Genomic DNA, 144,179 nt, shown 5'->3' with positions numbered 1-144,179 from the left:
AGGGAGGAATTTCATGAACATAAAAACAGCTAGTTGCAAAGATTCATAAATAGATGCAATTAGCCAAGTGTAGACCATATTGTCTCAGTTTCCTGAAGGATTATATCTACTGACTTGCATTTTGATGTTAAATCTTTAACTTTCAGCAAAGAAGGATCATTAAGAACTTGATCTGCTGCTTCTTTCAGGGTTCTCTGTATAAGGTTCCACCTTGCAAAACATAGAGCTAAATACTTGGAAAAGCTCTTTTTCAGGAGCAGAGATGAGCTCCTTTAGAAAGCAGCCTGGTATAGACATAAAAAGGTCCTGGGGTAACATTGCTTACGTTCAAAACCCAGCTCCACCACTTCTCAGCCATACTCTCTTGAACAATCTACCTAACCTCTGCTATTCCTCAGCTGCAAAACAAGAGGTGTTGAGAGAGTGACGTTGGCGATCACATGAGATACACTCATGTATGCAAACCACTTAGTATTCGCCACTTAGCTTTTATCTCAGAGTAAGTGTTTACTTTTATTATTTGTGAACACTAAGGATGATGTGACTGCCCATGTTCACCTTTTCATTTTGACCACCAGGAAATTCAGGCCAAATTTTCAGCCCAAACATGGTAACCAGTAATACTTTGCAACTGACATATCTATGTTTTATTTGCTTTTTCCTCTGTATGACTTTTTTCAAATCTATATTTGTCCTATTCTTGATGTTTTATTATTAAATTATACATATTCTAATAGCATGATTTAAATTCTCTGCATAAGAAAGAGGAGAAAATATGTAAAAGTAATCCTAGAAATTGTCAATATGTTTATAGCTACAAATGTGTAGATTTGGAAGTAGCCAAGACAAATCTGAGTAACTATGGCAATTATATAATTTCAAAGAGGAAATTTAGGCCCTGGATTGTGATTCCCTCATAAGAAAGCATTTATTAGTCAATAAAGAGTGATCTTCCTGGAAAAGAAAAATTAAAAATGATTTTTCCCATTTACAGTACCTCAGGGGAACTCACTTTAAATATCAGTCTCTTGTGAGTTTGTATAGCATGAGAGTGAGTCTCTGAAAACTTAATAAATTTTGAAAGCATAGAAAATAAACTGAGCTTTTAAAATTGCAAGGCTGGGAACAAACTCTGGAACACTGTACTCGTACTAAGGCAGAAAGCTAAAAAAGATGTCAGGCTTGAAGAGCTTTTTCTGATTCTTGATACCATGTCTTCATGATCCAAAGATTTTAGAATATCAAAATGCTAAAACACATCAAAATGACATTGGTCATATCAGAAGACTATGAAAAAATAATCATCCATCTCCAAAAATATTGTGCTAGAATAACTCATCCCTCAATGGGTGAGCTCACAGCGAGAGCTGAGTGGTGTGTTTCATGAATGCAGAGCAGTCACCTGTAGACGAGATCCATGCAGTAGAGTGACAGGTATGTGAAATGGAGGGATCGATGATTGGTATGCCAAAATTCCTGGACATCTTTTCTAAGACATTTGGCAAGGTTTTGGGGTGTATTAATAGGTGCACTGCCAATATAAGGGACACCATACAGTCTTATGCCACCAGCTTCATTTCCCCCAACTCCCTCCTACCTATGCTTCTGGTTCAGGCTCTGGCATCTTAGCTGAAGAACAGGACCTTAGTTGTCATTATCACTGAAAGCATCAAGCTCATGTGGCTGATACTGGTGAGCACAGGCCAGCCAGTAAACATCATCTCCTTCAGGGTTGCAGATGCCATGAAAAAACACAGAAGCCTCTGATGGATTAATGAGCAAATGCAACCTCTGTCTCTCCACACAACCAACTATCCCCACCGTTCTATGTTGAAAAGAAATTTTTACACATTGCTCCATTATATAGGGTAAGTGATAAGTAATTTAACAACCCCTACTTAGTCCCAGACACCCTTACACTACACACTTTCTAACAATGAAAGTTTCATTTGTGTTAATGTCCCTGCTTTGTTAAATATAACCAGGATTGGCTAAACTTCTTTCAACAAGAAGATTATTGGTGACCTATGCAGGAGTAGTTTCAGTAAAGGTGCAGGAGTAAAGAGAAATTAATGGTGAAAAAAATAGACTTCAAGATAGAAAGATTAAAAAAAAAAAAAAAAGAAGAAGAAGGCATTTGGCTGTAAAGGGAGAGGATATTAAATCAAGACTAACTTCCTGAAGCAATTGCCGACAGAGAGCCCATGAGGTCAGCCAGAGAGTGTGTTGCATGTATCAGAGAGAACCTCAGCATGGAGGTCTCCTTAGGAAACTCCCAGGGAACTCAGATATGTCCCATTTGAGAGCACCATCATGTAGGCACCTGCTAAACAGGTAGCACCATTTCATTAACATCTCTTCTTGAATAATTACCCTTTTCTTGTAATCTTACTTAATCACTTCCTACAAATTATAGAGGAAATCCCTCCCAAGATGGGGTCCAGGGCAAGGTGAAAAAGAGTAATCATAATTGGGAAGAGAAATATTGTTAATTGGGAAGATGGAAGGTAAAGTTGTTTCTTGAGAGCTTCTCTGCCTGGGGGCCTCTGTGATGTAGAAGGCAACTTCATGTATGCCAAAAAAAAAAAAAAGTACATTGAGTGGTAGGAAGTTGAGGGGAATAGTCAAGATTGGAAATGACAATTGTGGAACATGAGAAATAGAGAACAGTTTCTGGAATCAGACTACATGATTCCATACAAACTGACAGGTTTTGGAGTAAGTTATTTAGTTTCTAGGACTAAGTTTCCTCGTTTGTAACAAAATCATAAACAATCTACCTCATAGGAGGATTAAATTAGATAATGTGTTTGTAGACGTTTGAACAGTGCCTGGGACAGAGCATTCTAGCGCAACAATTCTAGCTATGATGAGATGTTACCCGGAAATATGGGGAACATTTCCAGGCAGTACTGGGGACCCAGCTAAATGACTGACTGGCTGACCTAGCCCCCACACCCTATTTTAATTTTCTCCATGACATTTATCATGCAGGAGAACCCCAATACATTTACTTATATATTTCCCATTCTCTGCGCTAGAATATCCACTCTGTTAGGCAAGAATTTGTGTCTGTTTTGTTCACTAATTCATGCTCAAGTCCTAGAAGAATTCCTGGCACATAACAAGTTCTGACTAAATGCTCTTTTGAATGAATTCAATAAATTAATTTCAGTAAACTAGGTGCTCTCTAGATTTGTTGCTTTTTGAAGGCAAAACTTGAGGTGTTTACTTCTGTATTCTCAACATCTAGATAAGTATGGACCCATAAAGCTGGTAATAAAGGTTTGATAGTTCCAAAAGACTTGACTTCTCTGAACCTAGGATTCCTCATACATAAGTGTTGAGATTAATGATCTCTACCTCTCAAAGTGAGTTTGAGAATTAAAGGAGATAACTTTTGTCAAGCACCTAGCACAATGTCTAGCACATAGTTAGACGCCTGTGGTGGTTATTTGCTATTGAGACTTCAGATCTATTCTCTTCTCTGACTATGGAGTACTATTCAGCCATAAAATGAAATGGTGATCTAATACCTCTTGGATTCTCCTGGATGGAGCTGGAACCCATTCTTCGAAGTGAAGCATCACAAGAATGGAAAAATCAGAAATGCATTTTAAAACCTCTCTTTGTGATGCCATTCTCATTAATACTCAGTTAAAAAAAAAAAAAAAGAACCCCAATCTCTCTTTACACATAATGTTACATGTCCCAGGTTCTCCTCCCTCTGCCAACCACATAGAGACTCAAATTTTGAGACCCTAGGAAGTCCTTTCCAATTACTTCCCTAATCTTGGAAACTGAGCACAACTCAAGAGTCAGAAAATCTAGAGCTCTTGGCCTGAGGCAGATCACTGAGATTGCCAAAACTCCAGCTGAGCTAGAGTTAAGCATCACTCCAACTCTTAGAAGAAGAGTAGTGATCACCCAATTAATTCCTCCAAAAATTTCCACTTACAATATATCCAGTAATTATCCATTTCTTTCCCTCTTATCCCTGGACTTTCAAACTGCCTAGAAAGCCAAAAATATTATATCTTGCTGTTACAAGATTAAGTTTCATTTCAGGCCCAGAAAGAAGTCAAAACAAAAAGGAGAGAAGAGGGAAACACCTCTAAGCCATGCATAGCTAAGGATTTGGTTTCAGATCAATGTTAAAGAGCAGAGATAATTAGAAACATCATGTGATTTGTGTACAACACAAGAGCTGCATTGCTAACTAAAACCATAACTGACCTAATTTCACTGAGTGTTCCAACGAAAATGACAGACATGCAAAGAAAGAAATATAATCCTAGCTAGTGGATGATCCATATTTTCCCCTTGAGTTTCAAACACATTCCTCAACAGTGGACAGCATTGAAATGCTATTGACAAGAGTGCAGACCTTCCGATGGCCAGCGAGAATGTCTGCACTTCAGAAAACCCACCAGATGACAGTCGCTTGACCCCCAAAAGACTGTGATAACCAATCCATCACAAAATCCTTCTATCAAATACGTTAACAAATTTAAAGGTCCTATAATGGGAATTCATTTTCTCTCTCTCAATATAGGACAAAATTAACTACATCAGACCCTCCCCTAAATGATTCACATGTCTCTAACTGCATGCACACTGAATGGTACCCACAAAGCACAGCCAGTAACACCCCAAAGTCTAATCTCTCAGACAGATTCTCATTCCTTACTGCGGCTATTCCTCCATGTAAACATTCTTGTGAAAAGGGCATTTTGTAAGTTATCTCAGATCATCTGGCAGGATTGAAGCTATACGCTGGCATTTTATTTAACTTGCTCTACTTGGAAATCCCTTACATCAGCTCTGCTTTCACAAAAGGAGTCCGGCTGTGCTGTTTTCTCTTAAATATTCTTTACTGAATCCTGGTAGGCAAATACTTATGGAGTCTACCCGATAAAGCGTCAGAGAGAGTAACATGTCAGAAGTCTCGAGATAGAGAGGACTCAGGGAAAATGCTTGTCCATAATAAATAAGGATGAGAGCACCAGCAGATTGGAAAGTCCGACCTCTGAAACATCTTATCTCTATCTGGCCTGTGCTACCTTATCTAAGGCTGCTTATCTGTCTCCCTCTTTTTAAGTAGGGACCTGCCCTGCATTCTTGATTCCCATAGCTTTAGAAGAAAAAGATAGAAGGCTGCACTCACCACAGAGGTGCCTGGATTCACTATTGTTTAGGAATGAGCTCATTTATTAGAGAGATGCTGTCACACAGCAACTGCAGATAACAATATTAGCTCCCTGTGAACCTGCTGAGGCATTGTCTGTTCGAGATTCAGGTAAAGATAGGCCAGGCCCCTGGCCAAACACACAATTGTTACCATCCGCACACATTCTCAGGACAGAGTAGGTAGGAATTGCAAGATCTGGATTTCAAAGGACTGCTAAGACTTATTACCCTCTCACTGGAAAGTAATTCTCTGTTTCTACATGAATAGAGACTTGTATTTGATTTTCTAGAAACTATTCTGCAGGCTGTTAACTCATTCGATGAACATTTATTAAGCAGTGGACGCTGTACCAGACGCTAGGAAGTGTCATGGTGAATAGAAAAGTTCCCTTGCACCCTGTGATGTGGAAGAAAGACCCATAAGTAGATAATCATAATCTAGAATGACAGTAGCAGGGGAAAACATGGTGCACTGTGGTGGAAAGAGCAGGCAGAACCAGGTTCAGACTCCAGCCCCACAATTCACCACTGTGCTACCTTGGATGATCTTAGATAATTCTGAGTCCCCACTTCCTGATCAATAGAATGAGAATATCTTTTTTATAGATTTGTTTTGGGAAATGAGTGAGAAAATGTATGTAAAACACCAACTGCTGTGCCAGACATGTGGGAGATATATACAAAAAGGGAGCTGCTGCTGCTACCACTGCTGCTTTGGACCTGGGGACTTGGGAGATGACTAGGCAGAGAGTAAGTCTGCCCCCACGACAGGACAACCACTTCCCATGGGAAATAATATGCGGGCCAGGTCTTGAAGGATATTGCTTTCAGGTATTTATTTCTGCATAACAAACCCAAAATTACTTCCCTAAAATACTCACCTTATTTTGCTCCTGAGTGGGGGGGTCAGGAACTCAGACGGGTGGCTCACCTCTGATCCATGTGGCGTCACCTGGGGCAGCAGAGGCTGAAGGGTCCACTTCCAAGAGGGGCCCTCACTTGTCTGTCTAGGACCTCAGCGTTTCTCAGACTCTGCTTCTCACATCTCATCCTCCAGGGCGTCTCCACGTGGCTTGGGCTTCTCACCAGCATGGCCGTCTCAGGGTAGCCAGATCTACCCCGTGGCAGCTGGCTTCCTCCACAGCAGTCCAAGTGATGGGAAGTGAAAGCTACTGGTCTCTGAGGTCTGGGCTTGTCATATTCCATTGATTAAGTAGTCACAGAGTCTAGCCAGATTCAAAGTGAAGGAATACAGACCCCATGTCTCCATGAAAGGAGTAGCAAATGTTTGTGGCCATCCTTAATGTGTCACAGATGTGTGGGAAGTCACTGGACAGAAAACTAGGGGGAGGCATTTCCAAACCTAGAAAATACAAAGGGTGGACAGAGGCTGGAGGTGGACCCAGCATTTATCTTCTCCCAGTTTCAAGTATAAGGCATATAGTTGGAGACAGGGGCACAGTGGGGGTATCATCTATTGTTCAACTTTTTAAATCATGTTGCACCTGTGTAGAACTATGGGGACTCATCGTTACCTTGAAAGTAAGGGAATTGATCCTCCAATTCAACGTTTCTGATCCTGATGATGCTATGTCTAGTGATGATGGGAAAAATCTAACGTTCAGTGATTGTAAAGTGAACTACTCTACAACCACTCTCTTTCATTCTTCTGTCCTTACAACCAAATCTTTTCTGACTCCTTATTATTCCTTGGATGATATATCAGCTAGAATATTTACTGAAGTCTATTGACATTATATCCATCTTTCACTCCTGATTCCTCACTGAACTATAAGCATCTAAGCCTCTAAGATGCACCTGCTTCTTCCAGTCTCTTGGCCCTAGTTCTATATGTGGCCTATGCTGAGTTACGAGCAGTTTTAGTTCTAGGAAAACATAATCAATAAGGTATAATTTATATCCTTGAGGGACTTCTCTTCTTGAAGGGCACTGAAATGAAGACAAATCACTAAAACACACTGTGGCAAACATGGAGTTAAATGAGACAAAGGGCCACGAAGATGTGCTTAAGCCAGCAGGAGGACTTATTTGGGGCTATCATAGGTTCCCAAACGATTTTATAATAAATACACACACACACACACACACACACACACGCACGCACATACACACACACAGTGAAAGAGTGATTAAGATACAAATTTTAAAGAGAAAAAACATTCTCTGAGCAGCTTTTTAGGGAGAGGCATATGTTATAGAGGTGTGATATATGTTGATCATATAAATGATATCATAAACCTTGTGGGGTTTTTTTCTATTCTGGTAAAGGTTTGCCTCAAATAACCTCACAGGGGAACGTTGGACTAGCAGGCGTTTTTGCCTATTTTAAATATTGCCCCTCTGACCTGATGTTGCATCATTTTAACTGTCACTCAAGTAACTAATGAATTTCAGACTAAGCTTGGCATTCTTAACCAGTAAAATTCACCCCCTTCCTTTTCAACCCACACCCAGATTTTCCTGTTGGTGTGAGATCACTCCGAGTGTACCGTGGAGAAAGTCATCGGAAGCAGAGGGCGGAACGAGAGCCAGGCTGCTAGCCGCGATGAGCCACCCTTCAGGGCTACCCACACATTCCCCACTTTCTAGTTTCTCTTCCTCCATTATTCACTGCTTTTTCCTCTGTCATCTGTTTCAAAGAACCCTCATAAATAAGCATTAAAAGTCAACCTAACCAGCTTTTGACAATTATTATATACTTGAAAGGGAACTCAAAGAACATCTCATTCAACTTGTCACTTTGCACAGTAAGAACTGAATCCCAAATAAATTAAATGTTTTTCCCAACATCACAGAACCAGTGACTGACTCCACTAAAGCAAGTTCTTTTCTAGCCATGTCCAAAAAGGAAGAGAAGACGATCTGTGGTCTTAGCGATGAAGCACTGTGAATAAGAATCATAGGACTGCCACTTTTTAAAAATACAACCTGTTTTACCTATTTGATCACAGACAGTCCAAGAACATCTCAAATTTACACATATTCAAGGCAATAGACCTTCCAAAACAGGTAAAGTCTTCTAAATCAATTCAAGGAATGAAGCTAGACACCCCTAATCCCTAAAGAAAGAATACATTTTGAATTCTAGTGTTTTTTCTAACTAGAAATAATATTCATCAGTTATTTTGAATATGAAAAATTCACTCTAAGAATAAGGCAAGCAAGAATAAGGCAATATGTGTTTTTCTTTCAGAATCAAATTCTTACCTTCCATAGAGAGTGAATGATGTGGATTAAAATTTTGTGAGCTTAAAACGATGGCTAAATCCTGAATGTTACAAATAGTGCTTTATTAACACAAGTGACATCACTGAACTGCTATAAAATAGACAGTCTCTTCTTTAACCAGCAGAAAGGAAGTTGGTTTATATAATAGCAATTATATAATTCAGATGAACTGCAATAATGTTCTACTATGTTGCCTTAATAACTGTGCTATGATAGAAACAAAATACTATTTATGCTACCCTTTCATTGAAGCCAATAAAAATTATAAGGCCACTGATTTTATTTAAAGATGTCTACTTATTACAGATTTCTTTTAGATTTAGCTACCACAAAAATAACTTTTGGGCTATAAATATGGATGACTGGATAATTTAATCCCATACTATCTTAGCCAAATCAAATCAAAACATATTGAACTTCTATCTTCCACCCAAGTAATTTTTCTTTAACTATTTTACTCCAAGCATTTTTGATACATTCTGACTTGCTGGCTGTCTAACTTTTGGCTAGTAACCACAGTTCTCCAAAATGACCCTCCGATTACTGAACGCATAGGAGAAAGTATGATCTGACAAGAGGACTACGTATCAAGACAACTCCCAAGTATAGAGTCCTAACATTTTAGCTGGGGTCAAGATTGACTAAAACTCGTGGTTGGACAGTTTACAGGGAATCAACAAGCATTAAGAGGAGCAAAGTTCCACAGTATATTCCACCTGAGAGTTGACACTTCGGGTAGACAAATCATCAGTGTAAATAAGTGAAATGTGAAAAGTAAATAGTAGTCCAGGGGAAAACAAAGTAATAATAATATTGCTAAACACAGGAAAAGATACATCAATGGGCCATTTGGGTGGAATTTTGAAGTTCTTGCACAAGGTACAAGTTTTCCTTTTTCTTTTTTTTTTCCTTAAGAGTTCACTAAAATATGTAGCTCAACCTTAAGGTATCTTTTGATCACTTTTCTCTTTGTTTAGATTACATTGTTTTTCTAAGTTTTACTTTCTTCTGTATATTTGCAATGTGAAAACAAATGCCTAGCTCTTTTTCTACTTTGTATAGTTAATAATAAGAATATAAAAGATATGTCTGGAAAGTATCAAGCCATTGTTAATATAATGAGAACTGTTAGTGCCACATGGATGTAACCTGGCATGGAGTGGACTGGAATGTGCATGTGTGAACAATGACAACGCCACCATGCCAGTCAGTGGGGCGCTAGACAGTGTCCAGTGAGCAGGTGTACTATGTAGCCATTGTATTCAAAATGACTAAATGAGTAGAATAACAAATCTGCATCAAATTTTGCATTAAGCTTAAACATTTCCTCCATGGAAACTATCTGGATGATTGATAAAGCTTTTGGGGATGATGCAATGAATACAGTGCAAATAAAAGTGTGGCACAAACACTTCAAAGATGGTTGAGAATCTGTTGAAATGATCCACATTCTGGAAGATCTGAAACAAGAACACCTAAGAACACTGAACATGTATGGGTTAGGTTAAGAGAAACTGGGAGAACTGTAGGAGGTCCCAAGGTGCCTACTTAGAAGGGGACTGAGGCATCATTGTCCTGTGTACAATGTTTCTTTTACCTTGTTTCATCTTCAATAAATGTCTCTACTTTTCATAGTATATGGCTGGATACTTTCAGGACAGACCTCCTAAGTTGCTTGAGAACACCAAACAAATATACTACTTTTTAAGTTTTTTTAAATTTATTATTATTTTTTTATTTCAAAGTAGTATGGGGGTACAAACAGTTTGGTTACATAAATTGCTTTTGCACTGTCTGACAAGCATGCCCATCCCTCAGACAGCATGCACCACATCCATTAGGTGTGGATTTACCCATCTCCTCCATCCCCCTCTCACCTGCATGACACCCTATGAATGTTACTTCCCATATGTGCACATTAGTGTTGATCAATTAGTACCAATTTCGTGGTGAATACATGTGGTATTTCTTTTGCCATTTCTGTGATCCTTCACTTAGAAAAATGGGCTCCACCTCCATCCAAGATAATAAAACAGGTAGTTCATCATTTTTTTATGACTAAGTACTCCATTATATACATATATCAAATTCTATTAATTCGCTCATGTATTGATGGGCACTTGTGTTGTTTCCTCATCTTTGCAATTGTGAATTGTGCTGTGGTAAACATTCCAGTGCAGGTGTCTTTTATATAGAATGTCTTTTTTCTCCTTTGGGTACATGCTCAGTAGTGGGATTGTTGGATCAAATGGTAGTTCTACTTTTAGTTCTTTGAGGTATCTCCATATTACTTTTCACAGAGGTTGTACTAATTTGCAGTCCCACCAGCAGTGTATGAGTGTTCCTATCTCTCCATGTCCATGCCAACATTTGTTGTTTTGGGATTTGGGGGTTAGAGTCATTCTCACTGGAGTTAAGTGATTTCTCATTGTCGTTTTGATTTGCATTTCCCTGATGATTAGAAATGTTGAGCATTTTTACATATGTTTCTTGGCCATTAGTCTGTCTTCTTTTGAAAAGTTTCTGTTCATGTTTTTTTCCCACTCTTTAATTGGGTTGTTTGATTTTTTGTGTGTGCTGATTTTCCTGAGTTCTACATAGATTCTATTATCAGTCCTTTATCTGATGTATAGTGTGCGAATATTTTTCTCCCATTCTGTAGGTTATTCACTCCAGTGATAGTTTCTTTGGCTGTGCAGAAGCTTTTTAATTTGTTCAGGTCCCATTTATTTATTTTTGTTAATACTATGATTGCTTTTGGGGTCCTCTTCATAAATTCTTTGCCTAGGCTAATGTCTACAAGAATTTTTCGTTGCTCAGCCTAGAATTTTGTATCCTGCAAAACTGTTTCATACATGAGGGGAAATAAAATCTTTCTTAGACAAGCAAATGCTGAGGGAATTTGTCAAGACAAGACCTGGCCTCCAGGAAATACTCAGAACCGCATTACACACAGATCAGCACAGTAGACACGCACCAGCGTGAAATCACACAAAGCTAATGGTCAAAGGACAGATATCACAATGGCTCAAGAGATAAAACAAAACAACAAAGTTCTACTCAACAGGATGAACAGAAATACATTCCATTTATCAATTCTTTCAATAAATATGACTGGCTTGAACTGCCCACTGAAGAGACATAGGCTTGCCAAATGGATAAATATGCACAAGACAAGTATCTGCCATCTGCAGAAAATACATCTAACCCACAAGGACTCATTCAGACTCAAGGCAAAGGGATGGAAAGCAATATTCCATCCAAATGGAAACCAAAAGAAAGCTGGTGTAGCAGTTCTCCTACCAGATAGCTTAGTCTTCAAATCAACAAAAGTAGTGGAAGACAAAGATGGTCCTTATATAATGGTAAAGGGAACAATTCAACAAGACATAACAATTCTAAATATTTATGCATCAACACAGGTATGCCCAGATTCATAAAGCAAATCCTACTTGATCTAAACAAAATGATAAACAGCAGCACCATAATAGCCGGGGACTTTAACATCCTTTTGACAGAACAGGACAGATCCTCCAAACATAAAATAAACAAAGAAACAAATATGCCACTTTTATATCATCCAAGATAGCTAACATGGTGCTGAGTGTTTAATAGGCTAGTTCCCATATGGAAATGTCTCATTCCTAAGAAGTAATGAAGAAACTTATCTTTAAATAAAAACATTGCTTTATATGTTATCAGTTTAAGATAATATTTATACATTAGTGCTTTTATTCAAAGGAGTGAGTAATGGAAAATGTTTTGCACAACCACTAGTTGAGGGTAGAAGTTGGGTACAGGGATATTTTGGAGCACAAGGCTTTTGAGTCAACCTTTAATCCCAGAATAAAGGTTTTTGCCACTTCCATGGCACCTAATGTCAGAGCCAGCTGTTTCTGGTGTAGGACAGCCAGACAGGGTATTTTATTTAGATCATAAGCTTTCTAGTTTTTCCACTGCATGATGTCATTTCATTCCAAAAGATACAATAGATAATATGAAAACCATAATTATAAATAATCTTTAGTCAATATTAGTCAAGATCCATTAAAAAACAAGTAGTTTCTCAGTAATAAAGAAGAACTCTCACTAAATGAGTCCTGTTTACTCTCTAAATAAAAGCATTAAGTTAATCTGAGTTTTTACATGATCCCATCCCAGTGAAACAACATTGGATTTATGATATAGCAAGACTCTTCTAGGGTAACAATCATTTGAGGAGGGAAAATAACTATTTTTGTTAAAAGGACACTGTTTTATACTATGCTATATTTAATTTCCCAATGTTATTACTTTCCAAATGTTTAAGTGGTTTTGAACATGAAAAAAAATATTGAAATGTTAAATAGTTAGCAAGTATATATTGCCTCCTCAATAATATTAGCTTCTTTGCATTTTCTTGATGCATTATATTTGCTTGAATTACTTTGAAATACTACATGACTGATCATGATATCTTTCTTTTCCCCTTTTCCTTTTCCTACAGTCACTATCTACATCTAGTGACTATATGCACTAGATATAGTTAGACACCTTATAGTCAAGTTTAAGTAACACCAACTTCTGACATTCAGTGCCAAAAACAAGTAAAAACAGACTTTTAAAAGCCACTGAGGTTCCATAGAATTTTATTTCTATATCATCAAATATTTATCAGCACTAAGGAACAACCAGAAAAACAATAACTTCCTTTCCCTATTCCTGCCTAGTCTCTGATGGAAATATTAAGAAGCAGAGAAATGACAAAAATAAGCCTAGAAGAAATCAGAAGGAAAACAGTTGACATGAATAATTTATAACCAGTTCCTGACTCAACTCTAGCTAGGCTTGTCAAAGAGGTAAGCTTTTTGGGTTCTTAATAGTCTCTGTAGTCTTAGTTTTTAAATATTGCTTGACACAGAAATAAACTTTCACTAATTGTTTAATTAATGACGCCCAAGTCTGTCAATCTGTATTTTATCTCTTTAAAATTCTTCTTTTATTGAAAGTCTCTGGATTTTTTTCAGCTTACCTCCTAAGTATGTTTTTTCAGCTTATCTCCTATTCCTTCTTTCTCTCCTTTGCAAATTAATAATTATCCAGCCATTAAGCCTCCTGTCTTTTCACTGGATGCTCTCGCTAGGAGCTCTGGACAATACTCCTAGTGTTACTTACCTGTACCTAGATGACTCACAAATGTGTGTCTCTAGCCCAGACCTCTCCCTGAGTTCTAGCCATATATCCAATAGTTTACACTTAATATCTCTAATTGAATGTCCAAAGAATCCATGGTCTTGATGTCCCCACCCCACCCCAACCAAATATGGTCTTCTTCTAGTGTTCCCTATCTCAGTAAATGACACTGCCACCCACCCATCATCCTTGGCAACTTCTACACCTTCACCTTCACATTCAGTATCTTGAAACCACTCATTTTTTTCTCTATGGTCTCTAGTACAACATAGTCCAAGATGCCACCATCTTTCACCTTCACTAGTACTTTGTCTTTACTCTATCCACTGTCATACTAAGAAAAGTCAAGACAATGTGGGGCTACTCTTTATAAGTTCAAGGCAATTGTAATCAGTCAATATCCCAAAACATCAGAGTATTAAGAAATACCCTCAATTTGCATAGCTCCCAATCATTTACATCTATAATTTACATCAACATACACACATACATGTAAGATTTACACAGCAGCACATTTGCCACCTATGGCAGTTTCGGTATTCTTTATTATTTATTTACTTTTTTGTTCTTCCCAGACATCTAGCTTATAAACTTCCCAGTACAGATTTTAATCACAAGGCCAAGATCTACAGCTCTCTTCTCTGTATGGGATAATATTTGTTGAATACTTGCTCAAGGTGAATGTCAATGAGTCCTAAAGCCAGGAGCTATACAGATTTAGTCAGAGACAGAAAAGTATTAAATATTTCACATCTTCATTTTCTCCTCTTCAGAACAAGACTAAAACAATGATATTCATCAGGTTAATTTACATATTGCAGCATTTTGTAAGGCAAGCTGGTGTGGTGAAATTATGGGCTGTGAAAATCAGGATCTAAGCCTGGCTCCACCACCTACTAGCTGGGTGATCTCAGGTAAACTGCTTAACCTCAGAGGGCTGCTGAAAGTCTTGAATGAGACAACACAGAATGGCAACAGAGATGGTGCTGTGACTTTAGACTAAAGAGAACTGGCTTTGGAGTCTGAAAAACCTGGCTCCAAGGTTAAGTCTTTCATTTATAGAACTTTAGGAAAGTTTCTTAACTTTCTCTGGACCCCACTTTCATCCTATCTAAAATGGAGATCATTCTACCTACCTCACAGGGTTGTTACAAGGATCAAATTAATTCAGGGGCAGACGTTTGGCACAGTAACTGGCAGTAGGCAAGAGGAGGTGGCCCTCGTGATGGGGAAAGGAAACCAGGAGAGAGTGAGGTGTGTGCCAGCCAGACACTAAACCAGGAAGAGGTGACAGGGATGTCAAGCAGGTTGTTGGTAGCCAAATTAAAAAACAGAGAGAGGAGAACAAGGAAATCAGGAAACACAGCGACCTGGAGCCAGGAATCTATCACCAGTCAGTAAAAATTAAGATGAGATAATGAAGAAAACACCCAAAGTAAAGGAAATGTGAGACCATACAGTCCCAAAGAGAGACTATCGAACAAAAAGGACTTCCTGATGATTTTCAATTTCTGTGGAACCATCTATAGCTCGCTGGTGTGAGATTTCTCTGCATTATAACAAAAAAAAAATTTTTTTTTTATAGTGGAGAAACCTGACGAAAACTACCTCAGCCAGTTGATCAAGGTCAACATCAACAGTGATAAGTCATATGTAAAGGACGTAACTTCGATATGATGGGATAATAATAGTATTTTGTTTGCCTCCATGGTCCTCCTTCCAAAAACATATAATCCCAGTCTAACTGTGAGAAAAACATCAGAAAAACCTCAGTTGAGGGACATTTTACAAAATATTTGACCAGTACTCCTCAAAACTATCAAGGTTATCAAAGACAATGAAACTCTCAGAAACTCTCACAACCAGGAAAAACCCAAGGAGACAGGATGACTAAATATAATGTGGAATCCTGGGACAGAAAAGGACATTAGGTAAAAATTAAGGAAATTTGAACAAATTACGGGCTATAATTCATAATGTGTAATATTAGTTCATTGATTGTAACAATGAGCTATATTAACATAATATAGTAATAATAGGGAAAACTGGATGTTGGGTATATGGGAACTCTTGACACTGTCTTCACTATTTTTCTGTAAATCTAATACTGTCCTAAAATAAAAATTTTATTTAGAAAACCTTTCTTTCCCCTTGAGCTAAGCGTAGACAAGATGTGACCATGCAACCAAACAACCACTGGCTAGACCAGGTAAAATCCGGGCTCTGGCACTAACTGGCTATGTGACCTTCAACAGATCACTCATAATTGCTGAGCTTTTTTTACTTACCTATAAAATGGGGAGAATACATGGTAAGGTTTGCTGAAAGGATTAAATAGCTCAATGTGTGGACAGTGTAAGCACTTGTTAAGAATAATAACTGTTATTATTTTTATTATACTATTATATTATTTAAAAGCTCATTGCCTAGTACATGACAGTACTCAACAAATATTATTAATATTTCCTTTATCCATTCCTCCAGTGTATTGGTTCTTTATAAAACATACAAATACTACCCAGAGTATCAATAGATTCCAAATGTCTGTACAAACTCTTTATTAAGACAAGCATAGTACACATTCAACTACACAAAATGTCACCCTAGACTAGAGTTATGCATCTACTCAAAGAATCTACTGTGGAGAGGTATGCACTACACCCTGCCGGGCATTTATCCAGGACCCACAGGCTGGCAATGGGTCATAGGCTGGCCTTGGTCCCCCTACTCTCTTCTCACCCTAGGTTGAGCTGGCCTCAGCCTTGTCCACACATGAAGTCTGCCAGTATTTCCATATGGTGGGGACTTCTATTCCCCCACTACATAAGGAGGGCTAGAGGGGGAGGGTTAAATGTACTATTAAGCCCACACATGAAATTCTATTAAAAATATAACATCCTATGATGTTATGAAGAATTCAACCCTCCTCTGCCTCACTCAGGAATAGCTTCCTGGAGAGTGCAAGAGTCACTGTATTAACCACCGGGGCTCCGTCTGCTGCCGGTGTGTCTGGTCAGGACCTGAAATCAGAGATACCCGAGCGGACTGCAATATAGGAACTCCAAGCAGCAATGACTTGATACATTCCGTCTCATCTAGAATTAGATACACATGTCTTCCTTCTTGACTAAAGTGAAATCTGCTTGAAGACAAGGACCTTGACATTTTTAATCTTTCATGGTCCCCAGTACAGTGCCTGGTATCTGACACTTGATAAGTGTCAACGAATTGCGTGAATTCCTAGCACACAGTCCAGCCCCAGAGCTAGAAGAATCTGAGTCATTATTCATGGCTTCTGCTAGGATAGCTGGACCCTCTTTCCAGCCATCACCCTGGGAAAGGAGAAGGATAAACCTTATAGATCAAGGAGGAAAAACCACTGAGGCTTCTCTCATCTCTCCCAGGTGAAAATGTGCCTGAACAGAAAACAGAAAGACAAGCACACACACTAGGCTCCTCAAACATTACACACCAGAGTGTGCTCTTTCTCCTGCCCCTTAGCCGTCTCATCCTACCTCACCCCACCTTCATTGCAGAAAAGTCTGGGGTTCAAAGTTAAACAAAAATGTTACATTTAATTCCATTCACATGAACTGGGTACTGTGGTAGATGTTTTACTCTTGTTCAAAAATATTTTCTCTTCTTCCCTCTGGGCGAATTGTATTTCCTTTCCCCACGGGAGGCAGACTGGGCCATGTGATTGGCTCTGGTAATGGAATGCAAGTGGAACTCTCTCCTCCAAGCGAAGCTTTAGGAGCCAGTCCACACAGCTCAATATTGTCCCTTTCCCTCTGCCGTGAAATCAGCAACATTCCAGATAAATACTGCTCCGCTAGTCTGTGCCCCAGATTAAATAGGAAGTGCAGCAGAGCCCAAGCTGACCAACAATGGGCATATGGTCAAATAACCAGTTTTTTCATAAGCTGCCAAAATTTGAGAGTGATCTGTTACTGCAGCGTAACATAGCCTGTTGTGGTTGATACAAGTATACCTGTTAAGTGTGGGCAGTTGTGCTAGGTGCCAGGAATATGAAGGAAAAAGTCAAGGACCCATTTGGTAAACGACATAGACTGTAAGAGATTCCAAATGAGTGATGGAGATGGAATATATTCAGCAAAATATTATATGAATCAGATTCATGAGGAAAATCCCATAAAATCTCTCTCCTAATAAACTCATCTGGAGGAAAAGTAGTTATAGGGGTCCACTGTCGCTGATTGGTTAATGTGATCACTGTGTCCAAAGAGTGACATTTGGAGAGTATACCATATGGGAGATCCCAGAGGGTATTTGTTATTCACAAAAATTAAGATGTCCATATGTCCCAGTTTGCTCCGAATAGTTTAGGTTTATATCAGACGTTCTAATGACATTATGAATAGCATCTCCTTTTACACATCAAGGCATCCCAGTTTAGATAATAAATTATGTGATTATTCTAATAATAATGTGTCTAGAGCTTATTGACTGGTGATTGTCTAAAAACAGCCTGCTAGCCAGGCCCTGTTTACCAGACAGCTGTGTGTGCTGGTTAGACCGTGTGTTCCAGATAGGCCAACACATCCTAGACTGCCTACCACACCTGGTTCCCTACTGAGAAAACTGCCCAAAGAGCTCCTTTAAAAAAAGCAAACAACAAAAAACAACTATGCTTTTGCATCATGACCTTGACACCCTAACCACAACTGATTAGACCTGAGAACATGCAGTCCAAGTTAAGCATGGATAGTCGGGATGTAGGGACATCGGCCACTTACAAGGTAACACATTTTGAAACTTATTTGTTCGTTCATTCAAGAAATATTTACTGAGCACTTATTCTGTATTGGGCTCTCTATATTGAATAGTGACAAACTAGCCTAACCACATGTCTTCTCTTGGGAAGTATGACATGAGACAGAAGGGAGGAAGGGAGCTGCACCAGGAACAATGGACCCCACATCTGAGAAGGTACCAAGGGGTTGCTAGAGCTGCTGCTTTGTTTAGATCCCAGTGGGCTGCTGTTCTAGAACTCCTCACTCCCTGCTGAACATCCCAGTCATGGAAATGCTGGGACCATATATAACCAGTTTTGTGGCTGCTGAGACAGTTGGACCCACCTCTTGGTTCCCACATGCATCCTTAAAACCAACCCACAACTAGAGTTGCCAAATTTATCCAATAAAAATATAGAATGTCAGTTATATTTGAATTTCAGATAGACAACAAAAATGTCCTGAGGACATACTTATACCAAAAAAGTATTCATTGTTTATCTGAAATTCAAATTTAACTGGATATCCTAGATTTGTCTGGCCACTTAACCCTTACTACATAAGCAGGGCAAGGAAGGACAGGAGGGAGGAGTCCAGGGGTGTGATAGCTATCAGTAGCTCAGGGCTTTTGTGGCAAGTCAGCTTTGGTGCTGGTTCTATTTTTACCATCCACCAAACTTAAATAAGATATACCTTCTTGGAAAATTCCCCACATTGAACTCCATTTCCAGAATCTTCTCTCTCATGCCCCATCATTTCTAAACTCTGATCTGGTTCCCTGGGCAGTGTGGCTCGATGGAAAGAGTGTTCAAAACTTAGCATCGCCACTGCTGACACGCCTATGACCTTGGGCAAGCCTCTTTATCTCTCAGAGACTTGGTTTCATCAGCAAGAACATGGGAATAAGAATACCTTGCAGGGTTGTTGAAAGATGTTAAGGTCATTCACTTAATCGCCAATGTGCCAAGTTCTCTGCCAACATAGGCTCTTCCCTCAAGGAACTCATAATCCAGAGAGAGATACAAAAAAAGCAAATAAGCAGATGAAATGCCTTGTCATCAGTGTTGGTATAGACAACATTAGCCCAGTACCTGGCTCCTGACAGTTGCTGGAGAAATGCTAGCTAATATTATTAGTCTCTAGGGACAGAGATCTGGGTCTCTCCTTTCCTCTACCTCAGCCTAGCATTCTTCCAAGTGCTTACTTAAGGGCTACTCTGGTTTTCTTCAGGCTCAGAGTGAGGCCCCCAGTGCCAGGTCTCCCTGACACCTTGGGCTGCCTTTCCAGACCTCCACTGTGGAGGCTCTGCCCACTCACTTGCCAGGACCTCCTATTAGCTCCTGCTAGCGACCACCCACAGGGTGCAACAGTCTGACTCTCAGGGCCCAGGCATCCAACAGTAGAGATGGTCCAAGTGTGGACAATCCCTACTGTGCCTTTTCCCTTAGGCAAAAAATCTGTCTGTGTCATATAACAGTTCCCTTTTTTAGCAAGACCTTAAGCGTGCAGGCAATCGCTATGTGACAAGCATAGTGCTGATGTTAGAGATTTATACGAGTGTCAGAGATGGAAATAGCACACGATCCAGGTTTTCCAACCAGGAAGCGGGTTGATTCATGCAGCTACCTCTTTAACTCTGCTTCAACTTTCTAGTTTCTGGGTTGGCTCAAGCAATGTCAAAACCTGTGACTGCAGCTCCGGCAGCTTGAGAGTGGGAGTGTCAGCGCTAGATCTATTTCTGCGGCAAGTTCAGTACAGGCTGAATTTAAAATATGAAAAACAAAAGTGAGGCTCATGACTGAGCCATGAAAGGGGGTGGGGGGAGGCACACAGGGCCTCTACAGAACCGCCACCATCAGCCTCCTCCCAACTGCAATTTATTACAAACGTTTCTCTATTCCAGCTTCTAACATGATGTGCCAAGCTGAAAAAGAGGCAGATCGTTGTGGGGTTTCACTGTGCCTGCTTTTAGTAGCCAGCTCCGGTCGCGCCAGCCCTCCTATCCTCTCGCCAAATATAGAGTTGCAACACAGAGGAAACTGTCTTCTGCTGAGGAGAGGAATGGCAAAGTCCCCACAAACGAAGGGTTGATGAACTGGGTCTTACCGTGCGCTTAGGAGTCCAGAAAGCAAGAGGAAGTGGAACTGTTGCTGCATTGCAGGCCCAGGGGGAGGCCTGGGGGCAGCTGGTGTTTAACCTACCCACCCAGAAGTATCTCCCCAATAGCTGGGGTCTAACATTATCTAACATGGGTGCATAAGACGTATGGATCCAATGACAAAATTAGCATTTCTAATGTAGGGCAGTCTTGTCTGGTGGCCCTTTGAGTTCTTCATCCTTCCTGATGGGTATTAATATAGCTTCTCACGTGCCCTTGATAGGAACAAAACTGGGGGAAAGGATGCTGCATAGGAGTGCCGTCACCTTGGTCTGGTCCCTCCAGGCGCCCTTGCTTGCTGGTGTTGGCCCGGCCTCCATGGTAGCCTGAGCTCATTAAGAGCACCCCACTGACACCCCAACTGGTTTGGAGGTGCATGAAGAAAATTGATCAATCCTACTTGTAAGGAGCAAGCAGCTCACGATGAAACAGCCTTGAGAGCTGGGAAGGAGGAAGGCACAGGAAGGAGCTCCCTTTCGTTCCCCTGAGGTCTCCTCTTGGCCCCGCAGTATCTTGTGTCTGAAAAATCTTCTGATCTCATGAATCTTCAGTTGTTCCAGTGGTGATTTGTGGTACATGGTCACTGACTCATTTTTCCTTTCTCCTTAAATTCCTGTGTCTGCTTTTTGGCATTTTTATCTTCCAATTCCTTCTCCGTGGAATGAGCTTCAAACAGAAATGAAAAAAGGCTGTCCTACAGATAAACTCTTTTGCGTGGTTAGCTTTTGCAGCACAATTCATATTTGCAACATAAATTCCTTCATCACCAGATTGGAAAAGATTAAGTTTAAGCTCTGTGATGGCCATGTCCTCATGGACTCGGATTGCCTCCCATTTTTTAGAATAACTTCTCAGTTATATAGTGACTAAAAGTTCCCAGAACTGAAAATACATTTTCAATGTTACAAAGATATTATCTATAGACCACGCAGTTTTATTCATTCATTAATCCAACGTTTCTCGAGTGCAATGTGCCAAACTCAAAACTAGACATTGTAAATCTAGCAAGATAAGCACAGTCCTTTCCTTCAAGGAGTCAGCACTTATTCTTGCATCCAATCCTTATTTCACAGATATTTACTGAGTCCCACAATCCACTAGACAATATTGTTATGCCTGAGGTTACAGTGAGGAACAAAATAATGTCCTAGTCTTCATAGTGTTTTTGTATTCTAAATTTTTTCCTCATTTCTAAGGGGCTATTTTACACAAACTTTTGGTTCTACAACTGAAAAACAACTATGATTACAATTACCATTGGTCCAAGACAATATCTTTCCAAAAATCCCAAAATGTTTATTAATTTTCCACATTTTTTTTCAACCAATTAAATACAAATCATTTGCCTGTTTAAGATAGTTCATTAAACTGAAGTCTTGGCTGTTTGAATGCTGTTTTGTAGAATGAAACACACTGAGAAGGAATAAGCATTGCTATGATTCCACTTTCCAGGAGAGTTTGCTTATGTGCTCTGTTCTTTCTTAGTCTTGGAATTGTGGCTATAAAATACACATTTTTGTATCCATCCTAATGGGTTTCTTGAATTAAATGTTTATTATGACAATAAAAAGAATGACTTAACAATGAACAAAATCAAATTCTAATTCTATCCAAGAAGAATTAATAGGGATCTGATATATTCTCCTATCTGAAACATATAAAATAACAATCCAAATATGTGAAAAAGAAGGTTCTTAAAACACAGGACTCCAAGCAACAAATGGCAGTGACCTCTGAAAGACAAGCCCTCTGACTGCCCCAGCATACTGCCTTGAGAGCATCTCTGGGCTACAGCACAAGGGCAGGGAAGGAAACCAGGCTGAGTCTAAGAGTCTCCCTAAAATGAGAAGACAGCTGAACGCCTGCAGAGGCCCAAGCAGCTACAGTTCACAGAGTAAAGGATAGTAGAGGAGAGAGCTCTGATTTAGATAGAGAAGAAAGCAGATTTTCGCATGCATAAAAGCTAAACTACTGTGCAACAGTGGTAAGACCTGAAAAATGTTTCCTTGACTGTTCAGGATCAATTGACTCTAGGGCATTAACTATGAAATAGCTCTATCATCCCTCTTACTGACCACCACAATTTTGCTACTTGATTGTTCGAGAGCAACCATAAGGCCTAGACTCCCAAATTGGTTGTACTGGGAGGAATACGCCTTCCTGGGTTGGGTACTAAATTACAATAATTTCTGTTTTGGTCTGGCCAGCCAAATGATGTCAATGGTGAAATGAAGAACACATCCTAATATCAGGAACCATTGTCAATCCCCTGGTATGGGACAAGTAGGAACAACAGCCTGTACCATCTGAGATGAGATCTACCTCTTCCTCTGCAGGCTGTGCTGGTTAGGGATGGACCTCAAAAAGCCAGCTAGAGTCCCTATCTCATCCAGGGTGCCCTCTCTCAATCATCTGAGTGTAAGCAATTCACCTCCTCTCGTGATAATTATCATGTTCCGACTTTTTTGCCTTGTTGCTATATCAGCAACATTGATCACTCTCCCTTTTAAAATCTTAACTTACTTGGTCTTTATTGTCCATAATTCTCCCTTGATTCAGTGTTCTCTGAGAGTGTCTTTCTTGATTCACCTCATAAATATCATTCTATTCTGTACTCATTAAATTAACAGTGTTTGTTGTTCTAGGCTCTGATCGTTGCATGTTTAGTACTCATTGTACCAGTCTCTACTCATCCACACACCCTTCCCATAGAATTTCATCTACTGCCATGTTTCTAATTTCCAGCTATTAGATTAAGTCTTGCATTTATCTCCAGAGCTGAAGAACTCTTGACCTATATTTCCAGATGACTCCTGGACTTTTCTACCCATACTTTTCTGAAAATACCAGAATATGTGAATTTTCCCTGTTTTTGATTTCAATTAACAGCATCATGATCCACCAAGAGACTCAAACCAAACTCACCATCACAAATCCTTGCCACGTGCTTAGGCTTGAATCTCTTGATGATACCTACTTTACGCCTCTTAAATATTACTCAAATTGGTATCCACACCCCGGTCTTTGTTCAGGCTTTCATATATTCTTTTAAACACAGGTACCTTTCGAATACCATTTAAGCCCTTGTTTAAAAAGCTTCTTGTGTTTAAAAAGACGTCCTGATTAAGAAGCACAGAGAACAAAAGAGAGAACATACTTCTCTTTACAAGCATATAGAAATAACAAGTCAAATGCAATAAAAATAACATATAGCTGAGCTCAAAAGACAAAGAGGGAAATCTGGCCGGGCGCGGTGGCTCACGCTTGTAATCCTAGCACTCTGGGAGGCCGAGGCGGGCGGATTGCTCAAGGTCAGGAGTTCAAAACCAGCCTGAGCGAGACCCCGTCTCTACTATAAAAAAATAGAAAGAAATTAATTGGCCAACTAATATATATATATATGAAATTAGCCGGGCATGGTGGCTCGTGCCTGTAGTCCCAGCAACTCGGGAGGCTGAGGCAGTAGGATTGCTTGAGCCCAGGAGTTTGAGGTTGCTGTGAGCTAGGCTGACGCCACGGCACTCACTCTAGCCTAGGCAAGAAAGCAAGACTCTGTCTCAAAAAAAAAAAAAAAAAAAAAAGAGGGAAATCTACCAGAAACAAAGCAGGATCTATAGCCAGAACATTAAGTTCATGAGCTAAATGATAGTACGGCCTGGTGGTATATTGAATCTATTTGGCTGTTGGAAAAATACCCAAGTATTGACAGAAAATATAGCCTTGAGGTCATGCATGACAGGTTAGGATCTGGAACCGAGATTCTTAACTGGGACTCAGGAGAGACTGCCACCAGCTCTAGGGAATTGTCAGGGAAGATTAAGTCTGCTCAATGCTCTGTATGGAGATATGCCTCCCATGAGAAATTGAAGTCTCAGGTCTTTAAAATATGTAGGTGTGGAATACAGTAACTGAAGCCTGAGGGAATTTTCAAGTTGATAGTATTTTAATATAAAGATTACTTGATATCAGTGAAACCCTTGGAGCATCTAACAGAAGCAAAAGCAAAACTACTCTATAGTAACCATGCCACCACTCAACATGCATATGATACCCTCAAAAATAAATACTATGTGATGAAGATTAGCTCACAGCACAAGAGGAGATGATTTGATGAGAGAATTAGCAGACATAACAGACAGATTAGCATTACCAAGAATATGGATTAGCACTACCAAGAATTTGGCATAAAACAACCACCTGGAAGTGACTATAAAATAAAACTACCTCTTTAAAACTATAAAAAAGATGAAAGAATAACAATATAAAGAAAGAAGAAATGGGAAATACAAAATAATGTGCAATTTGAAAAATAGCAATTATAATAATGAATTATGAATTATAATTATTAACAAATAATTATAATAATGAAAGATTTAGTAATTAAAGATAAAAATTTGATGAACTGGGGAAACAGCATGTTAAACATAGCTGAAGAAATAATTAGTAAATTAGATAATGGCTCTGAGGAAATTATGCATAAAGGAGCACAGAGGAATAAAGACACAGAAAATAGAAGAGTTAAAGTAAGATCTATCTGAAGAATAGAATGAGAAAGTCTAGCATATATCTAATAAAAATTTTAAGAGGAGAGAATAAACAGAATAAAAAAAGGTAACCTTTGAAGAGAAAATAACTAAGAAAGTTTTAGGATTGATAAAAGAAATACATGCATTTTCTGTGGTATATATAATATATATATACATATATATATATTATATATACCATAAAATACTACTCAGGCATAAAAAAGAATGAAGTAACATCTTTTGCAGTAACTTGGGTGGAACTGGAGGCCATTATTTTAAGTGAAGAATCTCAGGAACAAAAAAACAAACACTCTGTGTTCTCACATATAAGTGGGAGCTAAACAAAGAGTATGCATGGCCATTCAGAGCGATATAATGGACACTGGAGTCTCAGAAGGGGGAAGGATGGGAGGGGAGTAAAGGATGAAAAATCACCTATTGGGTACAATGTACACTATTTGGGTGACAGGTACATTAAATACCCTGACTTCACCAGTATACAATTCACCCATGTAACAAAAAGACCACTTTTACCCCCTAAATCTATTGAGATAAATTTTTTTCAAAAGACATGAACCCTCAACACTCAGGAGATATTATCACTGGACAAAGACATGAATTCTCAAATCTAAAAAGCATATCTAGTGACATAAATCAAAACCAATCTTCCACCGGCACACATGATGGTGAGACTCCAAAACACCAATGACACAATTAAAAAAAAAAAAAAAAACTTAAAAGCAATCAGAGAGAAAAGACAGATAAGCTAAAAAGGAACAATAGTTAGACTGCCAGCATGCTTTGCACCAATAAAATAGAAGCCAAAAGATAATGAACAGAGGTTTGTAAAATGCTAAGGGAAAAATAACAATTATAACCAGCAGGAAAAAGTTGGCATGCTCAAGCTGGATAATTGAGGCAAGTTTAATAAAGGGACTAGCTACAAAGGTAAGGGCAGGATTCAGAAAAAGCAGCAAGGTACCCCAGGGGTAATAGCAGCTGGAAATGGTACAACTCCAAAGCCTAAAGAAACAACAGGGAATTGCAATTACTGGAAACTACAGAAAGTTGATGGGGAAGCCACGTAATGTAGCTTTAGCCTTTAGTCAAAGGAAGTAGCCAACCTGAAGTAACCCAACAGAGCAGAGGGAAGGGAATAAATACTCCATCCTCTTTCTCCCTCCAACCTATTCCTGCCAGAACCTTCCATTGCTTAACCCAACTAGAAGTCAAAGAGATTGTTGATTCGGTCTATACAGATCAGCTTCTTGGGCAGAGAGCAGGATGTAGAAGAGAGGAGAATGAGTCTAGATGGAACCAAAAAAATAATATCCGGTACATTTGTCATCCAAAAACCCTGCACAAACCAAACTATCCTTCAAATCTGAAGTCAAAGTAAAGACCTTTCCAGACAATGACTGAGAGATTTTACTATACCTGATAGCTTAAATAACTCTCAAAGAATACATATAAAATGAAGGAAATAAGTCCAAAAGAAAATAACAGGTTAGGCCGGGCATGGTGATTCATGCCTATTACAGGGAGGCAGAGGTGGGAGGATGTCTTGAGCTCCAGCCTGGGCGACAGAGCAAGGCTCTGACTTAAAAGAAAAGTAAACAGGTTAAAGCAAATTTTCAAGCAATAAAATTTATAAACATGTAGCAAATCTGTATAAGTATAGACTGTTGATACAATAATAGGAATAATGACTAATGGGACAGGGAGTAAAAACAATGCCAAAAAATGATTTTGGATATGGAAGGGTGTGGTGATTGAAATTATAGCATTAAAATAACTGTGTTCATCAAAGGAGGATAGAGATAGTGATTAATTTTTTACTTACCCCTTGATGTTAAAAATGTAAGGATAATCACAAAAAGAATAGAAATAGAATGTTTAACTTTCAAATAAATAAATGGAAAATAGGAAATGATGAAAGTGTAATCAATCCAGTAAGAATAGAAAAATGAAAAAAATAATGTATGGTAAATTGAAAGCACAAAATAAGATGGTAGAAATAAATTCAAATACATAAATAAGAGAGACAACTGAAAATGTGCAAAGATAATTTAAATGTAAATGAAGTAATCTTTCTGGTTAAAAGTATCCTACTAAGGCTCTTTCTTAGCTCTCCAAATACTTTTGCTACAAGATATACAAGGCTCTGTCTGGCTCTGAATTTTACAAGATTCTTTTGACTGTAAGTGACAAAAATCCGACTCATACTTGCTGAGACAAAAAAAAAAGGTAGATTATTTATTTGCTCACATAATCTAACACTTCTCTAGTGAGAAGTAACCAGCACTAGAGATTCATGTTATATCAGGACAGTCCCGTCTTCTTCTGGGAAGCCATGACCAACCCCCCCCCCCCAAAGTTCAGCATTGCTCTACAGGCTTCTGAGAACGTCTTGCATCTATCTCTATAACAGTGGCCACTGCATTGCTACCACCATTGTTTATCTAAGTCTGTGTCCTTGTCCTAGTTACCAAGTCCTTTGAGAACAAATACTGTGCAGTCTTCACCTTCACAGCCTCATCCCCTAGCACAGTTCCTGACACATTATAGTCACTTAATAAATGTTTAATGAAAAAAAGAGGACAGATGCCCAAGAGAGTTCTTATTTCTATATATGTTCTCTCTCCCCTATTAAAATGTCAGCTTTTTAAGGAAGTCTCATTCCATCCAGTTCTACATTCAGTTCTTGTGCTTTGCATACAGAAGGCAACCAATGTATATCGAATAATATATACTAAATAAAAAAACATATAATGAATAAACAGGACTGTCTTCCTTCCTTTTAAATAGAACTGAATCGTACAAATTAAATGCTATGATTTCTGTATGTTCAGCTTTAAATTTTCAAATGTTATTCTGAAGTTATTACAAATGTGCTCTGCACCAAACCCTGTGGTCAGCAAGTGCTGACTCAGCTTCTGCCGAAGTGAATAGAGCAGTGTGCTCCTTCTGCATCCCAGACCCAAGTCTGTCTGCACAAATATGAGCTCACCCTCCGCTGGAGGCTTCTCCCCCCACCCCTCCACATTTCAGTAGTTGCTCAGAATTCTCCACAATGGTACTTTCAAGCTGCATCAGTAATTTTTAATACTATCACACATCAATCAACAAAAGATGATTATCCATTTGCCCTAATACTGTTCAAAAGAGGATATTGATTGAACTTGACAACATTTAAGTAGAGCCTTAATTTGTAGAATTAGCCAAAGAAGAGAATTAAAAGGCATCAATTAGTAGAAAAGTGGGTAATCACATAAAAGATTAGCAAAGGCACAGATTGGGGAGGGCATAAAATTAGTGAGGGCAAGGCATGACTTGTCTGGTAAGCAAATTCTCACTCTCCTTGTTTTTCCACCTTCCTATAAGACATTAAAAGCGCTTAATTATAACCAGTAAAGAAATCATTGCAAGGGAGAAATGGAGTGCACCAGATAGAATTAGAATTGTGAGTGCATTGGAAAGCCTGCCTAGAATAGTTTTTTCCAAGCTTGTCAAGTTTCAGAGCTCACAAATCTCTCTCAGCTCAGCTCACTTCTTGGTCTCCCATCCCCCGCGCCTGCCCATCTCAGTCTCCTGAGAATGCATGTATTTCCATACGCTTATTGTGTGTCTCATAAAATGCATTGCCTCTATATGAAAAATGTATGAGACACACCACATTGTGCAAAACAATGTCTCCAAATTGGCCAATTATATTTTGTGCAAGTTCAAAATTGTTCATGATGTTTCTAATACACTGCACTCCTGGCTGTGGGGACTACGTTCCTCAGAGTTAAAACAGAGGACCTGATAGCTTAATTATGCTTAATGAATGAAAAGGTGTTTAAAAATAACATGGAGAGTGATGCCAGTGTTTTTTAAAAGTCTATTTTAGCATTTACAAATTACATAACCCTTTTGAGAAAGGGAGAAGTCTATAATTTTTAAACTGTTTAAGGTGACTAGTCATTTTTCCTTCCTGTCTTTCCCAGATAGGAACTAAACCCCCAATCTAATATTTTCATTTCTTCTTATCTGCTGCTATATTTACCCCTAGGTAGCTGTTTCTCTCCTCTGCCCATCTTGCTGTCTGGTTTCCATATGTTAATCTCAGCCACCTCTATCTTATGGACTTGCTTCCTGTGTGTCTTTTTTTTTTTTTTCTGACATCTTCTATTACCCAAATACATATTCTCTATTAACTCTTTTACTTCTGATGGCTTGCATTAAATTGCTTTTGTTAGATTTTATCCTATATTTTATTTATTTCTTATCATAATTCTTCTAGTTTTCCCAACTGCCTCCTGAAGCCACCTTACATAACAAATGCTATCACTGAATTATAGACCTTTATGTTGTTTAGCTGAATGTTATGTAAAGCCCTCTGGTAACTGAAAGGAATTGTAATGATGTCTTCATGAAGATATTCTCCTAGCAGCAGTATTTTTAATATATTGGGAGATGTCTTTTTACCATTCTCACCAAAAACCAAGAGAAACGTATATGAACTGCAGCAATGAACAACTTTATTAAACATGAAGGACTTCGAGATGGTTATTCTCTTGCAACAATGCTTACAAAGAAAAATTAAAACTGTCTTTATTTAGTAGTCCTTAAAAATAGAAAACATTCTCTAACTCCATTCACACCATAGTATTTATAATCTGAACCATTCAACAACTAATTATATCCTGCCTTATATTATTACCTGATTATTTTTGTGGATATATAGCTTGTCTTTGTGGTTAAATTATAAGTTCTTTGACACCATGAGCCTGTCTCCATTTATATCACCTTCTAGCAAAGTGATCTGTAAATACTGTAACTTAATCAGAGCATATTCATGATGAATGACTGTTTAATAAATGCCATCCCACTTAAAGAAAAGAAAGCATAAAAGAGAGTCAAACATTTCTCAAGTTTTCTTTCAGTTTTGTGATATTCCCATCTTCTACCTCCTTCATGAATTTTCTTCAAAATCACATACCAGTAACACTTTGCTGGTTTCCTCTATTCATTAGGTCCCACTCAGCTTTCTACTCATAGAATTCTGTGACAAATTTTCAGGAGAAACTAGAGTCAAGTTCAGATGCTACTCTGTCTTCCTATAGAACCATTTTTCGTGAAATGGTTCTACTCAAATTGAAATGTTTGGAATAAAAAGTCCAGTCAATTCGAGGTTCAATGTTTTAAGACATTATTTTCCAAAATATGTTCCATAAGAAGTAAATGAAGATTACACACGAAATTCCTTGTAGCAAAACAAAAGTTTGGAAAAGCTGACTGAAACAATATTAAAGGAATTTCTTTATTAAAGGATTGATCAGAACCCTTTATGAGAAAATTATTGTAGTCAATCTCAAAAGGGCAATAGAGTCTACAGAGTTTGCTTAACCACGGAAAATTTTTCTTCAGGAGAGTGGTCCCCAGAACATGTTTTGATTAATGTTATAAGAATAAATGTATGCATATAATAGTTTTTTAATGAATTGGGTAACCACATCCATCTTTTTCTAACGGGATGAGTATTCCTGGACAACATATGCTGCAACCAAACTTTACTGACAGTTGGAACTCACCAGGCCACTTAACCTGGTTTTACCTGTTAGAATTCCTCTTTCATGATTGTTAACCTGTCATATCTGTTGGGCCTAGAGATATATGATAGGCACTGAAAGAAAATCAATGTATCATATCTACTTTAATGGTAGAAAGCACATTTTTTATTTCTTTTTTTTTTTAATCTCTATTCTCAAGATAGACCTTGGCAATCAGTTTTCTATCTAGAGAGATAATCAGGATAGTGAGGGGAAAAGGGCTGTGTCATATGATGAAGACTTAAAGCAGACCTGGGATTGCACAGATATCTTCAAATACCTCTAATGGATAAGGCTTATTTTGTTTCACTCCAAAGCACTGAACTACAATCGATGAATGTAACAAGAGACCTAATTAGGTTCAACATAAAAAAGAACTTATAGCCCTATACCTGCCCAAAACAGAAGTTGTAAGTTTTCAATTACTACCTTTTGATGGTGTTATTGAGTAGATTTCTATTTTTTGTAATCACACTGATTGCTATTTCGGGGGGATCACATCTAGAAAGAAATAGAAAATTATTCATGCCAATAATGACTGCATTGCCAATCACATGTTATCTGCTTTATCAATGAAAGACAAGCAGATTTACTTTAAAAAGAACTGCATTTTAATTATAATTTAGAAATATAACTGAGTGTGGGATCAACAAATGGGGCTGTTATTAAATTATTAAATACTAGCTTTTTGGTACTCAGTTTTCTGCTATGCTCCTTAGCAAACTCTGCTCTCACCTGTTTAAATTGCATTTATCTGATGGACTCCAAGTTTTCTTCCAGCTGCAAGATTATATTGGCTCTCTCTCCCCTAAATGTATTTTCAGGGGAAGCATTGCCCCTGGGAAGTCTCAGGCAAAGTTAATATCTGAAAAAATGGATCTCAGCTTTGCACTGCTCCCTTGACTCCTCTGTACAAGTGCTCTTCTTCCTTTGCTTGTCTGTCCTCCAGTCTTGCCCCCTCCAGGCCATTTCCCATCCTCCTTTCTGTTCACAGCTCCCTGTCTCTTCATTCTTCCTCACACAGGTCAATTTGGAGTGACAGCTCTACCACAGGATCATCAGGAATTAAAACGGCAAACTACCAACAAAGAGTAAGAGAGATTAAAAGCCTCCCTGTTGCCATGCGGCTCGCCTTTATCAGAGCTTAAGTCAAATATTAACCGAGAATAAATGAATCCAAAGTGTCATCAATGCAAGGATCCAGTTATAGACAGAATTGGTATCATTACTTCAGCTGCCCCTCAATCACGCACATCTCAAAAATAATTCAAATAGGAATCACTTAGTTTTTTAACATTTATTGACTCATTGCATTTCAGACCCTGTTATAAGCACTGTATATGTATTAACACAGAAGTACTTAAAATCATGGTGATTTTAAATTAAAATTTCTCTATAATTATTGATGTATAATTTATCACTCTAATTGATGGCTTATTTCTCACAAGCTTATCCATGTGCTTTGTATAGAATATATGAAAAAGTTCATAAATTTGGCAACTAAATTAAAATAACCCATTATTGAAAATCCAAACTGGGTCCATTGTATATACACATAACAGATGATAGAGTATATCTCACATTATCATTTTGTATTATATTTCACATATGTTAATAATCTGAATTATCCTAAAACCATGTCAAATTAATAAATATATTAGATATCCAGTGTTATCAGCAGATATTATGGACCAAAAGCAATATGTTAAAGGGAATTATTAAAGAGACATGTCTAAAAAAGCTTGATATTCTAAAATGAGATGCCTGGAATATAACCAGGCTTCTTTTTTCAATCCAAATATTTGACTCTTAAGTAAGTTGTGACAAGAGGAGTATATACTCAAGTAGTGATAAGTTCATATATTGCTCAGACTTCTACTGTTGGCCCTATAACAATCACTGATAATTTTTACAAAAGCTTGAAAATTGTGTGATGTCTGTGTCTTCACAAAAGTAAATGCCCCGCAGTAAACCCACATTAGAGTGATTTTGTATCCAGTCACAAGGTTGCATATCTTTTTGGCTATTTCATTATTTAGAGATATCCTTCTTAACATGCTTTCTAAAATTAACAGTTTTAAAAGTTTTTATTATCTTTCACTTTTGACCAAAATGGAGCAAAAAAGGACTACATTTACTGTCCTGCCTAAGACAATCAAAATACAAAGACAAAATTTATGAAGTAGTTGTCAAGATACTGGACACCAGGCAGAGACAAAAAACAAAGGAGGTGAGCACTACCTTAGGAATAGAGATACACCAAAATTAAATCAGCCCTCACAAAGACTGAATCACAGATTTGAATTAGCTCAATCCCTAACTGGGTTAAGGCGAATGGCACATACCCCAGCTGCCTGACAGATGCAAAAGTAATTTCTCTAGGGATGCAGAAAGCACCAGTCAGAGTCTCAATTTATCTCTAGGATGGTTCATACCTGATGTGTACGATGAAACACTGCTAGGCATATCAGAAAACAAGACCATGTGGCAAAACCAAAGATAAATATAACAGAAACAGACTCATAGGATAAACATATTATCAAACATGTACTTTAAAATATGTATTAATATGTTGAAGAAAATAGATGAAGAGATGGAGAATTTTATCTTAAAAAAAGAATCAACTGTGTGTACTACTAGTCCTCTAGAAGTAAGTATGTTTAAAGTAAAGCAACTTGAAACTCTACACAGGGCTTGTTTTCCAAAGAAAAAGTATTGTTTAGAGGAGCAAAATTACAAGCCCTATCCATATGTGTTGTCAAACTGTTTTGAAAAGTGAGGCTTGTGAATAGAAATGTAGTGCCTGAGTCACAATCAATCCACTTAAAACTTGTAACAAATACAGATAAATTTTTTAAAAAAAGAATCAAATGGATATTCTAGAACTGAGAAATGCATTAACTAAAATTAAAACGGCAATCAATGGGTTGACAGTAGACATAGATGTAAAGAAATAATTAGTGAACTGAAAGTTCAAATGAAAATATTCAGACTGAAGCACAGGAGACAAAAGGGTGCAAAAAATAGGGAGTAGGGGAAGAGAGTGGAGCCAGGGAATGTAAAATACATATGGTATTCTAGTATAAGGTCTGGAGTCCCAGACAATGAAGAAAGAGAATAGCTCAAAAGCAATTTTGAAGAAATAATGGCCTTAAATTTTCCAACACTGAAAGAAGACATCAAGCCATAAAATTGAAAAGAGCTACCAATCCCAATGAAGATAAATTCAAAGAAAACTATACCTAAATGACAATAGTAAAGCTACTGAAAACCAAAGAGAATGAGAATTTTGAAGCAGCCAAGGGCCAATGGCAAAAGCACAATCCACGAATGAAAAAATAAAACAAGACATTATTAACATTAAAAATTTGCTCTGTGGAAAACACTATTAAGAGAATGAAAAGACAAACCACTGACTGAGAAGAAATTTATTTAAATCACATATTTGATAGAGGACTTGTTTCCAGAATATGTAAAAAACTCTTAAAACTCAAAAAAGAAAAAAAAAGGAAAAGAAAAAAGAAAAAGAAAAGAAACAACCCAACTTTAAAATGTGCAAAAGACCAGAAAGGACATTTCAGCAAAGAATATATATAGTTGTCAAATGAAAACATGAAAAAATATTCAACATTGTATGTCATTAATTAGGAGATTGCAAATGAAAACCACAATGAGAAATTACTACACACTTACTAGAAAGGCTTAAATCCAAAAACCTGACAATAACAAATGTCAACAAGGATACAGATCTACAGGGATTCTCATCCAATGCTGGTAGGAATGCAAAATGGCATATCCACTTTGGAAGACATTTTGGCAGTTCCTGTAAAGTTAAACATAGATTTACTATACCAGTTATTTATTACACTCTTAGGTATTTACCAAATTTACTTGAAAACTTACGTTCACACAAAAGACTATGTGTGAATGTTTCCACAGCTTTATTCCCAATCACTAAAAACTGAAAGCAATCATGAATGCTTTTTAACAGGGAAATACATTTAAAAAAAAAATCTTAAAAACTATAGCACATCGATTCAATGAATTGTTATTCAGCTATAAAGAAGAATGAGCTATTGATTCACACAATGCCATGGATGAATCTTAAATGTGTTGTGCTAAGTAAAAGAAATCATAACCAAAAGATTGTAGATTATATGATTTTATTCATATAACATTCTAAGGAAGGCAAAACTATAAATAATTAAGACATATTAGTGGTTGCCAGGGGGTCAAGGTAGAAGGAATGATTGGCTACATTGAACTGAAAAGACATACAATGAAGGAACTCATAGAGTAACTTTTAGGGTGAAGGGATGGTTTTGAGGTGATGGACATATGACTCTATGTGTGTGCATGTGTGTATGTGTATATCCTAGCACCATCCATTGAGAAAAGCTCAAAGCAATGATACTCCAATAACAACAAATACATCTGGGCATAAGAAATGCCCAGATCCCAGTTTCCAAATGCTGTTCTCTAATAAAAGGAATAAGAGCTCAGTGGAGAAATGACTGATTCTTGACTGGAGCAGGGATATACAAAATGAGCCTAGAGCATCTTAGTAGTACCAGAAAGTAAGAAAGTGATCCAGAAACAAAAGTATGATTGCATGCCAAAGGGATATAGGAAACAAGCTAGAAAATTTCCCCATGGCCAAACCTGGGACAATTTGAGCAACAAAATAAATCAAGTGTCATTGAATTATATATAACCCCAACTATAAAGTAAATATACATGAATCTGTAGTGATATAAATAAATGATTGGATGAACAAATAAAAGGGGCAAATCTTTCCAAGAGAAGAATTTCAAATAATATGCGAAGATACTGATTCCTACAGAAGGTAGAGCCTAATACCTGCCCCTCGTCCACCAGAGTGGGGCACTTAATGACTCATTTCCAAAGAATAAATAAGAAAAAGAAAAAAATAACTTTAACCCTGGATAAACCTGGCAAATAATACTTTAACCAAGTGCTGAAGGTTAACATCACCAGCAATTTCATGAAGATATTATACCCTCTAATACAATGTCATGAGAAGGGCACTTTGACTCTGTTGTAGGATTTCCAGAAACCCATAACCCCAGTATAATCACAAGAAAAACAACCAAAAACCCCAGATTAGGAACATTCTCCCAAATACTTGGCCAGGACTCCTTGAGACTGTCAAATGTATAATGAGAAACAAAGACAGACTGAGAAACTGTCATGGACCAGAGGAGACTAGAGAGAAATGACAACCAAATGCAATGTGGTATGCTGGATTGAGTCCTGGAAAGAAAAAGGACATTAATGGAAAAACTGGTGAGATCCAAATAAAGTCTGGAGTTCAGTTAATAGCAATATATCAATGTCAGTTTCTCAGTCATGACAAATGTACCATAGTAATAAAAGATGTGAACGATGTGAGAAACTGGATGAAGCATATATGAAAACTCTCTGTGTTCTCTTTGCAACTTGCTGTAGGTACAAAAGTATTCCAAAATTAAAAGTTTATTGAAAATATACCAACAGAACTTTGCATAAAATGACAATATGATTCTAAAATTCACATTGAAATACAGTGGGCCAAGTATAGTTAAGACAATCTTGAAGAAAAACGAAATTGGAAAACTTGTGCATTAGATATCCAGACATCATAAATGTAAAGCTATTAAGATGCTGTGGTATTGATGCAAGAAAGAACAACAGAACAATGGAATATGGTGTAAAGTCCAGTAACAACCCTGTATATACAGACCCTTGGTCTATGACAAAGGAAGGAAGAATGAGCAATGGGAAAATTTTTTAAATGTTTTTCTTAATAAAGAGTCCTGATCAATAGGATATTCATGTTTAAACAATGAACCTGGACCCTATCTCACACTGTACACAAAAAAATCAATTCTAGGCATAATGTAGACTTGTAACGAAGGGGAAGGAGAGGCTTCCAGAAGATAGCATAGGAGTGTATCTTAATGACTTGAGGTAGGCAACAATTTATTAAACTAGGACACCAAAAAGAATTAACCATAAAGAATATAGGTTATAAGTTAGACTACAAATCAGTAAGAAAAATACAGGTAACTAAAAAAAATACAGGAACAAAAATTTCACATGCTAGAATGCCATAAGGCCAATAAACTTGTGATGAGTGTTTCCTTACTTACATCAGCTAAATGCAAATTTAAACCACACTAAGATGTCACCACACACTCAGCAGAGCAGCTGAGATTAAGGAGATTGAGATAACCCTGTGTTGATGACGGTGTGGCACAACTGAATTCTCTTACAATGGCCGGTGGAGATGTAAACCGGTGCAACAACTTTGGAAAATGGTTTTGCATTATCTACTAAAGTGAAACATGCGCCCACCCTGTGACCCAGCAATCTCACTCCTAGGTGTGTACCCAAAGGAAATATACAAAAAAAGTATAAGAATCATTATAGCAGCTTTATTCATAATAACAAAACGTTGAAAAAATACCCAAATGTTCATCAACAGTAGATAGACATACGATGGAGAACGATACAGCAGATAAAAATGAACACATGGCTTCTATACAAAGCAACATAGATGAACCTCATATACGTAATACCTAAAAGAATAAGAGAGTGAGACTCTCCCCACCCCATTTTCACACACACATACACATATACTTCATAAACAGACAAAATCAATACAAGCATTAGCAATAAAGCCAATATTCACCTCTGGAAGGGAATTCAGGAGGTTATTCTAGGATGCTGGTCATGTTCTATTACTTCACCTGGGTGGTGGTTACAGAAATGTGTTCCATTTGCTACCATTCAATCAAGCTGAATATTTATGATTTTTTTGTACTTTTCTGTTTGTGTATTATATTTCACATTAAAAGTTATTTTTAAGTAAAAAAAAGAAAAACACAAGAAACAAGAATTGTATAGACTAGAGAGCAGAGCATATGGAAAGGAAGTGTAATGATTCTGGAGAGAAATGGAGAGATGCTGAGCCCAACATTTAAAATTAATAAAACAAGTGAGATTTGTTTCTAGCTCCGTTCAACAAACATCAAAAGATGACTACTACATTAAAGCCCCATGCTTAGTGCGATGGAGAGCCCTGAGGAGAGAAAGACAAAGGCTCTGTCCTACCCCGGCCTGTACCACCCACACCCTTCTTGTGTTATTTCTAGACCTTCAGATAAACAAACTTAAAAGGAGGTATTCTTATGAGGGAGTATTTATTCTCCGTTTCCACCTTACTCCACAGAAGAGATATGTCACTAACACTAGCAGCTTCTCTCCAATTCCTTATGGAAAAAAAGGAGAGACTTAACTAATTGATGCATTAGGGAAAAGTAACTAGCATTTTAGGTTCATCTACTTCCTGGATCTCTCTCTCATAGTTTGCAACTTAGAAAAGGGGAGAAATGGTATTTAATGCCCTTCCACCCCTAACAAGTATCATCACAGGTAATTTACAGACAAGGAAAATGAGATTCAAAGAAGTTTAGTGACTACCAATGCCAAGACAGGACCCATGACTCCCCAACTTCAAAATCCATGCTTTTGCCAGCGTGTCACACAGCTTCTGAAACAAACAATATGAGAGTAATTGGTGGGTAGAGATTAGTTCCAACTGGGAAGGTCTGGGATGGCTTCATGGAAGAGCTGAGATTTATTACCTGGGTTTTGAAAAATAAGCATGTCTTTCAGAAGGATGATAGGCAGCCACCTTTTTGCTAGCAAGAAAAATAGCCTCCTTTTTCTTGAAAACCACATGGTTTTCTAAATTTGTCTGTGGGTAAGGACATCTGTTTATGTGGAAAGACGAAAGATGAAGCATTCATTTACTCAGTTCTGGCCTAATCAGGGTAAAACTGGATGGTAGACATCCTGGTAGTTTGGTAATTTGTGCAACCTCAGCTCCAGGTGGCCTTCTCCCTCTCCCTCAGCAACCCAGAAATAGAAAAAAACTAAAAGGTTATTGTTTTGTTAATGAGCAAAGCTCTATCTGCCTTAGATGAGAATATTATCTGGCTGCCTTTAAGTAGGTCATGCAATTCCATGCCTTAGTTATATGTTTAGCTCCCATGATTTCCAGTGTATAAGGCACAGGAAAAAATTTAATTTGGAAATGAGTATCTATTCACTCATCTGCTCAGCAAATATTTTCAGAGCATCTTCTATATTTCAAGATCTGCATTGTGAGCTGTCAAGAACATAGATATTAGTAAGATTTTTGTCCCTGCTCTCCAGGAACTTTAATCTTTTCCATTTCCATGTTTTTAATTTGTATGCTAATTATTCCCAACCCCAAGCAGTATCTTCACACATGCACTCAATATTCATAAACCCTAAATGCCTACTAAAAATCTCCTCTTGATCTTCATCTCCCTTCCTCAAATTTACACAAACATCCATCCAAACATCCCTGGAAACATGGGATTCAGCTGTTTCTCTGTTCCTTACTATCTACAACCTCTCCGGCACCAAATTCTTTTCCTTTCTAAACATTTCTCAAATTGATTTTTACTTTTCTATCCTTAAGACTGCTATGTTGATTCAAGTCATTATCACTGGCCTGCAAAAAGGTCAAGTCATTATCACTGGCCATCTAAAACTATTCTCTCACATTCCATTTGTGACACAGAATCTAGTTTAAAATACAAATCTCATGGTCTCTTCCATCTTAAAACACATGGATAACTCTTTAACCTCACATAATAAAGAACTCATTCTTTACTTGATATTTTATGTCTCCTGTAATCTGGCTGCCACATCTTTCTTCACCCTTTGCTGTGACTCCAGGCTTCAAAATTAATTCTCCAGTAAAGTTCTTATAACTTTTCACATCATAGCCAGTCTTCATGTCTTTATTCATGCCTTTCCTGTCCTTGTTCTGCTTTCCTCTACCTTTCTTTTTTATGCTAATTCTTATTCATTTGAAAGGCTCTAGAATATACCTTCCTCTTGGCCCAGCTGTAATATATTAACATCATCTGTTTACATGCAGGTTCCAGAAGGATCAGAACTATCTTAACTAATCTTTTTACTCCCAGCACTCATGAGCTGCCTAGTATATAGTAAGTCTTCAACATATGTTTACAGGTAATGAGGTTATTTGTAATCAAGACAAAAACACTAAACAAATTGTGGTATATCCATAAAATGGAATACTATGCAACAATGAGAAGGATTGAACGATGGACACATGCAATGACATAGATGACTTTTAAAAACACTATACTAAAGAAAAGAAACTACACCTAAAAGACTGCACATTATATGATTCCATTCATTAGACAGTATAGAAAAGGCAAAACTGTAGAGATAAGAAAAAGGAAGTTGCCAGGGTCTTAGGGTAGAGGGAAGCAATTGACTGCAAAGGGGCTTAAGGGGACTTTGGAGGATGATGGAAATGTTCTATATCTTAACGGTAGTAATAGTCATGAGAATGTATACACTTTAACAAAATGCATCAAACTATAGACTTGAGAAGAGTGAATTTATTGTATATAAATTATACCTCATAAAATGCTATAATTGACATAAAAGCAATATATTGGGGTAAGTTAAAAAAAAAAGGACAAAAAGCTCTGATTTGAGGACTCAGAGAAGGCCTCTTCAAGGAGAATGATTAGCATCATATGGCTAGTTGGATAATAGCAGGTAGGACACTCCATGCTGATATTTCAAATGCTATTACCATTTGACTGTGGGGCATTGCAAGACATGATAGTAGCTGTGACTTAGAGACACTGTGCGTGTAATCATCAGCGTTTTTCTGCTGCTAATTACTATAGATACTAAACATAGCAAGTATTTCAGAAACCAAACACAATGACCAGATACTCTTCTTCACTTGCTTTCCTTAAGATTAAGATTAAGATTTCCTTAAGATTAGAAAAACATCCCCCACCCTTTACACCTCCTCACACACATACATACAGCCACTACCTACATTTAACTGATATTTCTGGATTCTTCTTTTTGCTTTGACTCTTGATGAGGCAAGTGTTGGTTCATTTCCAAAGTAATCTTCTTAGATCATTTTTTAACCTTTTCAGTAAACACAGGACTGGTCAGGCAAGTCATAGTTTCACCATAGTTCTTATTAGCTGATTAAAGAGATGCCTATAAAATCAGAAAAATTGGAATGGAAATTTTCTGTAGTTTTACAGAGAACAGGCTGTATAAGGCACACCTAAATGTACCACACATGGCCCCAAACCATAACTCTCTCATTAGCAGGTAGGATGCCTCATAAGAACTACATCTGTGTGGAATTAAAATCCTGGTACACAAAATTTAAACAAAGCATTTGTGGAAGTAACATTGCCTGAACATACCAAAGGTCCTATATTTTAGGACTTTTTTTAAAGTGAACACAAGGATGAGAAACGGTTGCTTGCTCTTAGAATCCTCCAAGGAACTAATGGAGGTAGAGCACTATATAATAGGTGCTGGTTGGTCCAGAGGTCACTTCTTTCTTAAGAACCAGCAAAGTGTTGTTGGCCAATCAGATGAAATCTAAATTTTTAAACTCTGATTATTTGTGGGGCCCCTTTTCTTGGCGCCTACCATATATTCAGCTTTATTGCTCTCTAGTGGGTTATTCTGAGTTGCCCATAGGCGCCATTAGGCATCATGAAACAGATGAATTCCTGTTTCTGCTTATCTTGGATTAAGTTTCCCGGGGACGTGCTTGTGTCAAACAGCTCAACAAGTCAACACGGCCGCCAATCTGGAGGCCAAACTTGTTGAGGTGCCCCCTACTGGTGACCCAACCACATGACCTTCATTTTAAATCATACTGTCTCAAACAAACCCACATTTGGAGAAAATGCGTCCAGCCATTTCAGTATGAAACCATAGTGAAGTTCTTAAGTTTATTCATATAGATTATTTCTCAAAGCAGCTCTTCTGCTCCAGCTACCTTACATTATAGAATTTTTCATTCCTACATTTACCATTGTTTACAAAAAAAAATTTCAACATTTCTTTTATATCCTTGTATGCTTTTCTTCATTATGTCCTGATGTGTATCACTTTAAAATCTAATAACCACAAAAAAAGTTAAGGAAAACTGATGGAATAGTGTTTTTTTCCCAAAAAGCATGAAATTTTCTTATATCGCTATTAAAAAATAAGAAGGTACTATTTCATTCTCAATGTTGATGTATAAATATAGGCTTAGATATGTTATTTAAATTTTTAAAGACAACCATGAGTTATATAAACATGGAGTTTACAGCTTCCAAATCAGTTCAGAAGAAAGAACTAAGAAAATCTAATCAATACAGCAAAAATAGAAAAGGAACAAGAGAGGGAAGCATGCAGACTTCAAATAAGATGGCAGAAGTAAAGCAACGCATATCAGTTAACACAAGAAAAGCAAATGGTTAAACTCCTCCATAAAAGCCAAACACTCTGTCTCAAATTAAGCCAAAAGCAAAAACAAACCACGATTATATGCTGTTTGCAAGAGACAAACCTAAGTTAAAATGGCATAAAATTGGTCAAAGAAAATAAAAGCATGAAGTACTCATATCAGTATCAGAGTAGAATTCAAGTCAAAAGTATTAAATGAAGAAAAGAGAGTTATTTTATGTCAATGAAAGCTATACTCTACAGTGAAGACATTACAGAAATATTGGCATGCCAAATAGCAAGATAAACAAAGCAAAAGCTATCCGAAACACAGCAAAGAATTTTTAAGAATACAGTTGTGAGTTTATCTTTGACGGATTAAATAGACAATAAACAAGAATATAGAAGTTTTGCATAACATAAAAAGTCTTAATAAGAGAAGCTTGCTAAACTGCAAATTGAGAAAACATTTTCTTACCAAAAGTTCTTGGAATCCTTACAAAAATGTATAAAATAAAATGTAAGGAAAACTTCAAAAATTCCAATAAGTGACATAATATAAGCCTTATTACATGACTTTGCAAAAAACAAAAACAAAAAGTTTCAAACTTTTAAATTACAATTAGTAACAACCATTTAGCAATTTTTAAAATGTAAATAACTTAAGCTAAAAAAATCAAAATTATTAGTATAAACTATTTAAAGAATAACAATGCTAATTAACTACCTATCAAAAGGTATAGCAAAAGCCACCTTCAGAGGAAATTTTGTAGCCTTATTTACTTTATTAATAAATAAGAATCAATAAAAATAAAGTATTCAATTCAATAAACTAAAAAAATTAGACATCTAATTTTTTACCTGTCATATTGAAAAATATTGAGTCTACGGCCATACCACCCTAAACGCGCCCGATCTCATTTGAAAAATATTGAAAAGAATTAGAATAACTATTAGTGACAAATATTTAAGGGAAAAAAAACCATATTGGTGATCTTATAAATAGGTATAACCATCCTGGATTGCAGTGTGCCAGTAAGCATCCAAATCCCTAGCAATTCCACTTCTACAAATTTATTCTAATGATGGATTTGCTCAAAGATATATCTTGATATTTAAGCCATAAAGCCTATGCCTATGAATGGCTAAATATTTAACAGGGGGAAAAAATCTAATATCAAGAACAAAAGAATAAGGCAATACTGTTAAATGATTCAGGGATCTATTATTATAGTTATTATGTACTGTGGTTAATTACACTGACATTTCTTCTAGAACCAGGACCACAGAGAGGAATTTTTTGCTATTTGTACCCATAAGATTTTTAAAATTGGCCCCTGCCTCCTGCACACCCTGCATACCCAACCTCAGTCTCTCTAAAGGTGACAGAAGCAAAAGACAGGACATTGCTCTTTAATACAAACATCTTCCCATCTTAAAACCAAGGCTCCTCTTAGCAAAGTGGTCTCCAAAAACCACACCGAGGCATGATATCTGCATCCCACTGAAAGTAGTTTCTTACAGATTGGTAGGCACAAGGAGGCACACAACATCATCTATCACTTAGCTTCTCTTTTTATCCTCCTACAGGATGACTGTGACATTAGCCATTGACAAGATTATGAAGTGGAAGGTTATAAGGTGCCAACTTCCATTTATCCCTCCCCTTTTTGAAACCTAGCACCTCCTGCAGACAACTACCTTCTCATTTTTGATCCTGTTCTCTGAGAGGTTCTTGATAAATTGATTCAGACTACAGCAAAAGAAACAACGAAGTTCATCTCAGGGACTATTTGCATTAGAACAGTGGTCAAAGTGATTACTGGCATTTGAAGGAAGGAGGAGAAATTTTCTAGGGTGCCTAAAAATCCAAAACACAGAATACAACCTAATATCATCCAGTCTGAAAAAAACCTCATGCCAGTTACATGAGGTTACCAGAAAACTTTGAAATTTTCAAGTATTCTAACTTCACAGTGGAAATCAAATCAATAGATAGATGAATGGATAGATAGACAGATCGACATTTTATAAGATAACAAATTTGATCTCACTATTTGTGTTCTCTTTTCAAGTGTCCTATTATCTTCCTGAAATGTCCTATTATCTTCCTGAAGTGGAAGTGTGATTAAATAAACATGACAATTTTTATTTATTTATTTATTTTTATTTTAGTGTATTATGGGGGTACAAGTGTTAAGGTTACATATATTGCCCATGCCCCCCATCCCCCGTCGAGTCAGAGCCTCAAGCGTGACCATCCCCCAAACATTGCACATCTCACTCATTGTGTTTATATATACCCATCCCCTCCAATGTGACAATTTTAGATGATCTTTCAAAATGGTGTAAGAAGTATTCAGATTTATTTATAGGGCTTCTGCCTGAGGCTATAGGCAGATGCCTGAAGGACTCAATTGCATTAAGACATGCTCATTTACATCTTGTAAACTCTTTTTACTTAGACATCCCTTAATTCCGCATCTCTTTTGGCCCCACCAGTGAGCTTCTTCTCCCAAACCATCTTCCTTTTGTCTGCTAGAATATCCTCTGGTAACCCTTGCACTATTGCAAAGAAAACTCTGGGCAAAAAATTGGAGTCATTCATACAGCACACATTTATTTTAAAGGGAATGTAGTTTTCCACTCAATCATGCTGCCCATAATTCTAACCTTAATGTTTGTTCCTTTTATTATCAAGCCTTCTCTCCCCAGAAAACAGAAAAGAAAAAGAAGTCAGCTTCTTCCACGGTGGTCCCTGGCTCACCGTAGTCGGGTTCCACAGGGGAACCCAGGACAAATCTGGATCCATTGGAAGGCCGTCACTATAATCTGTTACTATTAATATAATAAGAATAGTTAAAACACCTTATAATCATAAATGCTTCGCATGTTTGGGGACATATACAATAGGGACTATAATGGGCTTCTCTCACCTTCTTGCATTGAAATGTACATTCCTGAGAGGGAGAGACAGTCCCAGATAACCCAGCAGGGCTGATCATGTGAGGGAAGGTGTCTACTCAAGCTCAAGGCAGGGGAAAGAAGAAAGAGTCATTGCCCTGGATTTTTCCTTCTTCTCCCTAAAGTACCTAATCCGATAAAAGATTGCAGGTCAATGAATTTTAAAAAGAATCATTGTCATAAACCCTTTTGGAAGGAGGCAGAACAGAATAAAAGAGAGAGAGAGAGCAAGAAAGAGGAGACGAAGGAAAGGGAAGAAGAGAGGAATGAAGGGTTTGAGCCTCCTTTGTACCCTTTTTTCCAGGACTTAGCTCCACGTGGCCTTCTGGAAGTAACTAAGGGAGTAACTGAGCAGGGATTTTACAGTTCATGAAAGAGCAATTGCTGGAGTGGGGGAAGGGAGAGATGCTGGGGGAGAAAAATGGTGAAGTGTGGAGAGGTCTTTGGAACAAGGCAGGCTTTGTGGTGCTTCCTACGTGGTCGCCTTTGGGGGCACTGCCAGCCTGCTTCTCCCTAGACAGCTGCTCCATCGCAAGCCTCTCTCTGCCTCTCTTCAAAGATCTCCATCTACCTCCTGTAGCCAAACTAAACGATTAGGTGAGGTTTACAAGAAAAACATAAGATACATTTCATATTCTCAAAGAGCGCAGAGTCTAATTTTCCATGGTGAAAATCTCTTATACTTTGAAACCTACCTAATGTAGAAAAACAATTTTTTTCAAAAAAAAAAAAAAAGGGCAGATTGAAAACCAATTTGTAACCCTATTTGATCTAATATTTAATTTTCTCCTGCCTTCCAAGAAATTAACCACCCACCTGATCCAAAGGTAATGGAAAAGTGAGCCCTAAATCTGCAGATCACCCTTTGGGAATTTTGCTCGTCCAGCTTGTATAAAAAGGAATAGGAGCAGAACCTCAAATCACACACAGGGCTGTTAAGGCCCCCTCCTGCATCTTTAAATCAGCTATAACTAGTGCTTAGGTAAGTACCCGAGCAGCAGAAGTTTCAAAACAATGGGTCTTTTAATTTCCAGTGTGTGTGCTCTGTGATATGAAACCCTAACATTTAAAAAGTTGCCATGTATTATAATATACAACTCAGCTTTTTTTAAGTTTAAAACATTCCCCACATTCCAGAGTGCTAATTTGAGGCCAAATGCCTGGAAAATGGCTCCTTTAACCCCTTCATTGATCATAAGCCCATTTGATATTTCTGTTGTCTTTAACTGCAGTGTTTTGATCAATGCATCGGAAGCTCTAGGATCCAAACAAGGTCTTTAAAAATAAAAGAAGTGGAATGAGGAAAGATAGCAAAGAGTCCTGTAGTTTTATAATCCTTGTCCTAGCCAGACGGAGCCCATTCAACTACTGTTTAATGAAGCTGACCAGGAGGAGCCAGAAGCCAGAAAGGAGGTGGGGCAGGGAGGGGACATTGAAGGGACAGATCCAATTCAGTGGAATGACTGTGGAACCAGCAGGAAGGAATCTGACAGCTGAAAGCTAAGGCCGTAGCCAACAGGATAAAAACCAAGCTGTCACCTTCCAGGAGGCTCACTGGCTGTTGAGAAGAACCTTCACAAGTAGCTAATTTGAAGTTACTAAGTTAGATTTCCTGCTTTTTCTTTCCAAAGTTTAATGATGTTACCCTTCCGTCTTTAACCAGCTTTTAAAAATTATAACATAGAGGTCATTGGAAGAAAATATGGACTGCCTTTTCCATTTTATGAAGCTCAAGAGGAGAGAAAAAGTCAGTAAAATACTCAAGGGAAATTTATTTTCAAAGCCAATGATTTCTTCTATAAGACTGCTCCCTAAGTTAACATAAGCAAATTGTTATTTGAAAACTATGTTATATTTTTGGAGGGGTAGAATTACCTTTTTTAAGTCCTCTATTGAGAAAAGATTAAGTGTGCAAACGTAATTTCTCCTTTTCTTCTCTCATCCCAAAGTAGATGTTTCTTTACACTAGACAGGAAATCACGAAATACTCAAAACAGTTTTAGTATCTTCTTGAAATCCACTATGTAAACTCCATGGTGCTTGTTTGTACACTGTCATCCTAGGGTAAATAATACTTAAATGAGTATCCACTTTCTCAGCCAGGAGGACTATTTCCCTACCAGAATTCCCTTCTAATTTCACTTAATTATCCTCTAAAATGCTATCAGCAATGTTAAGTGTGCTGTAAAATTGGAATTGTGTTATAGTTTTTGTTCATTAGTATCTCTCCTTTGCTTTCTGAGAAGCTTTAGAAAGATTTCACACTCTTGTGGATTAAAGAAATACTTCACTACAGTTTCTGGAATAGTCCTGAAGCCAAAAGTGCAATTGGGAGCCCCCCTCCCTGACAATGTTAATGTTCTAACTTGTTTCAAAAGCAGCTCATTAAATCACACTTTCTCTTTGTATTAATGTCACCTACTCTTAGTCATTCTCGTATATTTTGCCCAATAGACAGCTTTAACCACCCACGAATATGATGTCTCTTGAGATACACTTATTCCTAAAATAGAAATTAGAAAATCATTAATGTATAAGTCATATCACTGGAAAAAATATCATAGACTGATGGAGCTGATGGTGGGTTTTCTAAGGCAAAGACAATTTAGAAAGCCCAAAGGAGAAGGGCTATTTATTCGTAAATCCAAATAGAATTAACTGAAGCAATTTAGTGGCAGTTTAAAAACAATAGCACCCATCGGAAGTGCTGTGATTGTCTTTCACAGTGGATTTATTAGCCAGAACTATATTTTGATTACTCTTCTTAAGGGACCAGCTTTAGTCAATTAAAAATGATTTATGATTCTGGGTCTATTTTGTAGTCATTTTGGGGGAGAGTTCATGCATCTGCATAGTAACATATCCATCTCACTTTGGGCTGAAAACTTTTCAAAAATTCCATAATCTGACTGATGGACGTCCAGAGGTGAAAGAGATTTAAGAGCCTGATATAATCAACATAAATGTTCTATTGATTCTTAAAACCAGGAGTACATTCCTTGCTGTCAAGTCTGCAGAACCACAACCCTGCTGCTCACTCCACACATTTGGGCTTCCCCCTGTGGGTCCAGAGCTGCTCCATCAATCTCTTGTTTGTTTGATATCAGGGAGTAGTGACAGACCATTCCGAAATTTACATTAATCATGTGCTTCTTATTTAATGCTTGAGTGCTTGTGGATTACAACATATTCTATATATCCTGCATCTTAAATCTGCCCATTAAAATGAAATATGGAAAGAAAACATGATTTTTTAAACTAAAAAAATGTTTTAAGCTCAAAACATTTTGCTCTAAAAGAAAAACAACTAAATGAATGAACCAAAATGAATTGAGCAAACCAGACCCTAGGCGTTTGACACCTTTTTTTTTTTTATGTCTGGAATACATAAGTTATCTCCTTTCCTAACTCTTCACTTTTCACCATCTGTCCTCTACGGAACTGTGCCTTCATATCTGCCTCTTGCTCTGTTTCCACTGCCTAGGTCAGGCCTTCATCAGATCAAGCTTGGGCCTCGGTAGTAGCCTTGCAACTGGTCATCAACTGTCTACTCTCTCACTCTTTCAGTGCCCCCCGAAGTCAGGACTAGAGAAACCATTCAGTGTTCAAGGATACACTCCTCTAGTTGACATAACGCACACAGCCATTGTTGTCAACTTGGGCCCAGGGCAGAAAGAGCAGCTGAGTAGGGGGGATCCATGATATCCTTGTCACTTTAACCAGAGCATGTTCACTTTGATCCATTCATAGACTGAGTCTCCTTGTTTAGTGTATTGACACTTTCACTTGTATCTGTTTAATATATTGGCAAAGTATCATTTGAAAAAGCATTCCATAACCTTGAAATCTTTCAAAACCAGTGACCTACATACAGAACAAAGACTGAATACATAAGTATAATTCAAGGCCCTCCATGAACTGAACTTATCCTATCATTAGAGGCAGCCCTACCGTGGAAGTTGAGTGCAGCTGTGATCTGAGTCAGATGGACTTGTGCTCAAGTGCAGGGCCTATCCTTGCTAGCACTGTCAGTTTCATTTAAATTGTTACCATCTCAGAGCCTCTAACAATTTCATATGGAAAATAGGGATGCTGATAGGTACCTAGCTAATAAGCTTTGTATGGATTAAATAAAATCATAAATAAAGCACTTTGAACAGAATGGACAGAAAATTAAGGGTCAATGGTAGCACCATAATTTCCTTTCAAACCTATTAATAACTCATGTGAAATCTATTATGAATGAACACCCTATCACCATTTCTCAGATACCCCTTGGGTGTAAATAAAACATATCTGGGCCTGTATCTCCAAACTAGAAACACCACCATTTCTGGAAGCTGCTGCTTTGCAAAAGCAAGAGTGGAAAGGAAGGGGGAGAAGATATTGAGAAAATACTCATTAAAACTCCTTATCTTTGAACTGCCTACTCTCCACCAGTCACTGTTCACTCAAGTGTAATATTGAGAAATTAGCGCTCTGCCGTAATGGTGGAGTGTGGGAAGAAAACAAACAAAACTGGAAAATGCTCTTATTTTTACTGACAGAATCCCAGTTGCTTAAGAATCCCTAAGCATTATTAACATAAGCCATCCCTAAGCTAAGTGCTTACAAAGTCAATCTGATCTGGAAAATAATTTAGATTTTAACATGAATATTTGTTTTTAACCTGTTTAAACATTAAAGATCCCCATGCTCCTTTCAAAGAACAGGAGTAGAGTTTCGACTTCTGAGCCAACTTTCTTCCCCTTGCTTCCTTCCAGTCGGTGTTGGCTTCCTTCACAAGGTAATGTGCTTTAATATTAATATTTTTATATGCTTCCCGAGCACTTTGAGTAGGAATGCACCTTATGAGCATAAAATAACATATTCCAACAAAGACATCCTGCTTATAACTACCTATGGAGTTTTCCTTACCCCATGCAATAGCATCCTGAATTTTGATCACTGAGAGAAGCATCATGAACTACAGGAATTGGGAATTTCACCCTCTCTGGGATTGCATTAAGTACATGTGGGGGTGGAAGGATTTTAATCTTGTCAAATCATAACTACCACACTTAATAAATGCATTTCTGTTTCAGTATGTTGACCAGTTAATGAAAGTCTCGATCCTACTTGCCATGCCAGCTTCCTTATTAGATTTTCAATTTTTATTCCATTTGTGGTTAATCAGACAATCATAGCCCTAGATGTAATATTTTTCTAGTTTTCCATTCTTTAGTAATCATGAGCATGCCCCATTATGTGTCTGCCAATTCCAAAATTCAGTGCTTAGAGAGAAGGAGGGGTCTTTTGCTTTGGCTCCTAGAACTGTAACAAGAGCACTATGGATTTCGTGTAAATACATGTCTGGCTTCTTGCCTTAGTTGTCCAGGACAAATCAGTTCCAGGAGAACATCCGTCACTTTGAAATCTTTGGCTGCATGCAGAACACCAACTGGGTTGGAGTCCTTCCCCATTCTATACTCAGATGAAAGATCAGGGTAGGACATATTGCCATATTTGTCTTTAGATCTTTCTTAGTTATGCCATACAATTGGTTTAGGATCAGCTGTTACTATATATGCCAGGCACTGTGCTACATTCTGGGGATTTCCAAAGTACAAGAGCCTTTGTCCTCAAGGAATTCACCATCTACTGAAGGAGATACACTCAGAAACAAGCAGATAAACTCACATGCTTAGTTACCAAATGAGGCAGAGCAAAACTGGAGGAGATATCTACCAGATCAGGTGTCTTGAAACTTTTTAAACAGGGGGCCAGTTTACTGTCCCTTAGACTGTTGGAGGGCTAGACTATAGTTTAAAAAAAAACTATGAACAAATTCCTATGCACACTGCACATATCTTACTTTGAAGTAGAAAAACAAACGGGCAAAAACACCCACATGTGGCCCGCGGGCCGTAGTTTGAAGATGCCTGTACTAGATGGCCAGATATTTTATCTGAAGGGGTTAGAGCACCTCCAAGACCCATGGGTAGGGCCTCTAGACACACTGTATTTGTTCCATGGATCCAGAAGAAATTAATATTCATAATTTGCCCAGTTATCTGAGACAGTTGCAGGGACAGTTCCAAGCCATTTATGAGTATGGAGTCTGAGATGCCTCACCCTAACAAATCTAAGTGAACCAGTGATAAGAAATGCTCCTTTGTCACCAAGCATTTGTATGCAAAAAGAAAGCACTCAGAGTTCCATCCTGTGGAATGTAATAGGCTCGCTGCTGATATGCAAGACATGTCGCAGCTGATGATAAGAGACCACAGCTGAGGGGACCTTCCAACACGCTTTTAACATCTCATATGCTGCAAAAATATAAAAAACACAAAATAAAGAAAAACCAGCCCTTTACTTTCCATTTAGTTGTGATCTTTCCACGTAGAAGGATAAAGTCAAGAATACCTTAAACTTCCACTGAGAAACCTATCTACTCTACTTGAATTCTTTAAAATGTCCCATGATCCTAACAACAGCGTATTTAATGAGGAGCTCCCTCAGTCGCTGATGGATGTTTCCAAGAAGAAAGGAGAACTTCTCAGGGAGGTAGCTCCATTGCCCGCTCCGTATGGGCTCTGTAGGTTTGCTTAAAGATGTGTAAAATTTCATGTAGTTTGACAGTCCCCTGAGGGTTCCCATGTGTGTTGTTTATTCCACTCTGTGTGTGATAGAACATTCACTCACAATTTTCTTCCTGGACAGCCTTAGAGGGTTGGAGAGACTGTAAATATTTAGTTTCGAAAGTCAAAACTATCCACTTTTGTTCAAAATACCTCTCTTTGAGAAAGTCTCAAACATCTGTTTAGAAGATCTTATAGCCAGTTTCTAAACTAACTATAAAACACACACATAGAGTGATATCATCTATAAGGGAGTAAGATGTGTAGAAGATATGGAAGTGGGAATGGTCTGGAATCCAGATGTATCAATTAGAATGTTTTGGGCTACATTAAAAAAAAAAAAACAAAAAAAAAAACTCTTGACTCAAAATGGCTTAATCAGTTGAGGGCATTTATTTTCTCCAAAGTAAGAGATTTAGAAGTAAGATGGTTCCAGAATGAATACATCAGTTTAACAATATCCTCAAGGATCCAAGTTTTTTCTGCCTTTTTGATTTGCCATCCTTGGTAGGCTGTCTTTTCTCCTCAATCTTTTGTCTTTCAGTTGAAAGATGCTTGTGGCCACTCCAGTTTTCATATCCTGTCCCTCAGTGCTCAGAAGGGGAAGCTAGAATGCATCTCTTTCTTGTCCCTTTTTGTCAGAGCAAAGTACACTTGTCTAGAAATCATTATGTAGAATTATCTTTATATCTTTCTTTTTTTTTTTTTTTGACTGAGCAGGAAGTTTTATTTTTTTTAATCCCACCACATCTTTGGAAGAAAATAAAGAAGTAAACCTACTCCTGCTGCCCCTTCAGTCATCACCACCAAATTAACCTTTCTATAATTATGATAACCAAACACATATAGAAATTATATATAATATATATTATAGATTATAACATTATATATTATATATAATATATACATAGTCACATATATTTTAATCTAAATGCAGTTAGGCTATATCTTTCTGCAGCTTGCTTTTTTTCTTTTATTTTTAGTGGACATGTAATAATTATATATATTTGTGGGATATAGAGTGATGTTTTGATGCCTGTATGCAATATGTAATGATAAAATCGGGTTAATTAGCATGTACATCACATCAAACATTTACTGTTTATTTGTGTTGAGAACATTCAAAATCATCTCTTCTGGCTTTTGAAAATATACAATAAATTATTGTTAACTATAGTCACCCTACAGTGCTATGGAACACTAGAAATTATTCCTCTTATCTACCTGTAATTTTGTATCCAACCTCTCCCTTCCTCCCTCCCCAGTACCCTTACCAGCCTCTAATAACCACAATTCTACTTCCTACTTCTATGAGCTCAGCTTTTTTTACCTCCCACATATGAGTGAGAACCTGTGGTATTTATCTTTCTGTGCCTGCCTTATTTCATTTAATATAATGTCCTCTGGGTTCATCTATGTTGCCATAAATGACAAGATATTTTCTTGTTTATGGCTGAATAGTATTCCACACATATATATACATACACACACACACACACACACACACACACACATATATATACTGTGTTTCCCCGAAAATAAGACAGAGTCTTATTTTATTTTTCCTCAAGAAGACACCCTAGGGCTTATTTTCAGGGGATGTGTTATGTTCCCCTCAGAGCCTCAACTTGCAGCACGCACAGGATGGCCAGGACCTGACAGGGGGAGCCGACCTTGTTGGTGGGGCTGCCTGTACCTTTCTGGTCACCTCTGGGATAGTAGCTATCACGATGGGGCAGATAAGAAGGGCTGCCCATCTTCTTTACAGCTCCGTGAGGAAATGCATGGGTTGTGCAGATACGCTGCGTAGCCACGCCCTTCACTAGGTCTTATTTTCCGGTTAGGGCTTATATTGCACAAATGCTTAGAAATCCTGCTAGGGCTTGTTTTATGGGTAGGTCTTATTTTTGGGGAAATGCGGTATATATCATATTCTTTATCCATTCATCTGTTAATGGACATTTAGGTTGATTCCACATCTTGCTTATTGTGAATAGTGCTGCAATAAACACATGGGTGCAGAAGTCCCTTCAAGACCCTCCATACTGTTTTTTCAAAATGGCTGTCCTAAATTTGCATTCCTAGCAATGGTGTGTAATATTCTCTTTTCTTCAAGTCCTCTTTGTGTTCTTATTGACAAAAACTGTGCCACGAAGCCATTCCTAAACCAATTAGTAGCAAACTAATGGAATTACCAGTCTTGGTTTAGACTGATCACTGTTTAACTTCCTGACACTGGGGATGTGTTTAAAGTCCTTGGCTGCCTAATGCCCGAACAAAAGTGGAAGGAAGTGGAAATGGCTATCAGATAAACAACCAAGTGTCTATCACACCAGAAAATACAAGTGCTTTCACTTTGCTTTTGATCCAGCTTCCCTAATGACTAATTCACTAGGCAACAAAGAAAGTACTATAGGGCAGTAGTTTAGACCATAGTTTCACAGTCATTGAGCCTAGGTTCAATCCCAACTCTGCCATTTATAATCTGTAAGACTTTAGGCAAGTGACTTAACCTTTCTGAGCCTAAAGTTCCACATGTTACAATGTAAGAAAAAAAAATAGTACCTAACCCATAGGGTAGTTATGTAAATTAAATAATCAGTATACAATGCTTAGCCAACCATCTGACACCTGGTTTCAATAAAATTAGTAATTGTTAGTAACATAATCTTACTCCAGAAACTTGCTCTCAATGCCTAAAATTTAAGAATCCCCCTTTTTATCCTGCATTAAAAAACAAAAAAGCAACAATAACAATAACAACAACAACAACATAAAACTAAAAAATGCAAGGCTACTAAAAAAGTCTGGAAATGGGAAGGGAAGATAACATAGTTTAATCATGTCAATAAAAGTACACCAGTGCCTAAGCAACCAGTTAACTTTTAAGTTCACATATGACTCTTGGGCACTTAACCATTTCATCTATTTCAGTAAACAAAAAGAAAAGCATATTTGGCAATGATAAAAGAAAAGCATATTTGACATGAACTCAAGAATAAGTTAGCTATCTCTTCAGAAAATATAGAAGGGCAATGTTTTATGTTTTTAATCAAATGTATCATGTTCACAGTCCATCTCTCTCATTGTACTCTTTCTCTGGCTGCAATTCCTCTTTATTCATTTGGTGACTGTACCCTATAAAAATGCTTAAAACCAAAATCCTTGCGTCTTTCCTTTTCCTTCTCACAAACACATTTGTCAAGAAACTTAAACAAGAGAGCAGTTTATAAATGCAGCTTTAAATTCAGTTACACCTGAGTAAGACACTGGATACTCAATTAGGCCATTGTTTTCAAATTCCAGCTTTGTTAATTCTCAAAATTAAGGTTCCCTAAGATATATTTAAGTGCCTTTAGACCATCATCTTCTCAATCTTTGCCATATACTAGATACAATTAATTATTCTAAAGAATGTCTAATTTACTTGGCTAGATGTTTTTGTTCTAATTTTAAATGAATTTGGCAACCTAGGAAAGAAAGCCAAAATGGCTCAAAACAAAAAGATGCACAGGAACTGCTTACAGGTTGCTCTTTGCTCTGGCACCGGCACTCTGCCATCTCTTTGATGTGTGACCAACATCAATTAGAATTTTAAATGACATTTGTAAATTTTATTTGTACTCCCCCATTTGAAATCTGCTCTGAGAAATTTTCAGTCCAACGCCAAGTTATTAGAACTTCAGTATGTTTCTGGTTTGAATATGACAAATGAAATAGTAAATCTCCCCTCACATTTTTATAAATCCCTGAAGCAATTTTTGAAGCTTGAAAAAATGATTTTGGAGTTAGCTCCTTATGAAACTTATTCTATAAGTTTCCTCAGTACCAAAAGGGGCTCTTCAGCCAGATGGATAGAAAGAAAATCTAGAAAGAAAGCATACAAAATCTAAAATAAAAGTATAAATCTCTGAATTATATAGTACAACATCTAGTTCTCTTTTTAGTTGTGACTTTGCCATATGGGGATAATAAGGGGGAAATTCCAAATACAATCTCCATGGATTCTTTGTCTCTGAGGGCATAAGTCCATCCTCACAAAAAGAAAAACTCCAAAAATAACTAATATCATACATAAAGTTAGTTGTTAATCAAACTCAAAAGAAGACAAAATAATATTTTATATATAAAATAGACAGTTAAGAAAGCTTAGTTGTTTTATGTAGAGGTAATACTCACCCAATGCACAAACAAAATTGTACAAAAATTCAGGGCAAAATGAAAAAAAAAATCAAACAATACTAGTTAGGACAAGATTGAAAATGACACCATCTAGGCCTGTTCTTGTTTAGGAATGTCAAAAGAAAAGAGCTATAATAATTCTTTGGCTTTTGTTTAAGAGAAATTTTTTTTACTTCTTTGTTCTGCAAGGAAAAAAAAAAAACAATAATTAGAAAACCACAGATGAGAGTGAGTTCTCTCATTTAACACACCAAATATGCCACCCAAGACCACAATTGCTGCCATCTCCATTCTGCATGCCCAGTTTTCCCCTTGCTTTTTTAAAACTATAAACCTCAAGGAAGGTGCAGTGAGTTGTCACTTGAAATGCCTTAGGGAACCAACTAAATGAGACCAACTAACAGACTTTGAGGGGTATTATCAAATTACTCCATCCAGAGAGGCAATAAATACCTATTGTGCATCAACTCTTTGCAAGAATCTTGGCTATACTCTGGAGGATGAAAAAGTATATGAGCTAAGCCCTTGCCCCTACAGGAATTTACAAACAAGTAGGGGAAATAACAACTATATATAAAAATAAATCATGTGTGTAAATAATAAAACAAAGTTGTTTAGAAGTGCATAGTTTCGGTGGGGCTTATTATTTCTTTTGAATGAAAATCCTGTTTGTTTCCATTTGGTTATAACTATCCACTCTCACATACACTGACAGTAGAGGTGAAGGCGAATCCTACATAGGTGAAGGAGGAGCCTAGAGAATCCCAGCACTCACAAGGCCCCCTGGAAATACGTGGAAGACTTCCCCTTCATTGTTGGATAGCATTCATTGGAATAAACAATCCAAAAAATATTTCTAATAAATAATTAGAAAATGTGTTTTAAAGCATCCAATTCACAATAGTAACAAAATGTATAAACTTAACAAAAAATTATCAACAGCAATTAGAAGAAAACATTACTAAAAGAAAAGACCAAACTAATGCAGAGAGATACCATACTCCCGGAAGTTGGAAAAAAACTCCATATTTTAAAATGATCAATTCTCTCATGATAATCTATTGTTTGAATATAATTTGATCCAAATACAACAAAATAGGTTTCATACCTGACAAACACTATCATTCATCTATCTGGAAGACTAAATGATAAGAAAGAGCCAAGATCTAATTTAAAAATAAAAGAGTGAGTAGGAAATCTAAATATTGGTACAATAATAAATAGATGAATAAATGAGAGAGAGTAATAGGAGTGACATCAGCAAGATGGGAAACAGGAGATTGTAGCCCTTATACTCCCACAGAAACATTAACTTTGACAAACATCCACAGGTAGGACTCTCTCTATGGAAGTCCAGGAGTTCAGCAGAGAGACTCCAGCACTCCACTGGAGCAAAGTACTTTAAGGAGATGCAGTAAAAGAAGCAGGAAGAACAGTTTCACTTTATTTGCATCACCCTCCCCCTCAAGGAAGAACAGCTCAGTGCCAAGTGAGATCTCCTCAGCCTGCAATTTCTCCCATCAGGGAAAGTGAAAGCAAAGTAAGTGCCTGGTTTTCCCAGCTTTGCAGAACATTGACCAAGAGGCCAACTTCCTCATCCCATCCAGATCACTGAGAGGATCAGCACAACTAAATAGTCTGGGGAGAGATAGGAGCAGGAAAAAGGAGCTGGAGTTCACAGCAACCACTGCATAGATCACAAGATAGGCCACAAATCCTACTAACCAGTTTCCACCAAGAAGCCTGCCCACAAACCCCATGGATGGCCTTACCTCTAGCCCCCACATATGGCCAAAGCATGTCTCCAACAGCTCACATGTACCCCTCAGATGGTTAACACAAGCCTCCACAGATGGCATGTACATGCCTCCACATATAGAGTTCAAGCCTCCACAGAGAGCAAATCCAAGCCTCTGTAGATGGTGCAAGCAAACCCCACAGATAGCACACAGTCATCAGCAGCTATTACAGCTCAACTCATGAGATTGGGAGAAGGAACATAACCTTGACTACTTCTGGGCAATGCCCAAGGAAAAATAAACAGGACTCTCTTAGCACCCAACCTGATTTTGCAGGATTTAGAGAAGGCATACAACCCTAAGACTTCTTCTCCAAGAGGGGAAAAGGGGAGAGGGAAGGGTGCACCATAGAAAAGACCTGCAGGAACCCCAAAATATCTAGTTGAGATGACTGGTGAATGTTTTTCTCTCCCAAGGCCAGTCAGTAAAAGACTAAAGGAAATGATAATTTCTTTAAATGTGAAGATAGTAATGCAAAACTATAAGAAACATGAAGAATTAAAGCACCATAACAACACCAAAGGAACAAAATAAAGCTCCAGTGGCTGACCACAAATTAATGGAGATCTATGAAATGCCATATAAAGAATTCCAAGTAATCATCATAAAGAAGCTTAATGAGCTACAAGAAAACACTTATAAATAAATAAAATTCAGAAAAAAATACATGAACAAAATGAAAAATTCAACAAAAAGAAAACATAAAAAAGAACCAAACAGAAATTGTGAACTTGAAGAATATGAACCGAAAAGAATTTAATACATAGCTTCAATAGCAGACATGATAAAGCAGAAGAAAAAGATACAGTGAACTCAAAGACCATCTAAATTATCCAGTCAGAGGAACAAAAAAAAATAATGAAAAAAAGTAAAGAATTCCTACATGACTTACAGGACATAGTCAAGAGAAACAACATACACATCATAAAAGTTCCAGAAGTAGCAGAGAAGGAGGAATGATGAGAAAGCTAACTTAAAGAAATAATTAAGAAAACTTTTTAAATTAGGAGAGGAAAATGAACATATGGACCCATGACACCCAAAGAACACCAAATAGTCTGAACATTAAAAGATAGTCATCATGACCCATTAAGATTAAATTGTCAAGACTTGAAGACAACAAGAAAATTTTGAAAACAAGAGAAAAGTGACTTCCATAAGGAAGGGAATTTCCATAAGACCAGGAGCAAATTTCTCAGCAGATACCTTGCAAGCCAAAAGAGAATAAATGAAAAATTTACAATGCAGAAAGAAAAAAAAAGCTTCCAACCAAGAATAGTTTACCCAGCAAAGCTGTCCTTCAGAATTGAAGAAGAGGAAGACTTTCCCAGAGAAACAAAACCTGAAGGAGTTCATCACCACTAGAACTGCTCTATAAGAAATGCTGACAGGAGTTATTCAGTTGAAACAAAAGGACACTCATTAAGACCTACATGAAAATATATGAAGTTATAAAACTTACTGGTAAAGGTAAGTATATGGTCAAATTCAAAATACTCTTAATACTGGAATGGTTGTACCTATATCATTTTAAACACTAGAATAAAAGTTAAAAGAAAAATGTATTAAAAATAACTATAGCTATAATAATTCCATAAAAATATACATTATAAAAAGATATAAATATTGATATAAATAACATTAAATGGGTGAGTAAAAATGTAGTTTTTGTATGCAAAGTTAAGTTGTTATCAACTTAAAATAGATTGTTATAACTATAGGATGTTTTATGTAAGCCTTATGGTAGTCACAAAGAAAAATCCCATAATAGTTATACAAAAGATAAAAAGAATCAAAACATAAAACTTCGAAAAAATCATCAAATCACAAAGAAAGACAAAAAAGAGAGGAAGAACAAAACAACCTACAAAAGAGTCAGAAAATACTAACAAAATGGTAGTAGGAAGTTTTTATCAATCAATAATTACTTTAAATGGATTAAATTCTCCAGTCAAAAGACACAGAGTAGCTGGATCTATTAAAAAACAAGACCAAACTACATGCTACCTACAAGAGACTTGCCTTAGCTTTAAAAGCACACATAGGCTGAAAGTGAAAAGATGGAAAAACATATCACATGCAAATGGAAACCAAATAGAGTGGCTATGCTTACATCAGACAAAATAGACTTTAAGTCAAAACTATAACAAGAGATAACCTAAAGTAATGATATAATGAAAAATTGGTCAACTGATCAAGAAAATATAATAATTATGAGTATGTATGCTGCCAACATTAAATTATCTAATGATTTAAAGAAAATATTAACAGCACTAAAAGAAAAAATAATAATGCAGTAATAGTAGAAGACTTCCATATCCCACTTTCAACATTGAATAGATCAACCAGACAGAAAATCAATTTAAAAAATACTGTGACTTTAGTGGAACAACATTGTAGACCAAAGAGACTTAAACAACATATAAAAAAACATTCAACTCAACAGAAGCAGAATACACATATTTCTCAAGGTCACATGGAACATTCTACAGAATAGGAGATGTTAGGCCACAAAACAAGTCTGAATAAATTTAAGAAAATTGAAATCATAACAAGTGTCTTTTTCAATCACAAATGCATGAAACCAAAAATCAATAACAGGAAAAATTTTGAAAAATTTATAAATATGTAGAAATTAAATATCATTCTCTTGAACAACCAATTGGAAAAAAGAAATCAGAAGTAAAATAAAAAATATCTTGAAACAAACAAAAATGAAACCACAACATAATAAAACTTATGAGATACAGCAAAAAGCAATTCTTTCTACATTAAATCGAAAGAAAAATCTCTAATAAACAATCTATCTTTGCACCTCAAATAATGAGAAAAATAAAAACAAACTAGCCCCAAAGTTAGCAGAAGGAAAGAAATAATAATGAGAGGAACAGAGACTAGAAAAAGAATAGAAAGATTATTGAAACTAAGAATTTTTGAAAAGATATAAAAAAAGTTGACAAAACATCAGCTAGACAAAGAAAAAAGAGAAATGATGCAAATAAATAAAATTGTAAATGAAAGAGGAGACAACTAACACTGCAGAAATACAAAGGATCACAAGAGAATATATGAACAATTATAGTCCAACAAATTGGATAATCTAGAAGAAGTGAATAAATTTCTAAACATGTACAACCTACTAAGACTGAATCATTAAGAAATAGAAAATATGAACATACCAATAACAAATAAGTAAATGTAAGCAGTAATAAAAAATCTCTCAGCAAAGAAAATCCCAGGACCAAATAACCTTGCTGGTGAATTCTATCAAATATTTAAAGAATTAATGCCAATCCTTCTCAAACTCTTCTGAAAAACTGAAGATTAGGAAACACGTTCAAACTCATTTCATGAGGCCAGAATTATGCTGATACCAAGGCCAGAATATAACTCAACAAGAAAAGAAAATTATAGGCGAATATCTCTGATGAACGCAGAAGCAAAGATACTCAAAAAAATACTAGCAAAGTGAATTCACCAACACGCTAAAAAGATTATTCCTCATGATCAAGTGGGATTCATCCCAGGGATGCAAGGATGGTTCAACATATGCAAATCAATGTGATACATCATATTAACAGAACAAAGGACAAAAACCAGATGATCATTTCAACTGATGGTAAAAAAGCATTCAATAAAATTCAGTATCCCTTCATGATTAAAAACACTCATAAAACTGGGTATAGAAATAACTTAACCTCAACACAATAAAAGCCATATATGACAGACCCACAGCTAGTGTCATACTGAATGAGGAAAAACTGAAAGTCTTTTCTCTAAGATGCCCACTTTCACAACTTTTATTCAACATCATACTGGAAATTCTAGCTAGAGCAATCAGACAAAAGAAAGAAATAAAGGGCATCCAAATAGGAAAGGACGAGATCAAAGTATCCTTATTTACAGATGATATAATCTTATATAAAGAGAAACCTAAAGACTCCACACAAAAAACCCTCTTAGAATTGATAAACAAATTCAGTGAAGTTGCAGAATGCAAAATCAACATACGAAAATCAGTAGCATTTCTATATGCCAACAGCAAATAATATGAAAAAGAAACCAAGAAAGTAATCCCATTTACAGTGGCTATAGATGAAATAAAATTCTTAGGAATAAACTTATCGAAAGAAGTAAAAGATCTCTATAATGAAAACTATAAAACATTGATGAGAGAAACTGAAGAGGACACAAAAAGTGGAAAGATAGTTAGTTCATGTTCATGTACTGGAAGATTCAATAGTGTTAAATGTCTATACTACCAAAGCAATCTACAGAATGAATGCAAACCCCATAAAAATACCAATGACATTCTTTATAGAAGTAGACAAAATAATCCTAAAATTTACGTGGAACCACAAAATGCCTAGAATAGCCAAAGCCATGCTGAGCAAAAAGAACAAAACCAGAGGAATCACATTACTGATTTCAAATAATACCAGAAAGCTGTGGTAACCAAAAACGCATGGTGTTGGCATAAACACAGACAAATGGACCAGTGGAACAGAATAGAGAACTGATAAATGAATACACACATCTATAGTGAACTTATCTTCAACAAAAGTGCCAAGAAAATATAGTGAGGAAATGACAGTCTCTTCAATAAATCGTGTGATAAAACTGAATCCATAGGCAGAAGAATGAAACTAGACTCTTATCTCTAACCATATACAAAAATTAAGTCAAAATGGATTGAAGACTTAAACCTAAGACCAACCTGAAACTATGAAACTACTAAAAGAAATCACTGGGGGAAAGTTTCAGGACATTGGTCTGGGCAAGGCCTTCTTGAGTAATACCCCCAAAGCACAGGCAGCCAAAGCAAAATTGGACAAATGGGATCACATCAAGCTAAAATAGTTTCTGCACAGCAAAGGAAACAATCAACAAAGTGAAGAGACAACTCACATGATGGGAACAAATATTTACAAACTACCCATCTGACAAGGGATTAATAATCAGAATATATAAGGAACTCCAACAACTCAATGGAAAAAATCAAATAATTTGATTTTAAATGGGCAAAGGATCTGAACAGACATTTCTGAAAAGAAGGCACACAAATGGCCAACAGGTATATGAAAAAATGCTCAACATCATTAGTCATCAGAGAAATGCAAATCAAAACTACAATGAGATATCATCTCACCCCAGTTATAATGGCTTTTATCAAAAAGACAGGCAAAAATGAATGCTGGTAAGGATGTAGAGAAAGGAGAACCCACATACACTATTGATAGGAATGTAAATTAGTGCAACCATTATGGAGAACAGTATAGAGATTTCTCAAAAACCTAAAAATAGAACTACCCTATAACCCAGCAATGCCATTGGTAGGGCTATATCAAAAAGAAGGCTATATCAAAAAGAAGGGAATTCAATATATTGAAAAGATATCTGCACTCCCATGTTTACTGCAGCACTATTCACAGTAGTCAAGATTTGAAATCAACCTAAGTGTCCATCAATGGATGAATGGATAAAGAAATTGTGGTATTACTTTGATCCTTGAATGTTTTTAAACTTCCACCTTTAATATAGTTGAGACTGCATGCTACATAGAAATCACATAGGTTCCCAAGTCAGTGGGAAAGGCAAAAAGTTGTACAGTCAAATTTTCTTTTGAATATTTCCTATGAAAAAGCTAGTGGAGTCCAACATTTTCATCTTTCAATAAGCCCAGTCCAGTCATAATCTTCTCCAGCATTTGGGATACACACCTTTAATTTAATTAAAAAATAATGGGTTTTTAAATACTGGAATTATATTCATTTTGACAAAAAACTTATACTATGACAGGCTGAGCTATCAAATAGGCTCTTTCCTTTCCTCCTGATTAGGAACTGTGTAAGTCTTAGAATCTCAAGCAAAAGACATTCTCGTAGGTTAATTCCTGCTCCGCCCCTTACTAGTGGAGGGCCCTTGGGCAGTTTATTTAATTCCTATACCTCAATTTCCTTTTCTATAAAATAAAGACAATAATAGCATCTGTACTCAAAATTGCTATGGGACCAAAATAGGATAATATAGATAAGTGTTTCTAACACTGTGCCCAGATCATATCACATGGTCAATAATTGATGGCTGGAGGAAAAGTCAAGTAGCCCATCTTGGTAAAAGAGTTTTTAAATGGAAAAAGAAAGATAAGAAGAACACTGCTGTCCACTCCCCCAAAACATATCCGACAGAGGGTTTTCAGGAAAAAAATTAAATCAAGAATTATAATAGATTTACTTAAAGCTAGAATTTTATCATGGGTTAGTTAAAACTAGAAGATAAGAACACCAGAAAGAAAGGTCTCTGATATATGTGGCCCCTGTTTAAAGTGTTTCACTCTTTAAATTCCTATGAGAAGGCTGAGCCCCTTTTCTCTGAAAGTGTCTAATTGCAAAAGTCTGTGCTCAGCACTTTATTCTGAAATATTCTGGGTCTGATATTTTTACTCTAACTAAATGAAAGATATTCTGGAATATATTCAATCCCCCCTCTTCTTGAGACATTAAAATACAATGCCAGACTATGTGCTTGGGCATCTCACACAGATGAATAAAGAATTTTGACCAAAAATGCTAGTCCTGTTCTACTGCATGATTAGTTTTCTGGAATTTACATAATGAGAAACAAAAAAGAAAACAAAATGAGAGGAAATGGAAAATCATTATATTGTATCTTTGTTCCTAAAAGTAGCTTGGCTGGGATTTCCAACCCCCTGCTGGATCCCAAGACAGATGGAAGGAAACCACCAACATATGTTGGAGCCTCATCATTATAAAGATGCCAGTAGAGAAAAGTCACATCAAGGCCTGGCACCTTGGATCCAATCTGAGGAAGGAGACAGCAAAATTCCAAAAGGCCCTTCCTATGAAATAGTTTGCCTCTGAAGATCTCCTTCCTCCTAAACCTCAAAGATGGCATTTAGACAAGTGGTGTTAATGAGTTAAAGAAAATGAATATTGTCAATCATCAAAGATGCAAGCTTTTGCACAGTTGAGTAGATATGCACATTTGGAAAAATATAATATTCGCCCAATTGGCATATATGTGTACCTTTAAATATAAAAATTTAAGATCCAGGGTGACAAAGACAATATCTGTGCAACATGGTCACCTTGCAAGTTCAATGGGTTCAGGTGTCCAGTCTGCCTTCCTTAGAGTGTTAGGGGTGAGAGAAAAACAATAGAGTCCTTGGTCTACTAATTATTTTCCAGGAAAAGAGGATATGAGCATATTGTTGGGTCACAAACTTTTATAATAATAAATAATATTTATAGTGTTTACATTTTTACCACATTTTCATATATATTATCTCATTTGACCACATGTCATGACTTTCAGGAAACTGAGCCTCAGAGAAGTTAAGTGACTCACCCAAGGTCACACACCTAGAAAGGAATGAAGTAATGGAGAAGATACTCACATCCAGATCCAACTGACTTCACATCCCATTCTTGTGATTCTATATATTGTACTACTTCTCAGTATCTTCTCTTCCAGTCAAGAAATAAAGAGAGAGAGAGGAGGAAAAAGAGACTTGTCTAACTTGAGAGGCTACCCCCAACCTTTTTACTGTACCCTCAGGAAGAGAAAATTTTCCAGCCTCCCACATTTCACCATCACCATGGAAGATCTTAACAATGTGATCCAGCCTTCTCATTGCTGGATATTCTCCCAAGTCTCATTCACATAGGGAATGCTGCTCTCTGAGGGTTATCTGAGAAATTATTTTATATCACCCTGTCATGTCTAGTTCATAATGTTGCACTCCAAAATTAAACAACTTAAGTCTTCTTCTTAGTCTTCTTCATTTGCACTTACGTCAAATTGGGGGATAAAAATTTTTGACTTAGGTCCATGTAGTTATTTGAAAAGTAACTCTTTACTGTTAGCCAGGATGGATAGATAGGTAGATAGACAGACAGGACAGTATTCAGCTTTGGAAAGAAATGTGTGTGTGTGTGTGTGTGTGTGTGTGTGTGTGTGTGTGTGTGTGTGTGTGTGTTTGTATGCGTGCACACATCTGTGTGTATAAAGAGAGAGAGAGAATTCAAGCACTTTAAAGATGCAAAAATATTCTAGAATGTAAACATTCTAGAATCTACATTCTAGAATGTAAACATTCTAAAATTCCAAAGTTCACAGTGAAAAATCACTTGTTTTTAATGAGAGTAGTAATGACAAATCTTTGACATACCAATTATCACAAGTAAGTTGTTTAAGAATTTACCATAACAGTGTATATTTATTTAGAATAATTTTTCTTTATCGAAGTTACATTTAAATCTTTAAGTATGTTCATAGTTTCCTTTGGTGTTAAATTATAAAATAAATATGTGTAATTATGAGCAATGGCAGAGCTATAAATTGTAATTGTTATGGGTAATGACAGATTCATAGTCTTTGACATAATAATTTTTATGACTTCAATAGCAACATTTACCTCCAAAACATTTGATAATTGATATTTTTAAAAATTCCTCACAGACCGTATCAACAATCGAATTCCTCAAGCTCTAGTGACACTTTATATAGGTTCCACTAACTAACTTCTTTTTAAATAACTTGAGAAACAACTGAAACGCTGTCTAATGTGAAAATAAAATCTGAAGATTATTTTTCCTGGCTTTGGGAAAGCAGTTTCTTTGTTTACTATTCTTTGCTTGAATCATCTCTATTATCTGGTAATGTACTATACAGACCCATCTTTTATTCTTTTCATTGTTTGGACTTGTGTTATTTCATAAAAGAATCATTAGCCTTCAATAGCCAAAGGGAGAGGTGAATTGCCATAGTGAAATGAGACATAAGCTACCAGTTCAAGTACTACCAAATCCACATCCCCATAAAATGAGTCATGTGGGTTAGGAGACTTTAGTATTATATCTTTATAAATTGGAATTCTTCTCCTACTTTTCCCTTTCTTCTCTATTTGTATGAGCATATTATAATAATTATTATTTATTAAGCACTTATTATCTTCCAGACAAGATGTTAAAGGTTCTATTTACATTAGATTATTTAATAAATATAAAATTCTATAGAGTAGGTATTTTTATTCTCTTGATCATTGTTATGTTAGCATCATCATTATTAAGATGTCCATTTTATAAATAAAGAAATTAAGGCTCAGAGAAGTTAAATAAATTACAAAAAATGAGAAAGAACCAAGAGAGAAAACTGGATCCATCTGATTGCAAAGCCCATTATTCTAACCACTACATCAGTTGTTCTTAAACTTTGACAAGTATCCTGAGGACCAGCCCACTCCGCAATATTACCCACAGCAACGCTGCCCCTGTGACGAATAGAATTGTCATGTTTTGCATACACTCCACAGGACCTAAGTACTAGCCCACCCAATAGCACTGCCCCCAGAAAAGCCACACCACCATCTCCACAAATACCTACAGCCCAGGTAACTAAAGCACCGACAGACACTGCTGATGTTGAATAGAGCTGAAGAAATCACATAGAGACTACACTACTATACCCACTCAGAACCAAAGCCAAATCATCCTACCCAAGCAATGCCTTAGGGCTCATCTACATGAAAAAATCTTTCCCTGCAAAAGCTACTTCATAAAATTGGAAGAGGCGACTGTTCCACCAGATGTGCAGATATCAACATAAGGACAGAAGAAACACAGAAAAACAAAGAAACATGACACCTCAAAAGGAATACAGTAATTCTCCAATGTCCAGAGAAAACACTAAAAAAGAGGAAATTTATGAAATGCATGAAAAGGAATTCAAAATAATGATCTTAAGGAAACTCAGAGAAATACAAGAGAATGCAGATAGATAATTCAATGAAATCAGGAAAACAATTCATCCTCTGAGTGAGAAATTCAGCAGAGATAGATATCATTTTTAACAAAAAGAACTAAATAGAAATCTTGGAGCTAAAAATTCATTGAAGAAAATAAAAAATATAATTAAGAACTTCAATGATAGACTATATCAAGCATAAGAAAGAATTTCTGAACTGGAAAACAGGTCTTTTGAAATAAACCAGTCATAAAAAAGAAAAAGAATTTTAAAAGAATGAAGAAACCTTATGGGACCTATGGGACGCCATTAAGTGAACAAATAGTCTCATTATAGGAGTTCCAGAAGAAGAAGAGATGGAAAAATCATGGAAACCTATTTAACAAAATAATAGCTGAAAACTTCCCAAATCTTGGAAGATATATTGACATCCATATCCAGAAAGCTCAAAGTCTCCACATAGATTCAACCTCCAAAAAAAGTCCTCCCTGAGGCACACACATCATAAATAGTCAAAAGTTAATTAAAAAAAAAAAGAATTCTAAAAACAGAAAAAGTGTCAAGTCACATCTAAGATAATTTTTATTAGACTATCAGCAGATTTGTCAGCAAAAACCTTTCAGGTGAGGAAAGAATGGGATAATATAGTCAAAGTGCTGAAAGAAAAAAAAAACTGTCAGCCAAGAATACTATGCCCAGAAATGGAATATCCTTCAGAATGGAGAAATAAAGTCTTCCCCCAGACAAGCAAAACCAAAGGAATTCATCACCATTAGCCCAGCCTCACAAAAAATGTGATCAAGTGGGATTCAGATCAGTGATGCAAAGATGGTTCAATATGTACAGATAAACATGGTATACCACACTAACAAAATCAAGGGAAAAATATATAGTATCATTTCAATATATGCAGAAAAAGCATTTGATGAAATTCAACATCGCTTCATGATAAAAACTCTCAACATATTAGGTATAGAAGAAATGTACATCAACACAACAAAGACCATAGATGGCAAACCCACAGCTAACATCACACTGAATAGAGAAAATCTGAAAGCTTTTTCTGTAAGATCTGGAAAAATACAAAGATACCTACTTTCACCACTTCTATTCAACATAGTACTGGAAGTTTTTGCCAGAGCAATTAGATAAGAGAAAGAAATAAAGGGCATCCAAATTGAAAAGAAGGAAGTCAAATTGTCCCTGGTTGCAGATGCCATTAATATGTAGATGGAAAACCATAAAGACTCCACACAAAAAAACTGTTGGAACTAATAAACAAATACAGTAAAGTTGCAGTATACAAAATCAACATATAAAAACCAGTAGCATTTTATACATGCCATCAGCAAACTATCTGCAAAAGAAATCAAGAAAGTAATCCCACTTTCAATAGCTATAAAAAAAAATACCTAGGAATAAATTTACCCAAGAAGGTGAAAGATCTCTACAATTAAAACTGTAAAACATTAATGAAAGAAATTGAAGAGGATACAAATAAATAGAAAGATATTCCATGTTTATGGATTAGAAGAATTAATATTAATTAATTAATAACAATTAATAATTAGAAGCACAGATTAGAAGTAAAATGCCCATGCTACCCAAAGTAATCTACAGATTCAATGCAATCCCTATCCAAATACCAATGACATTCTACACAGAAATAGAAAAAAATTCTAAAATTCATATGAAACCACAAAATATCCTAAATAGTCAAAACAATCTTGAGCAAGAAGAATAAAGCTAAAAGCATAACGCTACCTGACTTTAAAATATATTACAAAGCTATTGTAATCAAAACAGTGTGATATTGGCATAAAACAGACACATAAACCAATGGAACAGAATAGAGAACACAGAAATGAATCCACACACAATCAACTGATTTTTTAACAAAAGTTCCAAAAACACACTAGAGGAAAGGATGGTCTCTTCAATAAATAGTGCTGGAAAAACTGGATATCCACATGCAGAAGAATTAAACTAGACCATCTCTCACCACATATAAAAAGCAACTCAAAATGGATTAAAGACTTAAATTTAAGGCCTGAAATTATAATACCACTAAAAGAAGACATAGGAGAAATGCTTCACGACATTGGTCTTGGCAAGGATTTTTTAAATAAAAACTCAAAATCACAAGCAACAAAAGCAAAACTAGACAAATGAGATTACATTAAACTGAAAAGCTTCTGCACAACAAAGGAAATAATTAACAGCATGAAGAGACAACCTACAGAAGGCGAGAAAATACTTGAAAACTATGCATTTGACAAAGGATAAATAAATATACAGAATATGTAAGGAACTCAAATAATTCAATAGCAAAAAAGCCAATAATCTGATTTTAAAATGGGCAAATTATCTGAATAAACATTTCTCAAAAGCAGATATGACAATGGCCAACATAAAAAAAATACTCAACATCACTAATTATCAGGGAAATGCAAATCAAACCCGCAGTGAGATATTACCTCACCCCATTTAAATGGCTATTATCAAAAAGACAAAACATAACAAATGCTAGTATGGATGTGGAAAAAAGAGAATCCTTACACACTATTGGTGGGAATGTAAATTGGTATAACCATTATGAAAAACAATATGTGATTTCCTCAAAAAAATAAAAATAGAACTACCATATGACCCTGCAATTCCACTACTGGGTATATAGGAAATGAAATCAGTATGTGAAAGAAATACCTGCACCACTGATTGCAGCACAATTCACAATAGCTAAGATATAGAATCAACCTAAGGTGATGATAGACAACTAAGACAAATGGTTAAAGAAATGTGGTATGTATATATACAGTGAACTACTACTCAGCCATAAAAAAAAGAATCAAATTCTGACATTCACAGCAACATGCATGGACCTGGAGGACATTATGTCAAGCAAAATGAGCCAGGCATAGAAAGACAAATACTGCATGATCTCACTCATTTGTGGAATCTAGAAATGCTGATCTCATAGGAGTACAGAGTAGAACAATGTTTACCAGAGGCTGGGATGGGTAAAGGGAAGGGATTGATGGGGACAGGTTGGTCAACAAGCACAAAATTACAGTTAGATAGGAGTAAGTTCTGGTATTCTGTAACACAGTGGGGTGACTATGTAAACAATATTATAGTATATATTTCAAAATAACTAGAAGAGAAAATTCTGAATGTTCTCACCACAAAGAAATGATAAATGTTTGAGATAATGGATATGCTAAATACTATGATTTGATTATTACACAATGTATACATGTATCAAAACATCACACTCTACCCCATAAATATGTACAATTATGATGTGTCAATTAAAAAACAAAATAAATAAATAGTAAAAATTAAAAGTTAAAAATAAACTTTGTCAGGCATCAGAATCACTGATCAAACCACAGATTTCTGGGCCTTACCTCACAGTTTCTGATTCAGTAGGTATGGGGGTGCTCCAAGAATTTACATTTCTAATGAATTCTCAAGTTACATAAATGCTGCTCAAGTACTACACTTTGAGAATCAATGCAGGACACACTATACTCCCTTCCATTGATTGTTCTGTCAAATAAGTAATTTGAAAAAGGAATGTTTATTTATTTTAGTGGATGTTGGCCAATGTCCTTCTGGGGGGGAGGTGCAGAGTCAGGGGAGCCAGAGAACAGGTGCTGCTACTTCTAACAGACATGTTTCATCACAAAAAAATGCCAGTCTTATGAAAGAATTTTTTCAGAGAGTCTCCTGTCTTCACTTATCAAACTTATAAAAGAGACAACCCTCAAATTTGTGTCATTCTTAATCTTTTCCTCAACAAATCTTTAAACATTTGTGAATCCCCTAAGGACAAGAACACCACTTATGCATCCATTTTCTGAATCCCTTCCTTGGACTTTCCTAATTCAGGTCTGTCACTAATGTTGTGCAGCATGTATGCAAAACCACCAGCAGTGAGGGTGCTGCCAACCTCACAGAAACCTGCAAGAGCTTTTCCCTATCAATTAACATGAGTTTGCTCTTCATCTCATAAGTTTGAAAATTGAGTTTGTGATTTATTGCTATGGTAAATGTGCTTATGCTAAAAACTATGCCAAGGAACAAGATTTTATGGGCCAAGTAGTAAACCCCATAAAATCAGGGTTTAAAATGGAAAATGTTATTCAGACTAATTATGGGTCATGCAATTTGGCATTGGTAGAGCAAGCTTTATTTAAATGTTATCCCAAATGAGGCCATCAGAACACATGTGCTACAGACACAGCCCAAATCCCTGGTCAGTATGTGGAAGAAGGCTGCAGTGTGGCAAAGGAGTATGACTGCCACCAACATCCTTGTGGCAATTTTCCCATTAGACAGCCATGTAGTGAGCCTTCTCAAGCTGTAGACAAAGGACAAAGGGCAATAATGTTTAGTGTGGAGTCAGGGGAGGGTAGGGAAAAAACAGAATAAAGAACTCCTAAGTCAGAAAAAAACGGTGTCTGGTGGGAAATCTTTTCAAAAAAACCCATCTTGAACAAAAACATATTTGCTATGAATTCAAGAGCTGAAAGAATTTAATTTCTAAGATGCAGATAAATTAAATGTATGAAAACTGTTTACTGTAATGGCTACAATTGATGTAATTATAATGATAGACTATTATATTTGTTCAACTTCATTTCAATTGAAATAATATCTCCATGAACAAATACTAAAGTCCAAGATGACTTATTACTTTCTACTCTGGGACAAGAAATGAGTTCTAAATTTGAAATGCTCTTTCCTTTCTTAAATTGTACAGATGGTGTTTTGCTGATAATTCTTGATATTCATAACAAATTGGCCTACATTTCTCACTTTTATGGTATTATGAAAGGGCTACGCTGAACATAGGGAGGGCAGTTTTATTTAAAAATATATGATTTAAGGACCGAAGTAAAATCCTGATATTCAAGGCAGACTATATGAAGAAACAAAGCATAAAGGCTGTGGGCCCCACACTCTGGGCTGCAGACTGGTACCAGTCTGTGGCCTGTTAGGAAGCAGGCCACACAGCAGGAGGTGAGCAGTGAGTGAGCAAACAAAGCTTCATCTGTATTTATAGCTGTTCCCCATGGCTTGCATAACTACCTGAGCTCTGCCTCCCGTCAGATCAGTGGTGGCATTAGATTCTCATAGGAGCACAAACCCTACCATAAACCGTGTATGCAAGGGATCTAGATTGTGCGCTCCTTATGAGAATCTAATGCCTGATGATCTGAGGTGGAGCTGAGGCAGTGATGCTAGCATTGGGGAGCGGCTGCAAATACAGATTATCATTAGCAGGGAGGTTTGACTGCACAGAGACCATAATAAATCAATTGCTGGCAGACTCATGTCAAAACCCTATTAGTGAGTGGCAAGTGACAATTAAGGTGCATCTGGTGGCAGGCTTTAAGTCCAAATCTGATATTTATTTTAGTCCACATGTGGCCTTCCCATTATTTTATTTACCAGTTCCATCTTCACCTCTTTCCTGCAGGGCACCCTTGTCTCAGTCACAGTTTTTGGTAAGCCCACAAGCTAACCCTAGCAAAAATGATAAAAACCAAACATCCCTGGAGAGCTTCTTTGAAAAGGGGTAAAGGCCCAATGATGAGACAGCAGAAGACTCTAAGACTACCAACAAAATGAAAGCTACATTTAAAAACAAAATAACAAGAGTTCTACTTAAACTACAGGTTCATTGCAACAGGTGATTCACATTCCCCAAGCCCACTTTGTATAATATGTGGCCACTGGCTATCAAACAAAGCCTCATTAAAACCTTCAAAACCATTTCTCCACATGGAGACCAAGCACCCTGCATTAAAAGACAGGCCTTTGGAGTTTTTAAAAGAAAAAAACATGAACATGAAGAACAGAAGCAATTATTGAATGTCACCACTTCATCAAATGTGTCTGCACTGAGAGCATCATTCTTAGTGGATAATCACATTGGTAAAGCTAAGAAACCCTTTACTATTGGTAAAGAGTTGATCCTTAGGGAGGAAAATGGCAGATTAATGGTGACCTCCTGGCTCTCTGCTTCCAGAGTAGGAGGTGAAGAACATGGATAGCTACGCATGACTGGATCACTCTCCCATAAGAACAGCATTGTGAATCTTCAGAGAAGCAGCATAGGACAAGCAGCACTGGAAAAAAAAAAAAAGGTGAATTGGAGAATCAACTGCAAAATCTGGAGAGTGCAAGATATACAATAGGGAATAGCACATGGAATAGCCATGCCCATCGGCTGGCCAGGGCAGTGTGATCTGACCCACAGGAGGATGACTTTTCCTCCACCGACCTCTTCATCCATTTAGGCAGGGAAGTGTCAGAAGTCAGTGCAAAATTGTGGCATGGGATGACAGGCTACATGGAGAAGAGAGAATGGTGGGAAACATTTTGAACTCTCCAGTGCTCTGTGCTAGGTATGCACTGGGAGGGGGAGGGTCTGGTCTGAGTGGATACTTCCTGGGTGCACAGGAGGGAGTTTGGAGACAGGCACCTCACCTCTGGTGGTCAGTGGAACCAGAACAAAGGAGATGAAAGCCAAAATGGAGGCTCCACTCCTGGAAACCACTGAAGATTCAGCTGGTGCAGGCTGGGACAGACAGTGCAGGACCACCTACTGGACTGACATGAGACAGTGGGTCAGGGAAGCAGTAGAGACAGCTGGCATCTCATTGAGACAGCCTGCCAAACCCAGCACTTACTGCACCCTAAGCGGTAGCCTCCAGTGCTGGCTCTCTGTGGGTAGGCAGCTGCCATTTGGGGATCCAGGACCTAGAAATGCTGTGGCATGTTGTGTATCTGAGTACCACCCCTTCTCCAGCCCAGTAGGGCAATCCCATGCAATGCAGGCCCCACCCTTGGAGGAGGGGAGTAACAAGAGAAGCCACTTTCTGAACATTCCTCCTCCAACCTGGCCGATTGCTTTTTCAGACCTGCAGGACAAATGCCACCCTTGGAGGAGTGGAGTTTTAGAAGCCGCTTCCTGGGCTGAGATTCATGGTGGTCTCAGCCAGCACACTTCTCCCAGCAAGCGGACTTGACTTCCTCTCCGACAGGGCAGACTCCACTTTTGGAAGCAGGGAGATGGGAGAAAAGTCACTTTCTCTGTGCAAATAGTGTGAATCTGTGGAACTTTGGAAGTAAGCAAAACGGGGCAGACTGTTGATTCAGTCCAGCAAGTTGGTTTTGATCATCTAATAAGAACATAACTTAGGGCTCACCCTTGGCACCCAGGCTGCTGCCAGCTTTGGGGCTTGTGGTCAGAGAAGGAAAATCCTGGCCAGAGTCCTTAGTAATTGCACCATTTAACACCCCCCTACCTGGAGCTGCCTCGCAAGTATGGTGAAAGAGCCCTGAATAACATATTAGCAGCTCTCCCCTGGCAGCATATGCAGCAACCACGGAAGTATATGCTCGCTCTCAAGCTCACAGGTACCTGTTTCCCTTACCCCACCTAAAGTGGCAACAAGGCTCAAGTAACCCTTGGGAGTAACAAGACATTTCCCAAAGATCGAGGTACTTGAATACACCATTTGGGGTCGGGAGCCCAACACAAAGGCACTGGAATACCTTGATAATTGACTACTCCACACAAACTACAAGCAACAAAAGAGAGGATAACCCATAGCTCAACACAGTGCCCTCCATCTCAAACTAGTGGAGGGCAGTGGAGTCACACACATAATAGTGATTCACCACCTAGGAGCTTAATCAAGGAGTCCAAACTCACTAATCTCCTTTGGCAAGAAGTGAAGATAACAAAGATAACCCAACAGGCTAAAACACCTCTAAAGCAATAGAGGACCAGAGTGTTCTGAGTCATCCTCTCATTCCACATCTTAACAACAAAAGAATGCATACTAAAATAAAATAAAGTTAATCTGCACTTGGAAAAAATGAAATTAAAGTTATCACAATATTTGACCTCAATACATAATAATATACACTTAATAGAAAATGAAAACCACATCTGGAAAGACAGCACAATCTACCACCAACACATGCAAGGTTCAAAGAAGAACTCAACATGGAGGTGGTAAGACATTTAGTATCTGGCTAGAACCCTAAATGTAAACTCTAAAAAAATTTAATTTTGATGTCATTAATTTTGTAAAGATAAATCACTTAACTTTTTTTTGATAGGGTCCACTTTTTCCATTTTATATAAAAATATTGGTAATATGAAAGAAAGCACTATTAAAATGCAGAAAAAAGTCTTAACCCAAAGAATTGTCATTAAGTCAACCGTATACCCAAGAGTCACATTTTCTTTTTCAACAAATATGTTTGAGCACTATTAGGTGCCGAGCACTGTGCAAGAATAATAAGATGTAATACTTGCCCTTAAGAAATGTAAAGTCTAGTAAATGGATAGAGTGACATACACAGTAGAAGTAATGAAGTGATGTAGCATCTATGACAGAAGTTGATACAGTGAAATACAAAGGAGAGAATAGTTAATTTTTCCAGATAATGGATAACAAAGATGAGAAAATGTTTTAGGAATTTTCAACTTCACAAAGAAGGGGATCTTTGAGCTAACCATGGAAAGACGTGTAGGTGTTCACCAGGAAAACAGGATGTTCTCCAGGTGAGGAAGGAGAGGAAGGTCGATGGGGAGTGTAAAAAGGCAAAAAGCATTAAATGATATGATTTATTTAATTAATTCCAAATAGTGCAACTACATCATGGTACACAAGAAAGGACACAGCAAGGGATGAGACTGGAGAGGTAAGCTGGGGCCAGACCACAGCATAATCTATGGTAAGAATTTGGGTTTTTATCTTAAGAATACTGGGTAGTTATTGAAAGGTTTTAAACAAGGAGGAGATGTGATCATACTCAGGTTTGATAAATATCCTTCTAGCATCTTTTGGAAACTGGATTGGAGAAATCAAACCTAGAGGCAAGGAGGCCAAAGGAGGATATTGGAACAACCCAGGTTGGAGACAACAGGAGAAAACAAGAGCTGATCCAAGGCAATAGTCTGAGAATAGAGACTAGAGGAAGGTCCAAGCAATTGACCTTAGCATTTGATCAGCTAAAGGAAATGAGGACCAAGGAAAGGCAGGGTCATGAACGACTCCTAAGTTCCCGAGCAGATGGCAGTTCTGTTTCCTAAGATGGGGACTTTGGGAGGAGGACAAGCTTTGGAGTAAAATGCAAGGTGTTTAGGTTTGGCCATTCCAAGTTTGAGAAGCCTATAACTTAGGAGGCTGAGGCTGGGCATGCACCTCTAGACTACACTCTATCTCATATGTCAGACGTAATCATTCACAGTTAAGATGCCAGGGTACAGTTGGTCAGTCCAACCCCACTAAAACCAGAGTTTCTTCTGTCTTACTATTGAAAGAAGAGGGATGGCTAAATTCACTGAAGCTGAAGGGTAAGGCAGTCTTGCTCAAGTGAGGCAGAATGGAAAATATGGCCAAAATGTTCCACAAACAGACCATTACTCCTATATTCTTTCCTTGGCTGATGTAGGCCCTTATTAGTTACTTTAATAAGGGGTGGGGAACCTGCAGCCTCAAGGCCACATGTGGCCCTCCAGATCCCCAAGGGCAACCCCTCAACTGAATCCAAACTTCACAAAACAAATCCCTTGATTAAAAGGATTAGTTCTATGAAATGTAGATTCAGTAAAAAGGACACACTCAAGGATCCAGAAGGTCACATGTGGCCCCAAGGCTATAGATCCCCCACCCCTTCCTCACCCTCATGCTCTGGCTGGGTAACTTGACTTTCCCAAACCTGCCCACCAAAAGCCTTTGTCCTGCATCACTCACGAGCTTAACATAACCAGCATATTTTATCATTAAAAACACCTCTTAAAGGCCATAGCAAAAGATAGTTGTGCTCCATCAATAGAAAAGCAAGCTCATTCTGATACTGTTCAATAGGCAAAGGAAGCAGTATTAACCAAGTATATACATTAACTGTGCACAATAAAAATTGCTAAGGAGACCACCTATATCCAAAGACCACCTTCCAAAATAGGTAATGGCTCTCAGTATGTAGTTTATTTCCCATCAGAGTAATGTGTTTTGAACCTGCCTTATGAGACCACCTGCCTAACATGAATACAGGCCCTTTACCCAGTACATTAGGCTATTTAAAAAAAATAAAACCTTTTAAGAAAAAGTTATACAAAGTGTATAGCTCAGCCAGCTCCAGCTTCACATTTATGCCTGTCTCTATGAGCAATGCTTTTCTTGAAACCACCCCACATAGGGTTTTAAGCTTGCCCGCTGAGTTCTTAGACCTCTGAGTACTGAGACAATAGGCTTCCAGCTGTTCCACAAGCTGAACTTGCACCCAGCAATGGTTCTTAATGGTTAATGGTTCATGGAGAGGCTACATCCAACCTTGCTGGAGGCTTCCTGAGATCAGCTATGGAGACCCCACTCTGTACGAGATCATTCCAGAAAATCTTTGGGATAATTTGGGTGACATTCAGGGCTAACTACATTGACTCCAGCATAATTATAGGTTATGAGGCCCCAAAGAATCATTCTGCATGTGTTAGCAGCATAAACTATAGAGAGCACTGTTAAACTGAAGACCACCTGCCAGAAAGACTACTTAATTTTAGAACCCAGGGTGGTCTCCATATGCAGATTTCATAGTTTTACATTATGAGCAACAAAAGGTTAAATACATTGTGCTGGGTGGTAAGTTCAGAGTAGAGCATTTTGAATAAAAGTAGGGCCAAGAAGAAAATTCCACCCAATTATTTAGAGAAAGAGACTGCAAGCAATGCACAGCAGCAGGCAAGAGCAGTAAGCAAGCCTATGAACCACCAAAAATCAGTTTCTGTAGAGGGAGTGAATTAGGAAAAAAAAAAAAAGGTGCAGGTACTAGAACAAGAAACATGGCAGGCCTTCCCTACTCAAGGGTCACTTGTTGAAGAGAAGGATCTCTGTGTGCAGTCACCCTTCTGACAATTCTCTCTCAGGCCAACAGAATGCCACAGAAATGCACAGGTAAATGCTGAATAGGCTGTCACTTTTAAAGGCAAAGATAAATATGACTGCGGGTATATACACATAGTAATAAGCCATTATAAGTAAATTTAAATTAATAATAGGCAAATGGGCAAGGGGTGTCTGCTGGTGGTCCTCTGGAATCTGGAATGTATACACGTATAAAATTTTTTTTTAAAAAAGAATCTTACTAGGTTCTTAGCAAGGCTCCTTTTCCTAGTTTCTTTCTGCAGTGATCAAAGCTTATACAGCCTGCACCAAAGGAGTGAAGGAAACTCATTCCTTCCAGGCTGCTAGAATAAAAGGAGCACAATTACCGTCTACAGGTTGCAGGAAGGTTTATCATTGCTCCTTCGTGCATGCTCCCTGGGCTCTGTAATGAGCATATGGTAAAAAACGTTTTGTTGTGGCTAGGATGACATACCTAAAGGCCCAACACGTTAGGTTTTATGGCTGATCTTTGCACATTGTTAACAAATACTATGAAATCCAGGAACTCTACTTTTAAACAGCTGTGAGAATTCACTGACTTCCAATATCTCATCCTAAAAGAGGAAAATGGTTAATGAGATCCAAGCTGAGCACTTTCTGAAAACCTAATTCTGAAGTTATGGACCCTAATAAAGATATATTAGCACCTACTTGATACACTGTCTAAATTCTGCTTTCAACAGTTGAAATTGCATATCTTAACTTTCAGCCTGAGACCAGGTGGCTTATTTTGGTAAATTGATGGTTTTAAAGAGTTTTAAAACATACCATAACCTTTTTTGCTTTATTTGGGATGTTCTTTGTTCAGCATTAATTGGCTAATAAAACTCAAATCTTTTAAATTCACCTTTTAAAAATGGCCCTATTTTCTGATAGAATTGACAAGCCACTATTAAATGCATACAGCCCAGTGTCCCATAGACATGAGATATTCTGACTTTTGTTCCCTCAAAAAACAATCATAAAAAAAACCCTAAATTGCCTGCAAAGTACATCTTAGTGATCAAAGTCCCAAAAGTTGTGAGGCATATTACAAAGTCAATGAAACCAGTGATTTTGGTATTCGCAGTTCCTGTTTCTGAAACATTACCCAAGTTCCCTCTTGAAAGGCCAGGTCATAACAGTGGTTTGGCTTTTTAGAAATTCCTGGACGCCTCGAAACAAGTTTTAGAGTCTATAAAAATTTAGTTTAATGTTCTCATATCAGGAATGAGAGAAATCAAGGGCTAACTAGATAAATGATTTGCCTAAAATCAAATTAATACTGTTAAGTAAGCAATACTTAATATGTCTATTATGTGCTAAGTATTCGACATGGATTGTCTCATCTGTACCTCAGAACAACCCTAGGGAAAATTGTAATTATCATTCTCTATTAGTTTTCTACTGCCACATAACTGATTACCAAAAACTTAGTGGCTTAAAACAACTCAAATTTATTATCTCATGGTGTCCATGGGTCAGGATTCCAGCACAGTTTAGCTGGATTCTCTGCTCAAGATTGAAGTCAAAGGCTGAAACCAAAGTGTCAGCTGGCTGCACCAGCATCCCAAGGCTCACCCAGGGCAAGATCTGCTTCCACACTCGGGGATCTGCGGTCCCCATTTTCTTGCTAGCTGTTTTCACATTGAGTAGAAATTGGAAATTTTTAAAGATCAAAATTTTGTTTTCATTTTTTCTAAATGCAGGGAGTGTGATCTATAAATGTGCTTCTATGAGTCTATTTTCTTTTTAAACATCACTTTCATGTGTAAGACACTTCTATTTCCTGCTAATGCTGCTATTGTTTAGATGCATATACTCATTTCTAATGCATAGGAAGTTACTGGCCTCATTGTATGATTGGGTCAGCACCCAATTCCACATTGCTCTGAAGAACTAGATGGGATAGACCCCAATAGTTTGTGGAAATATGGAACATACGTTAAATAAACACCAGAATAAAGTTGTAAAATCATTATGTGAATTAATATAATGCATGCTTTTAATTATGCAAGTCTCAAGAATAAGCAGAGAAAGTACACCAGAGGCATTTCCTTATCCTGGAACACGCTTGCCTGCTCCTTACCTATCCACCCAACTCCTGCAGTCTAACTCTATTCACCTCACAGATCCCAGTTAAGGTATTATGCCTCCCACAAAGATTGCTCTTACCCTAAGTCTAGGATAAATGCCCTCCCCACCCAAGTATCCGTACTCATCCTATCATAGCATTTTTCACACTGTATTGTAATTACCTATTTTAAAATAGATTTTCCTAAATTTCCAAATATATACACTGCAAAAAAAGACCCCCATGAGGGGTTTCTGTCTTATTCTCCATGACATCCTCAGCACCTAGTATGTGTCTGGCATGTAGTAGACACAAATTAAACGTGTACCCAATAATTGAATTAAGTTGGGCCTGATACCCAGGGGAAACCTGTGACCTGATAGAGTGGGAAGTAAACAATCAGTTCTTTGATCAATCCAGAAACTCCTAAGAGTAAAGATGGGGTTGCAGAAATTGCCACTGGCAGTATTCTATTTAATTAACACAGTCAATGTGAGTCATTGTGATAAACATTCCTCGAGCACCTGCCGCCTGATGGCAAAGACTATGTCAGGCAAAGGAGCTCTGCAGAAGTGGTCTGGGACCGCAGTGCTGCTGATGAGGTCAGACCTCCATCTGGTCTCCATAGCGGTCACCACAGTCCCTTGCACTCCCCTGACCTCACCCCACCCCCAAAAGAAAACTGTCACCCAGCAATCTCACACCTTCTTGATGAATACTCAAGACTGTAGCCTGATTGCTTACCTATGTCTAAACAATTTTAAACCTACACCCATCGTGTCTCCCAGCTCTGTCACCACCAGATTTCCAAGTCCCCAAGGTCATCCATCAGCACAAACCATCCTCTACCACCACCAAACTCCATTTCAGCCACCCACTGCCAAGGTCATGGCCTTCATTTTATCTCAAACAATCACAACCCCTCTGAGATCACCATTTCAAGCATCCCACTCTAACAACCATCTTCAAACTTCCCATCTCACTTATCTATTAACCCCATTCCAGTAATTCTTCAAACATATGAAGAGCTTTAATCCATCACCACTTTATTACTATTCATTGCTCCTTCTCCTATCTTCCCAGACCTAAAATTAAGTTTTAGTATTATGTGCTGTCTTGACATCTGGGAACAATCTGGAGCATCTTGAATGGCCCAGCTGAAAATTCCCCTCCCCACTCTGCTCCTGCAGATAAAGTCCCCTAGCCAAATAACCCTCCTTATCATGAGGGCCATGAACAGTTCCTACTTATCCCTGAATAGCAGATTTTAGTTCCCGGTGAGCCCACAGAATTATTCAAATAAGCCAATCACATCCTCCGGTGGGAACCAGAAGGTACCACTACCCTCTTGAAATTACAAAGTCTGCTTCCTACAATCCTGGTTGTTCACTCCATTCCTGAGTGCAAACCCTGCATGGCCCTGCATGGCACCTGGGGTCCTGCTCCCTCGGGCCATAAGAATATGTGACTAATAAACTACCATCAATCCCATCTGTCCAGTATTGGGTGTCATATGTCCAGCCATTCCATAGCCTTAGGGCAGGAATCCCTCCCTCACCAACAGAGTAAAGAGACTATGGAAACACAGGACCTGGTAACCCATCCTAGATCCCACAGTTCATCGTTACAATCATCACTTAACACTTGTAACTCCCTCACCCCTCATTTCCACCATCAGACCCTAGGGGAAAGCACAATCAGTGAAGCCCAACTGTCTGTCCCACATCTGCAACAAGAGTGCTCTACTGAAGGAAATGACACAACCATAGTTCCTGATCTTACTTTTAAAAACATGAGTGCAAATTTTAAATGCGTATCCACTTAGTAAATCACTTAGTTATGTCCCACTCTCTGAGATTAGTATTTCATGCTCATAGCCTACAGTCCCCAACCCCTCCACTCTCAGCTCACTACGCTCCAGCCATACTAACCATTTTGTTCCCTGAACTCGTTATAAGTGTTTCCACCTCTAGGTCTTTCCACTTGCTTCTCTACCAAGAATGCTCTTCCTCAAAATATTCACATGGCTATTGGCCATAATAACTTGTCTCACATGTTATCTACTCAGAGTAAGACCTACCCTAAACACACCAGCTGTAGGAGCCCCCTACATACCAGTTCACTCTGCCACATTATCCTATTGTGTTTTCAAATCACAATCTGAAATTATCTATTTATTTTGTTTGTTTATAATCTGTCTCTATCTAACCAAAATGAAAGCTTTATGGAAGTCAGACATTTTTCACCATTCTCTTCCAAGAATCTAAAACAATTCCAGGTACATAGTATGTGCTCGATAAATATTTGTTGAATTAATGTCTAGGAATTTATTTTTACAAGGAATAAAGAGAGGGTAAAAGTGCTAATATTTCACATTACATCATGGCAGTACATTTATTCACCAGCATTCCTATTTTTTAATGGACTTTCTTATAATTTTTAATCATTTACAAACAAAGAGAATTTCATTTAAGCAAACTGTCGTCCAAACCACTAATCATTTATATCTTAAAATTCACGAATCTTTCAGAACTACTATATATGATCGATGGCAAAGCCTAATGAAGAGTTTGAATCCAGATCTTAATATCAGTAAAACCAAGTATGTCCTATACCTTCTGTTACATCGATTTGGCTTAATGATGATTGGCATATTGACAGTAAGAGGAAGTAATTACAGTTTTCTAACATAAATTAGGTTTCCTTTAATATCTGGGTCTCAAATGTTACCTGGAACCAATATTCTCAGCTCCCTGGACTCCTTGTATTACTCTGAACTGGTTAAATCTACCACCGTACCACTGTATTCCATCATATTCCACTCGAATTCATGACATATGGTTAAACGTAAGGGAGACTTTGTGGCAGGAAACAGTATTGAAAACTCACTTAATTCCATGAGCATTTCACGATGGCAGTCCCTGTGCCAGGTGCTGCAGGGGACTCAAAGGAGAGGGAAGTGCAGCGCCTGCTCTCAAGGCGCTTACAGCCCTCAGCAGCACTGGTTTGAGAGACACAAGGGACATCATTGAACAAATCCTTCACTGGGGTTATCAGATCGACTAAAAGCAAAACCATTTGATTTAAAAGCTATGTATCTGATGACAGAAACTTGTAACAGCCAAAGGTTAAGTGTAGTTTGACACCCATAATTTACCAACTAAAATTACCTTGTCTTTCTATATGTTCTTTTAAAGAACTTCAAGAGAATAACAATCTTTGCTGTGGGTTTAGACCCTGGCTGACTCTGAAAATTGTTCTGCAGTATTTATAAGTTTTTCTAATGTCATTTTTCTATATTACATTCTCCAAGAAAGATGATTGTAATACATTATAATTTATTTCATAGCCATTTGTATTATAATAATATATATTATTACATTATATGGTTATTGGGTTATAAATATAACCAAGCCAAATCAATTTATGCAATGCAATTGTGGCCCAAATCTTAGTTTGATGTGTCCAATAATTCAAGTTGCCTCCAGAGCCAGCTACCAGCAGACCATAGTTGACAGGCGAGACATCATGTCAAATTCCTCCTAAAGCTCCTCAACTATTAGTAGCTAAAAGTATTTTGCAAATATTCTTCAAATATTTTGTTAAAATTGCTTGGGAACAACATGCAAAGAGACAAAGGCCTTTTGCAGAGTTAGGTCAGGGGACCAACAATAAAGGCAAGATCTGTTGCTTTGACTTTATGATGCAATATCCTCCATAAATTTGCATAATTACGTGAGGAATGATTTATCCTACACAGCAACCTCAGCCAGGTCCTTGGTCCCCAGATTTTGCAAGGTTGTCTGTGTTGGATCTATATTCCCACTTATGGAAAGTCAGGAGAATGATGGGGCCTACTGGCTCACCAATAATGCAGAGTTTAATTCTAAGATGCTTTAATATATTAACATAAAAGATATATGTTGTTTGCACAACACAGGTGTTTACTTAAAGCTGGATATATTTCTTACTGTCTTTCCTTAATGAGAGTGGAGAGATCTAAGAGGCTAAGGATGAGTGAGATAGATCTTTTTCAAAGGAAGAGGCATTTTCTTCTTTTACATCTCTATTTCCCACATATAAATCTCTATAGCTAAGGGGACGTCTCCAAGAAAGTCAGCAATTAGAATGGCAAATGGATTTCAACACTGACGCTAAGACATTGGGAGTAGCTGCTGGAAACAGTGTACTGAGGAACACATTTGCCATGGCAGAACTGGGCTCACCTCAACCCACCCAAACCTTGAATCAAGTCAGCATTTAACAAAGGAAGCACCTTGGCCCCACCTGGTGGGAGGAGCCTCTGGGTGCCATAGTCTCACTCTTGGTCCACCCTTCTCTCCTCTCTGCCTGTATATTCCCCGGTTATCTTTTAAGGCCAAACCCAGACTCCAACTTTCCCAGAAGTCTCCCTGACTTCACACATTATTCTTTCCTCAGAACCTTTATTACATAAAGTATATGTTACACAAGTGTTTTATTGGATATTGTTTTCTAGCAAAAGCTTAACTTTAGAAAAATGGACGTGGTCTTATATTTTTTTTCTTTATACATTACAGGGTCCAGAACGCTGTTAGCCACACAAGATATGCTTTGTAAATGTTTGATCTTGTTATTGAAATAAAGATCTTGAATGCCAAGCTGTTGGCAAACTGCTCTTAGAATGATCAAAATCCGGTTCATCTTAATATGGTCATTCATAGAGGAACCTACAGACAAGTTGTTATAAAAAGAATAACACTGCTTATCTTCTCAAAGGGGTTCATTCAGCAAAGTACTGATAAAACAAAGTAATCTTACTTTTAAGTTAGGACCACATTTTCCAAATGACGTCAAAGGTTTTGGTTACAGGCTCCCTTCCTTTTTCTCCTGCAACCTCCTGTCTCACTGGAGAACCCCACAGTCTGCTGATCACTTTTCTTGTGACAGGGTCCCCCTGGCTACCCCTGCTGTTATTGATGAATGCAAATGAGACTTGCCTTTGGGCTCACAGAATGTAGCAATTAGGACTAAGGTTTATCTCCAGCAGGGAGGAGGCAAGTCCTCCTCAGAACTAGAAGTCACTACAAAGTGTGAGTAAAAATATCCATCCCATAGGGCTGCTAGGAGGCTTACCCATGGTGATGAGGGGCGATGGGCCCCTAATACTATCAGGTAGTTCACTCTATACCTGGAGATCTTGTTGCCATTTTTATAGTCTTGATTTAATTGTCCTTTCTTAACCTCAGCTTTGAGTTTTGGGAATCCAATTTGTTCTGCTAGTTCTTTTTTTTTTTTTTTTTTAGACAGAGTCTCGCTTTGTTGTCCAGGCTAGAGTGAGTGCTGTGGCATCAGCCTAGCTCACAGCAACCTCCAACTCCTGGGCTCAACAATCCTGCTGCATCAGCCTCCCGAGTAGCTGGGACTACAGGCATGTGCCACCATGCCCTGCTAATTTTTTCTCTATATATTAGTTGGCCAATTAATTTCTTTCTATTTTTGGTAGAGGTGGGGTCTCACTCTTGCTCAGGCTGGTTTCAAACTCCTGACCTTAAGTAATCCACCCGCCTCGGCCTCCCAGAGTGCTAGGATTACAAGCATGAGCCACTGCACCTGGCCAGTTCTTACCACTTTTTGTACAGGCACTTTTCTTGTCATTGCCCTTCTCCACCCCCTGTAAATCCGTGTCCAGATGATTCAGTGCCCATCCTATCAGCAGTCCAAGGCTGATGGTTCGCACCTAACGAGGCAACTCTCAGATCATGTACAATTTCCATGTCCTTATTTTTCCTTCTTCCTAGTAAGCTGCTTTTGGGTCTCTTTGCATCTTTTAAAAGCCACAGCACTTTGAAATAAAGAGCTGAAAATCGAAATTATGTTCATGAGCTGTTTGCTGCAATTCTGATAAAAGACCAGGTGGGAGGGGGGTGAAGATTAGAATGAATGGATGAAATGAAGTAATGAGGCTTAGAAATTACTTGTTGATACCAATTATCTATAGTCTTTTATGCTCTCCTCTCCACACATTGTCCTTTTCCCATTACTGTGTATAATTGAAAAATGAAATTTGCAAATTCTATGTTATCTAATATGGAAAAAAAAAAAGAAGAGTTATACTAAGGAGTTATATTATGACGAGGGAAAAATGTCCTGAAGGCATTATTTTCTCATTCTAGACTATCATCATTTTTTCTCCTCTCCCTCTGCCTATCATCACTTCTTATCCAGATACTCTGTCAAGAAAGAGGTTTTTTTTCCTTGTGTTTGACTTCTGTCTCAATCTATGTGCCACTTAAGGATGAAGGGACATTTACTCAAGACCCAGTTTATGTCTAATGTCAATAGTGTGAGTAACTTTTTCTGACGCCAAATAAAGAACAGAACTTCAACCTAAAAAAAATTGAAAATGTTCTATCTTGACAGTTCAGTCAAATTGAATTTCAATTCTCAGGGTTTGTTCCACTTTCTAAGGCTTGTGTAGTCCCTGTATGATTTCCCAGGGTGTCACCGCACTTTACCTCTCCTTCCTTCTCCAATTTACCTAATGATTGAGAAATACAATATTCTGAACTTCAGCTAAATACAAGACAGCCCCTTGATAATTTTTTTGTTGTTGTTATATTGAATGTGGCTGTCTCCAGAGAATCAAACAAATAAACTAACATAGTTGGTAAGTTGGTATTTACTGAACTTAATTTATGATTACTTCATTATTTCTCTTTAGCCCTCCATCATTCAAGTGCATTCGGCACTTTGATGAGCCCTACGTTATGCCTCAGCATACGTACATCAAGGAAAAGGAAAACAATTCCTAACCATTGCAAGTAAATAGTATAGCTGGGATTTGTTTTGTTTCTGCCATATGCAAAGCACTATAGTAAGGTGTGTTCATATTATATTAAGTTACATAACGGTACACAGCAGAATATTAGGGTTTAAAATAAGTGATTCACATTCAGTCCCACCTAGAATTCATTCAAAGACAGTCACCAGTCATGTTACCTGCCATACCCAATATCTTCTTTCAGTTTTCTGACTTAACTGATTCCATCCATGTCCCATGAAAGGCATAGCCCTACTTTACGGCATAATCCCACCTGCCTCCAACAAGAACTGATTGGATCAGTAGCAGACACTTGACCTTGACCAATAGAAGCAACCTATAAATTAGGGAGAGCCAATCATATCTCTCTCTCTCTCTCTCTCTCTCTCTCTCTCTCTCTCTCTCTCTCTCTCTCCCTCTCTCTTGACTATAGTCAAGTAGTCAAATTGTAGTAGGCATTGGACTTGTGAGTAGTTCACTTATAATCAAGTGTGAGGAGGAGGCAAACAGAATGAGCATTATGTTAGATTGCAAAAACGGCCAAGAATCTTCCCTCCCCTATAGGTAAGCACTTTTTCAATGTGACTTTGCAGCTCTTCACATCAAGGTGAAGTCTATTTCTTGATCCATTGAATCTAGACTTGGTCATGTGACTTGCTTCAGCCATGCAATGACACAGCTTTCTTTCTTACTTTCATTTTTTTGTGGATATAACACACAAAATTTTTCACATGGATATTTATAGCAGCTTTTTTCATCATTGCCAAAACTTGGAAGCAACCAAATGTCCTTCAGTAGGTGAATGAATAAATTGTGGTATATCCAAGAAAAGCAAAAAGAAAGAGCAAAGCCAAGAGACAGAAAAAAAAGAGAGATCAATTTTTTATAACATGGTGTGAACTCCTGGATCCAACCACACCTGAAGTTCCTGGACTTCACAGTTACTACTTTATTTAAGCAGGTTCAAGTTGGTTTCTGCCTCTTACAACTCAAAGCATCCTAATTTACTATGTCATCTCAGTCTGTTTAAAGTGTATGATCTGTATATGATCTCCTCTCCTGCCATTTCACAGACGTGGAAAATGTAGTCTCTTGGGTTTCTCTCTCAAAAGATCAAGGCATCAAAGAAAATGTCATGACAGCACTTAGACACCCATGGAGCAAGAAGCTCCATGGGCAGTGGAGTCATTAAAAAAGGTAACAATTTATATTATCTCTGAAGAACAACAGTAAGAAAACGAATATATTCTGATGATTATGAAAGCATTTACTATATTCTCGGCCTCTGCAGAAATCTGTCATACTTTCAAAAACCTACAATTTCCAATCTAATATCCATTATTCGTGGTAAATGGTAATCTTCATGATATGAAATTTGGCTTTATTTTCCTTTCCTACCTTAAAATTGGCATCTGCTGTGGAAGATGGGGAGGGGACATTGCTGCTTTGGCTGCCTCGAATTTGTTCCATTTTTTTTGGTTACTCAATGTTTTCCTTTGAGGAGTGATCTTTGGACACAGTGTAAGGAACAAGCAAACGACCCAAGCTAAATTAGTCAAATATTCCTCCTGGGTATTTGAATATTGAACAGAAGTACAAAAGGATTTTTTTAAGTTTTTGTTTCCTTATTTTGGCAGCCTCACCTTGACAAAATCTTTGGGTAGTTTCTGCATGCAGCTTCACACCAGAAATGTTCCCATTTGTTCTTAGAGACACCTAATAGCCTCCTAATAAATTCATTTTACTATCAAAGTGCACCAGAATCAGTTTCTATTGCTTACACTAAAGGCTGTTGTAACAGAGCAGCCTAACTCTCTAGCAATTATCTATGCTCCCCTTCCAGAGTACAAAGTTATTTCTGGAAGGCACTACCAGCCAGGACTCTATTTCCATGTGTCCCACCACCCTGTGAGTTCATGTAACTCGTTCTCATTTACAGACTACGAATGGCAGTGACCAGTGTCATTTCCAAAACCTAGTGGTTAAGAAGTAAATATGCCATCTCCACCCTCTCTCTCTTCCTGCACGAGTAGACTAGATGTTGTCACCCAGGGCGATCTTGGATGTCACATGTTGAAAATGGTAGAGGCTTCTTCAGCTTGGGTCCCTGAATAACAGTGTGGACCCAGACGGCCACATCCTTACCACCCCCCTTCCCATGACCCCTATTCTCCACCACCCCTTGGACTTGACGAGAAACTTCCATCATGTTAAGCCATGGAGATTTCAAATTTTACCTATTATAGCAACTGGCAGTACTTTTACTAATGCAAGCCCAGCTAATACAAATGAAAATGCAAAAGCATTTTATTAGCATTTTGAAGACTCTGAAACAACTGGAGAAAGTCTATTTGGCAGTGGCAAGAGTCATCCGACACTTCTCCCAGGGATCCAGCTGTCCGGCTGCCAGACACTGACCCTCTCACCCTCCGCCCCCCACTCCATTCTCTCCTTACCAGTAGAAAATGACATTTTCTCTCTCCTCAGTAAGAAGAGAACACGCTGCTTGATACATACGCTGCTCAAGATGAATTAGGTTCTGAAGTCTGTGTTGCCTTATTAATGACATCATGGAGAAATCTTAACACTGCTGCCTTCGGACTACTTTCAGAGCCTTCAAAGGGATTCTGAGCCAGAAAGATGCAGGTTGGACAGGCCTAAACAAAGAAGCAAGTAATATGTCCTCTGAGACAAAGAGCTTGGAAAGAGGCTAGAGAGCTATGGTTTTTATTAGTGTGTATAATCATACTTTCACAAGACAAAGAACTTTGAGACATATTCTTCAAAAGTTCTAAATTTTTCACAGCTGACTACATTAACTACATTAAGTGAAATGGTTGTCCTCAATTTTTTTTGCCTATAGTTCTTTCAATAATAATAAATTATCCTATAGAAATGTGTAGCCTTCAGAGCATGTCTGTGTGGTGTGTGTGTGTGTGTGTGTGTGTGTGTGTGTGTGCACAGTATGTCCAGAATCAAAATGAGTATGAAATGTTCACCTAAAGACCTTTGAACACTTTGTCAGTAACCCTCCCTCAACCTGACCCTCAGGCCTGGGCCCCACACTCTTGCATTCCTCAGGGGATGTCTCTTTGAGGGAAGGCTGTGGGATCCGGGTTAACAGGCTCCAGTGGAAAGAACACAATCTCCCTCAAACCACAGCTCTGCAATGAACCATATATGAAACCATAACCTCCCTGTGGACACTTTCCCAGCTGGAAAATGGTGCCATAATATTTTCCCCACCTCCCTTAACAGAAATTAGAAAAGATTATAATACAATCCAGAAGTGAAAATTCATCTTGTTCTGGAAGGCAGAGTTGTAAAGGACTTGGGGCAAGGGTCCTCTCACTCCCCTTATTTTATATGGCCATGTAATCATTGCCCTAAAGCCTACATCTTCTTACCCACTTTCAGCTGGATGTTGAGTCCAAAAGTGAATCTACTCCTCCCAGTTTTCTCAACTATAAACTAAGGACAATAATAAACCCCTGGCTGTTTTTTGAACCCCTGGCTAGTTTATTGCACTCAGTGAGTCCAAGGTATTTAGCAAGTGCCATATACATAATACCTCCAGAGCAATTGCAAATATTATACTTTGCCTAAGGCCAAGAAACATCTTCATGAAGTCTTAATGCAGAGGATGTCCATATTTCTAACAAGGTTTTTCACTGTCTTGTACACTCCAATTTCATCTGTCAACCCTCATATAGCAAGATTTTGTGGGATGTGAGGTTATTTTAGACTGAAGTGAGAGAATTACTAACATGGCCCCATTACCTTCCCTCCAGAGTGGCCTGAAAAGTACACTCTTATAAGCCCAAGCTAACCAAGTCCAAGTGCTGGAATAACCACTTTCATAATCATAATTGTTCTCCCTCAAGTGTTGTTTACCTTTACATAGTTCTTTGCAAATATTTTTCTCTTCAGAGTAAAATAGTCTCTAGCGGACTTTTTCTTTTCCACTGATTTTTCCTACTTCTTCCATAGAATGAAACTTAACTATTTACAGTTAGTTCTATATTCCAACACCAGAGATTTGCAAGTTTCTGAATTTGTCTATTTTATAACTTTCATTTCTATCAGCATGGAAAATGGTATTTGCAAAATTCCTTCTTGTGAAGTTGGTATTTAGAGTTATCTAAGACATGTCGGGGAAAGATTATTAGCAACATGCAAAAAGTAAAGTGACTTACCTTAACTATGTGTAATTATGTGTTTGATTTTGGATAGATCTTAAGATATTAGGTCCTTAAGAGACCTTAAGCTGACATGTAAGAGGGATCTAAGAAAAAAAGAGAGACCTTAAGAAATATTACCTGCTGGTAACTTTGATGATTTTGAGGTCAATTACACAGTCTAAGAACAAAAGGTAAATTCTCGTCCCATAGATGCCATAATGTCTCCTTTTAAGCCACCTTGTCAGGATTCATTTAGAACCTTCTTACTAAGTTCATAACACTTTCTTCCTACTTAGAGATTTCCTACCCATTAGAGACCATAAACTAAAACACACTGAGATAACCATTTGAAGAACATACCTTTATTATGAAAGCTTCTTGGATAATACCCAGTATCCTTGTCCTCGATTTTTATAGAGTTCTTTTCTTTCTCTAAAACCTCAAGGCTCCAATTCACCTAACTGGTCGATGCCCTATACATTTTTCCATTTCCTAACACAATTCTCCTTTCAAATGATAAGGTTAAAAATCACATATATTAGTATATTGGGTCCTTCAATTTCAAAAGTTAAAGTTCTGTGTGAAGTTTAATATTATCTAGTGTAAGGTTTTAACACAAGTCATCACCGTCCTAAGAGTTCATGACCTTGAAAGGGCAAGGTTTAATCTTAAAGGAATTTAATTTGAATTTAATTTACAAACCTCAAAAGAAAAATACATTGAAAGACTGCTATAACATATATACCCTGCTTTGTCTGACCACTTATATCATAGTGTGTGGAAGGGGAAAGGTGGGGAAGACAGGAGAGGGAGACAAGAGGAAGAAGGGAGGGAAGAAAGGGGGGAAATGGAAGGAAGGGACAGAAGGAACAATGAGAGAAAGAGAGAGAGGGACAGAGAGAGGAAGAAGGGAAGAAGATGAAGATTACTGTCTAATTTGTCTGAAAAGTGACCTGTTTCCTCTCTCAGTAGATGAGCAGGCAAGCTCATTCCCATAGTTTCTAGAGCTGCTCAGGGCCTTGGAGCCCATGCCGTAATATTACCACAGCACAATTTCCTGACTGTAGAGCAGTTGCTTCCAAATCTCCACTTTGGAGAAAAAAAGTTGAAATTCTTTTGTTCTATAGGGGAAAAAAATAAGTTGTAGCAATTCACGAGTCTATTCTTCCCTCTCTATATATGGAATATGATTCTCTCAACCTAGATGGAGGATTTTAGCTGCTCTGATTCAATAGTATAAAATGAAAGACACTGCCCATACCATACTCTAGAGTTGGACAGTCTAATCTGCTGTTTTTGTGCTTTTGTCGACATACACTATCTAGCTCTAAAGTATGCTCAGAGAGTGGAATTTAGTTAAGCAAAATCTTCATTTGTTTTTATTGTGATAATAATACAATAAGCCCAATTTCCACAAGCTAGGCAAGAAAATGAATCTTAGCACTTAGTCATTCTATTCCATGTAGATATCACATAAGTGACTAGGTTGAATTTTTCACTTTGAGCTTATAACATAACCCTTGTAATTCTTCCTGGAGTACTTTTGTTCCAATGCATAGGCACTCTGAGGACATCAACATTTCCTCACAGAAAAGACCCTTTGCTCTGCCGCTGAGTTCTGTTTCTCCATATCCCCAAAAGAAGGGGGAATGGAGACCCTGTAAACGTATTCATAATGTTTATCAGTGTGTATAGGAATGGATTTGTTGAGAGGTCACTGACTGTTCCGTTCCTACTTGCCAGCCTGACTAAACCAACAAATTCCTCTCCTCTCCTTCAAATGCATTCCTCATGTTGCCTGGACTTTGAAAAGTCAGTGGATATTAATATATTTGGCTCTATTTTTCTGGCAAAGTAGACTCTCTGAGCTCAACTCTGGAAGAAACTTTTTTTATTGCCTTCTGACAGTCTGTAAGTAAGTTAAATCAACACATACATTTTTTTAAAAGTCAATGTTCAACTGATATTCTGAGATCCTGATTTTTAGAGCTGTAATGGAAAATATATTAATTTCTCAATTCAAAACAAAGGTAATTTTTTACAATTTAAGAAAACACTTTTAAGATATAGTAAAAACACGATTTCAGCTATGCTCCTTGAGCTTTCAGCTATATAATTTTAATACAAAATTTTAAAGCTTAAGAATCTCACTGAAATAGAAAACAAATTTTTAATGGGAATAAAAAGATTACAAGACTCTAACAGAAGATATACATAGATTTTGTAAACACCAATAATTATAAATAACATAAACTCAAATGTTCTCTAAATCACTAAAAAAATGGTATCCATGCAATATTTTCAAAATTATCAACTTTTTTCCCTTCCCTTCCCAACTATAGTCCAACATCACAGCTGCTTCTTTCCCTCAGTAGCTATAAATATTTTCTATCTGTTTTCTAGGTTATTGATGGCCATCTCTTACAAATAGAAGGAACTGCATCTTCAATCTGGTCGAGAATTAATAGGGCCTTACCTCCAAGCTGTGCAGATAATACAAGAAGTATGAACAGTGTCTCAGGTCAAATCGCTGTAGGCATTACTGCACTGGAACAGAAAATTACATGATGAAACAAGGTTAGGCACACAATTAACTGTCCTTTAGAACGTTTAATCTAAAACCTATGCAAACCTTGTGCCAAAGAGGTCAGAGATGATACTTATTCCACCTCTTCATTGTGGAAAAAATAAGAAAAAGAAAAACAACCACCAAAAGAGAGAGAGAAATACAATGTTCACTTTGCCTGCCTTATCCACATTCTGAGCAGGTCTGGTAGTATATTTCCTTTCCACTCTATAGTGTGTTTTCTTTCCCTAGATCAGTTGACAGATTTCATGACTTGGTTGGAAATTTTTTCTCCACCCTCAACACTTTTGCAGTCTTCTCCTTAGCCTTCCTTTTTGTTTTTTGTTAAATTTATACCATGCTGTGCAATGTATCTCAAAAAACATACTCCTCTGTCTAACTGAAACTTTGTACCCTTTGACCAATATCTTGCCATTCCTCCTACCCTCTGCAGCCTCTGTAAACACCATTCTACTCTCTGCTTCTGTGAGTTTTATTATTTTAGATTCCACATGTACGTGAGAAGGTGCAGGATTCCTTTTTCTGCGCCTGGCTGTTTCATGTAGCATAATGTTCTCTAATTCCCTCAATGTTGTCATAAATGACAGAATTTCCTTCTTTTTTAAGGCTGAATAGTCTTCCCTTGGGTATACAGTATATATCACATTTTCCTTATCCATTCACCTATTGAAGGACACTTAGGTTGACTTCGTAACTTGGCTATTGGGAATAGTGCTTCAATGAACATTCGAGTGCAGACATCTCTTCAACAAACTGATTTTAAATCTTTTGCATAAATAACTACAAGTGAGATTGCTGAATCAGAAGGTAGTTATATTTTTAGTTTTTTGAGGAATCTCCATACAATTTTCCACAACGGCTATACTCATTTACATTCCCACCAACAGTGTACAAGTGTTCTTTCTTTCTCTACATCCTCATCAACATCTTTTGTCCTTTTGATAATAGCCATTTTGACAAGTATGAGGTGATATCTCATTTGTATTCCCATAATGATTAATAATGTTGCCCATTTGTTAATTGTGTTGTTTTCTTGCTATTGTTTGAATTCCTTACATATTTTGTATATTAACCCCTCATCAGATGTATGCCTTGCAAATATTTTCTCCCAATCTGTAAGTTGTCTCTTCATTCTGTTAATTGTTCCCTTTGCTATACAGAAGCTTTTTGTTTGATGTAAACCCATTTATCTATTTAAGTTTTGTTGTCTGTGCTTTTTGGGTCAAATCCAAAAAATTGGGTCAAATTGCCCAGATCATATATTTTTGCCCTATGTATTCATATAGTAGTTTTATAGTTTATGATCTTACCTTTAAGTCTTTAACTCATTTTAAGTTGAATTTTATATATGGTGTGAGACAAGGTTCCAATTTTATTTTTCTTCTTGTGGATATTCAATTTTTTCAATACTATTTATTGAAGAGAATATCCTTTTCCCATTGGGTATTCTCAGCACATTTGTCAAAAATCAATTGACCTTATATTCATGGATTCACTTCTGGCCTCACTAATCTCTACCATTAGTTAATGTATATATCTATATATTTTTTAGCCAATACAATGCTGTTTTAATTATTATAGCTTTGTAGTGTAGTTTAAAATCAGATAATGTGATGCCTCTAGCTTTGTTCTTTTTGTTCATGACTACCTTCCTTGGCAGTTTGGAGTTTTTTGTGGTACCATATGAATTTAAGGATTGTCTTTTGTATTTCTATGAAAAATGACATTCAAATTTTCATAGGGATTGCATTGAATATCTATATCACTTTGGGTAGTATGGACATTTTAACAATATTACTTCTTCCAATCTATGAATGTGTGATATCTTTCCATTTATCTCTATCTTCAATTTCTGTCATCAGCATTTTATAGTTTTCAGTGTACAGGTCTTTTACCTCCTTCGTTAAATTCATTCCTAAATGCTATGTTTTTTAAGTTATTGTAAATGGTGTAAAGGGATTGTTTTCTTGATGTCTTTTTTAGATAGTTCATTAGAATACAGAAATGTTATGGATTATTTTGTATTGATTTTATATCCTGTAACTTTACTGTATTCATTTATTAGTTCTAACAGGTTTTTAGTGGATCCTTTAGGGTTTTCCATGTGTAAGATTATGTTATCAGCAAACAGCAATAATTTCACTTTTTCCTTTCTTCTTTGGATGCCTTTCTTTCTTTCTCTTGCCTAGTTGCTCTTGCAAGGTCTTTCAGTGCTGTGTCAAATAGAAGTGACAAAAGTGGGCATCTTTGTCTTATTCCTGATCTTAAAGGAAAGCTTTCAATGTTTTGTCATTGAGTACAATGTTAGCTGTGGGCTTGTCAAATATGGCCTTTATTGTACTGAGGTGTGTACCTTCTATACCTAATTTGTTGAGATTTTTTTATCATAAAAGATGTTGAATTTTGTCAAATGCTTTTTTTACATGTGATGAGATGATCATATGTTTTTTTGTCCTTCATTCTGTTAATGTGATACATCACATTTATTGATTTGCATATGTTGAACCATCCTTGGTACCCAGAATAAATCTCTCTTGATTATGGTGAATGATCCTTTTTAATGTGCTGTTATTTGGTTTGCTCACTGTTTGTTAGCCTATAATTTTTTTGTCTTATAATGATTTTGTCTGGCTTTAGTATCAAGGTAATTCTGGCCTTATAAGATGAGTTTGGAAGTATATTTCCTCTTTAATTTTTTGGAGGATTTTGAGAAGAATTGGTGTTTAGTTCTTCTTTAAATATTTGGTAGAATTCACCCATGAAGCCATCAGGTCCTGGGCTTTTCTTCGATTGGAGACTTTTTATTACTAATTCCAACTTTTTGCTCATTACTGGCCTATTCATATTTTCTATTTCTTCATGATTGAGTCTTGTTGGGTTGTATGTGTCCAGGGATTTATCAGTTTTTTCTAGGTTATCCAATGTGTTGGCATGTAATTGTTCATAGGACTCTCTTATGATCCTTTATATTTCTATGGTATCAGTTGTAATGTTTCCTCTTTAATTTCTTATTTTATTATTTATGTCTTCTCTCCTTGTTCTTAGTCTAGCTAAGGTTTTGTCTATTTTGTTTATCTTTTTATAAAATCAATTCTTAGTTTTATTGATTTTTCTATTGTTTTTCTAATCTTTAATTCAACTCTGATTTTTGTTATTACCTTCCTTCTGTTAACTTTGAGCTTAGTTTATTCTTTTTGTAGTTACTTGAAGTGTACCTTAAGATTGTTTATTTTCAATCTTTCTTCTTTTTTGATATAGACACTTATTGCTTTAAATATTCCTCTTCGAATTCTCTTGCTACATCCCATAAGTTTTGATATGTTGTGTCTTCATTTTTGTTTGTCTCAAGACATTCTTTGATTTTTTCCTTTGATTTCTTCTTTTACCTATTGGTTGTTCATGAGCATGTTGTTTAATTTCCACAGATTTGTGAATTTTCCAAGATTTCTTCTATTATTTATTTCTAATTTATACCATTGTGATTGGAAAAGATATTTGATATGATTTCAATCCCCTTAAATTTGTTAAGACCTGTTTTGTAGCCTAACATAGGATCTCTCCTGAAGAATGTGTCATGCACACTTGAAAAGAATGTGTATGCTGTTGCTGTTGGAATGAATGTTCTGTATATGCCTATTAGGCCCATGGTCTACAGTGTAGTTCAAGTCCAATGTTTTCTTATTTATTTTTTGTCTAGATGATCTGTTGTTGAAAGTGGGGTATTAAAGTTCCCTACTATTATTGTATTGCAATATGCCTCTTTCTTTAGATCTTTTACTATTTGCTTTATATATTTAGGTGCTCTGTGTTGGGTGTATATACATTGACAATTGTTATGATATTCTTTGTTGCTTTTTACAGTTTTTGATCTAAATTCTATTTGGTCTGATATATAGCTATCCCTACCCTCTTTTGGTTTCCCATGCTTTCACTTTCAGTCCATGTGTATCCATAGAAATGATGTAAGTCTCTTATAGGCAGCATGTAGTTGAGACCTTCACCTTCCTAAGTCCCAATTTAAAGTTGATATCACTTCCTGATTTTCCAAAACTAGACTAGGTACCCCATTCAGTGCTGCCAAGGCTTTTATGCCACTGTCTTTCAAAAGCCTGCCTGTGGAATTTTTAAGAACTGAGATATTGGCTAGCATGAGGGCAGGGGCAGGAAAGGGGTGCTTAATATGGCCACTGAGTAAATGAATACATCACAATTTTACCTCCCCATTTTCTCCCATTCTCCTCTTATTATCCATTTTTTGTCATCCTCAACTACCTTAATGACTGGAAAGAGATCAGAGTTGTAGAATAGAAACACTAGATTTGGTTTTAGAATCCCCAGAAGCCCTAACTCTACTATTGTACTATTTATGCTACCTTGGATTCAGTTTCTCCTTCAGCATCTGTCAGATTTACTGTGAAGGTAAAAATATATAATATATTCAAAAACAGCTTATAAACTGCAGAGTATCATCCAAAGGTAAAGTACTGTTAACAGTGTGGTATTTTTCCGTATCATCAGTTAGATATATCAAAATACTTTGTGGCTGTGACATTCATCGTATTGAATGTATTAGTCAAAAACATAGGACTAGATGAAAGCTAATATAAGTTAGGGTCACAAATATCTGGATATATGAAATCCAATTCAAGAATCAAGAATGTGGCTTGCCCCCACTGGGCCCACAGCCATGTTCCTCTGCCCCATACTCAAAGTTTTCTGGATTCTAAACCTACCCATTATTCAACCTTATCCTTTTATTGCTCTCCAAATAAATACACCATCCTCTCTGGCCCATACATATTGTTCCTGCATCCCACCACATAGACTGCCCTTCCCCTTATCCAATATCATTAATCCCAAGTACACATTTTCCTTTGTGATAAGCTTCTTCAATTAAGTCACACACAGAATCCATTCACTGCAAAGAGTATAATCATATATTTATTCATTCATCTCATAAGCATTTACTGGCCACCTACTATGTGTCAAGCACTGCTCTGGATGTTATAAGGAATACCAAAATGAATGAATCCTGTTCCTTTCTCATAGGAACTTAAATTCAATGAAGGGAGAGACAGACTAAGCAAGTAACTATTTGATGTAAAAATATATATATATATCTAGCCCAGTATGGTGGCTCACACTTTGGGAGGCTGAGGCAGGAGGATTGCTTGAGGCCAGGATTTCAAGACTAGCCTGAGCAAGAGTGAGTCTCCATCTCTACTAAATATGCCAGAATCAGACAGGCATGGTAGCACGTGCCTGTAGTCCCAGCTATTTGGGAGGCTGAGGCAGGAAGATCTCTCAAGCCCAGTAGTTTGAGGTTGCAACTGAGCGAGGATGATGTCATTGCACTCTAGCCTGGGAGACAGAGCAAGACCCTGTCTCAAAAAAAAAAAAAAAAAAAAATCTAAAGAGATTCAACCAAAACATTATGACAGCATGAGAGAAGAAGTGATAGTTTCTACTCAGGGCAAGTAAAGAAAGCTTTACAGATCGGGTTAATTTGAGCTAGGCCTTGAAGAGGAGCTAAGAGAGATTAAGTTCTTCTATGCAAAGGAAAACTGAGGAAAGGAAGAGGGCCCATTTGGAGAACTGTGAGTGGCTCAGCATACTGTGTGGAAGGATGCAGTAAGACTTTAACCTGACAAAATTAAATTGAAGTCAAACAGAAGTTTCTTATGGCCATGAGACAAACACAATGATTTTACTAAGACAGTAAACATAGCCCTAAAGTGAACTGAAGGCGTAGTAAAATGTTGTGGAACATTCATTCATTCAATACATATTTACAGAGCAACCATAATTGGGACTGTGCCGGGGGCTGGAAATAGAGCAGGAAGCAGGGCAGAGGCAACACGGTGTGGCAGTGGTACACACAGTGGGAGTGCTAGCTCGGTGGGAAATCGGGAAGGGAAGGAAGGTGAAGCCCAGAAACTATGCTCCATGAAAAAAAACTGGTATGTCTTATTCATCTATCTCTAGTGATAGGAAAGGACCTAATTCATTGTAGATATTAGATAAATATATCAATTGAATGAATGATGAATGACTACAATATGAAGTTCTACCTGTCTCGAGCCATAAGAATAAATAGAAATAGCCAGATGAGCTATTACACGAAGGTAGCCTGTTTAAAACTTTCAGAAATATGCACGAGTCATTTTTTTCAGTCCAAATTTATTAATTTTCCATTTATCCACACCAATTTACTCTTGTAATTTGCTGACCCTCCATTGTTGCCAGTAGGGCCAATCCAATAATGCCTTTTCTTCTGTAAGACACAGGTGCCAGCACTGAACTTGATGTAAAATACTCAGTAAGAATGTATTAGATGAATGAGTGGGGGGACGGATGGATGAATGGAAGAATGAAGGACTGTGTAAGTGAATGAGTCATTCACATGCAAGAAGCATGGACATATTGCAGTACCTTTATATAATGTTACTTCACTTCATGTACTCTTCTGATCCATTGAGGTGACTAGGAAAATGTAGTCAACAAAATTTCAACTTCATTTTAAATAAAGACATATAAATGTTAATGACATAGATCCTTGTCCAAGAATTACTGCTCTTATTAAAATAAAATGACAAAAATGCAAATCACACAATTAAAATACAACCAAATATATCACATAATAGTACCATAAATGAAGAGTGTTAAATAATTCAAGCACCATTAGAGAAGAACACCCCATTAAAAATTAAGTATTGAATGCATGTGAAGGATTTTTTTCCTTTAAACATATGCTTTCTTGTTAAAAAAAATTCACATATTCTCAAAGATATTAGTCTTATCCACATAGTTCAACACTCCAAATACATAGTTTAACTGTTATCAATATAAGGCATCTGTTTTCCACATATGCCAATTTTTTGCAAGTTCTTCAAATATCAGATTTTAGTGGTATCTAAGCTTGCCACATGTTCAAGACTTAGGCTGGCAGTCAATGAATTTGCATAACATTCAACTAGACCTTTAAAAGATTTTGGATTTCAATGGTAATAATTATATTAATAACAATATATAACATTTATTCATATCTAATATGCTTTAGTAGAGGCTAACCACAGAGCAAACATTATTTCTAAAATTCACAACCTGCAATACAGTCACACCAAAAATACTTCCTCAGAATTTCCAAGTTAATCTCAGCCCATATATACTAATAACCAGGGTGTAACCTCTCTTGAAGACACTATATGCTATATTTCAAAAGTTTCCAAATTCACATTCCCTTTAATCTAGAAATTATAAAAATAGGAACTTAACCTAAGAAAATAAGGGTAAGTTCAAAGTTTTCCTAAAAGGAAAATTATCCTAGAGTTTTCATAATATAAAATGTTGAAAAAAATATTATATGTCCAACAAAGCCATGAAAAATTGTCATATAAAAACATTTATGGATGTTACTATCATAGTCACAGTATACAATTAAGTAGAAAAAGCATGTTAGAAAATAGCATGTTGAATGATCTTAATGTGTGTTTGTGTGTACACACATACACAGAGGACCCGGAAGTACATAGCCTGAGGTAGTAATCATGGCTATCTCTAGGTTGTAGGATAATGAACGACTCTTAATTTCTCCTTTTCATTTATTTGTATTTTCTATTTAACTTTTTCACAATGAACATCACTTTTACAACTAAAAAAAAAAAGGTTATTTTGGTTTTGTAAATTATAGTTTTAGCTTTTAAAAAATTTACTCATACCTTAAAAAGGGGAGCCCACAATTTAGGTCTGCTGCCATCAGACAGTGGCATGCTTTACCCATCTTGTCTGAATAAAGAGACCATAGTCAGGTATGAGCTGCAACCATAGTCCCAGCTACTCAGGGGGCTGAGGTGGGAGAATCACTTGAGCCCAGGAGCTCAAGACCAGCCGGGCAACATAGTGAGATCCCATCTCTTAAAAAAAACACAAGGCAAGGGGAAAGGGAAGGGAAGGGAAGGGAAGGGAAGGGAAGGGAAGGGAAGGGAAGGGAAGGGAAGGGAAGGGAAGGGAAGGGAAGGGAAGGGAAGGGAAGGGAAGGGAAGGGAAGGGAAGGGAAGGGAAGGGAAGGGAAGGGAAGGGAAGGGAAGGGAAGGGAAGGGAAGGGAAGGGAAGGGAAGGGAAGGGAAGGGAAACCATACTTTTTCCACCTCTATATTGTATATCTCTGCAAACTCACAATGTTTGTTTAAAAAAATGAGCTCCAAATATTCATATCTTGAAAAATTATAATATTCCTTCCATTCTTTCTATTTTTCTTGGTCCCCTCCCTCTTATATTTGTAATCATTTGAAGAGGGTTGGGCTAGCTGAACTCTGAAATCTGCCAGTGCTTCAAAGCCTCTCACGCACAAACACACAAACACACACATACTCTCTCTCTCTCTGTTTATAATCGGGATTTTTCCCACACATTATTTAATAAAATCATTTCTAACTAAATATTTGAACTTAATTTATAATATCTAACTATCAGTTTCCAGGGTAATATTTTGCCACCTTAAAGAAATCCAATATTTTCTAATATTTAAGTTGTACCTTTCTTATTTGTCTATAATTGTTGTCTCCCATTCAAAAGAAATATATGATGCCCCAACATGCCCACAGGTAAATCCATTTTAGGAGCAAACTCTTCAAGTAACAAAACTTTCATAGATGTGCATTCCACCCTCTTTTTTAGTTTAGAGGGTTGTGCTTTACCAGAAAATGAAGAATATTAGAAGTTCAAAAAAGACCAGGATAGTGTTAGCATACATCATAGACTTTTAAATAGAGTTCAACTTCCAAATATTTTTATTTTGAGCCTTTTAGTTTGTTGTTTTCTTAGATACATAACTAAGATCTCTCCAAAACAATACCACAATAATAGAGGCATCTCTGATCTATTTGCAGATAGGACAATCAACTTCACTGTTAAGATCTCAATTTTTGCGGAGTTCAGTGGCTTACTTCTGTAATCCTAGCACTCTGGAAGGCCGAGGCAGGAGGATCCCTCAAGGGCAGGTGTTCGAAACCAGCCTGAGCAAGACCGAGACCCCATCTCTACCAAAAATAGAAAGAAATTAATTGGACAACTAAAAATATAGAGAAAACATTAGCCGGGCATGGTGGCACATGCCTGTAGTTCCAGCTACTTGTGAGGCTGAGGCAGAAGGATCGCTTAAGCCCAGGAGTTTGAGGTTGCTGTGAGCTAGGCTGATGACACGGCACTCTAGTTGGGCAAGAGAGTGAGACTCTGTCTCAAAAAAATAAAAAATAAAAAATCTCAATTTTTTATTTTTTAGTCAGACCATTTATTTGCCTAAGACTGAGATGAAAATTATAGTCACATGAAGTTTCAATCTATAAAAATACTGAAATAACAGAAGTGGGGGGGAAATTGTAGGTATGTGTATACAAGAATTCCATCTAGCGTAGTGGTAAAGAATGTGGCCTCTGGGTCAGAGAGAACTAGGTCCGTGATCCTTAATTGACCAATTGCTAGCATTGTCAAAGTTAGACTATATACTTAACCCCTGAAATGCCTCAGGACCCAAGTCAGTTAAAAAGGGCTATAAGTTGACCTACCCCCCACAGGGTCGCCATGAGGATTAAATGAGATGATCTACGTAAAACACTTGGCAGAGTGCCTGGCCCATAGGCAGCACTCCGCCAATGCAAGTCACCATCCCTTCTAAGACATCACCATCTGTTGTGCAGGCTAGTTATTATGAACATACTGGTTATAGTTGCAAGACATGGAAAAGGCGGCAATTCCAATGAATCGCATAATATATTCGGTGGTAAATAAAGTCCTAATCTGCCCTCTCTGTACCAGAGTCTGACCTTGAAAGTGTTTTCCAGCCTCCAGCGAAAGTCACAGGAGCTCAGGTCTGCAGCAACAAAAGGAATGTGACTCTCAAAAGCTTAGGACAGACCACAGATATGGGGCAGTTAACTTATCAAGAGGAAATGGGCTCTGGTTTTCTTTGCAGTCCTCAGATTCAGGAGCTGCAAAGTTGAGTCACCAGCTTGCTATCTGACCCCAGGCCGGCCACTTAACCTCTCCCCGACCCCATTTCCTTACTTAAAATCAACTCTCTGCTCATGTTCCATTCAAGTCATTATGTCTCCCCACAAAAATTCATAGTGAGTAAGGAAGGTATCCTGTAGATTTTGAAAATTAATTATTTGGTGTGTTGGGTTTACAAAATAGAACTGTACAAGGTTTGGAAATGAGTAAGTCCAGCTATGCTTTTTGGTGTTTGGGTATTATTTTAAGAGCTCTCTTCCTGGAATAAAATCACCAGCCCAGACAATAAGCTTTGTCTGACACTGTGACCCTAGTTCCTGAGGAAGCTTCCTTGTGTTGGTATTTCTGGGAGTGACAGAATGGAAGAGAACAGGAGCCCCTTTGTCAGGAGGTAGTCAAGAGGGAAATAAATTTTAGTTATTTAAAGAGAGTTTAGGACAAGCAAGGCAGTGTCATTTGTTAGAGAACTAAACCAGGAGCTTGGAGTATTGGGTTTTACACTTAGCCACTGTCTCTCTACTTGAACTAATGAACCATTCCAACTACCCACTTGTACAACATAACCGCACACACATCCCGAAATACTCAGGCAGACAAACCTCTCACGACCCTGGGATCTACTGTGGACACTTTGAACGCAGAGGTGTACTGTGCGCGTCCTCATTCACAGAATGCTCCACTCAGTGAATGCTGATGCCAGTGGTGGTTGAAGGGGCTAAACTTGCAGGGGTCCTCAAACTTTTTAAACAGGGAACCAGTTCACTGTCCCTCAGTTGCCCCCCGTTGGAGGGCCAGACTATAGTTTTAAAAAACCTATGAACAAATTCCTATGCACACTGCACGTATCTTATTTTGAAGTAAAGAAACAAACAGGCAAAAACACCCGCATGTGGCCCTCTGGCCGTAGTTTGAGGATGCCTGGGCTAAAGTGTCAACTTCAAAGGCCCCTAAAGTTTGCCCTTTCAGATTTATAAAACTTTAACCATGTTCAGTTAAAAAACTTTATGAAATATTCTACGGTCTACACCTTTCCCTGTCTTCTTACTGACTTGAAGTCAGCCACATCACCATTAATTGACTCTCTGGCCTATTATAATTTTTCTATTTCCTCACTTGCAATCAGAAGCAGCCCTTCCTGCTTCTAATTTGGTCCTTTTAAGCTACTGAGAAATCAAATTAGCAAGGTGTATAAGTTAGGGTTAGGTTCAGCTGGGAGTAACAGAAACCCAACTGCAGTAGCTGAAGCACAAAGGTGTATTGGCTCATGGAAAGGAAATGCAGAGGTAAGCAATCCAGGTAAGAGGACGCCATGGGGCTATTGGGGCCCTTATGTCTTTGCTCTGCTATGTGGCTGTGACTTTTTCATAGCTTGAGAAGCCTGCTGGAGCTCTAACCATCCCAACCATGTTTCAAGCAGTAGAAAGAAGGAAGGGAAGAATAACAAAAGCAAACTCTCTTCTTTTTACACCACTGTGGGGAGGCAGTTCTGTGGTTAGCAAGTGCACCAGAGTAGGTTGCAGGAATTCAAAGAAGAGGCAGGTACATGAAACATACCCTTTATTGTCAGGAGGGCACCAGGCACAGCGAGAACATGGCGGGCGCTTATATATGGCTCCAAACAATAGTGGCAACATGCCAAGCGAAAGTATGATCACATGGGTTCACATAGAAGATAACAACTTGGTTACATAAATGTGCTGACTCATGCCTTACCGGAAGGCCGGCTCGCCAGAGGGCTGGACCGGAAAAAACACTCCAGCAGTCATCTTAGTTTGGCCTAAGAAACCTATTGCTTATACAAACGAATTTTCCCCTTACACCACCTGCCCTAGAAGGACTACCAACATGTGGCCCAAACTGAGCCACATGACCACACCTGCTAAAATGGAAGCTGGGAAATATAATGTCACTCTGTAGCTGATGGATACATTTCCACCCCAAATAAAATTTGACTTACATGTCTAAAGGGAAAGGGAAAATGGATATTTGGATAGCCAGTGGTTCTCAAAGCATGATTCTCCAGACCAGCATCACCTGAGAGATTGTTAGACATGCAAATTATCAAGCCCCACCCCAGACATAAAATGTGATAATCATGGGTTAGATAATAGTGGACCCTGCCCTACCAGGTTGTTTGAATTTTGTACGATATTAGAGTTCATGGGCTCTGTATGAACACATGTAGTGTATGGTGTAAAATTTGGGCTCACTAGCTTTAGTACACATATTTCAGAGACTCTAAAGGCTTCTCTTTGGTTTTTTGTAATTATTTCATATTCTTAAGGTGTAGAGATTGCTGGAAATCTCAACTGATAAACAGCAAAGTAACTGATTTATCGGGGATGCAGCATTAAAAGTGGCATATTACCACTGTGTGACAGTGCTAGGTGACATCTGTAATGCAGGCAAAATATCACCCTCCCTCTGTGAATTCTAAGGCTGTATTTTGCAATCTCTTAAAATACAGCCCTTCTTTTAAAAACATAAAGGTCATATGCCTTCCTTGGATGTTATATGAAATAATTAAATTAAATATTGAGATTAGAAATGTCAGACAATAATAATTTTAGAAGATACTTTTCAAAATATACACTCACACAAGCCACACCACCACCACCTGCTTTGAGAATCACCATTCAAAGGCAGAAGCTATAACAAGCAAGGGATAGACACAGAATGTTGGTAGATGGTTTCACAAGAGGCTTAGGAAAACTGAGAAGATGAATGGACTGCTGTCTCTAGATCCACTTCTGGCCATTTGGCCTGCTGATTCTTCGGTCACCAAATTGGAGGGGTAAACTGAAGATCTGATGCAAATTAACTCGTGTTTTAGTGATTCAGCCTGACTAAAACAGACATTAAGGCTAATGAGTCGCCATTAAATAGATCACGCATTGAAACCAAACGCAAGAAGACAGCTTATTTACTGGAAAAGAGAGTTGTGGGAATGCATATTTAGAGCTTCCAATTACGTATAGTCAGTTCCTTGTACTTCAAGGGTCCTATAACTTTGTTGAATGAATGAGTAGCCTTGATATATCAGTGAGCAGAAACCAGGAGATGGTCAGATGGACGGAACATCAAATGCTTCTGTGCTTTCCAATCTGTAGACAGAAGATCCCAGAGGAAGATATTATTGCAAATGTCTTCAACTTCTTATGTGTAATGAGCACTCTGCTGTACATTAAATAAAGTACAACCACTATCATGACAGGGTATTAGGGAGTGCCAGAAAATGCCTGAGTCCGTAATGCTACCACAAGGAAATCTCACCAAAAAAAAATCTTCCCAGTCTCTCAGAAAAACACTCAGAATCTGGTAGGAAGGGAATAGCTTCAATAGCTTCAGGAGTTCTATGGAACACTCCCCATGCACAGTACTTTCCAAAGGTTTCTACCAAAGTAGCCTTTAAAACAGAGAAGAGAGATTGCCAGACCCTGGAAGGTTTGCTAGCATATCCCAAAGCAGTGCCTAACGTCAAACTTGGAATTTCTTTGACGTTTTCACTTAAACATGCATTCCAATTGTATTGTACCCCATAGATAGTATTTCCTTTCATTTTCTAATTTTCACCGACATTAAAACGTGATTGCCATGTCCTCCATCTTCTTATATCCTTCATATCTCCTAGTATCCTGGGAGAACACATAGCCCAGTTTAAAAATTGAAAATCTGACCTACAAAGAACCCAAAGGTTACTGTGTTTAACCTTGTTTGAATGTTTTCATGTGCCATTTAGATAATTTTTAATGGGGTTAAGAAAACACTCAGCCCTGGGGTATTTCTAAATTACATTCTGCCAACACGCTTAGCTGGACCCTCCCCTCCTCACTTCAGGAGCTGAGGGTGAAAATAAGGGAGATCTTAACCTATTAGATGACAGTTTTCACCAACACAAAGGAAATGAAGTTAAGGGACTTTACAGAATAGCTTCCCTGAAAGATTACTGACATAGAACCAACACTGTCTCAAATACAAATAATGTAGAAACTCCTTTTAAAGAAAAATTATCCTACAATTTTAACAAAAAGTACAGACTCCTCGCACTTTTGATTTAAATGGCTTTTATCATAATGCTACTAAATGTAAAAAATAAAAACATAAAGCTCGATGTTGACTATTCCTACTGATGTTCATATACAACTACACAACCAAAACAAATGTGCATAGTAGATAAAATTTACATTCTAGACAACAAAATCAACAACTTGTGATTAATAGCTTTAAAATAATATGATCAATGATATCATGGTACTGAAAATAAATCTCTCAATGTGATAAGACTCTGTTTATCATAACTGATTTCTTGAGTAAACATAGAAGCACACTTGAACACAGAAATGGTAGGATGTTTCTTAGTTATACAGGAGTTATGAAGATGACCAAGATGCTTAAAAACTTTTTTTAATTATCATCAAAGTGAATTTAAAATTTCTAAATTACCATAGAAAATACAGACTTCAAAGAGTAAATTCAGAGACTACCACTTCCCTGCCCCAGTTTTAGAAGCATTGATCTAGCGGGAAGAATAAAGAAATACAAATGTGATGAGACTTCTTATCATGCTGTATTGTGCTATTTATTTGCCTCTCTCCACCATGAAATAGAATGTCCCATAAAGAAACGAACAACCTGGTTTATCATTGTATTCCTAGGTCCCATGTAGTGCCTGGCACATAGCAGGGCCTAAAAAATTTATTTATCAAGTGAATGACATTCATTCAAATTCTATGAAATGGTTATGATGTAGGTGCTAATTTAAAGAGTAAGGAAAAGCTACTCTAAAAGTCAAAGAAAGATGTGCAATGGCCAGGCACGGGTGGCTCACGCTTGTAATCCTAGCATTTGGGGAGGCCAAAGCTGGTGGATCACTCAAGGTCAGGAGTTCGAAACCAGACTGCACATGAGCGAGACCCTGTCTCTACTAAAAATAGAAAGAAACTAATTGGCAAACTAAAAATATATAGAAAAAATTAGCCGGCCATGGTGACCCATGCCTGTAGTCCCAGCTTCTTGGAAGGCTGAGGCAGAAGGATCGCTTGAGCCCAGGAGTTTGAGGTCGCTGTGGCTGGGCTCATGCCGTGGCACTCTAGTCGGGCAAGAGAGTGAGATTCTGTCTCAAAAAAAAAAAAAAAAGATGTGCAATGATCAAAACTTTGGGTGTTATCAAAGAGACTTGTCACTTGTCCAGGAGGTCAGCCTGTTGCTAGATGATGACAGCAGCTATTAGTATGTAGGAAAGGTCTGGGGGATGACTGGAGTTAACTATGTTGTCAGAAGAATCAGAGAAAATTATGGTCCTGAAGACTGAGGCTACCAGTTACTTGGATTGGTTTATCTTTTATTTTCTTAAAAAGCTCTTTCTGAACCCAAGGAGATCTATTAAACTTTAAAGGAAGATGAACTAGTCATTTAATTTCATCATTAAGGTATGAATAGCATAATGATGAAATATGATGATCACATGGGACTTAGGATACTAATTTCATTTCCCTGCCAACTGAAGAGTAGCTGAGAAAGACATTAATTAACCAGGAGGGCTGAAACTTTTTTTTTTCTTTTTTTGCCAAAATTTCTTGAACATGGAAATAATCCTATATTTTTCTAGGCGTGAATTATAAAAATAAGTGGAAAAACTCTCTCCTTTTAAGGAAGGTAAAAGGTAAGTTTTTGTGTGTATGAAAAAAAATTAGAATTCAATGTGTGTTTTGCAGTCTTTTCCCCACCTCCTAAAAGATAAATAGTAATACATTCTCCATGCAAAACTCTAACAACTGACAGCACAGCTCTTTTTATCTGTCCTCAGGGCCAGCTGTGACAAGAGAGACTGATCATATGGTCTGCTAAGAACGGAGGAAATTACATAAAAATACTTTCCTTCTCTATGTAATTTAAGATACAAAGAAGAATTTGTTTTAACTAAAAGCTTTTCATATTGAGAGTTTATGATTTAAATATTACTGTATTTCATGTTACACCTTTCTCAAATTCCCCTTTTCTTTTCATAAAATGTGACCTAATTACAGTGATACATGCCTTGAAATGAAAACTCAGAGATCTAGGGTGAGAGGTCTGTGAGCCATAATTTTCTTGTTCAGTTGCTACTTGATCAATCAATCAAAAATTGTTTAGAGTACTTACTATGTGACTAAAATGCTCTTATCTATATTTTCTCTGATTCTGAAATTTTTATTTTTAATTTAACATTTCAATAGAGTATGACTTGTAAATTCCCTCTTATCCTTGGAGGAATAATGTAGAGGATGAATGGATGGATGGATGGATGGATGGATGGATGGATGGATGGATGGATGCAAGAATGGATCCACGAATGGATGGATGGACAGATGGATGAATGAGTGGATGGCTATGCAGAGAGAGAAAAATAAAATGCTGTTAGCATATGAAGTAATAATATAAGACAACATATAAAAAAGTATAAATGTGTATAATACAGACAGCTTTTAGTGCAGAAGGCATTCAGGAGAGTTCAATAATAGATGAGACTGACAAGAAAGTGTTTGCCTATTAGTCTCACACGCTCCAAAAGACTCCAAAACCACATCAACCCTCCAGATTTTTCTTCCCTATGTCAAGGTTATTGCCGGAGAAAAATCACACAGTCACTGCCTGCCCTTCCCCTCAATGAGTCATCAGACTTTTTACCACTTTTTTCCAACCCTTCCCTTTCACTCTCAGAAGACAGCATCTCCTACTCCACAGAGAAATTTGTAGAACTCAGATACAAATTTCACCAATCTCTTTGTTGTCAGATCCAATGAATGTGTTGTGATCTTTGACTTTCTTGACCTCTCTGAAACATCAACGCTGCTCACTACTTCTTCCCTGTTGAAATGCTTTCTTAGCACTCACAATGCTCCTTACTCCTGAGTTCTTCCTCACCTGTCTGGACCTTCCTTCTCAGATCCTTGCATAGGTTCTTCTTCCTCCGTTTATATTTGCTGTTTACATTAGTCAGCAATTGCTACAAAAATGCTGCCTAACAAACAATCTCAAAACTTAGAGATTACAACAGCAAGCACTTATTCTCATTTATTCTCAGCGGGTGAACCGTAGTTCAGCCAAACCAGGGTGGGCTTAGCTTCAAACTGTGTGTCACAGCAGGTCACCAGATGATAAGAGGGGAAGTCCGACTAAGCATATTTCCAGCCTCTGCTCACACTGTGTCCACTAAGATTCCATTAGACAAAGTAAGTCATATAGCCCAGGCTAATGCCAAGGTGTAGCTGTGCACCTCATCCATTGTGAAGCCAGGTGAAGGTGTGGATGTATAATTCAATTACCAAAAAGTAAAGAGTTTGGTATAATAATTCAATTTTGTTTCCCAAAGTTCTTTCCTCAGCCCTCACCACCTTTATTGCTTCCTGATTTTTGATCCATACCCACTCTATATTAATGATTCCCAAATTTACGTAGCTTCCACCAGATTGCTCTGCTGATCTCCGGACCTGTGGAACCACTTGTCAAATCTCAAACATCTAGTTGAATGTCCAATTGGCATCTGAAATGCAAGATAAAAATCAAAATGTAAGGAACTGCATATCTTATCTCTCCTTATTTATGGATAAGGAACTCAAACTTGTGACTCTTATCCAATTAATATTCAGTGAGAGGTTATTACCAGTCGAGCACTATTCTGGGGACAGAAAATAGAGCAGTGAAAAAAATATTGCTACCCTACTAATTTTTACATTGTTTAAGGAAGTATCATCTATTTCCAGAAATGGTTTGAGTAACTTCTTCTTTGAAACCCTCATGTAGTTTATATTTTACGAGCTTGTTAAATAAATAAATAAATCTGAATTTCTATGTATTTGTCCAGGCTACACAGTCATTACCATATCACTACAAATAATACAGAAAAAGGCTTTATTATAGATGTTAGACCATATGCACTCGTGGGAGCGAGCGGTATATGCAGGCTGATGGAGAGGTCTATACAGGCTTTGGTCTCTGTGGCTATAGTTCATGGATGAGAACAAGGACAAATCGAAAACCCTGAGGATGAGCTGGGATCTCTGTCTGTCGCTCACCCTCTCAGCCCTGATGCCCTAGGTGACCTGCTGGTGCCCTTCCCCGGAGAGCTGCCCATCTACTTGCCTTAGCACTTGGGCGAGCTGACAGAGGCCACAGGTCTGGGAGCTGCCCTCCACCCACCTGGCAGGCCAGCAGACTGCCACAGTGAGTGCGAGCTGCCACAGTGCCTGGGGCCCACCACCGACCTCTGGAATGGAACAGAGCTACAATGTCACTTTGGCTTTCCAAATCTCGGGCAAAACACTGTGCCCAACACTAGCCCAAAACCATACAGAGAAAAGGATTCTGAGAAACATAGTTACAGAGTAGCCAAGTTGACACAGTACAAAGCCATCATCGAGTTCATTAAAAATATGTATATGCATGAGATATGACTTAAATGGGACCCACATGTTGTATAGAATTGGGATTATCCTAGATCTGAGCAGATTCACCCAAAAGACAAAAATAAGTATAAAACTTTTTCATAGTGAGCAGCGTGTCCTAGCTTCAGAGGTTTCTCTTTTAGAAAAATATAATTAATAATGTACCTGTGAGAGACCTTAGATCTCAGAGAACCTGATAAAAAGATGCTGGTAAATCAATAAATAAATCCCAAGTGTTATTATTTTTATTCATTCTTATTTGTAGGAAAGATATTATATAGAGATGAGAGAATCCAGTCTGTACATGTACAATAACTTCAGGCCACACGGGGGCAATTTAAAATGTACTCTACAGGCCTAAAAAAAAAAAAAAACTGAATGTGCCAACCTAGGACTAACTTGCATGCAGGTAATAATTTATTCTCCTGGAAGCATCTGGCTCTCCACTTCTACTACAGTTTTCACACATACTCTGAACAGGGTGCCAATCACTTGACTATCTGGGTACAATTGACATAATTTAAAACAGATGTCACATCTCAACAATGGAAAGAAGGTTCTGTCTGCAGAACTGAAGGGCGCAGGCAGTGCGGCTGATGGCAGGCCCTGCGGCAGAGCCCTCAGGCATGACCCCAGCCAGGCGAGTTTTCCAGCAGAAGTAGTTGACCTGCAATACACCCCAAATATTCACTTTCTTTTCCCCTTCTGCCCTCTCTGGAGTCATCTACTCATCATTCTCCCCTGTTCTAAGAAAAGAAGCCAATAAACTAATTCACACTAAGGTGTAAAAACCAGATAAGACAGCTACGGGGTACTAACAAGTCCATAAGCCAAGGGAAAACATCCTAGCAATGGGATTTCAGAGAATCTGGAGCCAAGAAGGGAGGAAATAACCTCATCCAGATTCCCTGCGATTAATACATCTGCTCGCTCAGAGCTCGCCTTATCCTCTGTCTACTACAGAGGACTCACAGATGGTGAGGATGACGGCTGTTCCTCCTCAGTGCCAGCACTTCACCACGGACTCCAGATGTAGGCGAAACTTCAGCCCACAACTTGTGCTTGTTTCTTATGAACCATTTAGGTGTTCTAACCGCTAACAGGCCAGTGCTACGCCCTGCCATACGCTGCTTTTTCTACTGACCGAAACTCCTAAGCAGAATGCTCAAAACATCTTTCTCAATGTCTCTTCCTCTCTCTCGCTACTGAAATCTCTCTCCGAAACTAAATGATAGAGTAGAAGATAGGTAGACAGATAGATAAAAACCGATCATAAAGGCAAAGTATGAATTTTCAAACAAGGGATCAAAAGGAAATGAAATACAAAGTAGCCTGGAAAGATTGCTTTTGCTAATATCAGAAAGGCTGTCAAACCCATGCTCCGGATTACACGCAGAGCAGAACTGTACCTCTAGTCCTCAAGCTTCCTAAAGAAGCGTCTACCTAGCTGAGGACACCCCTCCCACCCTGTTGTCTGCCCGCCCCCACTGCGCCAACCCTCCCCCTCATTCCCATCCCCTGAGCAGCTCAGATCCATTTTAATGCCAAGAGAGCACTGCACGGGGGCCCCAGTTTACCGGAGCCACAGGCAAAAATAAAGCTATGAAATTGTTTGCAAGAGCTTAAAATAACTAGTCTGGCAAAGCTAAGCTACACTTTGGGAGAGACAGCAGAGCTGCGGAAGAGAGAATACTAACCATCCAGCTGCCCATAAATGACCTCCCTGCTCTGCCCAGTGGTGCACTTCCTTCCTATGAGAACATCTCCCCCAAGGCAGTGACAGTCATTCCCCTTTTTATCTTTCACCCACCTATCATCTTTTTAAATGTCTGGCTGAATAGTAAAAGACCCATGGCAATGAGAGAAACGCTTTTAATGTAATTTAATATGACTTCAGAAACCACAGCCAGGAGACAAATACATCAGTGGATGCAGGTTCCTTTTAGAATGACCAAAATTTACTCATCATGAAATCCTATGTTGTAAGCATGTCCCAAAGGATTGCAAAACAAAAGCTAGATTCACCAGCTTCTTTCTTGCTAAACAAGATTCACCCTGTCCCCTGGGGGAGCCAACAACCCAAAAGGGTTTGTGCCCTGCCTCACAGGGAAAGCAACTGAGAGCAAGAAGGGACCTAAAGAGGGGGAGTCTGGGCAGAGGAGGTCCTGGGTCCCACCTGCACCGTGCAGGGCACTGAAGCAAGCCACTTGGATGGAGGTCTGACATTTGGATGCATGTTAATCAACACCAAGCTTCTCTGCAGTAGGCACAGACCCAACATGATGCACGAGCAGGAGCAGACACTTGCGTTTCTGCCAAACCCCTGGGCAAGCTGGATCCGGTCTCCATTGTCTAACTTGATTCTGGGCCCCTGGCTACAACAGTGGATGAGGTCTAAGCCCTAGTAAATCTCCATGCCCTGAATGGTTCCCAGGAACTTGAGTTCTAGCACCTTCACAGTGGCACTGCTCAGACTGCACACCCACCCCGTCCTCCACTAGCAAACAAGCAGCTTCCAAGCTGGGCCCTGGATATTTCTAAACTGGAGGTCGCCAGGAATGAGGAAGGAGATTCTTAAGCAAACCTGAGCAGAAGCTGGTATTAGCAGCAAGCCAGGACTTCTGAGGTGCAAGGAGCACCACCATATTTCCTAAGTATGCAGACTCCCAGGCCGATTACAAAAGTTTCAAAGTTTTATATAATATCCTCTTTACATGGTCATATTAAAGATTCAACTTGTCTTAAATAAATAAAGGTAATCCATTTATTTAGCCATCATCCATACTTTTTTTTAATCCTAACTCTGGCTATTTGATAAATATAGGGGGATTAGAATCAATTTTGGTTCACCTTGGAATCCCCAATAACCTAGTACTGAGTCTGGCACACAAAGCACAAGCAACAAAACTTTGCAAGGAATTATCCTTGCTGGTAATAAGAAAGGTACATGCCACAGACCACATATCCCTTGTGTTAAACTTACTTGTGTGTTGTACTGCATTCACTTTTATACCATATTATAAGCTTGTAGGGGACTGGAGGCATAGTAGATGACCAAAAAGTATGTGTTCATCAAATACATGAAGTCAGAGAAATTATAAATTTCTCAAAACCAGAACATTTTTTAAGAAACTAACTTGGGTTTATTATTTCAAAATTATCCACCATCAGTTTTTTTTGTCATCATTGCTAAGAAATTGCAGAATACTGACTTTAACCACCTCTTCTAATCAATTCTAATGGGCACAAAGGGGAAAGGAGAGACACTGCCCCCTAAAAAAAAAAAAAAAAGTCAAAGGCTTAGTTAAAGAGCTGAAGAATTATTTCCAGGCTAAGTATTTTCTGTAGTGGCAAGGCCACTTAGTAAGCTCTCTGCAATGAGGAAGCTCCGTGTGCTGTTAGTAGTAGCTGATTGTCATATCTGGTCTGTGGGGCTTGTTGCCCAGCAGTCTGGAGCTAGGGACAGACACATCTCAAAGCAACTTACCTTTCCTAAACACACAAGGCATTTAGCTGGTTGGGCCAAATGGTTCCCATGGATCCTTCTCATATCACCTGCAATTGATGTGCAAGTCAACCTCCTATGAGATACAGATTATGATGCAATTCATTAAATAAAGAGTATTCTTCAGTGAGTCTAGAAAAATAGAACTCGGCGGATGACATCTTAAATATACACCATTCTAATTTTACCCAAGCTAAATAATTGTATGTTATTATAATAATACACACCATTACTAGGTAATAATAGGGTTGCATTCATGTACTAAGCACTCTACAAACTATAAGTACAATGGTATTTGCAATAATGGCTATCATCAAGTTTGCAAAAAGTTTATTGCCTCCATTTTCACATGTTCATGTGCCTTAGTACAATCGAATTTTCCAAAATCCTTAGGGATAAAAGTCACAAAGACGTGAGATAAGTGAGTAGAAGAGAAAAGTGAGGAAGTGTTTGCTATTTGCCAAAGGATCTTGGTTTATTGAAAATAAATAAATAAAGCATGAATTTGGGAGCGCATCCACTGTGGATTTGAATCCTGGCTCTTATTCATAAGCTGTGTGACTTTGGGCAAGTAACTACTCTTTCCCAATCTGTAAAAATGGTGATAATAATACCCCCTCAGAAAGCTAATGCAAAGATTAAGCCAGATAATGCATGTGAAAAGGCCTTACATCATGCAAGGAAGACAGTACATGCTCATAAGCATCTAGTTTTCTTCCTTGTGTGGAATTAATTATTCACATAAAATTCACATTGACCCTGGGAAGCACGAATCGCTTTGCACCTCCCCCTGCTTTCCTCACATTCTCCTAGGTTTTCAGGCCCCTTCTCACATTTTTGCCCTCCATTCTTTCCTTATTCTTCAGCTCAAATAAAATTCATGATCTCCGATAACAGAGGGTTCAATGAGTTTAAAGGGTGCCTTCCTACAGGAAGGGGAAGTTTTTCAGGAGGGTCTAGATTTTTGTTCAATTTCGTATCCTAAAGCAGCATCAGGTAGAGGAAATGACCTGTAACATCTTTAATCCAGAAAAACAATAAAATAAAACACAAGAAAAATCTGAGTTCCCCTGTTCTAGAGACAGGCACAGTAACCGGTTCAGTGGGGGCTGTAAGAAAAATTCTGTATGTTAACCTAACTAGATGATAGCACAAGGTGTCTTCCTTGTAGGGAACTCAGAGCCCTTTAATATCAGAAGTTCCACCCGTGCCAAGAATAGATTTGCCCTACTTTAGAAGTTCTGGAACTCTCTCAGGCCCCTGAAGGGAACAAAAACTTTAAAACTGAAAGGTTTTCATATGGTTTCCCTTTAGGATATGTTTAGTTCAATAGGGTAAATGTAATTTACCTGGAAGATTTATTATGCATTTCCCAAAGGTAGACATTTACTCTCTCCTCATCACCAGGATTAGGCACAATTATGTCATTAACCTTCCAAGACATTCCTTTTGGATGGTAGTGAATTTCCTAATAACCATTATGGTCAAGCTGAGGTCAGAGGTAAACAAAAGGTTAAGCATCACAGAGTCCAGGGTCATATGACTTCAAAGGCAAAAACCCCGATTGGAATCCTCTGGCTGGCTACCTCGCCACCATCCAGGCTGGTGTGTCTCCTCTGATGTCTACAGAGACTTTTCGTGCCTGATGTTCACGGGTCATGAGGAAAGTCCAAAAGGGATGGAAAAATGGTCAAGGAACTGTGGACAGAAGGAGAGGCTCTTCAGCCTGCTTGCACATGGTTGTGGCCAGTGTATCAGGGATGTGGCTTACACAGCTAGAGCTCCATAGAGAAAAAAATCTAGCAAAAATGACTGGGTATATTCAACAATGTCAACCAGCCTATACCACAGCAGCATCCACCAGTGCAGACACAAAACTGGTTTCTTGCAGCTGAACTTTTTCCTGCACTCCTAAGAAACAAATAGAAAATTCCTCTCTTCTTCTTATGTGTATTATCTAGTTTGCAGCTCAGATCCTAAGTTCACACAGTCAAAACAACTGAAATAGGCTGAGAATCTGCTACATACTATATACCATGCTGGGCATTTTGCATATATTTTCTTATTTAATTTTTATAACAACCCACAAATTATATATCATGCTTCTGTTTTACCAAGCAGAACACTGAGGCTCCAAGAGACCAAGTCATTTATCCAAGTGAAGTAACAGAGCTGGGACTCACTAAGTAAAGTTTAGCAGACTCCAAAGTCTTTCTGTTTTGCTTTAACTTTTTGGAAGAGAAACCCTCTGTAAAGCAAGAGCCTGATCACAAGGTTCCCCTCTCTCTACACCACTCCTCTATAACTTCTAACAACCTTCATTAGCTGGGATTGATTTCTTTGAAGTGAAATCAGTTTAACCTTGGCAATCAAGTTGGCTCCTGCTATATAAGTCAAGGAAAAACTATACAGGTATTGACCACAATACCTGGTTGACCACAGGATCCAAAGGAGATACCCAAATTATGAACTTTCATAAAAAGAAAATGGTGGTTATACAGCTACCTGGAATGGTCCCATTCCTGTGCTGTCTCAGATAATAGCATTTAATGTTATACTTGCCAGAAATGTAACAAGAGCATAAACTCTAATCTTTAAAATGAGCAGGACTCCTGTCACACCCTTCTCTCGTTGCTTCTTTTCCTATACTCCTGCTTTGGGACCTGCCTCTTAGCTCTAGAATGTTGAGACTTCTCTACCTCAACACTATTGACATTTGGGGCCTCAACATTTTTTACTGGGGGGCAGGGGGGAAAGGCAATCTGTCCTGTGCACTGTAAAATATTTAGCAGCAACCCTGGCCTCTACCCACTAGATGCCAATAGCAGATCCCATCCCCAGTCACGAAAATCAAAAATCTTTCCAGATGTGGCTGAATGTCCTGTAGAGGACAAAATTGCCCTGGTTAAGAATTACTGGTCTCAATCATGAATTTAGTTACAAAAAAGCTCTAGAAAGCTGTAAATAGAGTGTTATTGCTGCAGCCCTGAGATCATTTCCAGGAAACTACTAGTCTTGCTCATCTTAAAAGGCAGGTAATCCAGACTCAAAAGAAAGTAGATGATATTCTCTAGGTGTCATCTGTGGAGTAGGAGAATAAAGAAGTTCCAACCTTACAGAATTTTACAAGAAATAGCCATTCATTTCCTAGGTGGTGAGTGGACCAAAAAAAAGAAAGACAAAATCTCTAAAATGGAAAGGATCAGTAATTAAAATGTGTGCTTGTCTGTGTACATTTTCCATTTAATCTTAACAGGGAATGCATTATGGTAATGGGAACAATACCATTTTCCATTTCTACTTACTCATAGGGCTTTTTTTTTTTTTTTGGTGCAAATAGATTGAAGAATAAAACTTGATATGCAGATGGCTTCCCTTCCCAATTGTACTTAGCACCAATGTGAAAGAAGAGGTTTTCTGAAAAAGTAGGAAGGAAATGTCTATTGGTAATATGCTATTTGAGTCTTGCAAAATTGTTTAAATTCTGCAAAGTTTTTGTCTTTGTTTCTTGGCTTGAATAAGGTTATTATATAAAATGAGGAACTAGCTGTACAACATAGCAATATGAATATCAGTGTAGGTATGCTTGGTCTTCTTTCTCACCTTTTTCTAATTTAAAAGTTTTTTTTTTTTTAATCTGGCTAGAGTCAGTTACACCAGGGACTAATCAATGAGGTCTTTGTTTGGCTGTTGAATTTGTTTGTGACTAAACACTATGTTATAGGTGAAATGCAAGCAAATGTTTCCACATTTTAGTGCAAGACCAGCAAGGGAAGGGCTGGGTTGGGGGGAGCTGGAGATGGAATGATCTTAGGTAACAGAAGACATAAACTATCCAATCACCAGAGGAGCCATTTCCTATTGTCACATTTCATACCGTGACCCTATCCATATTAAAATAGAGACAGAATGTTCTAAATGCTTGGAAAAGATTCAGAGGAAAGCAGTGTCTGTAGCTATAAATGTACACATACATGCTGATTTAGCCCTCAAAACAGACCTAATGCAACTGTCTCCATTTTTTGATGAGAAACTGAAGCACAAAGAGGTTAAGCAGCTCAAAGCCAAACATTTAGTAAGAGGCAGAGCTGGGATTTGAACCCTGGCAACCTGACTCCCAAGCTCACATTCAGCTATTATACAGAACTGCCTCTTTAAAAGATTAGAAGCAAGGATATCTAGGGGGGGTGGGAAATGATATCATTTGTTCCAAATAAGTACAAAGTGATACATCATTTAAAATATGGCCACACTGGAGGAAGACCTGGCAATTGTTCAGTTAATTTGGTCCCTACAGAGAGAAATGCCTTAAGAGTTGAGGAGAGAAGTTACTGAGACGTCCCTTTCTGCTCTCTATTCTCATTAAATTAGCTGTGTAGTTGCCAAATTCCCAACCCATTTGGTGGATAGAGCCATAAAGTTATTCTTTGAAGATAAACAATTTTGGGAATAAGCATCTTCCCACTCTCACCCCCACTGAGGACCGTAGAGCAGCCGTGTGTGGGAGGCTGAGGAATCCCTTCCGACCTGGAGTGAGGTCCTCCAGACTCACGAAGAGACTCTCCATGCTCGCCTCAGAAATCCTGCTGGAGTCAACACTGCCCCGCTCCCACCTGCCGCCTCCATTTCTCTCTCCTTGAGTCTTCAATGCACCTTTGCTTTCTCCCGTCTCCCCTCCTCTGTCTCCCCTTCCTCCACCTACCCCGTCAGCACTGGTGTCCCCGAAGTTCTGTCCTCAGCCCCCCCATGGATCCCAACGTCTCTCACAGTGCAATTCTAAATCTCGCCTCCAGCCTGCCGCTCCCCTGAATTCCAGAGCCACCTTCCTAACTTCCTGCTGGACAGCCCATTCATTTGTCCAGAACAGGACTCACACCTGTCCCCCTCCAACAAAAAGAACAAACCTCCATGTCAATGATTGCAGCTAATGGCCATTGTCTCTGTCAGCCAGGTCTCCCTACCACTTCCCACCACACCCTGGCATTTACCTAATGTGACTCCAGTCAGCACCGAGTACTCGAAATGTGCCTAACCTGAAATGAGATGTGCTACAAAGGCAACACTCCATTCAAAGACTCAGTAGGAAATTATATATATTTATATGTAATTAATAACATGCATCAACATGCATCAATTATACATGTTAAAATTATAATATTTTATATACTGGGTTAAAGCATTAAATCATTTCACCTGTTTCATTTTAGATTTTTTAAATGTGGCTGAATAATGACCTCCCAAAGATATTGACAACCAAAGCCCTGAAACCTGTGACTATGTTATCTTAGATGGCAACAGAGATTTTGTAGGTGTGATTATGTGAAGGATATCAAGATGGAGAGGTTACTCTGGATTACAGGGATGGGCAGGATGTAATCCCAAGGGTCCTTCTGAGATGAGGGCAGAGGGAGCTTGAACTGCAGAAGATACGAGCCTGCTGGCTTCACAGATGGAGGAAAGAGCCACACACCAAGGAATGTAAGTGGCTTCCAAAAGCTGGAGTTGGCAAGGAAACAGATTCTCCCCCGAAGACTCCAAAGGGAAAACAGCTGAGCCAACATCTTGATTTTAGACTTTCGACCTCCAAAACTGTAAAGGAGTAAATTTGTGTTGTTCTAATCCACTAAGTTTGTGGCGACTCATTACAACAGCAATAGGCAACTAATAATGAGGCTACTGGGAAATTTGAAATTACATGTGGCTCACATTTGTAGCTCACATTCTATTTCTATAGCACAGCACTGCTCTAGAATCTTCTCCCTGTCAGTCTATTCCCCTGAGTGATCTTATACTGTTGCTTCCCTGCTTAACTGCTGTCAATAGCAACACAAGTGGATGAAATGGAGCCCAAATTCCCTTTCACATCTGTCTCCATCACTTCACGATTTCTAGCTTTTGCAGTCTCATCAGCACTGCATCACCACTACCCGCAAAAAAGTGCTATCTTCCCACCATTCCACCACCACTGGGCTCCATTTCTACCTCTGCTTCCACAAATACTCCTCATTTTCCTGTTTTTGTCTTTTTTCCCCAAGGTGTTCCCTCTACCCTAAATGCATTTTATTTTCATTTATTCCACATGTTTTCATTTCTGAAATCCTGTCCATCCTTCGAAATTTAGTTTAAGTCTCAATTCTTCCAGGTAGCCTTCAGTAGCTCCCAGTAGGAGTTCACTGAGCTCTCTTCTGCATCTCCTCCTGCATATTATCACTTGTATCACAGCATCACCGAACTCTCACTGAGTAGAGATGTGGCTGCCCTGGGGGCTTCCAAAGGCAGGGGCTGCCACACTCACCCTGATTCTGTGACTTGTATCCCCATCAAAGTGCTCATGGGGAAGCCCTAACCCCCAATGTGATTGATAGAGTCTGTAATTAAGGTCAAATGGGGTCATAGGGTGGAGCCCTAATTCAATGGGACCATGGTCTTATAAGAAGAGGAAGTTCTCTCTCTTCCTCTCTCTCTCTCTGTCTCTTTCTCTCTCTTTCTCCCTCTTCCCCTAACCCCTATGCCTCACTCCCCACTTTCTACCATGTGAGAACATAAAGAGAAGGAGGCCATCTGCAAGCCAGGAAGAGAGCCTTGCTGGCACCTTGATCTCAAACGTTTCCACCTCCAGAACTATGAGAAAGCAAATTCCTGTTGTTTAAGCCACCCAGTCTACGGTATTTGTTACGGCCAAAATGTTGGGTCTCTAGGGGCAACTCTCGGTTTCTGCTTCACTGGGGTAGAGTGGGTGCTGAGGGCTGATTTGCGGGCACCATGGACCTATTTGAAGAAAGGACTCCGAGGAAAACACTGGACTTCCTTTGTGAGGTGGTGGGGACTCAGGGCTAGTGAGATTGGTGATTAACTCATGATACTGCCTCAGTTGTACTAACAGGCTGCTGAAAGCTGGAGTATGCTGAGCCAAAAGGATAGGCAAGAGAATCCATGACACCAGATAAAAAGTTTTAAACAGAAAAGATATGCTTCTCAAAGGGCTTGGATGTTAATTATGCCAACTCCTCATTTAGGACAGAATTACAACCAGAGTGCAGGTCTCAACCCTCCTCATCGGCATCCATCCAAGCCGTCTTCCTTGCATACCCATTGTTCTGTGATGCAGCCTTTAAGGAGAGTTTTCTATTTCCATGAATAAAATACTTAAATAAACGTTAACTTCAAACCATTCATTTAAAAATATAAATTGGAAAAAAAGGCCAGATGAAGACTGTTATGCAACCCCAATATGAAAGGTCCCTTGATTATATTTGTAAGTGATGACAGTTCTCTATTTTTAGTTCTCTGAGTGTCACCAGCTGTCTACCATGAGACTACTGGAACATCTCCCCAAAGAACAATGTGTTAAATTATGCCACTTTTACCACCTCGTGCGAGAGCTGTATTAGCCCAATGCTTATGGCCTAAAATGTGCCCGATGATTCAATTCAATTCTGGCACTATTCAGAGTTAGCCCAGACCCTACAGGTTGAGGGCTCAGTTCCACAAGACGGCCTCCACTTCAGATATCAGCTGAAAATGGGGTGCTCAGCCCTGCCCACATCTCTACCTGGCCAACTGCAAATCCAGAGGTTCCCAAGACCCCTCCCTCAGGTTCGACAGTTTGCTAGAACAACTCATGGAACTCAGAAAGCACTTTACTTCCTATTATGAGTTTATTGTAATGAATACAACTCAGAAACACCACGTGGAAGAGGTGCATAGGGCGAGGTGCAGGGGAAGGGACACAGAGCTTCCGTGCTCTCTCTGCCATGCCATCCTCCCCGCACCTTGATGTGTTCACCTGCCTACAAGCTCTCCAAACCCTATGGTTTAGGGGTTTTTATGGAAGTTAAGCATGGTTGATTAAATCACCGACCATTGGTGATTGAACTAAATCTCTATGTCCTTGCCCTTCCCTGAAGGTCAGGGAGTGGGAATGAAAGTTCCAAGCTTCACATCAAGACTTGCTCTTTCTAGTGACTTGCTCCCACCCTGCAGTTATCTAGAGGCCTGCCCAAAGTCCCCTCAGTGGAACAAAAGAAGCTCCTTTTACCTGTCACTCAGAAAATCCCTTGGGTTTTAGAGCTCTGTACCAGGCTGTGGGGACAAAGACCAAATATATACTTACCATTACAACACAACAAGAAAAGTATCTTTTATCCACGAAGAATATCCATGCAGGCCACATTATTTTGATCAATCCACACAGTAACTTTGGAAGATTGGTAGAAGAGATATTTGTATCCCTACTTTATAGATGAGGAAGTTCCTAAAGCCCTCGCTTTAGGATCCTAATTGTGGTAGAGGGGAAATTCACACTCATGTTTTCACATATGATCAGAAAACATATTCTAAAATGTAGACAACTCATGGACTGTTAGATTTAAAAAGAAATGAAGGAATCAACTAGTTCAACACCCTAGTTTTCAGGCAGAGGCAAGACTAGGAAGTGCTTGCTTCCTCTCATCACTGTGTTTTTAGACTTGCTGGTCCCACTTTATAAAAATGCTTTGCCAGCTTCCCTTCTGCCCCAACGCAAATCCTCGCCTACAGGTTTTTCTAATCTAGGAAGCCTCCACTGACCTCTCTGACTGAGCTAGATTTCCCTACTCAACACCATCCCCACACCATCGACTTCTCTGTAGCACTTACCACTCTGGTGGTATATAAATAATTTTACATTATTTATAGAATTCTTTAATTACATGAGGTGGTATAATCAATTTTAATGTCTCTCTTCCCCACTAGTCCGTAAGTGTCATGAAGGCACCATTGTAAACCCAGCATATAGTAAAGTGCTAAATTTGAACAAATATTTCCTGAATAGATTCATTTATCTTGAACTCATCTCCTGACTCTAGTCTAATTATTTTTATCTACTACACAATGGAAACCAGAATTAATCCTTCTCCGCTTATATTCACAAATTGGTCAGAATCTTAAGGGAGGATTCTGTTCGATGTGGAGTTTCTTAATTAAGAGGAAGTGAAAATTCCACATGCATGCTAAAAGTGGATGCCTTCCCTCCCGCAGCCCCAGGCCCCTATGCCTAAGAGAACCTGCCTGTGGAGAGACTCTGGCTCATTAATCTTGTTACCCTAGTTGTCTAAGCCAAGAGCCTCAGGCTTCACTAAATGGTGAATACAGCACTGATAGCTAATTGTCCTTGATTCCAAAAGGTGTGTAAACATTTAGAAAGTCCTCCTCCTGCCACAAAGATGTCAAGGACTCTTCAGGACAAAGCTATCTGCCCATTGTCCCACCACTCTCAGGTGACTCAGGACCACACAACTCCAGCCCACCACTACCCCCAAATCTCACAGAAGTCAACTGTGGATCAGAAATTCTGCTTCTGTGGCATTGCTCCCCAAAAACTCTCTGCCAGTGAACTGGTGTACCACGTGAGAGTTGAGTGAGAAGAGATGATTCCTTCTGCATCACCTTCCCTGGGGTCCACAGCCCTGTGGCTCAATGGCAGTTTTCCCCTGCCCAGGTGGCCCTTTTTCATGGGGTGTTGGTTGGAATGACTCCCATGACAGACAGCTGTCACACTTCTCCCTCTGACCTCCAGACCAAGGCTGGGCCTGACTCCCTGGGCCAGCCTCCCTATTCCACCACGGTGAGCCCTTCCCAGAACTCTCAGGTGTGTCTAACTGGTTCAAACTCAAACACCACTTGAGTTACACTGGTCCACCAGACATATTGTTATCAGTCTGGCTGCTCAACATTTCTTCCCAGCGGGTTCTTTGTACCCTGTATAAATCAAGGCAGGCAAACATGTCTGAGAAAAGAGCTACCTTCTAAATCCAATCACCAGAAAGAGCCACGCATCAGCTTCTATGCCACTAAGACGCCCTGTTGGAATTAGAATGAACGACTAAGTCTTCCAGGTATTAGAGACGCTTGAAAAGCTATCTAGAATAGTGGGTTACATCCTGAGATTTCAGTAACAGAGACCTTTACTTAAATTTTAACTACCTCATTTATTATCTGGGTTACCTAGGGCTAATTTCTCATCTTCTCTGGGTCTCGATTTCCTTGTCCATTAAATCAAGATCAAAACACCTGTCTCACATGGCCACTGTGAATATGAAAAATGAAATATGTAAAAGGATCTGGCACAGAGAAAGTGAAAGTAAAAGTTACTGCCCTGCCACCTTCCTTTCAAATGCATTGAAACTAGAGTGAAGAGAGAGGGATTGAGACCTGTTTTCCGACTTAAAAGAGCAGGAGACTGAGTCTAGGCCTTAATACTAATGTCCATTAATTTTTTCAGTATAAGAATTATTTCTTCCAAAATCATTCACATCTCACCATCAATTCAGTATTTCTGCTTCCCCAGAAACTGGTTAATTGTTATCCACCCATTCTGGAGAAAATTGAGACACCAAGGAGGTGATTTTCCAGGTTCATCCAGAAAGTCAATAGACGTATAAAGTAAAATCAGATTAATCCAAAGGTAAGAGAAAAAAATATACAAAAAAGCTACAATTTTAGATTTTTTTGGTATCGTAAAAGCCCAATCTACTAGCAACTCTTAGTGCCCAGTGCATGTCAGACACTCTGCTGGGTGTGCAGTATTTTTACTCAACAAATATTTTTGGAGCATCTTCTATAAGCCATACAGTATCCTAGATACTAAGAATATAAAGTTAAGCAAAAAGAAACATACTCTCTGATCTCACAGAGTCCTGTGCAAGAGCCAGACACCAAACAGTCACACAAGTAAGTGAATAATTACAAAATGTGATAAGCACAATGAAAGAACGTCATACAGTATGAATAAGCATACAACCGTGTATAAGGGACAGCTTCATGGCAGAAGTGCCATTTAAGTTGAAATCTAAACAATGAAAAGCAGTGACCTAGGGCATCAAGAGGGAGAGAAGTTTCTGGACATGCGAAATAGCAAATGCAAAGACCCTAGGCCAGGGCAGAGCAGGTAACATTCGAGAAACCAGGTCCAACATGGCTTGTTTATGGAAAGAGAGGGAAGAATGAGGTCACATGTGACCAGAAAGACCCTGAAGTCTCTAGTAGTCTAGGTTGGAAACTTTAGGCATTATCCAAAACAACAAGAAGTCATTGAATCATCCAATCGATTCATTAACCTATTAAGTATGTGGGCATTATTCAGGGATATCATCCTACCACAAACATCTACATAATATCCAGCATTGAATTCAAATCTGCTAAACCACTAAATAAATACTTTCTACATCTGATTCGGAATCCAATAGCTTTTGTGAATGAATAGCTGAGAGATAGGCCTAAACTTTTTTATCCACAAGCTCCATCACAGACTTTTAGAACCAAACAGGTGTAATGTTACATCTGCTGTGTCACTCAGCACATGGGTTCAGCAGAGACAGAAAACGTATTCAAGATGCTAAGACAGATCCCTGCTTCTCATATATGTTATTATACAAGCAAGACGTTTTGAGGTAAAAGCTGTATTTTGGCTTCAAAGGTTCTCACGACAGCTACGTCTGCACCACTCAACATAGCAATCTGGAAGTTCACATGGTGAGAATTAAGCATTTCTCACTCAGTATAAACTGTGAAACGCATTTGAAAATAGAGGTTTTTATTAAAATGCATTTGAAAATAGAGGTTTTTATTAAAATTAGCACTTTTTCATACCTAGCCGGCAGCAGCCATCTTGTTACCAAGGTACATTATTTATAGCATGAAGATTATTGAGGTGGGACAGTGCTCTGATCTCCATGAGCTGTCACAAGCTTAGGGAGGCACACAAAATGAGGACAAGTTCACCTTGGCTTTCAGTACTACGGGTGAAATGACATAAGATCAGAACATAGTCCATCGGAAGACTGCTGCTTTAAGACAAGGTTTGGGAAAATAGACATTTAGGATAAAGTTTCCAGATGCAAAAAAAAAAAAAAAACTTTGCTGTGTGTCCATAATTCCTCAAAACCTTTCATCATCCTACCCCATGTTGCAAACACAAAACCCCCAGTTATCATTTGTTACATTTAATAGCATCGCTCTTTTTCTATTCATTTCGTGAGCGGCATCCCCTTTTTAAATCAAAACAAGTGTAATTTAAAAGTTTTCCATTTTGAGAATTTTTAGACGTCTTTAAGGTTAGCAGAAATATCCTAAGTTTTTGCCAGAGTGGAGGTAAGTAATCATTGCCCTTTATCTTGGTCAGACGCCAAGGATCCTGGACCAAATATACAAAACCTATAGGAGATGAAGGAGAAAAGAATTCTGTGTTAAATATTTAGCATCGACTGTTTTCAGGATCATGAATGTATGAGTTCCTATGAAAAGTCAATGCCATTGTTTAATTCTAGACTAGCACATAATTCATTCCCTTTATTTTTTCCTGTCCACCTTTGCCCATTATGATATTATTACTATTTCTCTCAGAATACTGCTAAGGGAAGCAAAGCAACAAAATGAAAACAAATCTCTACGGTGTCTTGTTAGCACCTCTTGTGAAAGTTGATTCAGATAGGAAACTGAAGCTCTCACACCCTGTAAGATTTCTGTCTGATCTGAGGAGGATTGGTTTGCATGCTCTCCCAGTCCCTTGTTAAGGTATCAAATAAAGATCTTGACCTACATCTCTTTGGAATTTAGAGAACAACACTTCAGAAGAAGTTTTAACTGGATTCCCAACGCACATATAATCGGTACAACACAATTCAATACAAAAAGTTGCATCACGTTATAAAAAGAGCGCTAGATTCTGAGTCAGGATAGCTGGGTCCATGGGCTATGCCTCTGCTGAGAACTTGACTCTTGATCTTTGGTAAGGGAAGATTCAGATCAAATACCCTCTACCTTTACAACTATCCCAAGTAGAATGAGGCATTCTGTCAAACACTCTTCCCATCTTCATCAATGGCTCTATAATAATGGTTTATAAACACATAGATCCCTCTCTATTCCCTTCAACCCTCACCCTCACCACCAACTTTAGTTACCTTGAAAGTAGAAGTAACTCATTCATGTTTATCTCCTCAGCAAACTGAACACTTGAATGGTGCTGGACACATAGAAGGCCTTCAACAAATTGTTGGGTGAATGAATGTCCATGAGTGCTCACCCCTGTTTTATACCATAACAACACCTTTTTTCTCTCTAAATTCCTCCAGGCATGCCATGCCTTCAGGACTTCTTTCCCTATATATTGCATTATGGTTGTTACCAGGATAGCAAGTTTGGGGCTGTCTTAGACTAGTAGGAAATCTAAGCATTAACTTCAAAATGTCACTTTAAGATAACAAATTCCTCTAGAACATTTAACAAAGGTGAGTTCCTAAATGAACTGAGCCACAATTCTCTCACTTCCCAGAAAAACAAATGTAGCAAACAACCACTGCCTCTCACTCCACATGCTCTTCTAGAACCTTGTCACCTCCTATCAAAAAGTAAAATCTGCTGGGGTGCCCTGCCCTGCCTATAATTCCAATACTTTGAGATGCTGAGGTGAGACGATCGCTTGAGGCCAGGAGTTTGAAATCAGCCTAGGCAACATAACAAGACCATATAGCTAAAAAAAAAAAAAAAAAAAAAAAAAAAAGGAAGGAGGAGGAAGAGGAGAAGAAGGAGAATGAGAAAAAGAAGAAGGAGGAGAAGAAGAAGAATTATTAGCTGGGCATGGTTGCACACACATAGTCCCAGCTCTTCAGTAGGCCAAGGCCAGAAGATTGCTTAAGCCCAGGAGTTTGAGGCTGCAGTGAGCTATGATCCCACCATTGCTGACTCCTTGGAATAACAGAGTACTGGGAAAACCATGCTATGTGACTTCCAAACTAGTCTCTAAGAGATAATCCAGCTTCCACCTGGCTCTCTCTCAGAACACTTGCTATTAAGACGCAGCCACCATTTTGTGAGGAAGCCCAAACCTTGTGGAGAAGGCCATGTGTGAGGAAGCCAAGCCCACAGTCCTCAATCCATCCAAGCTCCCAGCCAACCTCTCATACCTATTAGCCAGGCATGTGTGCCACCTTGAAGCAGGTCCTCCAGCCTTAATCAAGCTATTCTAGCTGACACCATGGAGCAGAGACAAGCTTTCCTTTCTGAGCTCAGCCCAAATTACAGATTCATGAGCAAAATAAATGATTGGTGTTGTTTTAAGCCACTAGGTTTTCAAGTGGTCTGTTACACAGCAAAAGGTAACTGAAACAATAAGTGCAATGGTGAGAACAAACCAGAAGGGCTAATTTTGTTTTTCAGTTAATTCAAAATGAAACCTGAAATCCACATGCATTTAAACACTTCACATCTTAAAAATGTTTGTGATGATTAAAAAAGAAAAAAAAATAAATAAAACAGCCTGAGTATAGGTTTACTTTTTAATGGAGTCTTTGTTATGCAAAAACATTTCCTATCTTATTTCCTATTATTTGGGGTCCTAATGTAGCAAAGTTCTCTAATTTTATCAGTCCCTATATTTCTGAACTCTATTCCTTTTTATTTCTTTTTATAAACAAGTCAATGTTTGCCTGGGTTTTATCTCTTACATTCTAATACTTTTTAATTTCAACCAGTAATAATCAATACACACTACTTCCATTCTGTTTTCTGGCTACTTCCCCAAGAGGTAGGCTACATGGACACTTAGTCTGCCTTTCAAGTTATCACAGACAATGTTTTACCAAATGTGCCACCGCACAACATGAGTCTCTGTTTTCCAGTCTCTGATATCTATTTCCTTGACGCCCACCTCTTGACACCTTCTACCCAACCACTAAACCAATTTTACAACTTTTAGGCTATGTTAAGGCAGAACATCACTTCGTGTCACAGTATATATATATATATATATGTATATATATATATATATATATATAATGATAATGCTACCTGTATAAAAATATTAATAAAATTTTCAGTGGCGTGCTGGTAAAATGACTCCCCGAAATAAAAGCCCTGATTTGCAGCATTTGCCAATTTCTGTATTATGAGTGCTCTAGTCATGCTGATCCCAAGCTATCAACTTGATGTCAACTGACTTACGTAATTCCTGAAAATATAACAGTCAGCTCTGGCCAGCCAGTATGAGCCAGATGCCACTCACCAGTGGGCTTAACCAGTGTATAAAATCCAATCGACAGTGGGAGGGGCTGGGAGGGGAAGTTTGCTTCACAGAGACCCAGAATGATGAACACTCGGCCACATTCAACACATAGTTTCCAAGGTCATTTTGATGCCAAAATCCATCCAGCAGACAGAGAGGAAAGAGAATGGAGGGGTCTCAAGGGAGGATTTTTTTAGGTCAGGCCTAGAAGTGATGTACATTACTTTTAGTCACAACCTATTTGCCAAAATTCAGTGTATGGTTATACCTAACTGCAAGGGAGACTAGGAAATGAAGTCTAATCCTGGTGGAAAGAGAAACAGGTTTGTCCAACCTCTGGCCAGTCTCTGCCACTCACCTCCAGACCCAGCTCCAGCCCATCATGAATATTTTATCAAGTGACTCTGTACAACACAGATTCATTAGCCACAGGGACCTTCCATAGATGGAAATTAAGGTCATCATAGTGTAAAGCATGGCCTAATGTTGCCAGGAATTATATAATAATTGTAGCTGCAAGCACTACGCAGACATAGCTCTGATTGGCATGTTCTACCAGGTTCCCGGTAGAGGTGACTCGTCCAAGTTACGGTAACGGAACTACTAGCTTTTGGATCAGCTCATGTGACCTTGGACACCCAGAATGCCAAGGAAAATATTGGATTTGGAATGCAGAGGAAGCTTCATAATGAGTGCAAATCTTGAAAAAGAGACAGTTTTGGTTCAAGTGGTCAGAGACTCCTATCCCAGCTTTGTCTCTCTCAGCTCTCTCTGATTTAGGTTCCTTATGTGAAAATTGAATAATTATACCTAATTCACAGAGTCGTGATAAGAAAGTTTGGTAATTATGTAAAAATGCTGGCACATAGTAGGTACTCTATAAATGTTACTTCCTTTTCCCTTCCCCACCCAACAGGGAACACATTCAGCCAAGTTCTAGGAGGCAAAGTCAGTTGCTGCTGCTCCACCCAGAGGCTTTTAGCACGTCTACATCTTGACATGGTCTACCACACGCTCTCTTTCCCCAAGAAAATTTCTGTGGCCTTTCCATCTGGGTCATGCATGGCTCTCTACTAACCTGGTTAATGTGTTTAGTAATTTTTGAGCATTTCACAGACATTGTTGTTGCCAAAATAATGGGGGGAAGGAGTCGGAGATGCTAAACATGCTGCAACACCCAGGGAATGACATACAAGAAAAAAATTACCCTGCCCATAATACCAATAGTGCCTTCCACTGTAAAGAATTATTTATTTAATGATGGAAATTTGAAAAGACTGACAGTGGGGAAATGGGGGGAAAACACATCATACAATGGCCACTCTTCTGCCCTTGACTAGTCTTTGACTCACCCATCTCCCCTGGAGTGTTTCTACAAGAAAAAGAAAGCCTTGTGCTTTTTCTTTTTTTTTTTTTTTTTTTTTTTTTAATTATTTTTTTTTATTTTGGCATATTATGGGGGTACAGATTTTAAGGTTTCAATAAATGCCCATTTCCCCCCCTCCCCCCAAAAGTCTGAGTCTCCATCATGACCATCCCCCAGATGGTGCACATCTCACTCACTATGTATGTATATACCCGCCCCCCTCCCCCCTCCCACCTGCCCAATACCCTATTACTGTAGCACCTATGTGTCCACTTAGGTGCTACTCAGTTAATACCAGTTTGCTGGAGAATATATCTGGTGCTTGTTTTTCCATTCTTGGGATACTTCACTTAGTAGTATGGGTTCCAGCTCTAACCAGGAAAATATAAGGTGTGCTATATCACCATTGTTTCTTAGAGCTGAATAGTACTCCATGGTGTACATATACCACATTTTATTAATCCATTCTTTGATTGATGGGCACTTGGGCTGTTTCCACAGCCTTGCAATTATGAATTGTGCTGCTATAAACATTCGAGTGCAGGTGTCTTTTTTGTAGAGTGTCACTGGATCATTTGGGTAGATGCCCAGCAATGGGATTGCTGGATCAAATGGTAGATTCACTTGGATCGCTTTAAGGTATCTCCATATTGCTTTCCACAGAGGTTGAACTAGTTTGCAGTCCCACCAGCAGTGTAGGAGTGTTCCTCTCTCTCCGCAACCACGCCAGCATTTATTGTTTGGAGATTTTTTGATAAAGGCCATTCTCACTGGGGTTAAGTGATATCTCATTGTGGTTTTGATTTGCATTTCCCTGATGATTAGAGATGTTGAGCATTTCTTCATATGTTTGTTGGCCATTCTTCTCTCTTCTTTAGAAAAATTTCTGTTCAAGTCCTTTGCCCACTTTTTAATGGGGTTATTTGATTTTTTCTTCCTAATTTTCGTGAGTTCTAAGTATATTCTAGTTATCAGTCCCTTATCGGATGCATAGGATGCAAAAATTTTCTCCCATTCTGTAGGTTGTCTGTTTACTTTCATGACTATTTCTTTGGCTGTGCAGAAGCTTTGTAGTTTGATCATGTCCCATTTATTTATTTTTGTTGCTGCTGTGATTGCCTTTGGGGACTTCTTCATAAACTCTTTGCCCAGGCCGATGTCTAGGAGAGTGTTTCCAACTTTTTCCTCTAGAGTTCTAATAGTTTCATATCTTAGGTTTAAGTCTGTTATCCAGCGTGAGTTGGTTTTTGTGAGAGGTGAAAGGTGTGGGTCCTGTTTTAGCCTTCTACAGGTGGCTATCCAGTTTTCCCAGCACCATTTATTGAAGAGGGATTCTTTTCCCCAGCGTATGTTTTTGTCTGCTTTGTCAAAGATGAGACGGCTATATGAGGATGGTTTTATATCAGGATTCTCACATCTGTTCCACTGGTCAATATTCCTGTTTTTGTGCCAATACCATATTGTTTTAATTACTACAGCTTTGTAGTATAGTTTGATATCTGGCATATTAATGCCTCCCATTTTGTTTTTGTTGCCTAGAATTGCTCTTGATATTCGGGGTCTTCTTTGGTTCCATACGAAGCGTAAAATTATTTTTTCTATATCTGTGAAGAATGCTGATGGGATTTTAATAGGTATTGCATTGAATCTGTAGATCAGTTTGGGTAGTATAGACATTTTGACGATATTGAGTCTGCCGATCCACGAGCATGGTATGGATTTCCATCTGTTTACATCCTCTGCTATTTCCTTCCTCAGTGTTTCATAGTTCTCCCTGTAGAGGTCTTTTACCTCTTTGGTTAAATATATTCCTAGGTACTTTAATTTCTTTGTTGCTATTGTGAAGGGAATTGAGTCTTTGATTTGGTTCTCAATTAGATTGTTGTTGGCGTATATGAATGCCTCTGATTTCTGTGTATTAATTTTGTATCCTGAGACTTTACTAAATTCATTGATCAGTTCCAGGAGTTTCTTGGTTGAATCCTTGGGGTTTTCTAGATACAATATCATATCATCAGCAAACAGTGAAAGTTTGATCTCTTCTGCCCCTATTTGGATACCTTTGATTCCATTTTCCTGTCTGATTGCTGTAGCCAAGACTTCCAGCACTATGTTGAATAGAAGTGGAGATAGTGGGCAGCCTTGTCTGGTTCCAGTTCTAAGTGGGAATGATTTCAGTCTTTCCCCATTCAGTATGATGTTGGCTACGGGTCTGTCATATATGGCTTGTATCATTTTTAGGTATGTCCCTTCTATGCCTATTTTCTTAAGTGTTCGTATCATGAAAGGGTGTTGAATTTTGTCAAAAGCTTTTTCTGCATCTATTGAAAGAATCATGTGGTCTTTGTTTTTGCTTCTGTTGATGTGGTGAATTGCATTTATAGATTTACGTATGTTGAACCATCCCTGCATCCCTGGGATGAAGCCCACTTGGTCGTGGTGGATTATTTTTTTGATAAGTGTCTGGATTCGGTTAGCTAAGATTTTGTTGAAAATTTTTGCATCTATATTCATTAGGGATATTGGTCTGTAGTTTTCTTTTTTTGTTGCATCCTTTCCTGGTTTTGGTATCAGAGTAATATTCGCTTCATAAAAGGTGTCGGGGAGGTTTCCGTTCTTCTCGATGTTGTGGAATAGTTTCTGCAAGATAGGTACTAGTTCTTCTTTGTAAGTATGGTAAAATTCAGGTGTGAAGCCATCTGGACCGGGACTTTTCTTTTTAGGGAGATTTTTAATTGCTGTTTCTATTTCAGCTGTTGAGATTGGTCTGTTCAGGGAATCTATTTCTTCCTGGTTGAGCCTAGGGAGGCTGTGTGTTTCTAGAAATTTGTCCATTTCCTCCACATTTTCCAGTTTGTGTGCATAAAGATTTTTGTAGTATTCATAAATTGTATCTTGTATCTCTTTGGGATCAGTTGTGATATCTCCTTTTTCATTCCTGATGGAGCTTATTAGAGATTTCTCTTTTCTGCTTTTCGTTAGCTTAGCCAATGGCGTGTCAATTTTGTTTATTTTTTCAAAGAACCAACTTTTTGTTTTATTAATCTCCTGAATGGCTTTCCTGTTTTCAATTTCGTTTAGTTCTGATTTGATCTTGTTGATTTCACTTCTTCTGCTGGGTTTGGGGTTGGTTTGTTCTTCTTTTTCCAGCTCTTTGAGTCGTTTCATTAGATTGTCTATTTGTGATCTTCTTGCCTTTTGGTTATAGGCATTTATGGAGATAAACTTTCCTCTCAGAACTGCTTTAGCTGTGTCCCAGAGGAGTTGATAACTTGTCTCTCCATTGTCGTTTTCTTCATAGAAGTTTTTTATTTCCGTCTTGATTTCTTCATTTACGAAGTAATCATTTAGTAGGAGGTTGTTTAATTTCCACGTTTTTGTGTAGAAATGTGAGTTTCTGTTAGGGTTGATTTCTAGTTTTATTCCACTGTGATCTGAGAAAGTACATGGTATGATTTCTATTTTTTTAATTTTCTTGAGATTTTCTTTGTGTCCTAGGATATGGTCAATCTTAGAGAATGTCCCGTGAGCTGATGAGAAGAACGTATATTCAGTGGATTTTGGGTAGAATGTTCTGTAGATGTCTGTCAGACCCAATTGTTCTAGAGTTTTGTTTAAGTCCATTATTTCTTTATTAATTTTCTGTTTGGAGGATCTGTCTCGTGCCGTCAGTGGGGTGTTGAAATCTCCGGCGATTATGGAGTTGCTATTAATCCATTTGCTTAGCTCCAGTAAGGTTTGCTTTATGAATCTGGGTGCACCTAAGTTGGGTGCATATATATTTAAAATTGTTATCTCCTCTTGTTGGACTGTGCCCTTCACCATTATATAATGACCCTCTTTGTCTTTTACTACTTTTGTTGGTTTAAAAACTAAATCGTCTGAAATTAGAACTGCCACACCAGCCTTCTTTTGGTTTCTATTTGCTTGGAATATTGATCTCCACCCTTTTATTTTTAGTCTATGTGCATCCTTGCAGGTTAAATGTGTTTCCTGAAGACAGCATATACTTGGCCTGTATTTTCTTATCCATTCAGCCAGCCTATGTCTCTTGAGTGGAGAGTTTAAGCCATTCACATTTATTGAGAGAACTGATAGGTAAGGTAGATTACTGATCATTCTGTTGGGTTGGGTGTTGTTGCTATGATTTCTGCCTTGAGCCATTGTAATATCTGGCCTTTAATATCTTTGGGTTTTGGTTGTTTTTATATCCGTGGATTATTATTATGATGTTCCGTGCGTAACGCTGTTTTAAGTACTTCTTGTAGGGCTGGTCTTGTCTTGGTGAATTCTCTGAGCCTTTGCTTGTCTGAGAATGTTTTTATTTCTCCTTCATATATGAAGCTTAGTTTTGCAGGGAATAATATTCTAGGCTGGGCATTGTTTTGTTTCAAAAGAGTGAGAATGGGGCCCCAGTCTCTCCTTGCTTGTAAAGTCTCATTAGAGAAGTCTGATGTTATTCGAATTGGCTTTCCCTTGTATGTCACTTGCTTCTTTTGTCTTACAGCTCTTAGAAGGGCCTCTTTAGTTGATACTTTGGTCAGTCTGATGACTGCATGACGTGACGTCTTCCTGTTTGCATTGAATCTCCCAGGGGTCCTCTGGGCTTCTTGAACTTGTATATCGAGATTTTGAGCAAGGCCTGGGAAATTTTCCTCTATTATATCTTCAAAAAGCTTGTCCAGCCCTTGAGTGTTGTCTTCCTCCCCTTCGGCTAAACCTATGACCCTCACGTTAGGTTTTTTCACATAATCCCACAGCTCTTGTAGGCTTTGGTCTTTTCTCTTGTTTCTCTGCTGTATTTCTGTGACTGATTTATTTAATTGGAAGGTGTTATCTTCAAGCTCTGAGATTCTTTCTTCTGCTTGATCTACCCTGTTCTTGAGACTTTCCACAGTATTTTGTAGTTCTCTGAGTTGATTCTTCATCTCCAGGACTTCGGTTAAAGTTTTCTTCACTGTGTCAATCTCTTTGTTGAACCTTTGTTCCATTTCTTGGAGGTTTTTTGTGTTTTCTTGGTGTTGGTTATTGAGTTGTTGTTGCAGCTGGGTGAGTGTTCTTATGATCCACATACGAAATTCCTTTTCTGTCATATTGGTTGCCTGATTTTGGTCGGTGTCCATTTCTAGGGGGCTGGTGCTCCTCCTTGGGGGTGTGTTTTCCGTTTGGTTCTTCATATTTCCTGAGTTCTTTCGCTGACTTCTTCCCATGTCGATCAGTTGTTGTTTCTTTCCTTAGGTTATTGTTTGGGTATTCACACACCTTGTTTAGTTTCTGAGGCGTTAGGTGGTGCCTGTGGGTGAAATTGGACCACTCCCTGTATATTGAGTCAGTGGATGCCGTGGAAAGGCTGTGCAAGATGCCGCCCCTGTCAGTAGGTGGCGTTTGCTTGGAGGAACAGGCTATGGTGTTGATTTTGAGTCCTGTTATCAGCTCTCGTTCTGGGCGGAGCTGGGTTGGGTAAGCCTGCCCTCAGGCCGTTAGCAGGGGTCAAAGTTCTGTTCTCAGCTTACAGGGAAAGCTGTCAGGGCAGGGCTGGAATGGTCCCGCTCAGCCAGAAAGTCTGGAGGTGGGGGTGGGGCTGTCTGAGACCCGCAGTCTGCAGCAGGCCTCGCTTCTTTCCACCCTCCCCAACTCTGCAGCTACTCCTGGGCCTCTGCCAGCAGGCCAGACCACAAGCCACCAGGCCTCCCTGGACTGTGGTGCCGGCGGGGAGGTTCCCTGCACAGGAACGCCACCTGGGTTGGGCGCACGGCCTCCTCCTGGGAGGAGGGTTGCCCTCTAGGACGCCGATCCGCCCCTGGAGGCACACAGCCCTCAGTAGGCTGTTCGGGTATAATCCTTCTGTGCCCGGGGCAATGCTAGCCCTCGGTGCAGGGGATCTGGTCTGCAGGTCCGACCTCTGGGTCCCAGAGTTCAAACTGTATTCCCACCAGGGAGAGGATTTCCGGTCCTAGTTCACCCACAGGGAGCCCAAGCTGGATCTATGTCTCTCAGCCTCTGAGTCCGCACCGTTTTCCTGGGAACACGGTGCCAGCAGCGCCTAGGAGGGCGGGCGGGGTCCCAAACGGGAAGGTCCCGTTCCCTGGAGGTGCCTCCGGCTGGTGGCTGTATTGTCTCTCTGGGCAGCCGCGGGTAGGGTCGGCGGAGGGGGGGAGGAGGCAATATGGCGCCTGCCGCGCGGCTCGGGTCCGTGCACACGGAGGTGCCCGGAGGAAGTTGGGAACCTGGTGCCACGTCTGCTACAGGCTCACCGTTGGCAAGCGGCGGCAGTCTCTGGGCTGATGTCCGCAGGTCTCTCCACCCACTGGGGAGCCCGCCAGCAGTCCCGAATGCAGGGGAGGGGAAACAGCAATTCCACCTACCCTTGCCGCTGGTCTCCGGGCTGCTCCGGTGGTCTCAGCCTCCAGTTCTCCTCCTCAGCCTCCTCCCGTGGAGTCTCCCGGGGTCTCAGGTACCCCTCCTTCCGGCCCTTGTCCGCTGTATGCTCGTCTTCTTGCTTCTTTCCTCTAGTTTCTGCTAGAATTGGTCTTTTCTGTAGAGACCCTCTGTCTGGCGGTGTTATTCGTCCGCCATCTTGCTCCGCCCCCCTGACACACACTCCCTTGTGCTTTTTCTTACCCCAAGTGGCTGGATGGTCCTTCACCCCAACCTCACCCCAAGACCACTTTTTTTATGTATCTGACCTCATGGTCCAACCACATATAATAAACTCTGTGGGAATCATCCCATGGGTTAAGGCCATTTCTTTCCACTTAAAATGGTGATGATTGACCTGGGAAACAATCATTAAGTCTGGCTCTACATAAACAATAGGCAAGCTTGCACAACCAAATTCCTCATTACAATCAGGTCAAAATTAAAACTAATGACAAGTTGTGTCAAAAATAATGACACACAAAAACTCCTCGCTCCAGTATTTCATTCAAAGACAGTTGCTTAGAAGTATAAAACAGGCCTCCTATTCACTTGGATGTCATGAAATTACAAAGTTTATACTGTTTCATTTGGAAAACTGTTAGCCACTGCATATTTATATTTCTGTTTAAAAACTAGAGTGCTAAATCTCTTCGCCTAAAGAGATTTTGAATTGATCAAAGACCCAGGATTGTCCTAATTCTTTTCAAATGTAGACTGTCTTTTAAAAGTTAGAGCATGGAACATGTTGATGATTAAATAAAGTTAGAATTCTTATGATGCTTGCAATTTAAGATTCTTATCTTTTTGATGAGCCTAATCTCAAAGCATTTTATTACTGGGTCAAGTCCCTTTTTCCATAGCATGGGTTCTGAATCCTGGAGCCAGCAGGTCACAAGTTTGCCTTCTATAATATACATCTTATGGAATAAAACTCCTCCTGAAAAGCACAGAAGGTTGTCAAGTGCAGCAGTCTGTTTTAAATCCTGTGTATTCACAGGCACTGGGCATCTGGCCCTCTGGCTCCAAATCAAGGAAGTTGCTCAAGAAAGAACTGGTTCATCCCTGGGGTCATTTAACCTTCACTCCTCAGACAGAGCTCATTTAAGTGTTTTGCTCTTCAGATCCAGTTTTTGGCCCCTGGTTCTTAAGGGGCTCTCTAAACCCCTAGTTTCTTGTCTTATGACCCACAGTGGACCTCTCTGATTAGAATGGAAGAAGCAGATGAAGTTGGACTTAAGCACTTTTCCATGAGCCTGGAATCTCTGTTGACATCTCCTCTACCTCTCAGCCAGGACGTCTTGAATCAGCCAGAACTGATCTGATTTCCCCATTTGATGTGATTCCCTGAACAGAGTATAGCAGGAGACCTAGACAAAGATGCACACAGTTGTTGTGAACTAAAAAGCTCCTTATTCCTTAAAATGAGGAGATACATGGTAATTTTGCTGCCCCAGGCCTGAGGCATCAAATTTCTCTCAATGCAGACTTCCCACAAATTGGAAGGGAACTGTCATTAAAAACATTATTAAAGATTGTCTACTTCGCAAAGGGGTCCAATCTCCCCTCAGTCAGAAATAAGTGCTTTTCTGCTTCCTGAAGGCCCTTTCTTTTAGAATTTAGACACTATCTTCAGGCGGAGGGATGTCTCTGGTCATGGGCTCACTGGGTCCTTTCTTAACGCAAACTCCCACCACGATGCCCGGTAAAGGGTTGGCAAACATCAGACTTCCCTTCCATGCCAATGACTTGATCATGAAGAGCATTGTCTCAAACCTTACCTGCCTGGCACCTCACAACTGGCCATGAGATCAACGTTATTTCTTTCATTTTCCAGACAAGATAACTGGGATCCGGCTTCCCTAAGTGACCAAGGGTCAAAGGAAGAAGACTAGCCAAGCAAAGGGTGTCACCCAAATTGTCTGGCTCTGAGACCAGTGCTCCTGCCGTGCCCCCCCACCCAAACCTGGCTTCCCTCAAAGCCTCCGTGTCTGGCAGCAGCAGAGCACCCGGCCGTGCCTGACTTCTTGTTGACCGAGCAGTGCTGGTGAGCCGACTGCAAGAAAGAAGCCAGCAAGCATTAACTTGCAACTAACGTGGGTCTCGTCAGCTTTGCATGTTGAGTTTTTTAATCAGGCAAACCTAAATAGGACACTAGAGTGCGTATTTATTTTAAGTCAGCCTCCAGACCACAACTGGAGAGCAAGTTGCAGCCGGTTCTTAGCAGGTCAATTAGTGGGTGGATGCTGGCATCCTCTGGGAACCATATCCCGCTTTACAATATGTAGCCTACACATAGGCCTTTAAATTATAGGAATAGAAATATAACACATTCTATACCCAGGTCCACACAATCAAAGGGAACCACCCTAATTATGCTCAGTCAAAAATGGCCCAGCTCGATCCTGAATTGTTTAGGTAATTAAGGGCAAGCCAAAGCTATTTGTCGGAATTAACCAATTACATGCGATTTTTCTGGGCTCTGTGGACAAACCCTATAAACATAAGTCATCCTTTTGTGTACTTGATATACTTTCATATATGGTTATCTTTACAGGTTTATGTGAATTTTCATATTTTACAGGCTAAGTTATTTCCACGGGTATTTTTCGGTCTTAAAGGAAGTGCTTATTGCACAAACCACAATTTCAACAATGACAAGGTACATCATTAACGTATCTTATACTTTAAACAGATTGAAAATAAATAAAGTTGTCAGCTCACTCTTCTGCCGGGGATATTAACTTCATGCCCAACCAGCGGCATGTGCGGACCGTGCAAGGCGAGTGTAAGACACACAGCGGCTCCTCCAAGAGCAGAGGGAGGAGACCCTGATGGTTATTTCAGGGGTCTTGGTCATTCATTTCATTTCATTACTGTCTCCACCACATCGCAATTTCCTCCTTTCCCTAGAGCTAAATCATTCTGAATATGTTAACTCTAAGACACTAATATCTTTTACATCCAGTGGCAGGGAGACATATACTAAGGTAAAAGTGAATGGATCTGCTCTTCCCTTCTCTACAAATGCAGCAATGGGATGTGTTGGATATTATTCTTTGACTCTTTTTGTTGTAATGTTTTCCTGCATCTAGTCATTTTTCCTTCTGCTACCTGCAGCATAACAGACAGCTGAAAATCAGCTACATGGCGTCTAGTGTAATCGGTTTTTAAATGTTTCACTGCCTGTTAATTGCGTGACACTGTCCCTCATTCTGTTTTGTGAATGGACTGTGCTGTGTGCTAAAGCTAAGCAGACACCTCAGCAATTTGCTGTCACTGCTGTACTAGAGGCTAGCAAACTTTTCATCCCTGCAGTCAAGGTTAGAAAACCACACAGTAGAAAGTGAAGAGAAATCCTAACTTTGAGGACCTCCCAGAGCTGAAGTTCTGACTAAGAGCCTCTGTCTCAAACCACCAGAGCTCTCTGCAAAACCAATGTCCAGTCTTGTCCTCATTAATTGTTTTGGTCACCACAGGAATTCTTTTTATTGCACCCCCCCCCAAAAAAAGGTCTCTATTTTTATGATTTTATAACCCAGTCCTTAGAAATGTTTGAAACAGCATCACACCCTCAGGTTGCATTGTGTGGCTATGAACTTCGTTTGATCTCTGTTCCGTCCATTCCACGTTAACTGCTGCAATTTACAACTGCTGCAGCCTTCTACTTGTTATTGTACCTTCTAAAAGAGGAAAAGAGAGAAAAAAAAAAAAAAAAGGAAGGGGGGTGGTTAGAGGAGACCTTTGCTGCCCAGGGGGAGTTTAAAAGAATGTGATGGCTTGTTAAAACCTGACAGGACAATGGTGGGGAGGGGGATCTCTGAACACAGCAAACCAAAGCGTGGTAATGAATAATGCCTCGCTCCCCGCTGAGAGCACCAGTGACCCTGCGTGTCCAGCAAGGCAGAGGAGTGAATAATTCACTGTAGGAGTCATAGGCCCCCTGGTCGTCTACAGCATTGCTTTGTCTTACAAATATGTTCTCCCACAGAATCAGACCTGACAGGCAGGTTAGTTGGAGAAATGTTTGAACAAAAGCCTTGTGTGACAGAAAGAGCACCTTGTGATTTTGGCCCACAGCTCCCAGCGCTGAGGTTCCTGGTGAGCACTTGGCTGGCTAATAAATCCACAAGCATCAAAGCAAAGGTAATCAGAAACGCAACAGGCCAGAAGACTCCGAGGCCCCGCTCTTGTCTGATGAAAGTGTGACGAAGTCAGACAAGAATCCATTTTCACCACACACGCAAATTGAAGTCACATTAATTGTCTGACTTGAACCCACAAAATGAAGGAAGTATCATGCAGCTGGGAATTCCAGATGACTTCTTGACCTTGACTCTTGCAATTTAATTTAAAATAGAAAAAAAAAATACATATATTTCTCCTTGAAGGAAGAACAAGAAAGGCATCAAGATTGTTTGCATTTATTCTTTTCGGTGGCTTGAATATAGACTACAGAGGTTTGGGGGATTTTTTTGGAGGCCAGGGCAATTGGTTGGTTCTCTTGGCTTGTAAAAGGAGAGTCTCCGTGTTAAGCCAAAGAATAAGTCCTCAGCTCCTCTTTTTCCTGTGGGGGGATCAGGCACGAAATGGGAAGAAGTTAGAGCCGGCCTCAAGGAAGAACATTCCACAGACTTATCCACTCATGAGATTTCCCTTTCTACTGATCTGAGGAGGTGAAATTTGCAGAGAACTGGTAAACTACAGAGAAGTTGCCCCCAGAAGGCTTGTGATACCCACTTCCTAAATATCAATATGTGCAGATACTTCAGCTGATTTCTAAGTACAGGTCTGAGGGTATATCCTGTATAAACAAAGTTTTAGTTCTGAATTGACACATGACCATAACTAAATTGCTCATCGGTATGCATGGTAAACTACAAACTAAGCTAAACCAGCCTTAAAGCATAGACTCCATAGGCAAAGCTCCAGAACTTAGAGCAGAGAGTCAGACCCACCTTATGGGAAAGGGCTCTAAAAATCGTGAGAGAAGGATAATTCGTGCTTGGCATGAACACCTCACCCCTCCTCACCTCCCTCAGTCAGCTCCAATACAGAAGTGTCGGAAGTGTCGTGAATTAGCACTGAGACTCTTTCCTGCTGCTCGGAGTGTGAGAGTTAGTATTGGCCCACATCTTTGCCAACCTTTGGCATTGCCAGTCTTTTTAATTCCACTGTGTAGTGGTTTCTCACTGCAATTTTAATCTGTATTTCCCTGATAAGTAGTGCAACCATAAAATGTATCATCTCAACCAAAAGTGAAAGATGTGTTTTTAATAATTTAGCAACCAAAGCAAGGTAAACTAGGGCTTTTATAAGAAAACTGGAATTTGTGGTCACCTACTGCTGACTAGTGCTTAGGAGGTTAAGCACTTTTGCACAAGTTTATTGGCTATTTGGTTTTCCTCTTTGAGATTTTTCTTTATTGGGTTGTCTGTCTTTTTCTTACTGATAATTGGAGGGTTTTTTTACATACTCTCCTTGCATTTATGTATGTATGTGTATATTTAT

Source organism: Microcebus murinus, chromosome 10 (genome assembly GCF_040939455.1).
Source record: "Microcebus murinus isolate Inina chromosome 10, M.murinus_Inina_mat1.0, whole genome shotgun sequence".
Lineage (NCBI taxonomy): Eukaryota > Metazoa > Chordata > Mammalia > Primates > Cheirogaleidae > Microcebus > Microcebus murinus.
Note: the sequence above shows the minus strand (reverse complement) of the source record.